General features: G+C 45.6%; 6 protein-coding genes across 8 annotated transcripts in view; 4 read left to right on the plus strand and 2 right to left on the minus strand.

Moving 5' to 3' along the window:
- The window catches only part of LOC137791844 (uncharacterized), a 9539-nt gene extending 7680 nt beyond the window's left edge, over positions 1–1859 (plus strand). The window contains exons 15-18 of the mRNA XM_068587036.1: positions 23–280; positions 572–725; positions 1330–1465; positions 1747–1859. Of these exons, the coding sequence (XP_068443137.1) occupies positions 23–280; positions 572–725; positions 1330–1465; positions 1747–1859 (661 nt within the window). The remainder of the gene's footprint in view (positions 1–22; positions 281–571; positions 726–1329; positions 1466–1746) is intronic.
- Positions 1860–3160: 1301 nt separating this feature from the next.
- On the plus strand, positions 3161–7884 carry krr1 (KRR1 small subunit processome component homolog). Its single transcript, XM_068586649.1, has 10 exons — positions 3161–3250; positions 3878–4053; positions 4531–4665; positions 4840–4965; positions 5561–5644; positions 6120–6176; positions 6522–6692; positions 6813–6890; positions 7126–7222; positions 7305–7884. The coding sequence occupies exons 1-10, from the start codon at positions 3175–3177 to the stop codon at positions 7445–7447; spliced, it is 1143 nt and encodes a 380-aa protein (XP_068442750.1). The 5' UTR covers positions 3161–3174; the 3' UTR covers positions 7448–7884.
- A 1009-nt stretch (positions 7885–8893) lies between these two features.
- Positions 8894–11763, minus strand: glipr1a (GLI pathogenesis-related 1a). Of its 2 annotated transcripts, XM_068586873.1 has the most exons (6): positions 11587–11763; positions 10960–11208; positions 10451–10536; positions 9679–9761; positions 9346–9372; positions 8894–9207 (listed from the first exon to the last, which is right to left on the minus strand). In XM_068586873.1, exons 1-6 carry the CDS (start codon positions 11752–11754, stop codon positions 9056–9058), a joined length of 765 nt encoding a protein of 254 aa, XP_068442974.1. In that variant the 5' UTR covers positions 11755–11763; the 3' UTR covers positions 8894–9055. The 2 variants fall into 2 exon arrangements, with proteins under 2 accessions (XP_068442974.1, XP_068442975.1); XM_068586874.1 differs by lacking the exon at positions 10960–11208.
- A 2263-nt stretch (positions 11764–14026) lies between these two features.
- Positions 14027–24571, minus strand: cmah (cytidine monophospho-N-acetylneuraminic acid hydroxylase). The gene is made up of 14 exons (XM_068587037.1): positions 24363–24571; positions 24173–24264; positions 23746–23855; positions 21800–21990; positions 20579–20659; positions 20433–20499; positions 20191–20272; positions 19960–20097; positions 19077–19212; positions 18295–18438; positions 17000–17174; positions 15478–15594; positions 14794–14909; positions 14027–14144 (listed from the first exon to the last, which is right to left on the minus strand). The coding sequence occupies exons 1-14, from the start codon at positions 24566–24568 to the stop codon at positions 14027–14029; spliced, it is 1773 nt and encodes a 590-aa protein (XP_068443138.1). The 5' UTR covers positions 24569–24571.
- A 3845-nt stretch (positions 24572–28416) lies between these two features.
- Positions 28417–33836, plus strand: si:ch73-278m9.1 (coiled-coil domain-containing protein 107). The gene is made up of 6 exons (XM_068586601.1): positions 28417–28727; positions 29588–29802; positions 29895–29964; positions 30096–30186; positions 30573–30676; positions 31460–33836. The coding sequence occupies exons 1-6, from the start codon at positions 28586–28588 to the stop codon at positions 31819–31821; spliced, it is 984 nt and encodes a 327-aa protein (XP_068442702.1). The 5' UTR covers positions 28417–28585; the 3' UTR covers positions 31822–33836.
- A 6611-nt stretch (positions 33837–40447) lies between these two features.
- On the plus strand, positions 40448–111354 carry kcnc2 (potassium voltage-gated channel, Shaw-related subfamily, member 2). 2 transcript variants are annotated; one of them, XM_068586438.1, is made up of 4 exons: positions 40448–41497; positions 99428–100361; positions 102198–102368; positions 107453–111354. In XM_068586438.1, exons 1-4 carry the CDS (start codon positions 40943–40945, stop codon positions 107587–107589), a joined length of 1797 nt encoding a protein of 598 aa, XP_068442539.1. In that variant the 5' UTR covers positions 40448–40942; the 3' UTR covers positions 107590–111354. The 2 variants fall into 2 exon arrangements, with proteins under 2 accessions (XP_068442539.1, XP_068442540.1); XM_068586439.1 differs by having other exon boundaries at positions 109550–111354.
- Positions 111355–143547: the final 32193 nt, after the last annotated feature.

The following is a 143547-nucleotide window of genomic DNA, read 5'->3' on the forward strand; positions in this document are numbered from 1 at the left end:
GCGTCTCTCCTTGTCGCCGCAGGCTCTCCTCCATGTCCCTGATGGAGTTCAACTCTTCACTGCGGCTGGGCCTGACCATGACCCTGCACACCGACGAGTCCTTCGCCTCCAGCTACAGGGGTGCAGTAACCATGGAGCTGGAGGACACGCTGTTCTTCCAGGTGACGCTGCAGACCAACAACTCCTTCGCCTCCGACGTGCTGCTGCAGGTGGAGTCCTGCTGGGCCACCGAGAGCGCCGACCCACAGGACGCCGTCCAGGGGGTTCTTCTCCAGGACGGGTGGGTGGAGACGGGACCACAAACTATTTGAAATTCCTCCAAAGGATCTGATTATTTTGCACTGGAGTTCTTTATTAAATGGAAAACATTAATATTTCATATTGACTATTTCTCTAATTACCAGAAAACAGGCTACATAGTGTTGTCTATTAAGATAAGAAAGGATATATCTCTCAGTTCAGTGCGTAGACGAGTTCTTGCTTTTCTTTATTGACGCAGTTATTAATATTTTTATACATCTGAACCTGCGTTGCGTGACCGCGATACTGAACGCCGTCCTCTCGTCCCCAGCTGCGCCGTCGACGACACGTTCCACTGGCTCTCCGTTAACGGCCGGGCACAGATGAGCAGATTTTCCCTTCAGATGTTCACGATGCCCAAAGGGCTGCCCGTCTACATTCACTGCCAGGCCAACGTCTGTGGCCATGACGAGGACTGCACCAAGGTGAGGGGGAGGAGCCGAGGACGACCGGCGAATGTTTACGACCAATTACATGTTGACACCGTTTCAGCTCTTGCAGTTACTTGTCCGGTCTAGCTAATGGTCTTTGCCATCTAATGGTCACCTTCCTCGGCCCAAATGCTGATTCCCCTTTGGCGTTGATGCAGGCGCTGCTATCTTTAAAGGCGTCTTTTTAAAGCGACCTTCCAGCAGAACAGATGCGCACTGGTTGAAAGCAGTTAGAATTAAAGGCTGCAGCCAATCAAGTCAGACTGTTTATTTTCTTCCCTGACTTGAAGCTTTGATCAGTGGTGGAAGTACCAATACTGCAATGTGAAGTGAAAGTATGAAGTCGTGTTCCCAAAATGTGCAGCATCAGCACAACAGGTAGAAATACTCATAAGACGGATACTGCGTCTGTACTGTTACATCGTTCATTATTTGATAGTTGACTTGCGCATTCATTTGTAAGAAACAATTTACTGTTGGTCAAGGTGGAGCTCTTCAACCACCTGTTGGGTAACTGTGACAGGGCATCATATCCTCACAATGATACCAGTTGAGCTGAGGAGTGAGAGTCACCAACTGAGCACTACTTTTGCATTAGACTTGCAGCAGTCAGCGGCGCCGCAAGAGGTCCGTGAACTGGCCGGGCAGAGAGGGGAGCCGAGCTGCTGTTGTGTCTGCTGGACCTCTGGTGGTCCTCAGCAGCAGGAGGACGTCTGGAGGGACCCCGTCTGACTGTGAGTTCATGTCGAGGACACAGCACACGCTCAGTCACATGATCGCATCACCCTGCTTCTGTAGCTATACTTTTGTTATTTAATGTTTTGTATGGTACAATTTTTACAATACAAATAATGCTTCTTTTTTTTTAATGTATCTTTTTGGCAATTAATGTATATACTGATGACCCCTGAAATACCTCTCATAGCTTTTAGTTTGAAACGTCTTGTTCCCTAACGCAGTTCTGTGAGGCGTTCAGGTGCAGTCTGACGTTACTGAACAGTGTCCCTCTCTGCAGGGACTGTGATCGCTACTGTGGCCGGACTGATCGGCTTTTTGGGAGTAACCGTGCTCTCAATGAGCGTCACCAAGGCCATCGTGACTTACTATGAGCGTGTACAGCTGCAATAAAGTGTTTGGAACAATATCTGAGTGCGTCGTGTTGATCATGAAGATGGTTTATTATGATGATGCAGAACATTATTCATGAAGACAGATGTGACCGAAATTATCTCTAATCATGAAAGTTTTTACACAACTTGGGGTTTTGAAAAAGGAGGAAATAGAGGAGACTCTTCATGTTGTAGAAGGAACCGCCCAATGCCTCTCCTCTCAACCCCACACTTGTAATGGGAAAATATAGTATTGTAATGTTCTAAACTGATTTAAATGTTCTCATTTAAATGTTGGAGGCATTGTGATGGAGGAAGTGAATCAAAGGACTGTTTCCTATGTATGCATATGAGGGGGGTCGTAAACAATAAGTGAACTGGTGGGTGTTGAATTCCCAGGGCAAAGGAGATTGTGACTTCTTTGAAATCAAGGACCAAGAGACAAACAGTCTAAGATGGGCGGGTACCCAGTGTTCCCTTTGTTCCACGTGGTTTGAAGGTGTGAACCTCATCGTGTATAAAAGAGCTGTGACTGTTGGTTCATTGAATTGTGTGTCACAGACTGCTTTCCTTCTTGCAAGAATAAACGGACGAAAGACAATTTTGCTTCAGAGATTCCATAACTCCTTAGCAGATTGTCTGAGAAAATCTTCCATTACACACTTCTACTGCACTATTATCCTAAAAATGATAGGTAATAGGTGATAGGCAGGTAATTAAGATAACGTTGGCCTTGAGCGGGTCTGACATTTTCCACCTAACACCGATTCCTCCAGATGCATTGTTCTTTGTATTGATTTGTAGCGCCAGTGTTACAGATGTGATGAGAATGTGAGAGTAACAAAACCCTGTTTCGCTCTGTATGCTACGGTGTGCACAACTTTGTCTTGTAGGCTCAAACGTTTGTATGTTCCCCAGTTTGATAATTTAATGTATTAACCAAATTTGACCTAAACACAAGAGTTAGTTAGATTTTTAAAAAATAAATATCTACTTTAAGCTCAGACCATTGAATGTTCTGACTCCAACCACCTGACAAGTTTAGGCCTATGACATTAAAAGCTGTTCTGAGAGATCAGAAAACCTCCCACAGTAGATGGTGCACGGCAGACTTGCGTGCAGGTGACCTGAAACCCAGCATTCAGCAGCAAGTGGTATCGGAACAAAGCTAAACCGGTTCCTTGTGCTCTGCTGTGGGTCCGAGGAAGGTTTCAAACTGCAGGTTAAGACAGCTGAGGCTGCAGGACTTCGCTCGCCCGACTAGATGGCAGTAATGCAACACTGAGGATGCAAGCTACCGTTAAAACCCAACGAAGAAGAAAAAGCCAACAACAATGGCGTCCTCCACGATGAGGGACGGCGTGAGTGAAGCACAAACAGGGAAGAAATCGAAAAAGACTAAACCCCAAGGTGAGTTATGGATGCTGCAGAGTTGAACACCAATGTCTGACACCCGGAGGAGTTCACTGAGGGGAAGAGCTGCGTTTTAGCGACTTTTCTTCACGTGTGTTGGAGGCGCGCATGAATTAGCTTTAAGCTAGCAGGCGAGCCATCGCGTGTTGGACACATTTGTTGAGATAACGATTGCAAGTTATATCATGCCCCAAATAACTGGTACAAACTCACCACCCGCCTTTAAAACTCCTCTTGCTTTTTGCTTGAACGCGGAGAAACTGTCCACTCCTCTCGCTGGGGTCCATTAAACTGGGTTGTTGCCCATTTGTTGCTCACTAACATCTCCTTTCTCCCTGCAAAGCATGCAATACAATAATCTGGACGGTTTCATGAAGGTCCGTACAGTCCGGCTCTTCTTTTTAACCCCTCATCTTGTCATGTTCCTGATGAACATCTGTGACAGAAAAGCTGGAGTGCATTACACAGTGTGTTATAGCAAAGGCAGCTATACGCCTGAAAGAACAACACAACAGGGTGCGTTATATGCACATTGGTGTACAGACAGATTCAGGGCCTTTGATACGGAGGAGATGATAGTTGAGTTGTCTGTGGGGTTAAAATATGTTTATGCGTTTCGTGCAGTGGATGAATCTGAACTCCTGACTGTTCCTGACGGATGGAAAGAGGCGCCTTTCACCAAAGACGACAACCCCCGGGGTCTGACGGAGGAGAGCAGCTTCGCGACCCTCTTCCCCAAATACAGAGAAGCCTACCTGAAGGAGTGCTGGCCGCTCGTGGAGAAGGCCTTAGGAGATGCAGTAAGTTCTTGCATGCACAAATAATTACATTTCGTTGGTTGCTTACGCAGGAGGGGATGGTGGCAGATTATGTAATGATATGGCCATTGTAGATCTCAGAATCCATATAGACATACAATAAATGGCAAGACATCTGTGCTGTTGTGCTAATTAGAGCTGCAACTATTGTTAATTCTACTATTCTTTTGATTATTTTTCAATGATGGAGTTAGTTTTCTCATCAATGAATACTTCTTGCAATGATGATATTGTGGCTGCAGGAGGATAAATGCCTGAGGAAAGAAGGCGTGTTGTCAAAGTAGGATACATATTGATAACAAAATAAAGTAATATATATTTCAACGCCTGTTCTCAGTGTGCACGTGGAAAAGAGTTTGAGTCTGTCGAGGTGGCAGCCCTGCTCTCTTCAGTTTAATGTGGGTTTAGACACCTGCTGGTGTTTGGGTCTTGCCTAACGTAGATTTGTGTTGTTCTCAGCACATCAAAGCTACCCTGGACCTGATCGAGGGAAGCGTCACAGTTTGCACCACTAAGAAGACCTTCGACCCGTACGCCATCGTGAGGGCCAGAGATCTCATCAAGCTGCTGGCTCGGAGCGTCCCATTCGATCAGGTAACAATCTGAAGACAAGCTGCCGTGTTGGGTTGTCGCCTGTTGATCATGTACACACGTGTAATGCATCTTGTGACGTGTTACACCTGTAGTTCCTTGAGCTTTTAAAGAAAAATGTAATGGTAATTTATTAGGTTGTTTCTCTTCCCTGTTTGTTCCGTTTCTCGCTTCCAGGCTGTGCGGATATTACAGGATGATATGGCGTGTGACATCATCAAAATCGGGACCCTAGTGAGAAATCGAGAGCGGTTTGTGAAGCGAAGGCAGCGGCTGATTGGTCCCAAGGGCTCCACCCTAAAAGTGAGTCCCACATCAATATCGCTCTTTCATAAACTCACCTCACACCTGGCGGGGGAGGAGAGCAGCTCTTATCTCAGAGATACTGCTTTCTCCTCATTGTTGGTTACGTACTTTCTCAACTAGGCTGACTTTGGCCTCCAATGAGCAGTGAAAACACAGTTTAATGCAGGTCACACACTTTTGGGATGTTGCTTTACTGCGTAGCATCTGTGGAGTCTATAACAGACTTGGACTAAAGAAACTCTGTGATATGAGGCATCTGTAAAACAATTATAATTAGTAAAGAAAACAACCCCGTGTTCATTTCCAAGACAAAGTATTACACTCAGCATGTCCTTTAATGGGTTTACAGTGAGGAATGGCTGTGATGCTGGAAAACATTCGTAAAAGTTAATAAATATCTAAATAAATGTCTCCACCTGATACTTTCTGCTGACTTACACGTTGAGCATGTTGGCTCTAGAAAGTACAGACGGGGAATGATGTCAAAAGCTTCGCCCACGGCAGACACACCGGATGAATGTCACGAGGTGGCAGCAACTGTGGTTGTTACTGTTAAATGTCTTACTTTGCTTTCCTGTCCCCTTTTCTCCAGGCGTTAGAGTTGTTGACCAACTGCTATGTGATGGTGCAGGGCAACACGGTGTCGGCCCTGGGGCCTTTTAACGGCCTGAAGGAGGTAAGAAGTTCACCGAGCCTCGGTCTGTTATCGCTTGACATGAAGGGCGGAGATGCTGACCTCCAGCAGGCGATCATGAGGCGAAAACCACCAGAGTAAACCCAATGCACAGTTTGAAACGAAAGCTAAATGACCCTTTGCTAAGCCCCGCCCCACCTGTCACTCAATGCACTCATTGAAGTAGGATTCAACAGACAGAAGTCAAAAACTGTAATGAAGATGGAAGCGACAGATCAGTGTAAAGGTGAACAGAAGACGATGAGATTAAGAAACAACAGCGTTCCCCTTTGGCTCGGTCTCTATTTAGTTACAATCATCTAAAAGCAAACACTGCTTATACATTGAGCATAGCTTCAGTAGCTAGCATAGCATAGAAGTCTAAATGCCAGTTAATGACATGCTAACATACTCTGCTAGTGTCACGGATGTAGAAGCATTTTTAATTTATCTTTCATGTCTCTTTCTGTCTCACGAGGTTCGCAAAGTGGTGATGGACACGATGAGGAACATCCATCCCATCTACAACATTAAGGTGCGTTCAAGCAGCTTTACCGGCGGGATAGAAATGTTTGGACAGACCGCTCTCCTGCCCGATGAAGATCTTTTCCATCCTTGTTCTTGATCTCCTGACTGAAAATACATCCCTCTGGGTTTGTACGCCAATGCTGGCTGAACCTGGAGCTGAGGGCATGAAGGAGCCACAGACTCGTTCCTATGTGGCTCAACGCCGTGGAGCAGTTGTTAGACTGCGACTGTCGTAATTAGAGGTCTAACGAAATAGACTATAAATGTATGCAGTGGAAAAAAACTACACTTTGACTCTGAGGCATCACCATGTTTCTTCTCCTCCACCCCATTCCACATCTCCTGGCGTCAGACCCTGATGATCAAACAGGAGCTGTCCAAAGACCCCGACCTGCGGCTGCAGAGCTGGGAGCGCTTCCTGCCCACGTTCCGCCACAAGAACCTGGCCAAGCGCAGGGAGCCCAAGAAGAAGAGCGCGAAGAAGGAGTACACGCCGTTCCCTCCTGCGCAGCCAGAGAGCACGGTCAGAGGCTCGCTTCAGATGATTGACGCTAGTATAGACTGCCAACCAAACGCTTGTCCTTTTGTTTGAATCATGCCGTTGAGTCTAACTTGCATGTTTCCCATCTTGGATGTCTTTTAGGTGGACAGGGAGCTGGCCACGGGAGAGTTCTTCCTGCGGGAAAGCGTGAAAAAGAGGAAGAAGATGGAGGAGATCAAGGTGAGCCCTGAGTGGATTCCTCTCCTTCAGAGTCTGACTCATGAGATCCAGCCAGGTTTTTAAGCCTTCTTTCTGTCTGTCGCTTCGTGACGGTTTCGTTGGAAAGCAGCTTGACGAGCATGATCAAATGAGTGCAGCGTCTCAGTTTGTCCGAAACGGGTCTGAATAAAAAGAGTTGCCTCGTGTTCTAGAGACCTGCTTCTGGTGTGAGACCCTCACTGCTCCTCTTTCTCAGGTGAAACAAGCGGAAGCGCTGACCAAGAAGCAGGAAGAGAGGAACAAAGCTTTCATCCCTCCGAAAGAGAAGCCACTAATGAAGAAAACCAACAAAGGTAGACTCAAGGCAACACAGCCGAACCCGGAGCACAGCAAACGTGTGAACCTGCTAACCCTTCCCCTTTGTTTGTGTCCCAGCTCCTGCAGAAAGCAAGCTGGACATCGACGCCATCAAGGAGAAAGTGAAAAAAGCAAAGACCAAGAGACTGGGCGCTCCTCCCGTACTTCCTCCCCAACCCGCCAGCAGCACCACGGGCAAAAAGAAGAAGAAAAGAGGCTAAACACAGACTTGCGCCATGGTGGTTGTGTACCATGTGACGTGGTATTTGAGTGGCAGTCCTGTTGGACAGATGAAGGACTGTCAGGACACGGGGAGCTGGAGCGTCACGCGCTCCGTGTGCTGGGATCAAAGGAGCGGCATCACAAACGGTCAAGGAGGTTTTTAATGAGCTACTTTGTGAGGACGGTTTCCTGTTCATAGAGCCTCGAGTGAGTGATGTCATACATTGCCCTCTTGTCTGTCTTCTCTTCCCTCCCACTAACCGTTGTCCAGATTTTGAATGGGCCGTGTTTATAGGTTTTTCAAAGTATGTTGTCGTCCATCAGATGGAAATGCGAAATTAAAGACAGATTTTTATCAACCTGGATCTTAGCTTTGCTTGAATTCCTGTTAATCATGACAAACAAACATATGGTAAAAGAACTGAGTGGGCTACTTGATACAGGAATAAAAAAAAACATCTTTGGATTCAGGATTAAGTCCATTGCAGGGCACCTTGTTTTGTATTCAACAGTATGAACATAGTGATTAGTTCACAGTTTGGACTTTTTAGTTTCCCCTCACGGACTTGTTGTGGAAAATGAATTCATTCAGAGTTCAGAGTCACGGTGACACTAGTCGTTTATTTAGCTTGCTAGCGGATGAAAGTTTCACACAACACGAATCTCAGAGAGCTGTAAAAAAGTCTTCATCGTTTGAGAGTTACACACAATGATTTATAGAACCTCAAGTGTCACTGGCATCACCCCTCAGATGACAACAGGGAAGAAGCATAAAGGTCTGATTGCATACCTCAAAAGGAGTAAAAGAGACTGTGTAGGTTTGACCACATATGGAATAAGAAGAGCAAGTCGCATCTTCTAGCATCTCATGAGACGAGGACCCAACAAACGCAGGTCTACATTCAGCCTTCATGTCATGATCCACTTCTGCATGTTTACATTTCAATGTCTGAGCTCTGAAGGTTGTAACATACACACCAGCCTACCAGTGTCTCTTCTAGTTAAAAAACATTAAAAACATAAAAATACATACAACATATTTGACTATTACAGACTTTATTGGGTCCATTGTGTGCCGCGGCTCGCTAAAAGCACCTAGTATCTCGATACAAGGCAGCTAGCAGCTCCATACAAAGTGGCTAGTAGATCGATACAAAGAGGCTGGTGGCTTCATACAAAGCAGCTGGCGGCTCGAGACAAAGCGGCTAACGGCTCGCTACAAAACAGCCAATGGTTCGCTACAAAGCGGGCAGCGGCTCGCTACAAAGCGGCTAACGGCTCGCTACAAAACAGCCAATGGCTCGCTACAAAGCGGGCAACAGCTCGCTACAAAACAGCCAATGGTTCGCTACAAAGCGGCTAACGGCTCGCTACAAAACAGCCAATGGTTCGCTACAAAGCGGCTAACGGCTCGCTACAAAACAGCCAATGGTTCGCTACAAAGCGGCTAACGGCTCGCTACAAAGCGGCTAACGGCTCGCTACAAAACAGCCAATGGTTCGCTACAAAGCGGCTAACGGCTCGCTACAAAACAGCCAATGGCTCGCTACAAAGCGGCTAACGGCTCGCTACAAAACGCCAGTGTCCTCCGGGTCGCCTCGGGCAGTCTATTCGTAGCAGAAGACGTCGGGATAAAAGTAGCGCACTGCATACGCTGCAATGAAGGTGAGTATGAGGGCAACGGGCCGGGACACCAGAATAGGCAGATAGCTGAAGCGGGGCTCCAGGACGGGGTCCCAGTCCGGACTCCAGTTGTAACCTGGAAACACCAATGAAGTGGTTTCAGTGTTTGTGGAATGTGTTCACTTCTTCAGACGCAGTTTTTACCAACCTGTGTGTGTGTGAGAGAGAGTGTGTGTGTGTGTGTGTGTGTGTGTGTCCTCATGCAGTCACTCACTTTTCTGTGAATCTCGTTCTTGGCTACCTGCAAAGACAAGATGACACACGGCTGAACTACACCGCTCTCTTCAGCAGACGTTCACTAATAATTAATATTAATAGCGTGATAACATGAAGAAGCTTGTGTGTTTTTAATCTGCGTCATTAAGTGTCCATCCATCCATTTTCAGCCGCTTATCTGGGGTCGGGTCGCGTGGCCTTAAATTTGTCTCCATACTTAAAACGTAACAATCTCGGGTCGCACAAACAGCCAATAAATATAATGTGCTCAGGGTAGCCACAAATACTGGTCATCTGTGAGACTTAAACATCAAAACCAGGAAATACTCACGGCAGAGCTTCTCCTCACAGCGGCCGTCACACCCGGAGCAGCCGGGTCCTGGTTGGTACGGGACCCTCCTGTTCCTGTTGCCCCTGCACACGGAGCCATCACGTTACACACTGGAGGCCGCACATGTGTCTCTGAACCTTCTGCCCTCTTATTGGATTGCTTTTCTAAAAAAAGGTTCATGTGCAAATATTGTGGTCGCCCGTATCCACGCCTCGAAAAAGTGAAAGTCAAACCCAGGATTGTTCTGTTTCAACGGAAACACAAGTCTGGTTCCCAGTTTGTACATCCTCCTTTCCTTTCCTTGCCTCCTCTCCTTGTGCCTTAGTCCCACCCAAGGGAGAAGCTGGCATAGGAGGCGAGGAGAGAGGAGTCGAGGGTTTAACCAATCAAATACGTTGTTTCCCCAGAGCGTCATTTTAAAGACTTCTTTTTTTTTTTAGAAAATAATTTTCTATTGTAGATATTTACTTTAATGTACAGATGCCTTACGTCGTACATGTTCTTATGTATTTGAGATGTAGCGTGTATGGCATGAGCCGGGGTTTCTGTTTCCAGGAAACCGACCTGAACGTCGGCCTCATCAGATCCAGTCACCAGAAGACAAAAGCCAGCGGGTGTGAAGGACATTTAGTGTCAGCGAAGGTCTTTTTTTCTAATATGTTGACAAGACGGGTCACTGTTTTTGTAATCCTCCAACATGTTTGGAGCATTTCTCCCCCAATATCATAAGAATAAACAGTTAAACTCTGAAGTCAGTGTTGGTTCCACTCACGCTGGGCCGTAGTTGCACACAAAGATGGCCTGACCGGGGCACAGCTGGGCGGCGCAGCCAACCTTGTAGCTGCTCGCCCACACGACCTGGAGACGAGGACGCGGTCAGCTGATGCAATGCAGACTCACACCACACACAATAAAACACAGTGTATCAGTAAGCTTCTACAGAGAAAGGATCAAATAAGATAATCCTTTATTAGTCCCTCAGTGGGGAAATTACAGGATTACAGGAGCCTCGCTCACAGTAAATAATGATAAAGTAATATGAATAAACAGTAATAAAACAAAAATAAACAGAAGAATATTAAATATACAGATGCAATACAAAAAATAAGTGTGTATTAAAGTATTGCACACTAAGTAAAAATGTGTATAAAATTATTGCACACTAAGTAAAAATGTGTATAAAAGTACTGCACAATAAGTAGACGTGTATAAAAGTATTGCACAATAAGTAGACGTGTATAAAAGTATTGCACCAGGTGAAGAGTTAAAGTGGACACACACCTGTGTGTAGTGGCCACAGACGTCGCTGCAGACGTTGTTGTCGTAGTCGTAGTCTTGTTTTTCCTTCACCCATGCCTCTATGGCTCTGGACGCATTAAAAGATGACGGCGGGTATCCCGCCCACAGGTTTTCTCCCACAGAGGAGAAGCTGGGGTGCACGCTGCCGACGTCTGTGAGGTGTGTGTTGTGTTGAAACACACAGTGCCTTGCCCACGCTCTGGCGGTAACGGCCAAGGCCTCGTCCCACGTCTGAACCAACGGAGAGAAGGAACATGAAGCGGCTGCTCTTTGGGAGAACCCTCTTGTTTTAAAAGGCGGGCACAGTGACTCCTGCCCCAGGTCTAAAACCCTTCGTCTTTTGTGTGCACTGGACAGGAGGGTTGGGTTGAACTGTAATAAGACAAGCTTCCTCTATTTCACTCTCTCTCTTCGTCGCCGCTGTGTTCTCCAGATGCTTTTGCAATGAGTCAACGTGGCAAATTCATGTCAATGTTAACGGAGTGATGTGTGACTTCCTACACCCCTCAAAGTAGACGCTGGCCTTGATTATTTACTTCTGTCCTTGGCTTACGATCGCGACGATAGAGAGAAAATTGAAGGAAGAAACAAGTGACCACGGTGCCTTACCATGTACAGCATGTTACTTGCAGGAGGACTGACGGACGACCGCGCCCCGTTGTGCGCCTGCACGCATTCCTTCATGAACGCCCCATCGGAGATGTCTGGCAGTGAGGCTGAACAATGCCCCGAGTCCAGCAGCGTCCAGGCCCACAGCAGCGTCCACACCGCGCTCATGCTCCACAGAGTTAAAGGCGGAGGCGAAAGGTTCGTCAAATACTCTGTAGCTGTCAAACTGGAACAGGAAGCTGCACAAAAGAGGAACAGGATGCATGTGTTGCTCTAATGGGCTCGGGTTCACCACACAGACAACTAGTCATACCTACAGACAAGCCCACGGGAGCCTCTGCAGTCCGAGTTAAGCTGGCAAACTTTATCACGCCTTGACAAAGGCAGTGCTCTGTTAAGGGCACCTGGGCTCTGTTAAGGGGACCTGGGCTCTGTTAAGGGGACCTGGGCTCTGTTAAGGGGACCTGGGCTCTGTTAAGAGAGACCTGGGCTCTGTTAAGGGGTCCTGGGCTCTGTTAAGGGGACCTGGGCTCTGTTAAGGGAGACCTGGGCTCTGTTAAGGGGTCCTGGGCTCTGTTAAGGGGACCTGGGCTCTGTTAAGGGAGACCTGGGCTCTGTTAAGGGGACCTGGGCTCTGTTAAGAGAGACCTAGCCTCTGTTAAGAGAGACCTGGACTCTGTTAAGAGAGACCTGGGCTCTGTTAAGAGAGACCTGGGCTCTGTTAAGAGAGACCTGGGCTCTGTTAAGGGGACCTGGGCTCTGTTAAGAGAGACCTGGGCTCTGTTAAGAGAGACCTGGGCTCTGATAAGGGGACCTGGGCTCTGATAAGGGGACCTGGGCTCTGATAAGGGGACCTGAGCTGCATGTCTTTGGAAAGTGGGAGCCTCTGCACTCCGAGCAAAGCTGGCAAACTTTATCTTAACACCGTCGGCTCCACTTATTCCATCCTCACCTTTCACAGTAAAAGCCCCCAGACGTCTACTCGATGGCCGCTGGGCGTTACGCATCATTCACACGCTGATGGGAGTCCCATGGAGGAGCGGAGCCGGGGGATTGAACCGTCGATCCTTTGATGGAACGATGACCCTGCTCAGAGTCACTCAGCCTTCCTCTGTACTCACTGACCTGCGACAGGTTTACCTCAGACGATCTCTTCAAACCTTTTATTGGAAACTTTCTGCCATCGTAGCTCGAGCTGATAAACATATCCATAAGAAAATAAAAGTGAGTGAAACTAATGAATACATTGATTGATGATTGATTATGAATAGAAACTGGACACACATTAAATAACAAATATAATAAAAGCATAAGGTGTAGAGACATTAAAAACATTTAGTTTGACTAAACACAGATGTTTTATTGATACAAAACCACGTGGCATCAGAAACAATCACAATGTGTGTTTTGAAACTTTAAAGGCAACTCAAGGTCATTCAAGCTGTGGTCGAGTGTGTTTATGGTCATAACAATCACATGATAATAATGGATCCCTCCCGATTATAAAAATATAAAATAAGCAACAATCATCTTCTTTTTTGTGTGAGGTAACAGACAGACACACAAAACATCCAAAGAATTGTAAGATTTCAGACTCTTTCACACTCGCCCTCCCTAAAATCACTACTAGTACACACACACACACACACACACACACACACACACACACACACACACACACACACACACACACACACACACCATCCCAGTGGTGTAGCATTGTATAACCGCTTAGAATATTAGCAATCAAAATAATAATTAGGTTGTAAATGAGGTCATTTCTTACACAGATTGATACTTGATGATGTGTTTTAACAATAAAAGATCAAACGAGACACATGAGATCAGGGGAGTCAAACATACGGCCCGCCAGGGTGTTCCATCAAAAAAGAAAAAAGAATATAAATATATATATATATATATATATATATATATATATATATATATATATATATATATATATATATATATATATTTAAAGTACAGAATTAGCAGAGCTGGGATTCAAACCTCTGATCCTCTGCTCATAAGACAGACATGCAAACCTTTGATCCACAGTCACAACTGATGTGAGCTCTGATATTAATGTGTTACAAGTCGTTAAACATGGATCACGTCATGAAAGTGGCGTCACAAACGCGTCACAAAGCGAGGGAATCTGCACAGGAGATACACAGAGAGCTGATGTCTGAATGTTTGGTCTTTATGTTTCTAGTTAATTGTTGAAAGACCTTAAAATAGAGTTTATCATCTAAAAACCTTCACCAATGATTTAAACATAGAGAAACATTGTCGTTAATTATGAGTTATTATGCTGTGATTTCACTGGTCCACTTGAGATCCAAATGGGCAGCTTGTGGCCCTTCACTAAAATGAGTTCGACACCCCTGCATTAAATGTTTGAAGGCGGGCATTAAGACAAAACGCACTCGTCTGTCTCTCAACACACGACACATTTCGGCCCCTGGCTCTCGAGGTCGGCGTCGGGCTCCTGCTGCCGCAGCCGGTCCCAGTCCGGCCGGCGCACCGGCAGCTCCGTCTGGAAGTGGTTCCAGAACCTGGAGGCCGACACGGCAGATTCAAGTGGAGAACATTTTGACATTAAATGGGCGTCGCAGTGAATCAAAGGAAGAGCGACGCGGCGTTCTCATCGTGTTCGTGTCATTTACCACGGAGCCAGTCACATGACATGAAACCCTTTTATGAGGTACAAGGCTCAGAAGATTGAACGCTCATGATGTATTTCAAAATGTTTCAAGTGACATGACGTAAAGAAACACAAGCGAGCTTCCACTCTGAAATGTGTTGTTGAGGGAGTTGTAATACCGAAAGAAGTTGAAGTGGCATTCAATATCCAGTTAGCAAAAGAAGCTGAAAATGCAGTTCAAATGGACGTTTGAAAGACAAAGAGGGTCCCCGTCAACGTTTTAGCACGTAATAAAGTTGAAGTAATGATTGAAGCGTAAGAGCTGAGTGAAGTTGAAGTGAAAATGCTGAAAGGAGTTAAAGAGTCAGCAGTTTAGCACCGATAGGCACTGAGACTGTTGAAGTGCGGAAGTGTGAGCTGAGGAGAAAGCAGGAGATTCCTCAAGAGGATGAAAGCAGTGGAAGTGTCAGTTAAAGAGGAAGAGATGAAGGCAGCAGTTTGCGTTTTTTAAATGATTTTTTCCTGAACCTTGATGTTTTTGATATGAAAGGTAAATGTACTTGTGGTGGTAGACATCCGGGTCTCTGCTGATGCGGTTCTGGAAGCCGATGTACAGATTATCCCAGAGAAGACCGTGCAGCACCACGTGCCTCATCACCCCAATCCTGTTTTTAATCTGCAAGGAAGTAAAAAGAAACATCCGGGTTAGTGCCGTCAGAGCAGGAAGCCTCTCATCCAACTCTTTGAAAGAAGGGAATATATGTTTCTGAAAATGTTTGACCATTCAGCTGGAGGGGAGAGGAATGCCATGCACCCTTTAAAGGAGCAGTGTGTCAGATTACATGACACCTAGTGGGGAGTTGCAGATTGCAACCAACTAAATATCCCTCGGCTCCTTTTCCAAGCGTGTTGGAGAACTACGGTGGCCTGCAGGTAGCTGCTCTCAACAATACTTGGTTCTTTGTCATGACTAAATGATTCCCTTTGAAAACCAATGAATCAAGAACAGGACTAGAATGTATTTATGAGTAAGATATGAGGAAATATTGATCTGGAGCAGCAACCACAGAGCCACAAAATGAAGTCATGAATATCTCTTTTTGTGTGCATGTAAACTATTCTTCATCCATGTCAAATCTAAGGGCCTGTTTTCTGGCAGCGCGCCACGCCCTTTATTTCCTGTTTCTGTGACAACACCACGGTGACAACAGGACCCCGGTCGCTCCTCCTCTGTGGAGTCTCACCTCCAGGTAGGCGTGCTCCCTGTCGGGTCTCCTTGTGGGGAACGACAGATCCAAGAAGTCCACCAAGTAGTCGCAGCCCTCAGCAAGGGGCTGAAAGTTGTCATCGGTCTCAATCATCTTGAACGTACATATTGAATTTCATCAAACAGAAAGAAAGCAAGGGAGCGTCAGCCATTTGGATATAGATTTCACCTCATCATAAGCTGATAATAAGCTCATTATAAGTTCATTATAAGATCATAATAAACACATAATAAGATCATAATAAACTCATTATAATATCATAAGAAGCTCATAATAAACTCATAATAAGCTAATAAACTCATAATAAGCTCATAATAATCTCATAATAAGCTAATAAGCTCATTATAAACTCATAATAAATTCATAATAAACACATAATAAACTCATTATAATATCATAAGAAGCTCATAGTAAACTAATAATAATATCATTATAAACTCATAATAAGCTCATAATAAACTTATAATAAGATCATAATAAGCTCATTATAAGCTCATTATAAACTCATAATAAGCTCATAATAAGCTAATAAGCTCAGTATAAACACATAATAAAATCATAATAAGCTCATTATAAACTCATAATAAGATCATATTAAGCTCATAATAAGCTCATTATAAACTCATAATAAGCTCATAATAAACTCATAATAAGCTCATTATAAGCTCATTATAAACTCATAATAAGCTCATAATAAGCGCTACAGAGCTGAAGGGACAAATAAGTTATTATTCTTTTCCTCTTCCGAAGCCTCAGGGAGCAACAAAGGTGCGAACGAGTCGCGGGTTGCTGACCCCTGGCCACGCCAGTAGCTCCTTTAATACCGATATTATTTAAATTAAGCCACGGAAGTTGGATGAAGGTTGTTTTTTTAAACCATTCAAAGCGACTCAGTTCTCTCCAACCTCATTTTGAACAGAAACAAACTCAAGAATAACTCTGCTTGGAGAAAATGTCTCAAAGCCAGAGGTCAAGAGAAGGAAGTAGAGCGTGACACGTACTAAGCAACAAAAAAGATTGGATGGCGTGCAAAAGTCACTCGCTGGAATTCAGTTTCATTCCATTCACTTTCTTTTGTATAGCCCAAAATCTCAAATACAAATGTTCCTCAGAGGGCTTTACAATCTGTACACATAACATATCTTACCCAGGACCTCACATCAGAGAAGGAAAAACTCCCCAAATAAAGATAGTAAAACCCTTTCACAGGGAAAAAAGGGAAGAAACGTTCATAGAGCAACAGAGGAGGAAGCAATGATGTCATGTGACCAGAATGAGCGACGTATCAGAGTTACGGCACATTGAAATTGTGACGTGGCTGTAACAGCAGGCCGGGACTCTTTCACGCCTCTGAAGTAGAACAAAGCACCAGAATCAGGATAGTCAGACTTTATCATGCCTCAGCAATGCTCAGGAAAGTGCACGCCAAAGAAGAGCCAAAAGGTCAACGTGATAGTTCAAAAGATCAGAGAAGATTTGGCTCATCAAGTGTGTTTACCCGCACAACGAGGTCGTAGTTTTGGAAGCCTGCCCAGGTGTAATACAACTGGGTCCAGCTTTGATGTTTAAATATCTCACAGCTGATGGCGCTGTTCAGTTCATCCACGTACAAGTCCAAATCCCAAGTGTCCTTGTAGATGTTTGCACCGGCTGGTGGGTTGGTGATGGCCGCACTATGTTTGGTCATGTATTCGAGGAGAAATTCACATGAAAATGAGATGAAACTTATTCGTTACTCACCAAGTTATTTACTATTTATTTATAATCACCTCTCAAAGTAATCAGAGTAACGGTTGAAACAGCTTCTCATGCTGGCTGGCAGATATTAATAATGCAAAATAATGTAACGTGAACCAATGATTAGGGCAGTAGCTGTTCGGGGCGTGGCTGTTCGGGGCGTGGCTGTTCGGGGCGTGGCTTTTCGGGGCGTGGCTGTTCGGGGCGTGGCCGCTCACAGCGCCACGGAGAGTTGGGTTGTAGCGTTAGCACGTCCAACATCCAGCAGCGGAAGTGAACTGCTGTAACCGCTGCAGACCACATGCTGGACCCGGTCTGCAGGGGCCTAACACAGCACTTTATTCAAGTTTATTAATATTTAATGGGTCTAAATTGCACCATTCTTAACATTGCAAATCCTTAGACTCATAGGAGCACTAACCTTCTGGATCCTGAGGTCATTTTCTCGATTTTACATACAGTAATTCCTTAAATTCACCTTTTCAAGGCACTTGCACATGATCTATATACATATACTTATGGGTGACATCTAAAACTGCAGAACAATCTCAGGCCTCTATATAATGAGGCACCATTGTCATCAGGCACAAGTGTAAAGTCATAACATGACCCTAAAGCTGAAAAGTTGAATCTCGATTTTGGAAATTCTTCATATCTCTTGTGAAAACATAACTTTACTTTGTTTTTCTGTGGCGATATGAATATTTAAAAGATGTAAATACGTGGGCTTGTGGAGTTAAGCGGGTTCAACACATCGACTTGCTGTGCTGCACTGTGCGCAGACAGCTTTCATTTGCAATATAAGACTGTAAATCACACGTCAGATGTGTTGCATGATGTGGTTTACTTTAGTCTGCTCTAGATGGACTTGGGCTTGTCTGATGTTGTTCCTCGTGGCAATGCCAACATGTTGACACATATCAATTGACACAGATAGAATATGATACCAAGTAAAAATGATAGCCAAAACGGAACGATCACGTGTTGCCTTTGCTGATATGTGTGTGTGTGTGTCGTGTCCTGACTGAGTAAACAGCATGTTCAGCGGTTGACAACCTGTCAGTGGGGTCTCTTAGAGCCAGGCCGAGGTCCAGCACGGCGCCTGGCTTGGGCGTCCATGTCTTGATGTCTGGCGAGAGCTCATTGATGAGCGCATTGAGGTCCTCGGGACTGTTCTTCACATTTGTTTCCCTTATGTATCTGTACACACACAACGCAGTACAGACATCAACACACAGACAGCTGTACAGGGACCCAAAAATACCAATCAGGAAGTTACTGCTCAGCAGTTACGATTTCACTTCACGTTTACTCAAACATGGGCTGGTCGCTGCCCTCACCACGGAGGAATCAAGCACGTCTCCCCCAAATCCCCTGGAGTTCTGCCCTGAGGTGCCTCATCAGCCAATCAAAAAAAAAAGAAATGGGCAGAATTCAGTGCACTAAAAGTACCCGCACTGCAAACGGTCAAAAAAAAGCAGTGTAAAACGATGGACACTACTCGCCCTAAACGGTGGCCATCTTGGCTACGTAGCGGAAGAGAAGGAGCCCTTTCGCCAGCTTTTCATTGTATTTAGTTTTGCTGGTATTGTGAGAGCACGGAGAGCACTACAGATGTTAGTGCTCTGTATTGCAGTGTACTTTGTAAAGTGTTCGGTAATAGACACACGTCATGTTGTTGTTTATTCTCCAAGATTTGCTTTGCTTATCAACTCTTAACCAAGTCTGATATTGAGCTGAACATCCCAGCTGCACCTCGGGGAAATATGAAGGCTATTCAAACCAATTTCTCTTTGGCTGCAGTTCATTTTACCTTCCACTGTCATGGCCAACTCTACCTGTCTGATGGACGAGCCTCCACGAAATAGCCAGCGAACGGGCAGTAGATCGCCGGCTGGAGGGACTTCACCAGCAGAGCTTTGTAATTCAGCAGCTTCTTTCGCTCGTTCTTGATAAAGCTCGCCTTCCAGGAATCTGGACACGGACATAAAGATGATGCATTCTTATCTTAGTGTCAGCCGTGTGCTAGATACTGAGCTCGGGTGTAATGTAACTGTAGGAGCCATTAGTCACGGGTGTGTATTTTATTGTGGTAATGTGTGTTTTACTGTGATAGTTTAAATACGGGGCGCCGGTACGAGCAAGAGGGATTGATGATGCACGGGTGACGGGGAGAGCAGACGGTTTTTACCGCTAAAACAAGTACTTTGTAAAACAGATCAGGAAGACAAAATAACGTGTAACTGCCGTCAGTTTATAATTAAACGGAAAATAACACAAAGATATACCAACAGCTGGACTCTTTTACTGAAGCAGTGTGTGAGAAACAGGATCCAACCCCGCACCCAGCAGAGTGGCCAACACGTAGATCGGCCACCACAGCAACGAGAATTAGTCGCGTTGTTTTTCTTTGTATTTCAGTTCAAACTTGAATTGTCTACAGCGAAGCTTAACGCACATGTACAATGTAAACCTCTGGAGGTATACACATGAAAACATGGAGTAAATATGTGTCTATGGGGTTCAGAATAAGCATGATCAAATTTCCGAAATCAAAAGGAACAGAACATTTCTGATATGAGAAGTGTTCAACATCATCTTTGTCACAAAGATGTGGCTTTAAACTGAGGTTTGAACTGAATGTCATGACAAAGGGACAGAGGGCTAGAACCTTCTGTGTCAGTTCAAATCAAAGGTGTGGTGAGCTGACGTGAGCCTCACCGCTGTATTTCCCGCCGCAGAAGGTCATGGGGAATCCGGATGCCCCCCCGGCGAAGTCGCTCATCATCAGGTCCACGTTCTGTGGTAACCGGCCTCCGTTGGGCCTGGTGCAGTCCACCGTGTTCAGGATCACGTGACCTGCAATCAACACACATTTAGGCAATTTAATCATGTGAATGCTTTAGCCGGCAACCGGTATTACATCTATGAAAAGAGCTGAAGACAATCCACCTTTATATTCAACAATGATGCAGGTGTCCATCTCCGGATGCACTCCATCCATCAGGACCATGAACCTCAGGTCTGCGTCAATCTGATAGAGACCGAGGGTCAGGGTAATGGAAACCACAATTAGTCACGAGAAGAGAGTAATTACAGTGTTGAGAGTTTCACTGCAGAGTATTTTCATTTCTATTTTCTTATAACTTTTTTGGCCGTTGCAATTTGAGCCGATGTGAGCAGCAGTGAGTTACATTTTTCCAGACGCCAAAGGGAACGACGTTGATGTTGGTCAGCTTGACTTGGCTTTGCTCCAAATACCTGTTGCATCAAGACCGAGGGAGAGTTATTTCAAACCAATTCAAAGAGTTCAACATGCTGATTGCATCACTTTACTGACCAAAAGACAGGCCTCGATGTGTCACCAACATAAATCGGGATATCTGGCCTCCGCTCCGACAAGACTTTCAGTGTTGGGTAACTAAAGAAGTGAAAAGATGCAAAACGTGAAAATCACAGTGAAATATACTCTGTTTCAACAACCGTGTGTAAGTCGACACCCTTTAGCCTCGTCCACCCATGGGTCCCCTTATAGGGTACCCGAGGTCTTCTGCAGCTCATATGACCTTGATGGGAATACCAGATTGTCCTTTGTCTCTCTGCAACTTCTTGCCATTAAAAAATCTGATCAAAAGTTAAGATTCTGATCAAAAATGTACTCCTCAATCGCTCCCCAAGTTTTTTAAAATTGTTTGTTTGGTGCCTTCCCATCATGCCACAGAGTAATACAGCACCTCTTTAACAAGATTAAGACCTAAAGCATCCACTAATAATCACAATAAACACAAGCACTGACCCCTTTTCAAGCATTTTTAGTCCAAGAATCAGGTTTTTCGTGAGGGGAAAAAGAGGAAAAAGAGGAGCAGACAAAGCTTCAGACCACAACCTCTTGACTCAGTCTCAGTCTTCAGATATAACATCAGACTCATCCAGGACAGAATGATGGCTGAGTCCTGCCATGCAGAGTCCAGGCTGTCAGGGAACTAATATAAACAAACGAAAACTACAAGAAGCCTTGAAAGCCGATACACAAAGATCAATAGAGAAGCTTTACCCTCTTTTTGGGCCAATCAGGGAATAAGAGACAAGACCAAAAGACTGGGGGAAGAGGACACCTTAAGATATTCACTAAGAAAGGATGCCTGAGAGACTGCCCAAAACCTCCAGGGGACCATGCTCCTAATGACCTGAGCTGATGACATCACCTTCACGTCATCCACCCTTAAGAAGCAAGCAGTCAAACCTGCTCTCAACTCCATCACACAAGGCAGGCCTTACCATCAACATATAGGACCAAGCTAATGCACTTCTACAACAATGTCGGCAAAGACGACACAATTAAGTTTGCATTCAAGCTGTAATTGGAAAGGCCAGAATAGCATGTGTTACATAAAGACCCATCTGGAGCTCAAAGGAAATATGCCAAAATAGAAAAGTCTGTATTTTCAACACAAAGAAAGAAGAAGGGGCTGTCACACTCCCTCCCTCAAAGGCTGGTTTTGCTAAATCTCAGTAATCTGTGAGGTAGCAGACGATACAGACAGAGCCAGGCAGCGTGTACCTGAGGTGGTCAGAGTGCATATGGCTGATGTAGATGAGATCTGCTGCGCACAGTCGGTCCAGAGAGTCGGCTGGAGGCTCGTGGAGAAGCCACCAGCCTCTGGCGAACGCAGGGCCCTTCAGCCACGGGTCGAACATGAAGCGCCTCGGCCCCAGCTGCAGCTCCATGCAGGCGTGGGTCAAGTACGTCACCTGGGTGGGAAGTTCACAGTTGTGTCGCGTGTCACAAAGGAGCAATCTGAGAGCCCTGACAAACTGAGGAGACGTGGCTGAAGTCAGGACCTCGTGAAGCCGTGTTTGGATACCTACAGGGTTCTCATCAGAGAGTCACATGAGGTGGTCTCTTCCCTTTTCCTGCACCCACTACACCATTTATGGAGTTATCGAGATAACGTGCACGCGAGGGCTGCAACTAACGATTATTTTAATAATCGATTAATCGGTCGATTATTTTTTCGATTAATCGGATAAAAAAATAAATAATTTTAAAGCATTAATTTGCAACCTTTTATTACAAAAACAGAACTAACAGTACAAATTCACAGTGCAACAAATCTTAACAATAAAGAATTTATAAAAAACAAATACCAATCAGAAAACTTAACAGGATTTGTCATTTGTCAGAACTTGTTCTTTACACGCACACACACACACACACACACACACACACACACACACACACACACACACACACACACAGGTTTGACGTAGCTCTTCGTTCTTATATACATACACAATATACAATAAACAAGATCAATATAAAAAGGACATTAAACTGAGTGGAGTCTCATTAGTTGTTCTTCAGAGCGACGGCCAGTGGAAAGAAACTGTTTGTGTGTGTGAGCTCAAGTGAGCGGCCTCCCAGGAGCATCCCCTGGAGGGACGGCAGCTGCGCTCAAGCCAGTAAATTCACAGCGTTTGCAGCGGGTTGGACATTTGGGGCGTGGTTGTGGCAACCGAGGTAAAGTGTTTTCAAGGTAATCCCCTCAAGGCTGGGATGAACTTTAGTTCGTCCCAGAGTGATCCTCTGGTGCTACTGGCTCACTGAAGATGACACTGGACTCGCAAAAAGAGTTAAACCCGGGGTGTTGCAGAAATAGGATGTAATATTCATAACTGTGTTTATAGTTTGTGTATCATCACCATAAACCGAGACTGGGTGTGTTTCTGTTGGCTCAGAACGAGCTCTTCATGTCTTCGTTCACGCAGTCCGTCCATGTTGCACTGCCTCGTTTCTACCGCAGCTCAGAATGGACAAACCTAACACCGACAATCTTTCGCATGAGGTTGGTTCGAGATGAGCCAGTTCTGCGCAGAATTCGATCGCCGGCGATCCGCGCGCAATGCATGCTGGGTAGATTTGTGTTCGACTTGCTCCCGGCTTGTTCTGACGTCATGCACGCGTGGTCAACGGTGCTTTCGCGAGAGCGAGGCGGCCGTCGGCTTCAGAGCCAGGCGCCGCAGCAGCTCTCCACCGACTGCCTGGCCCAGTGCATGATGGGAAACGCCTGGCGGTCGCCACATCAGAGAGCTGATTGGCTCTTACATCTGACAGCAAACACCGCGTGTTGTAGAAAATCCTTATTTTAAGTCTAATTGTAATACTTAACGCCAGATTGTTGACCATTAGTCTCAGGTTTAATCTAAAAACATATTTTGTATGGTTGATAATACAAAATTGTATTTATACAACACACATCATAACCAGTAGTATTGTATTTCACAGGCAGACATAAAAAGAACAAAGGATGCAGGAAGGTTTTTCTGTGACTTTCTGTGTACACTTGGCTGCACGCCTGGTCTGACTGGCGTGGCTCCTGACATAATCAATACATCTCAAAATTCCAACTCTTTTTAAATCCAGAGACGTTCGTGTGAGAACGGACGTGGAGTAAACGTTCGTTGTCACGGTGCAAAAGTGGACTGTGTGAACGGCAGGAAACGTACTTTCACTTCTCCTTCCTGGAGCTCCACACGCTCCCGAGGGTCCTCCAGCCAGGGGTCAAAGGGGCTCAACTCGACCAACTGAAGCCCCCCGTCGTCCAGCAGCTCCACCTCTGGGAGTGACATGTTATTTACATGCAGTTATAAAATCTCAGGTAGTTGAGAGATTCAAAAACAAGTGTGTTTTACTTTTGCTCCACGCTGCGCTCTTTGTGGAGCTGTACATATTCAAACTCACATTCTGCAGAATCAATGCAGCATGCACGGACTTTGAAAAAGGAAATAAGCGTGGAGAGCATGATTTACATACCATCTGCACACTGAGAGTGAGGGATGCTCTGAAGGGCCCCACTCCACCTTACAGATCATCTGTGGTCCTCAACATGAACTAATGACCCCGCGCACAAAACATGACGTCAGCGTCACTCACCGAGCTCGTCCTGCAAGAAGCTGTCTGGCGGATTCACATATTTCATCGTGGACACGTTCAACTTCCAGTTGTGCTTCGTGCATTTCACGGTCCTGTGGGGACAAAGCGGCCCGTCAGTGTACGGAGACGCTCCCGTAAACGCCCCCCCCCCCCCCCCCGCCGTGTGCTCATCCTGCCAGAACGAGCTCACCTGCCGTCCAGGTCTTCGATGTCTCTGATGAACAGGCCCCCCTGGTGTTTGCATTGGTTCTTGCACGCTTTAAGGCCGCTGTCGCTCTTGAATATGATGTAACATGCGCCGTCCTCCGGGTTCTTCTTGAAGTTGACTCCCTCTTTGAGCGAGCCGACTGTTTCAGCGTCCAGGGCCAGCGCCACCGTCGCTCTTTGAGAGGCCATTTCTCCTAAAGGTGGGGAGGAGGCAGGTAGCAGGACAGAAGCTCACCAGAGAGCAGCTGATTGACTTTGTTGAGGGACTGATTTGGGCGATTTTTTTTTGTTAATTTTATAAATCTATACCATGTTTTTTTTCTTGATTTGTACCTTGTGACCTGATATAAACGGGCCCCCTAAAATGGGCCCATAGGGCTCAACAGGTTTGTCTAAAAGCATGATTGAACTACTGAACTTATCAAAACATGACATCATCTTTTCAGTTCATTCAACATTCAATAACAAATGTGTTTTCTGTCAGTCGTCATGTCTGATGAGAGTGATCGCTTCGGCTCATCAGCCAAGAAATAAGATGCCAGTCGCCTGCATGTTTCCTCCTGGGAGAGCGGGCCGTGTGTCCGTGTGGAAAAGGGAGATCTGCTCTTGCAATGCTTTATCAAACGGTTCTGTAATGTGACAACTGTAACAGTGTAGCTGTCTTGCATGGACATTTTATTGTGTAATAACCGGTTTTGTTGCTTCACGGGATGCGAGAGGATGTCTGGATCAGAACATCCTGCATGACCGCAATGTTGGTTTGGAGAAGTAGGTCCACTGATAAAGTCCCGGAGCTCAGAGGAGAGGAGCGTCTTCCTCCCTCTGTGCATGTGCCATGGAAATGATATGTAAATATTGATCAGACGCAAACGTGTCCTCGGAACACATTAGCAACAACATTGAGATAATAAATGCACGTCGGCATGTGTGTGTTTTGCATTCGCTCCAGAGACTGACTGTGGCTTTTAGCCACAATCAGAAGAGCTCTGTCTCTTGCACTCCCTCCAGCACAGTGACTGTGATTGGGCTAGTCTACAAAACAAGAGAGGGATTGATTGATTAAACCCCAAATCACACATGACTAACGTTCGTCAGAGGGCTTTACAATCTGTACAAATACATCCTCCGATTGTTGCCCCTTTTACATCGGTTTAGGAAAAACTTCCCCCAAAAGCCCTTTGAGGCGAGTGGAGACAACGGGAAGGAGCCTTCAGGAGAGACGCTGCTCTTGTTGAGCTGGTTCTGCTGAGCGAGGCCGACCCGTCTCATCCAGCTGCCTGTTTGAAACACGTTGTTTCAGCAGGAACCAGGAAGTGGTTCCACGCTACGAGGTTATTCACTTTAAACATTAACTGTTAGCTTATGGTATGGCTTACTGTAAGAGGAGACCTCACAGGTGACAGAAAACAAGAGATTGGCGAGTTAAATATTAACATTAAGACAGTGATGTTATTGTATTGCAAGTTTAATGAAATCGATTGTTTAAATATGCCAACGAGACATCATCTTATTAGATGTCTGGTAATTTGCACACATTTCCACAACATAAATCTATTGAATAAAGTTAGGTTCAGAATCATTGTCTCATTGTGTTTACGTATTATAAGAGTTAAAGGGTTTTACTTTTTATGATATCTCTTTTTATTGCTCCATAAAAATACTGTCAACAGCATTAAAACTCATATTTTCACCTTGTCCCTGAGGAATAAAATGTAGGCTGAATCTGATTGATGTATGAAAAAACAATAAGTAAGTACTAAAGTGAAGATTTCTGGTGAGAGAGATGGTGAAAACAGAATAATGACATTTCAAAGAATGGGACATGACAGGTGGTTACTTGCGTTTGGACAAATGTTTCCGTGTGACAAAGTATCCTGAAATGTTAAATGTGCAGCTGAGTTTCTAAAGGTCGTTGAGCCTGGGAGAAGGGCGGAGACACACAAAGTTAACAAACCCGTCATGTGTGTTTTCGATGTGTACTTTACTAGTTTTTAAAGCACGTTAAGACTTTTATGGAAGCCAAATATCTAAACGCACCAGTGAGACGATGTTTTCTCTGTTTGCCTGTGATGTTGCTATAAATGAAAGCACACTTTTCTGATTAATCAGTAAATTACAATAAAATGATACTACTAAAAGCCCCGGTGCATTAGGAGAACGTTTACTTTTCATACTTTACTCTGTGCTAATACTTTATTTTAGGTTTCTTAATAAAATTTCGGGTGCAGGGATTTGACTTGTAACGGCATATCTTTTCAAAGAAGCCATTTTTTACAATTAAAATACACACCTGGAACAATAAATGTATTTAATATGTGTGTAATATCGACGCCTCCTCACACCTGCTGCGGAGCGGCTGAAGAGAGAATATCAGGTGAAACTCACCAGAAGATGCGACTTTATCCCACGAGAACTTCAGCAGAGACGCTCCGACCTAAAGCCGCCAAGTGCAGTTATTAAAGAGTTATGAGCTGGCATGGGTGGAGTACATACATACTATTTAGGGCTGGGCAAGGTTTAAAAAAATTAACTGATTAATCGCATGATTTTTCTGCGATTAATCGCATTATGCGCCAAATTCAAGAATTAATTAAAAACTAGTGTATTGCACGTTTGTATTTTAAAGTAATGTTATTAAAACAATATAACAGCAGTCTGGAGCAACAGCACGTTAACATACATACATATATGTTTATTATATAAACTATTGTAGTTTATTGGTGTTGTAATATGTAGGTCCGTTTAATGCGGAGTCAAACATCCGGTATATAGATCTTACCTGAAGACGTAAGAAGATGCTGTTTCGTGTCTCTGAGCTGCAGAGTGAAGTGTTCAACAGCAGGTGCGCACGCACGCACACTACCAACGAGACAAAAGACAAGGAAACATCAAAACAAACGACGTGCTTAATAAAACAAATGACATGCTAAAATAAAACAAATGACATGCTTGAATCTAATTGTACAGCATCTTGTTTTCCAGCGGACATGAGGACATGAGTGATACGGTGTCGGATCTTATTTGATCACTGATACATGAAGAAGATATGGAGACATGAAGACATGATGGAGTCATATAGTAGTTATTATAGTCTGTACGTATAGTAGTTATAGTATGTACGTATAGTAGTTTTATAGTTATGTATCTAGAGTTTTTCTCTCTGTCACATCTGCCATTCAAATGAGGATTAAAAGGATGGATGTGTTCAATATAGCTTTATGTGTCTCTCAATTATGTTTGCATGATTCTCGACAAGAGTATGTTTTGTATGTGTTGTCACCGGTCATGAGGTTAATGAGGTTTAACCAAGGCAATGCAAGTTTATTTGCACTAGTGAGGTGCAGCAGAGTCTGGTTCAATTAAAGGCAACTTCAAACAGAAAAGTCTTTTTTTGACAGGAAGCCAGTGCAAAGACCTCAGAACAGGAGTGTAATTGTCTTGATGTGCCTGTTCAGGTTGAGGTCTGAATCCATAATTACACCTAGATTTCTGGCTTGGTTTGAGGTTTTTAACATCAGTGATTGAAGCTGAGGACTCACTTTCAATCGTTCATCCTTGGGACCAAAAACAATAACTTCTGTTTTATCTTTATTTAATTGAAGACAATTCTGGCACATCCAGATGTTGATTTCTTCAATGCATTTAGCAAACCCTTGTATGGGATTATAGTCCCCTGGTGATATAGTTATGTAGATGTGTGTGTCATCTGCATAATTATGATAACACAAGATCTCATTTGGTCTATGTTCTAGTTTCAGTTAAGGTCACTTAAAACTGGCCACATCAGTCCCCCTCTCGAAACAGAAATGCAGGGTATGTACCTGTACACACCCTAAAGTGTGAGGATAGCAAATCCTATAATCCAATTGAGTCACCACTGTTTATTTTGTTTTTGGATGCAAGTGTTTAAAGTGGTCAATAGCTCGGTTAATAAACAGATTTTAAAGTTTCACAATATCATATATACACTTGGACGCATTTATTTTGAAAAGGCCTCTCCCGGAAATCCTGGCTCTGTTATTGCAGAGTCTGGGAGCGCAGCTGTTTCTGGCAGAGCAGCCTCCACTTCGGGCTCAGGTGTCACTTTGTTGCGCTGTGTGCGCGCGCTGTCCCCTCCGTCCCTTTGTAGTTGGCGGCCCTCGCGCTGCTCCTGTTCGGCGAGTGTCTCGCGCCGGTTTCTCTTCTCTTTGCTGCGCTCACGACAGTATGGTTTTGTCAACATCACAACAAGTCGCCCTGGCGTTCACGGGCGTGCTTTTCACTTTCGTCGTGCTGCCCAGGATGTTCGGCGTCGGCGGCGGGACGGGGGCGAAGGAAACGAGATTTGACCCCCGCTACACCAAAAAAGGTAGGAAAGCTCACTTTTGTCGCAGAGGGGAGAGGACACACGGCAGTACGGGTCCCTGTGCATGACATTTTTGTGTGCCTCGAGCGCATTACCCTCCCCGCTTTGCACCAGCTGTCGCGTGGACTAACAAGTTCAGAACACGACAGAAGACTCGTATGCACAGTTTGCAGCCCGGGCTTATGTGCCGCACATCGACGTGTGTTTGTGCGCGTATGTTCAGCGCCATTAAAGAGCATCCATTAAAGGCGCAGCGCACCGTAAAACACCGCGCAAGTGATGCAGGGTAGCAGCAGAGTCGGTGTCTTCAAAGGTTCCCGTCTGTCTCTTTCATGCAACTCAGCACAATTACTTCAAGAAGTAGAGCTGGTGTATCTTTTCTTTAAAACAGAGAGAGCCATCTCGAATATTCTTATCTTGCATGGCATTTACCTTTCTGCCAGGTGTGGGTCTGTCGCAAGGTGTCACACTTTCAGGGATTCATCGTGTGATTGGCAGGTCGCTACCACAGTGTTGTATGGTCTGGGAGTTGTGTTTTTGTCTTCGAACTACGACGTCACACACTTTTACAGTGTTGTTTGTGACATTTTGGTTGCCTAAAAATATATTCTTGATTTTTTTGGTTGTACTGAGCTCCAACTTCTCATGTCACTTCCGGTGGCAAAAAAACAACATGGCAAAAGGCAGAACTGGAGGCCGAGTATTCCACCAACCAGTGGGTGACATCCCAGTGACTACGTCCACCTCCTTCACGCAGTCTATACGACCCAAAACAGCTCCATAGCGCTACTACAGGTCAAAGACATCACGGGGAACATTATCATATCTTCTATTGCTAATAACAGTCCTTGTTGTGTTTGTAGCGGCGGGCCCGGGCGCGGTGAGGGGTCAGCCCGTCCACCCGAACGAGCCCGGCTCGTCTCAGACCGCCGAGAACATGCAGCAGATGAAGAAGCTGATGGAGCAAGAGATGAAGAGTGACAAGTACAAGACCAACAGCAACAAGGGCTACGTGTTCACGCTGATGCCGCTCTACGCCATCGGAGTCGGGGTGTTTGCAGCCTACAAGTTTTTAAAGGTAAAGTAAAGGCGTGTACGTTGAGATAATTTTCAACTTTTTGAAGAGGGACAAAATGCACATCGCATTGTTCTCTTTTTTCGGACTCTCAGATCAAGTCTGCAGACGACCAGGCACAGAAAGACAAATTTACCAAGGGAGCCAAAAAGTCTGTGGAAGCAGGTGTGCATGGCATGAGCTGTGGTTTCTGTTTGACTAGAACTGAAACCATCCGTACGCAAATATACATTTGGTTATCGTGAGCAATTCACATATTGGATTTCTACTGTTCCCTGTGTGTGTTTTGCGTGCAGAGAACCAGTTGAACGAGCTGGAACAAAGGCTGGCGCAGACGGAGAGGATGCTCAATTCCATCCTCACGCAGCTGGACCCGCTCACTAACTGGTGAGTGGGGATCGTGTTGGTTTTCCTGTGCTGTGGTGTCCGCCACGCCTTGTGTAAACGAGTCCCAATTCAACTGTCCCTCTCTTCTTTTAGCTGCCCCCCAGTGTAAAGCACTGCACTGGTTGAGTCACAAAGCTCGAGGTGTCCAGCAAAAGTCAACACAATGAGGGGGAAAAAATAAATATCCATATATTCATCCATCCCAGGGATCAAAACCCCAGACCCTCTCCACAGTCCCCCCCCCCCTTCCCCATGAATAGCATAATAGTTATTCCAGATGCTTTTCTCCTCCGCTTAAATAGCAGCGTTTGCCTCATGCTCAGATGAGCTCCTTTGAGATGAATGTGTTTTCACCCTTTTTTTTCTCCTCCTCTCTCTCTTATCAGTGTGAAGTCGGTGGCCCAGGAGCAAAAGAACGAGATCATGTCTCAACTCCAGACCATCCGGTTCCTGATGAAGAAGAGGGGAATGGACTGTCCTCCCCTGAACGGTGGGCTGACCGGCTGCCCTGTTGCCTGTTTTCTCAGGAACTACTTTTCACACTGTTACCTGTTGGCTCAGAAATCACACACCTCCAATGTTAGCATGTGTACACGCAGTGTGCTAACTGAGGGTGTGTTTTTTCCCCCAACGAAGACCTGAACGGCGAACTTCAGGCTAGATAAAAAAGATCTAGAAGATAAAGCCCTGCTGCATGCTGCGGCCGCGCCGGGTTAGTGACAAACCACGCATTTGAAATTAAAGTCGAGAAGCCACATTGAGACGCAACATATATATATATAACAATGAAAGTGTTTTGCATGTGATTTGAATTGCTGGCAGTCTAATTTGGAAAAAGTTCAGAACACAACCTCACAGCGGTGTCTGATGACTGACTGCATGTGTAAAGCAGATACAATGAAAACATCAGACACAATATGTTTTTGATAAGCAGAATTTGAACTGGGCTGTAAGCCTCGTCAACAGCTTCATCTCGGCAGGACCTTTTGAAATCATCAGCTGTCTCCATAGCAGTTAAGCATGAAATATCATTTGGTTTGGGAGGATCTAATCAGCAAGCTTTGGTCTCAGAGTTTCAGTTAGAAGAAGGGCAGGGTTAAGTACACAAGTCTGTACTTGGCATTGATAAAGAGCCTCTGTCTTTTGTAGAGTAAAACCCTGACCATGGAGAGGAACCACACTTCTCAACCGAACCGTCCTTTTAATTTGTTTGTGTCCGGCTCCTCTTTAAAGCTGCGCTGTGTCTTCACTGTTGCGTCGCTTGTGTTTTCAGAGGCAACCTGCGAGCGCAACCTGGACGACCTCATCGAGTCGCTCGGAGCCGGCGACGCCTCGGCCGCGGAAGCTTCTGTGGCGGACGAGCAGACCTCTCCGGGGACAGCGGAGGCTGAGAGAGTCTACCGGAAGCACTCTGAAGCAGAAGATGAAGCCGCAGCAGAAGGAGAAGAGATGAAGGAGCTCGTGCCACAGGGGTCAGACGAGGAAGAGGAGGAAGATGGGAATGTGGAGGGGGATGAAGGGTTGGAGGGCTCTGAGCTCATGCCTTCGCTAGAGAACTCGTATGAGACGAACATTGAGGAGGTTGGAGCGGAGCAGCTGGCGTCCGGCCTCAGGCGACGCAACAGGCCTGACTGAAGTCACTCTGCACTGTACAGACATGTGACAGAGTACTATTGATATTTATTACCTGAAAGGCTTTCATTCCAAAAAGACGTCTGCATAGTCACCCCAACAAATCATATACACATAAAGATTTCCTTATAACCTCACAAGGGAAGATCGCCAACAGCAAACACATGCGGTTCTCTTATCCTGTCCCCGAGGAACCAGCACAGACTTTGTGTGTGTGGAACACACGGCGCCAACATCTCCCCTCGACGGCCACGAGTGATGGGTTTGTTGGAGCACTGAGGCTTTAACGGCAGCCGCGTTGATAGCGTTCACTCGGATGCGCTGGCTGTGCACTCAAGCCGCATCTCCACTGCCTGGTACCGCACTACAACACCGCAGGCCGCTGATTGGTTTGAGAGAATCGCCGCGGGACATCCTGCACAAACCCGCCATGCTACGGTGAATGGCATCCCTCCTCCTCACACTTCATGAGCTCTTGTTCCCCGTATAGATGCATCTGTATTTGTCATGTTTCCCATCACATTGATTTAAATTGTTCCTTTTTTTAATGTTGTCACTCATCCTCATGATAATAACTTGATTTGTAGCAGTGAGAGATGACGGATGCATATTACCCTCACAGAAAGACGTGCACGCGGTCTGACGCAACTCTTTCTCACCACACTTTGTGCGTTTATAAATAGCAGTTTGTAGTGGATTTCTTTTAGGACATCATCCCCCGGCTGTCAGGATTGGCCAAACCCAGCAACGCACATTGTACAGGTTTTAGTCTTTGTGCTGACATGAACATGGAGCCTGGATCTCCTTTGCTTTCCTGTCGTCGGTCATCGTTTCCAACACGATCGGTACAAAACGTCTGCAACCAGCATGATCGACGCCACAGGACGTGTGCATGGAAGTCTCCACAGACTCGGCTTCTTCGTTGTGCTTGTTGCATCCAAACTGCAGCATCCTGTGCCGCTGCCTCCTCTAGCGGGGATGTTGAAATAATGTTATTAATCCGTACTGATACATAATTAGTTTTTAATCGTAGAGGGTCATCGCTGTATGTGATGACCGACTTAACCTGCAGAATATTCTAATGTACATTGTAGAAGTTTGGCTCGCGGCATGCCGTCTATACATCGAGACATAACTGCATGCTCTGTTTGTTTTTTGAAAATCATTTTTTATTGTCTGCATTTTGAGACTGCATGCGGTTTGTATTTATTTATTCAAGAGGTCAAAGGTCATTTTATCAACCAGAGAGACTTTAACTCTAACATTTTCTACGGTTATATTACTTTTTAAAATCATTTGTTTTGGGATGTTTGTTGGACGCTAATGTTGCAGAAAGCAATCGGTTATCACTTTGCCTTATATTGAAGTTGTTTCTTAATTGTGAGAGGCCACTGTGAAGGGGGCGGAGGCTTTTTCGTTTTGTTTGTTTTTCGGTTGTATCAGGGTGCTTCTCTAAATATTCAAGTGCAATGAAAACATTTAGTTCCTGATTTTAAAAAAGAAAATGAAAAGAAACCTTGTTGTCAATGTGCGGAGGTCATTTTATAGCCAGTAATGAATTATGGCCCATGTCAGTATGTCTGGCTTTAGCATCACATGTCCCGGTCTGTTACAGAAGAGGACGTACATAGTAGTAGCCCAAATGTTGATGGAATAAATGTTTAGTCATGTTTTCCTAAATAAGATGCTCCATGAAGTATCACTGTTATTGTTTCATAATATAAGAGCCAAGTATGAATTTGTATTGTGAAGCCCACAGGTCATTGCCTTATCAGGGATGCTGTGTTTGACCTCAGGATGTTGTGGTTGGTTTCATATCCTCACCGGTTTCCTGATTTCTCAAATCTTGCCACATCTTAGGATCCACGAATATTTGCCTTAATTTATTTTGTAAAATGTTTTGTACCACTCTCTCTCCCCTTTTATGCATCCTCTAGTTACATTTCTCTGTTGAATGTTGTGTGTTTCATGTGGGGCTTGATTAAGGGAACTCGGAAGAAAATAAAATGACAAATAAAGGTACTGTTGTTGGTGTTTTCAATTAATAAGACCACTGTTCAGGTTGGCGTTGGTGCTGCGTTGAGATAACCCTGAGATCACAACATGGATAAGACTTCCTGTATATATATTTTCTTAAATGTATTTCTTCATACGTGGTTGTGATGTAGCGCTCACTTATACAATTATAATCATCGTAAAGGATATGAAATGTGGCTTGAAGATCTCCAGCATGTGTAACGAATCTGGTGACCGACACAGACAACCGCCGCAGCTGTTGAGTGAACACAACATACAAGTAGGGAAACCAGAAGGTTTGGAAACCTGTAGGTGTGTAACGCTGCTCACAAGATGTAGACTTGGCAATGTTAATTATAATTATAGTGTATGTAGCATTCCTGGCAAGAAGAAGAAGACAGTTGCTTATTTATACACCAAGCAGATACTTAGCAGCATTAGCATTCATTTGGAGGTCTGTCCCTGGACACCTGATAAATGTAAGTCCATAAGAGTATATTATTTTAGCTATATTAGCTCCCCAAAAACTTCTGAGGTTTAGCTAGCTCACGCAAGTCTCCAATATTCACAAGCTAAGCTAGCTGCTAACCTCTCTTTTCTGTCTGTTGGACAGCTAGGTAGCCTGTTGCGACCAAACACGACACTATATAAGCTATATGTTTGTGTATGTGTATGTATCTATATTATAATTGACAGCTGAATCCTATTTAACACGGTCACGTACGCAAAACAGACCAAAAGCTCAGGTGTAGCAACATTAATGGTGGCTGAATCTATTCGACCAAGAGGACTGGTGTTGAGCGCTTGCTTACAGGGACAATCGTATCGTCACGTTACCAGAACTGAGCCATTGTTCTCAATCCCGCACGTGGCGTTCCCGCTCTTACGGGTCAATGTTTCTCACGTTATTGCAGAAGGACGTGTAGTGAAAGTCTTCACGGGCTCCACCGAGGCAATGTGCCCCCAGGTGTATGTTCTCTCAGAACATTGTTAAATATTCTTAAGAGTTACTGTCATTATTTTCCATCTGGATACTGACACCTCTTGTTTGCATCTGCAGGTTCCCGGTCGGCTCCAGCGTTTGATCCTGCACACGTTTCAGTCTGAAGGTGTTGCCGCCCCCTCTGTGTCCTGCAGGTGGCGCCACAGGTACACAGTTGAGGCCCAGGCAATGAGGTAAGAGAGGTCCAACAATGTGCACTGGCTGGCTAACGCACATTATTCATAAGACACGACTTATACACACTCACTTTTCATTCATTATGTTGAAATACAAAAATAGATTTATTTAGGACGAGAAAAACATAAAATGGCGCGCAATCAACAGTGAATTTCCCCTCCCAATTAATTCCACAAAATGTAAATATTTTCTAGCTTCTCTAAAGTAACACCCCCCCCCCCCCCCCCATCACTCCTCATAACTTATAATTAGACATACATAGTTTATTAATTCATTTCCCTCATGCAGCCGTGGAAACGATCTGGGATTTATCGCAAATTAGCTCGGCTCTCTCAATTAGAAAAGCAACATTTAATCAGTTCAATTGTCTTCCACTGGGACGTCTACCTAATTCCATCCAAGGGCTTGTGGTTAGCAGGGTAATGTGTTTTTTTAATTCCTACACCGTGGTTGGGACTGGGGCTAAATGTGTTTGCAGCAGAGCCAGCAGAGCTACAAAAACACCCCAATTCTCTCCACCACTCCCTACGGGGCAAAAGTGGACTTCTAATAACACCACAAAAAAAAAAAAAACATTCTCAAGGGTTGTTAAGGTGTTTTTATGTGTAATGACAGACATGTTTAACGGGAGCTCAGTAGAGCTCTATATGCTTATTCAAGCTATTACGAGCTCTTTGATGAGTCTGATGACTCGGCTGTAATTGTTAACTGCAGTAATTGCTCATGCGATGGACTCAAACCCAAAGTTATCCCCCAAACACTGATGGGTAAGTCGCCTCGATCACATCAAATCAGATTTAAATGTTAGAGAATGAAGCAGGGTGAATTGGAGAAGAGTCGTCCAACTGGTTTGATCTGTTTTCGTAGAAAAATTTCTCCCTTTTTTTGTCCATATACACAAATGAAAAATGTGTCAGACTATATGCATGCAACCGCGCTGGTTCTTTGAGGAACTCTGATCTCAGTGTTGTCCCACTCGTAGCGCGTCACGCTTTCTTTCAATCTCGAGTATGAACACGATAACTCAATGCGTCAATGATTTCACATCACATTTTACATTTTATATGTGCAGCGTCTATATATAGTGCTATTCTACTGTTTGTACTTTGAAGTTGTTTCAACCCCAAAAACATTTTAAAAAATCTGCTGATATATGAAATGTCTGTTTTTCCAATATAAGTCTATGGGGGGAATTGTTTTGGGGTCAATGTCCAACTCTGTCAAATTTCACCTTGTGATCAAACCTTGGAGTTACAAATCTGGGGTCAAAGCTTAAAGCCGGGCGCTCTTCTGGTGTGCGTGAGTCTAAAGAAAAGAGTCCATTGCAGGGCATTGTGGTAAATGTAGGGTTGAGCGTTGTGCCTCATACCAACGACTACAAGTCAGGATGTCTGGACCTCTGCTGCCTTGACCTTTCTTTGATTTGACCCATCTCTTGTGAGTCTTCCTCGTGTGCCCTTTTCCAACAAATGTGTAGTTATGTGACATGGATCATAACTGGAAGTGAGACGTCCATCTTTCTGTACTCATTTGTAGGATGGCTGTCAGTCTTCCCTAGAAGGTATTTCAAACAGCACAGAGGGCCTTCGCATGGCGTCACATCGCCTTCTTGCCGTTACAGAAATAAGATCTCAGCATGTGAGCGTTTCCAATTTCGTTGTCATTATTTGAAGCGGCATTTCAAATATATGTTAAGTTTCAGACAGTGAGCTGTCCTTTTGCTCCCTGGATGTCTTCCATGTCAGCAGGATTGTGTTGTCAGAGCTCTGGGAGGGAGGCGGAGGTATTGTGCTTCATCAGATATAAACCCAGCAGACAGTCTGTGCAGAAAGTTCAGCCTGAAAGGGCAGGAAGCGCTCCCTGCCTCTCTCTGACACGGCCACTGCGCTGAAGAACTGTCAAAGGAAAAGCATTTCAAGAGTGTTAATCATCGTCTCATTAATTAGGATACAATCATTAACTGGTAGATCTTGGCCAAAAGGCATTTTGTCCAATTTTTTCTTAGTTCCAGCTTCTCGTCCTTACTGTGAACGAGATCAGATATTTATGTTGAGCATTTTGTGGCTGTACAATAGAACAAGACACTGCAACATGCTTTTTTCCCTCATAAAACCCTGAACTTGTGAAACATTGGACACAATCCCATCATGCCCCATTCTTGCATTTGTGATTGATGCACGTGTGAACCTGAATTTGAACCAGCCAAGGCCGCCCATCCCGCCTGCAGCCCCTCTGGGGCGATCCTGTGGCTCTACTTGGGAAAAAAGGAACTGGCCAAAGACCACGGCTTTCCTTTTTTTTCACTCTCCAGTTCCCGACAAAGATCAACAATATGGCGGCTCTATTTTTAGTGAAGAGACCACAGGGAGGGGAATGAAGGCTATTCGCTTCTGGTGTTGGTCAGCATAAGGATGGATGCTTATAGGCAGGGCCGCCTTGACCCTCTATAGTCCCCAAGGCTTCACCACCTGTTAGCAGAACATTCAAATACTCCCAATTTGAAAGTTTCCTCATCCTGTGTTTGACCCAGATGGACCGGTGAGCCGTGATGCTTCCTGTGAGCTCGACCCTGTTCGGAAACAAAAGTATGGTATAGTTGAAAGTATAAATGATGTCAGGGACTCGTCGGCTCAGGTGCATCGCTGACCGTACTCCTCTACGCCTTAGTGGACCACAGTCTAGACTCTAAGCCAAATAACTGCAGTCACTCAGTATACTGAACATAATGTTGATTGATTGGACAATGTAAGTATAGAGTCTGCAACTATGACTACATCTAATGGGTCAACAACACACACACTGCAGCAACTCCCAGCACTGTATATTGAATAAGATAATAATATCCTTTATTATTCCCACAGCGGGTACATTTGCAGTATTACAGCAGCAAAGTGGACCGAGCAGCAGGAGCCGTCCGGATAAATCAAACAGTACAGGTATAATAAATACATCAACCAAAACACAACAACAACACAAATAAGATACCACTTAACTAAAGGGTTGTGTTCACATTATTGCACACAGAGGAAATATGACATGTTGATATTTCACAGTGGTATTCATTGATGTTGATTTTGTACATTCATTAATTAATGAGTCATTTGCCAGTTTTTATAGATACTGGTGGTGTACCCATTCTATTCTTTATTATTTTATTATATATATATATATATATATATATATATATATATATATATATATATATATATATATATATATATATATATATATAAACCTGAGTGAGCTCTCTGCAGCTCTCTGTCTCAGTGCTGAACTGCAGGAGCGTCACACGCTCACCACAAGAGAAGCAGGTATTGGCAGCTCCACATGTTGAAACAATCTCTCAGACGAGGCTCCGTATAACCTGCGAGCCTGTCGGCTAATTGCTTTTCTGACCAATTACTTTCTTCCGACAGGCATTTTTGACCGAATCCCTCGTCTTGTTAAGGCCCAATTAATCCAGTTTAAAGAGCCATTATAACTCGGACCAAACTATGTCAGCAGTGTCCATCTCAAGTCCGGCCAAATGTTGTTTTTTCTTCTTCACTGAAATTCATCTTCAAACCCAGAAATAAAAGATTCCCCGGCAGATTGGATCGAGACGAGTAATTGAGGTCGTGGTTTTACAAAGCGGCCTTACATCGTGGGAATAATGATGCATGTAATTACAGGCGAGCTGCCTGCTGCGTCTCCTCCTGGATTGAGCTTAGATTTTCTTTCGATGTCACTCTTTCCTCCTCGTTCACTGCAGAGAGCAGAGACTGAGTGGCGGGCCGGTGCCAGAGGAGAGTGCCCAGATCGAGTTGTTTTTTGTTGCATTTCTCTCTCTCTCTATCACATTTGTGAACTGACATTAAGTCTTATATCTGTGTTGGGAGGAAAGAGAGAGCGGTAACGTAAGCATGTGACCCTGCAAACAGACTGATTGAGAACCTCGGTGTCTAACTTCATCAGTTAACAACTAAAATGTCAGGATAAAAACTAAATCTGGATTTAATGTCAAATGTCAACTTTTCTGCGGGCCCAAACCAACTCAATGAAGCTGCTACATAATGATGTCATAACTCTACTACAACCTCCGTAAGCTATTACTGCAACAAAGGCACTGCCTGCCTCTATTCGCAGTAGTGCTGCCGTGGCCTCCCCTACGATGATTCCTATAAGTATTGTATTAATGGGGCATTGCGTTGGTTCAGAGCGCTGACATCTCACCGGCAGCAGCTGCTTCATCCTCCATCACCATCAGTGACTCACTCCCTGAGCGCTGGCTGCCAGCTGACTCGTATCACGAGAGCAGATGCGTGCAGGTGCACAGCGTGACCTTTTGTAACCTGACACGTTTCGCTCGCGCGCCGCTGGAGCCTCCGTGACAACGCGCCGTTTGACGGCAGGCGCAGCGGCTCCGTCCACGTCTCCTCCACGTCTCCTCCACGTCGCCTCCACGTCTCCTCCACGTCTCCTCCACGTCTCCTCCTCTTGTAAAGCAGGTTCTGGTTTGAGGCACGGAGAGACGCATAAAAGTAAAATGAGGGGAGTGAACATACCTGTGCCGATCGACCTGTTAGACCGGAGTGGATCTGCCACGAGACGCGAGCTGCAGAAGACAACGGAGCGTCTTTGTCTCGCGTGAGATGTAGAAAATAAGTTGACTTTTATTTGTGAATTCCTGTGACATCCTACTCGATTTTTGCTCAACTTCTGAAATGATTGACTTGTATTACATGTGTTCCATCATGTGCTGCCACAGCATTTGTTCCTGTTTGTGTTGTTGTTGAGAGACGCTTCATTCATTTATCATCAAAACAATTGCCGGGATCCTTTTCTGTCTGCTGCCGGATCAATACACCGACTCAGATACTTCACCTCTACTGGCGACGGATGAAGTCAGAGGAGCACAGGTCACGTGTACCATGATGCTGCAGGCATGAGGGGGATCTGTGCACACATGTAGAGGATGTTAACGCTGAAACACGAGGCAGGGCTGTTCCCCTGTGTGTGTGTGTGTGTGTGTGTGTGTGTGTGTGTTGGACATCCATGAGCCTCGATGAGAATAAATGCAGAGGTAATAGATTACCATGAAGTAATCACAACCCACTGCAACAGTCTGAGCATGAAAACAAAGGAAGGCAATGATGTCATAAAACGACCTGTTGAAGGATGAGGCTTGAATTAAAAAAGCAAAACAAAAATAGTTCCTCTGTGAACCCAGTTTGTTATTTTTTTTAACAAAGAAGTGTTCAGTTTAAAAAGAACAATGTGACTTCAGCAGCCAAAGTTAGTTTGCTGATCGGCTTCGCGCGAGGAGAGCCTTCCTCTCCTCGCGGTGCTGATGCTGCGTCTGCTCTGTGACAAGGAGATGAGCTCTGATTCGTTTCCCCCGAAGCCAACTTCTCCTCCCCTCGCGGCAGAGAGACACCCGAAACAGCTGAGAGCCCGACAGCACGTGTAACGGGGAGCCTGTTCCTCTGGCGTCGCGTTACTCTGCTCGCTGAGTAACGCGCTCGACGCGCCGGAGAGCGGCTGTGCGTCTTGGAGAGGGGCAGGGACGCGCAACGCGGCGCAGCGGCGCAGTCTGGTCGGAGCCATCGGTTGAGACCCCTCAACACTCCCGACTCCCCGGCTGTGTGTGTGTGTGTGTGTGTTTGTGTGAGGGGCTCCAACGTCAACGACCCCCGCCTCTACCTGAAACCCTTCCCTCCTCCGCAGACGATGGACGTCCTGCTCGGCCCCCCAAAATAGCCACACAAAAAAAAGCGTCGGAGGAGGAGTGAGATCGCTGGGATGCTGCGCACCGCGGCCAAGATCCCGGAGCCTCTCTGAAACAGGACTGTGGGTGTGCGCGCGCGCGCGCGTCGGGCTCGCCGTCGCCTCCGGACTGCACTCGCCAACTTCCCCCGCTTTCCATCAAGTCATGTCTGATACAGAGCGATGGGCAAGTTTGACGACAACGAGAGGATAATCCTCAACGTCGGGGGCACCAGGCACGAAACCTACAAAAGCACCCTGAAGACTCTGCCGGGGACGCGCCTGGCCCTGCTCGCCTCCGACTCGGACATCGACTCCGTGCTGGATCAACTGCAACAAGTGCCCGGCTTCATCGAGTACAACGCGCGGACCAACGAGTACTTCTTCGACCGCCACCCGGGCGTCTTCGCCTACGTGCTCAACTACTACCGCACCGGGAAGCTCCACTGCCCGGCGGATGTGTGCGGACCTCTGTTCGAGGAGGAGCTCTCCTTCTGGGGCATCGATGAGACGGACGTGGAGCCCTGCTGCTGGATGACTTACCGGCAGCACCGGGACGCGGAGGAGGCGCTGGACGTGTTCGAGCTCAACGTGGACAACGGGGAGGATGACGACGAGGTGGCCAAGAGGCTCGGCATCGAGGACGTGGCGGCCGACGGCAGCGCCGGCCTGTGGAGGAAGTGGCAGCCGGTGATCTGGAATCTATTCGAGGACCCGTACTCCTCCAGAGCGGCGCGGGTAAGAGCGCAGCGGCGTCTGGGGCTCCGCGCGCGCACCTGACCCACTTTACACCTGTTCATTCACGCAGTGGCGCGCTCCCGTCGTCAGTTTAACCGCAAGTCTCACAAAGATGGGAAAGAAACTTATTTCTAATTTGGTATAAAGTGTCAGAAACTTATTTTCCTTCAAAAAAAGAAGGAAAAAAAAGATGTTCTTGCAATATGAGGTCATCTCTTCCCAGCCATTCATGCTGTATGACTGATGCTGATACAAAGCATGTCTCCTGAAGTAATCTGCCTTCTTTAGACTGCTTTCTAGATCGCACTTGGTTTACAGCCTGATTGGGAACACGTGCAATTATCACTTATTTAAAAAAAATAAAAATATTCCGGCTTGTGATAAGCAAACAAGGTGTTGACGCGTCGGGACGGACATTGATAGCTGCGGTGTATTTGAGGTGTGGAGGCTTGTGCCCAATGGAGTTCAGAGCCACATTTCTTGCACTGTGATGCTGTTTGTTTTAGTCGTGCATCTTATATCCGTGTTACTCTGCTGTGGTTTTGTTTATGGGGCTCCAGCTCTGCTGCAGTCACTTTAACCGTCACAGGCCGTGTTAGATTTCCTCCTGTGGATCTCGTTCAGAGATGTTGATGTCTGATCAACACAGAGACGAGTGTGGCACCAAACAGAGAGCAGCATCACTCGGGGAATGACAGAGATGTTAGCTATAAAGCACATGTGGCAACTTCTGACACACCTTTTTGATCGTTATTTGTTTTTTTTTAACCCTCCGGCACAATGATCTAGTCTATTTTGAGGTTTGATCTGGATGGAGTGCCAACTAATATTTAACAATCCCACTCGACAAAACTTATTACACACCAGTTTGAAAACAACCTCACAAGTAGACGAGTTATTCTCTGATATTCTAAATCAAGTCATCAGTGTTGAATGGCCTTAACGTCAGCGTATCAAAGATCATCTGCAACAGTTGTCCCTAAAGACCGAGCACCTTTTCATCCGAGACCCCCCACAAGAAGTGATGGACAGCGGCTCCGCTAAGCTCGCCTCAGGCTGCTGCTGAATCCTGGGTGATGGATGGCGAAATCAATCCCTGATGTGTTTCAGGCTGCGGTGTCATGTTGTGTGAATGGAAATGAATGCAAAACAGCCACGCGCGTCCCCACGCCGTCACAGGCAGCATGCCATTGTGACGCTAACGCTCTCCTGCTGAAGCTGAAATGAACGGGAGCCTGAATGTAGCAGCAGACGGCTGTGAAGACACAGTGGCGTCACGTCCACCTGACGCCCAGCAGACCTCCTGCTGCATTCATCTGGAGGGATGGCGGCGCGTGCTGTTCTTAGCTTCGGGGGCGAGTGGTCGTCCTGAAACCACCAGGTAGAGCCGGTTCGATTCCCGGTCTCCCCGTAGTTGGCATGTGGAAGTGTCCTTGAGCAAGACACTGAACCCCCAGCTGCTCCCCGAGCGCCTCACGGCACGCTGCTCCTCAATCAGTATGGATGAGTTGCAGAGGATCATTTCCCCAGGGGGATTAATAAAGGATCATTTCCTCTGCTAGCATTGCTCTCATTTGACGATTAAACTAATAACGACGTCCCGACTGACAGTTCCCCCTCAGGCCCCGCCCCCCCCAAACACTGTGGGCTATGTACTGTTAGCATTGTTAGCTTTAGAGGCAAAGGGAACGCTCCCAATCTCAGATCTTGCACCGTTTAAATAGTTGAAGTTTGACTGCTTTCCAAAAATAATAAAACACTTAGAGAAAGAAATCACTCTAATGTTGTACATGTGCTCTCAAAGTTCTTGCTGTGACATCACAGATTGGGGTGTGGCCAGAGGTGAAGATGTCAGCCCCTAGAGGGCAGCGCTGCAGCAGCGCTCTGCTGTACGCTGAACACAAGTAGTTTTACCCCTTTGAGGGTCAATTATATAACAACAGGGATTAGAATTGTATTTTCATCTCCATTTTTGGGGGCTGATATTGTGCAGAAATATTCTCTACATATTCAATTTGAGTTCATGGCAAAAAGCAAAGCATGTCTACTTTGCCATGCTTCAAATATTTCTAATAATGAGTCATTCCTGAAGCCTCCGGAACAGCATTTAAAGGAATAGTTCTACGTTTTGAGCAAGACATTTACGGTATTCACTTGCTTGCTCGATGAAAAGTTGCTCCAAGAGGGCAACCCACCGGCCACCAAGCAACCGGCATCACAATCAAAACATGGGCAACGTGTCTGCTCGGGTCAACGGTCAGCTGACTGATCGTAGTGCATTTACTTTCATATGAGAAGTTCACGTTTGAGGCAGGGAGAGACGATGCCTCACCCGTCATTCACTATGTTTTTGTAGGTTGGTGGGGGAAAGGAAAAGTATACGTACGCCTTTCATACATTGATACAAGTGAATTGACCCTCCAACTGTGCTGATAAAAGTCAGATTTTGTGTTTGTCCAGCAGTAGAGATAAGGAACCCACAAACACAGATGTGCCGTTATCCTGCAGCATCCCCAGGAATCAGTGATGAGTTTGGCCTGTTGATTCAATCAAAGTGTAATTGTTTCCTCCGTCGTCCGATCCCATAGTCTGTCTGCCATCGAGAGAGAGGGGGGGGGGGGACTTGGACTGAGGAGTGTGTGCTGTGGGCCCGGCTGGTACTGACCTCGCCCCGCATCGCTCGTCTTCCTCTGGAAACCCATCAGCAGACGCTCAGGGAGGATGAGGGATTTGTCTTCACGTGGTGAAAGGAAAACTGAAGCATGATGTGTGCTTTATGACTAGGAGCCTTCAGAGTGTCATATTTCAATTACACCGAGTTATCATCCACAAAGCCAGATCTGAGGTTACGTTAACATTACATGAGGTTTGCTTTGCAGCCACAGCTCGACAAGGGAAACTGGAGAAGTCCGCGGTCCCTCTCGCTCTTCCATCAAACTCCACTGGTCATTCCTCGTCCAGCGTTTCTTCCGCCCTGCAGATGGACGAGCAATCGCGGATGTAAATATTGAGTTAGTTTCAGCGACGCCTCACTGGCCTGAGGGAGCGGTTGGAGCAGAGCGCTCATGTTTACGACGCGCATACATCTGTCGCCCGCCCGGCTCGCTCACAAGAGAAATGAAGTCACGCCACAGTTCCCCGCCGCCGCTGACACCACGCGGACGACGGCACCTGCTTTCTGGAAAAGCCTGCAGAGCTCCGACGCCTGCGCGCGCGGCCGATGGCGGTGCACCGGCCTTCACGCCAGGCCTCAGAGGATGCACCCGTGTGGCAGCGAGTGGCAGCGAGTGGCAGCGAGCGTGCGATCAGGCTTTCCTGAAGAGTTAATTATCCCAACATGGGAAGGAAAGGCGTGATGTCAGCCTCGCGCCACAGGAAGAGCTCAGTGCTCTGAAACACTTGACCTTTGACCCCGCAGACGAGACCGTATTAACTGTAATGGCGCTCTTTAACAGCAGACAATCGATCGCCATTAGCAGAAAGGCTCTGAGTCCCTATAGACCGCAGCATCAGCTTGAAATGAGGTCGGCCAGCTCTGTTCAGCTCTCTTAGGGGACGTCCACGATATGCAGGAATATAAATACAAAACCACCGCTGTCTGTCAACGTCTCACTTGATCACGATAATTACAATAAGTTTGAACTAACAATTCATTAACAGCATAATAACTGACATCTGACCACTTCTCTGTGTTTCTCCACGTGAGCTGAAAACCCCCCAAAAGTGCGACCACGCCCCCTTTTTCACGAGCTCCTTCTCCAGTGTTCATGTGCCAGCAGTCAGCTCTTTTTTTCCTTCTCCTCTTCTTCTTCTTCTTCTTCTTCTTCTTCTTCTTCTCCTTCTTCTTCTTCTTCTTCTTCTTCTTCTTCCAGCGCGCTCCCCACGCTGTTTCTATTGTTGTAGCCTTCCTGTTCTCTCTCCCTCTCGGTGCTGCCTCTTTAATCTGCATGCAGTGTGTGTTTAACAGCGGCTGTCGGTGTGTGTGTGTGTGTGTGTGTGTGTGTGTGTGTGTGTGTGTGTGTGTTCACTCGTCTGCGTGAGATAGAAAGAGCTTCTGGTTGATTTTCCTGTTTCCATGATTGTGTTTTTTGTCTTTTTTTCCTCCAATGAAAAGAGTGAGACGACAGGCCCAGTTTATACGGCTGTGTGTGTGTGTGTAGATGTGTGTGTTCTCCAATGTGTTAATCTGTTTGTTTGTTCCTCTCACATCTCTGTAGTTGGCCATTTCTGGATTGGGATGGTAACAAAAAAACATACAAAACAACAGCACCTCCATCATATTCCATGTCTGCGCGCTGAAGCAGAGGTTTAACCGATGCCTGACTTTGTAGCCCCTCCCCCCCCACACCCCCCCCCCTCACACACACCTCTCCATCACTCACCCACGCATCCCCCCATCCTCCCATGAACCCATCTGAGACTGCAGCTTGCTTTCTTCCACTTAGGAGGTTAAAAACCCAAACCGTCTGGGTGCTGCCTGCCGCACGCCTGAAGACACCGCAGCCAGGCTGCACGCTCAGCCTGCCTGTTGTCATGGCAACATCATCGCTCATCACCACGGCCTGCTTTCATTCAGATCCGTCCGGTCTGTGAAACTGATTGATTTCAGAAACCTGCCCGACCATGAACCGGCATTGCTCAGTAACCCCTCGCGTGCCAGCGAAGAAGTACGAGTGGGAGTCGGAGCGTCGCTCACACACCCGCCCCGCGTGCGCATGCCCCTTTAAATGCCTTTTTTATTATTATTTCACTGCTGTCAGAGGTGATACGTGGTGATGCGCCTCAGCGCCTTTTACTTTTTGTTCTCGTCCAACGAGCTCCAGGTGCACGAGGCCCGGCCGCTCAGCAGGAAGCCCAGTGGCATCACAGTCAGCTGGAGGAGGCCGGGCGGCGAGGTCGCCCGCTGCAAGCAGACGGCGCGGCCTCGCTGAGTAAATGCAGGCTGACGCGTAAACAGCGGCGGACCTGACGGCGGCGATGAGAGAAGGGCAAATGGCTGCCCGAGCGTGGGCGCCGACGGCACGCCGCTGGGCATGTTTGTGGCTGCTGCCAGCCACGTTAATCTGCCCGCCAATCATCCGCCTGTGCTGCGAGTACCAGGAAGACTTTCACATGAACACTTTTGCTTGTTCGAGGTGTGACGTGAGGAGTCTGCCTCTTTTTTCTCAACATCGGGTGGTGTATTGGTTGCTAAGCGTCCCTCACTGCGGCGTTCGTGCACTGCACTTTGCATCGATCGGCCGTCAGTAACTTGCTCCTCGCCGGCAGTGCTCTTTGGTCTCTTTGGGTAGTTTCTCCAGCACATTGACCTGAGACATCGCCCGCACATTTACGGGGAAGGGGAAGTTTTGAGTTTTCCATGTGGGTGCTGGAAGTTTCTTTAGCTACAAAATCCAAAATGTGGTCCGATTGGAGAACGCCTGTGAGGAGCTTGAGTGGTACAAAGAAAAGCAGCAACCACCGTGGCTGAAACACCTGTCAATCAAGCACACGATGGCTAATGACACTCTTTGTTTAATCCTTGTATCCCCTTAACCCGCTGACAATTGTCGAACCAATTTTGTCTCTAGACCTCCTTCCCCCTGTGTTTGAGTTGTCGTATGAACCCCAAACTGATTCCAATACTTATTGTATGTATTTGTTCAGCAGAGTCTTGGGAAAAAAATGTAGATGTGCAAAAAAATCACTTTTAAAAGATATTCTGATAATAACTATGAACATCCAGCATGATGTGAGCCAGATTCCACAAAAATGCCTCCTAAAGCGATCAATAAAACACCTTTTTGGAAAGATTATGACTTAAAGAATCGGACTCTATAACAATAAAAATAACAATAAAACAAAGTCTTGTCCTGTTACGAAGGAGTTTCATTAAAACAAACTGTGTCTTTCAGTTCAAAAATGATTACAGTATCAAAAGATTGTCTGAATGGGGCATGCTGGGACTTAAAATTGGCGCGGGAGGATTTTCGCGCACGGTTTCGAGAAGGTTAAAACAACAATGATAAACCACATGAGCATCACATCGGACACACATCAACCAGTAGCAATGTGGGTAATGTTGGCTAATACGCATAGAAATATGTCTCACAAATGTTCCCTCAAAGACTTCATGACTCTTCTTGGCTCATGAGACGATCACACTTCATCTGAGGAACGCGGGGAACGTCTGAAGTGGCTGCTGGTGCTGACAGAATAGTAAAGGAACTTGGTGAAGGGAAATTAAAGTTTATTACAACACAAGTCTTGTCTTGGTAAAAAGAACACAAATGATCTGATGATCAGATGTAAACGTCAAACCTATGAGGCTTAACTAATGTCGATGAGTCAAATGTTACCATTTCCACAGACCAGCTTCCTGGTATTATATATATATATATATATATATATATATATATATATATATATATATATATATATATATATATATATATATATAAATATATATATAAAAAATTATATATATATATATATATATATATATATATATATATATATATATATATATATATGAATTGTAAAACCACACACATTCAAACATATTGGAGCCGTATTTAACTGTGAAGTAAAGAGCATCAGCAGCAGCTGTTTGTTGAGGTGCAGGAGTCACACTCACCTCTCTGATTAGTTGAAAATGAAATATAACGTTCAAGCCGAACGATGAATAATTCACGAACAACCTTAATGACGGCGGTCGTCCGCCAAAAGGTCAGCTCAAGTTGGGACACAACGTCACGTGTCCTCGTGCGCAAATTACGTAATGCTTCTTAAAAAAAAACAATGAATATTCAAACTCCTTCGTTGTGTGTGCTCTTGATATTGCGTTCATTATTAACGACATTTTCTCTGTGCTCACTTTCGGTTTCCCCTCAAGAGTTTGCTCGTCTGATCCTCGCCCCTTCGGGAACGCAGAAAACTGTGAAAATATGACCCAGGTAGTAATAAATCATGAATCCACTGACGGGAACACTCGGCTGCTCGCTCGAGCCGCCGTGCAGCCATCTTTAGTGAACAGGACAATGTAGTGTCATCACGACTGCACTTTATTCTATTGTGCTCACTGACATGACGATGTCGTGACGTCCGCCGCCAGCAGACGTGATGGTGCAGAGTGTGTTTTTGTGTACAAAAGGGAACGCGACAGGCCTGTTGGATAGTTAATGAAGGAGACTCGCTCAGTATGCATGACTGGACCCTTTGCCTCACAGTTGTTCACTGTATACGGCATCCCATCAGGCCTTGCTCTCTCTCTGTCTGTCTTTCGGTCTCACACGCACACACACACACACACACACACACACACACACTCCACGAAATGAAGAACATGCTCGCGCGGTCACTTGCAGAGGAAGGTATAAATTATTACGCAGTAGATTAAAGTGCCAGATTGGGCATATATGATGACTGTGGTACTCGGAGGCCTCAAACTGCGTCTCCATGACGCATCCTTTCCCTTTGTGTGACCTTTTTGGAGTCGTTGTAACACTTCCAGAGTAACAATTCATAGGAGCAATTTGAACTGTCTTTTAAAAAACAAAGACGTCCCTGAAAGGTCTTCAGTCACGTTTTAAACACTCAAACTTGGATCTCAGAATCTTTACCTTTGGCGATACCTTTTGGTGATAAACACTCAAATCATTGTGTTTCTATTTCAGTCTAACTATTTAAAAAGGAGCCGGGCAGAAGGGATGACGCCTTCAACCCCAGAACACTAACGTTAAAAATAGTCACACTACCACTAACGTTGGGGGAATTTCACCCAATATAATAATAAATTGTGCTGACAAAATATATTTCTCATCGAAATATATTTAAATACAATAAAACAAGGTGAGTTGAAGTACTCTTCTTTTATTTTACCCTCTAGAACTTCTCATAAGACGAAAAAGAGTTATCACGGGGAGAAAAAAGACTCAAAATCCAGTGAAAAATCAGGGAATTGTCAATAAAAAACTGATTAAAAACATAAATGATAAAAAAAAAAGTAGCTATAAACTTGTTATTTGGTCCACGTGTTCCTGTGACAAGGAAAAGTCTCTCTTTAATGTTAAAACCCATCTGGAGAAAAAATAGTCACACACTCACAAAAAAACGTGATTGGAGCAGGAAGACACGCCCCCTTCAATAAGACACGCCCACCTTCAATAAGACACGCCCCCTTCAATAGCGCCTGTTCACAGCATGGATCTATAGAAAGACACACGCAACTCAGACAAAAGCAACACAATGAAAATAACGTAACGACAATCGCTCGGGTGAAAGTCACGTTAGAGTTCTGGGGTTAAAGATGAAAGAGTAATGAATTGTGGGTAACCATTACTTTAGAAATCTCTTGGTGCTTGAAGGAACAGCTAACAAGTCGGTCTGTGCTCTCTAAAAGGTCAGTTTTGCACTCCGGCGACTCCCTCCTCCCCTTCCAGTCGGCATGATATGCTTTTGCTCAGGAATGAAGCATTTTGGAGCATGAGTGCATGTGTGACTTCCCGTGGCGGCGGCGCTCCTCGTGGTCTCAGCTTTCTGCAGGTGTTCATTCAACAGTGCGTACGACACGAGCGCCGCATTGGTTAACCTGCCCCCGTCCACCTTCTTCCTGACAATTTACAAGCTGGGTTTCTCCGGGTGCTCGCCTGAGAGAGAGAGAGAAAGAAGAAAAAAACAGCTCAAGGGTGAGTCATCAGATCGTGCAAAGTACTCGTCGTACAAATGTGCGAGAAAAGAGTTCTCGGCGTGACAGTCACCTCAAAAGGGAAGGCGAAGACGAGGTGGTGGGTGGCTTTCACCGAGCGCACGCGACTCAACGTCGGCCAAATTGGACGAGCTTCATTGCTCAATTTGCAAACAGAAAATGGATTGTCACCCGGAGTGAAGACGGCGAGGAGCGCTGTCAACGCCGGAGCGGATCAAAGAGCCGGAGAGACGTCTTGTTCTTTGATGTCCTTCTCCGCGGGCGGACGCAGGGTGAGATACATGGGTCACAAGTGCACTTAGCAATGAGTTGAAATGGGCTCCATTAGAGTTGAGCGCCATGCGTTTATGGATGTGACGGCATGCTAAAGGTGCTCCACCCCCGTCTAACGCGCACCGCCCGCCACCCGCCAGTAGGGGCCCCGATGTCGCTGCGTGATCCTCTCCAGACGTGCCCCTTTGTTTGGGCTTAATGCTGAATAATTAATGCTCATCACTTCACTCCAAAAGATTGAGCTCTTCCCAAGGACAATGGATCGACTGAAAGTTCTTTTCTCTGGCAGCAGCTGCACGGCCCCGGCGCTCGCGCATTAAGAGGTAATTAATAAATCAGACTGTCAGGCTGGTTTGTGTTTCTCCACAATGTCCCAGTCGACCGGCTGAGGCTGAGTCACTGTCCTATGGAGCGCGGCGGGAAATCAACGAGACCAGGGGCCGCATTCACGAAGCCTCCGAGTGCAGAGAACCTCTGAGGAACTTCTGAGAACTATGACACCTTCTCAGAAAGTGTAGACAAGAGATAAAAGTTGTTCACAGAGCACGTCAGGCCTTACGAGAGCTCCTGAGGTGAACCGCTGTGAGCAGCGAGGAGGACTTTTAAGAGGCTTACGCGTTTTTTAAGTGGAGGAGAAAATGGCGGACAGACAAAGAGGGAAGGGAAATATTCTCCAAACGCTGAATGACTGAGAAAATGAAACGCTACAGATTAGACTGTGCAGGGATGTGTTGAGCTTTATCTCGTCAGAGATCACAACTCCCACTCAACGCAGTGACGGCAGAAGTAAAAGTGATCACACAGTAAACAGTGCAATAGTTCATCTTCTCTCTCTCTCTCTCTCTCTCTCTCTCTCTCTCTCTCTCTCTCTCTCTCTCTCTCTCTGTATTGAACGATGTGCAGCCTCGCTGCTCGACAACAGATCGTTCTCAACTTATTGGATGAAGCAGTTCACAAGGTCTTCTTTCTGGCAGACTTGTGCTTTAAGTTAACCCTTTCCTGCTCGCCCTCTCTGAAGGTTCCTGTGTGGCTTAGACAGGAAGTAGAGGCATTAGACGGGAAGTAGAGGCGTTAGACAGGAAGTAGAGGCGTTAGACATGAAGTAGAGGTGTTAGACAGGAAGTAGAGGCATTAGACAGGAAGTAGAGGCGTTAGACATGAAGTAGAGGCATTAGACAGGAAGTAGAGGTGTTAGACAGGAAGTAGAGGCATTCGACAGGAAGTAGAGGTGTTAGACAGGAAGTAGAGGCGTTAGACAGGAAGTAGAGGCGTTAGACATGAAGTAGAGGCATTAGACAGGAAGTAGAGGTGTTAGACAGGAAGTAGAGGCATTTGACAGGAAGTAGAGGTGTTAGACAGGAAGTAGAGGCATTAGACAGGAAGTAGAGGTGTTAGACAGGAAGTAGAGGCATTCGACAGGAAGTAGAGGTGTTAGACAGGAAGTAGAGGCGTTAGACAGGAAGTAGAGGTGTTAGAAAGCATCAAAGTTCATCTACAATACACAGTTTTAATCCTCAACTTGAATAAGTCAACTTCTATGGGGAATCAATTTTCTTAATAGAAGAATGGAGAGATGGTGTTTTGTGTCTCGGGCATTTTTGTTGGATATACAATTGAAAAAAGTTCCAAAACAACAAAAAAAAAATCAACTTTGAGCCATATTTGTTGGCTTCAAGCATTTGATAAAACAATCACTTGACTGGTGTCAGCAGCAAGACCCAGGTCTGTATTAACAAGGCGAGTCTGGCAGCAATCAAACAGCACCATCAATTACATTTATATAATTACAATGACACAAAATCCCATTTCTTCTTAGTTTGGGAGAAAAGACAAAGCTTCTTTTACAATCAAAGCCTCGAAAGCCCGTCAGTCGACAATACACGATCCGACCACCAATCGGCACAAGCCCGATGAAGATAACAGAAGAGATAAGTCTGTCGACATCCTCTGTCTCGGGTTTTAAGTCCCGTCACTTAGCAACTGAAGGCTGATCCAACCTGCTAAGCCTCAAAACCTTGTTTCCCCCTTTAAGCCACAGAGTAAGTATTGAGGAAGCTCTTTCTCACTGAGATGAACTCCCATTGGAGGGAGCGCTCCCACAAGAGCCCTGCAGACTTCACTGGCAAAGGTCAGAGAGGTGTTTACTGTATCCTCAACACCATCTTAGTGATGTGTCACATGCATAGCGCGGGAGGCTTTTGGGTGACAGCACGGGCTGCAAACAGAAATAATATCACACCAGCAAGGAGAGGACCGGGGCGTGATGTGATCTCGTAATAACGATGAGAGTCTTTGACAGCTTTGCTTTTCCATTAAAGCCGTAAAATGTGTCTTTTATTTTTTCCTCTTTCTTTCTTTTTTGTCACTCCAAAGCGAGGCATGGTAATGAAGTGGATGTGGCTGTGACTTTGTGTGATGCTGATTGCGCCCCTGGTCATCCTCTGCTGGATCAACCCTCCTGGCTTTCAGCTTGTCCACCCATCACTTCCACTGGTTCAAAGACCAAAGCTTTCAAGGGGATCCACCATCCAATGCAACCACATCTGCTCAAGCAGGGCTCAATTAGGAAACCTGGGATGTCGAATCAACGTACCAAGAAACGGAGGTGGACAGAGGAAGTGACAGGCGGACAGATTGAACTGTATTTAGCGCTGCTCTACACACCATTAAAGTGCTTCACTTGACTTTCTTTCATGCCTTCGCAGTGGCCGTATGGTTCTCCCTGTTTTCCAGCCTTTTCTTGTGATCGTGATATTTCAGGGGCTCAAATTTGGGTGAAACGTCCGTCTGGACTCCAGGATGAACTGATAAGAATTTGTTTGTCAAATGTAGCGGTGACCTCATGCCCATCCTGATCTTGTGAAAGCTATATTCTAGTATCACCTTTTGGGAGCATCTTCAAATGAAGCACTAACGTCCATTTGGACTCCTGTATGAACTGTTTCTAGTTCAAAGTGAGGACATTTTGGACAGACTTGGATGTAAACTGCGACTGGTTGGCCGAGGCATTTAGTCATGAGGCAGTAATTCTAGCTTTTTAAGTGCTAACAATCTAAAATAACAACAATGTTCAACATACGGTGGTGAAAGAGTCTTAATATGTATAATAATGAAGTGAAAGTTATGAAACACTGAAGATGCGGAAAGAAAAATAAAACATATATAAGTATGTAAGTGTACTGGTAAGTGATCCATTTGGATGTTTGTGGTTCTGTTTCCTTCATTTACAAGGATACTGTAAGTCTCCTGATATTTTACATTTTAGTAACGCTCAATACATTCCATGAAAAGTCCAACGGTGCATGTATCCGACTAACAAGCACTGTGTGTGTCTATAAAAGCTGATATGTCTCCTTCCTCTGTGCCGTAGAGCTCCATCGTGGTCTAAGAACCATTAAAAGCACTTCAGTGAGTCTCTCTGTTGAACGTCGCTTCATCACCACTGACTTTCACACTGCAGTTCATTTTGACCACAAGCACCGGCCCGCTGCCTGAACACACTGAACAGCACATGTGGATTAATCTGCGGCTTAAAATAGTCCCTGTCTTATCTGCATTTTTTTGTTCTTTCTCAAATATATTCTCATTATCGACATCAAATATGAAGAGCTCCTCGAGGTACCTCGGGGACCCGGCTTAAGCACTCCAGCCTCTTCTCGATGGAACTGCAACTATATTAAGGTTGTTATAAATACTGTTAATGTAGCTTATTTCAGAACGGCCAGCGGTGTCTCTGGCTGGTGATGATGACATATGGTAATGCAGGCGCTGCCAGCCTGATATCGACTGCAGTCAGTAACAGAAACCTCCCAGGACATTGTCTCTTGGAGAGAGAAGTAAACGGTGCAAAGGGTCGGTGCGCTGCCTCCACCCTCTGGCACTGCAACCAGTCACACATGGAGGTGGAGCTCTGGAAAATCTTGGTTTGCGTAGATTCTCAAATTTTCGTCAAGACAAAAATGTCATCTTCTTTGAGCTGATGTTGAGGATAACGGCATTTGATGAGCAGCATTCAAAAAAAGTTTCAGCAAGGACTCGGATGTGGAGAAAGGACTTCGATCTGGAGGACTCACAGCGGTCAGGTGACTTTCAGTGTCCTTTGCTGCTGAATCTTCTGATCATTTTGCATATATTGTGAACCAGGTGCACATTATGACCGGGGATATGATCTAAAAGGGCTAAAAAGTATGTTTTCATCCCGTCTCCACTTTAACAAACTGTGAACTTCCATTGTGACATGAAGCGGAGAACATTGTTGAGTCGACTTCATGCTCTGCTGAACAATCCTCCGCCCAGTCAGTTGTGCGATGCAGTTTACTGCTTTCAAACTTCATTTTTTAAAGGCTGTCTTCACTTTGCAAAACATTGCACCAAATGACTTTTCATGTTCTTGGTTGGAGCTGAAGTTCTGCTCTCAACCATGACACCGTCGCTCCATAAAGACTCAATTTCTCTAAGCAAAACATGTTTTGAGGTCACTAGGTGAGCATGCAAAAACTACCTGGCTACTTCATTTATCATTCCAATACGCCTTGTGGCCTTTACTCACATTTTTAAAGCTGCATTCATCATATTTTTATCCAAACAAAGAGTAAAGTGACAGTGTGTATTGTGGAAAGGATTGTTTATAGTGCCAAATGACAGAATTATCAGCAACTCTGCGGTTCCTCATGTCAGCACGGTTCAGGTCATTGTTCATGGCCGACAGCCCTTTGTTCGGGCGAGGCCTCGGCACTCAGACGCTGTGCTCTCCCTGCTCACAACACAGCAGTTGGAGTGTAGCTGGTGTGGCCTTCAGCAGCTAAAGACACTTGGTGACGAAAACAGAGCTGTGAAAATTGGACTGAAAGAGAGAGATTTATTTCAGCAATCATTTAGCTGGGTGTCACGGCTCTCCAGATGGAGGATCATTCTGGCCTGAAGTCCACATGTTAAGAAGTAACTTCCAGTATGGATCAGGGCATGCAGATGAGGACAGTGTGTGCTGGTCATATTAAATAAAGAATATAACTGATTTATTTATAATCCAAGCGTTAATGAGACCTGGTAAAGCAAGCCGTGGGGCGCTGCTGTCTGGAAGTCTGGACGTGGGACCATTTGGAGGGACGACCATTTAAAGGTCTCATCTAATGAGGCCGCTTGTTTTACTGGCACTCTGAAAAGAAGCAATGACTTTAACCTTCAGCCAGCTTAAAACACCTACTCCGAAAGTTTGATTAGTTCAAAGATGACTTTAATATGAATAAAGGTGGATGCTTTTGCTTGGGCTCCAGCGTTCACATGAGAAGACTATGACTCACATTTCTAAACGGTTTGTAGAGAAGCGATTCATTTCTTGTTCTGTTGAATTGGCTTCATGGACCGACTGAAGTGAAAGCGCGTTGACCCCCACCCCGCAGTGCAGCGCCGGAGTCTATGTCTGTCTGAGTCTTCTTCCATGGTTCACTGATACCGACCTGGCAGAACCAATCCTATTAGCAATTCTCTGCTGGCTCGGGGCTCCTGGGGACCCAGATGAGCCCTGCGCTCCCGCAGCCTCCCTCCTCTTCCCGGGAGCTCGCAGACAGACTGTTCACGGCCGGGTGCGCTTGCTCTTCAATCAGAACCACGAGGGGTTTGCCGTCTCTGAAGGACGAGGCTAAAGGGCTCACGCCTGAGGGAATCTCTCTCTTCTCACTGTACGTTTGTAGGGACTTTCAAAGCTGTTTAAGGCAGACGGACAATTTAGACCTTTATTGTCATCCACGCTGGTAGATGGTGAAGCCCCAGCGTGACCAATTCCCCCCGCATGCTTTTCATACGAGGAAGGAGACATTCGCTTCATCGTACAGGGGATAGCCTGTAGCGCGAAATCCAGCACACAGTGGAGCAAAACGTGGGGGGCAAAAGTATAATCCATTAGACTTTATGCAAATGTGACCCGAGTTTGCCACACAGGGACCAATCCAGTTGGCAAAAGAGGCTTTTCTGTTGCCAACAAACACTCCAGATCTCAATGAGTCTGGTGCCTCTGTAATGGATGAGGCATCCTATCGGGACAGGTGGTGTAGCGGTCACCTCCACCGATGATGACGGGTCTGGGATGGGCCTTTCAACAACCAACTATTGGTTCAATAGTTTCATCATTTTGAATCACAGTTAAGTTCTAAGGCTATGATTTGGCCTGAGGAAAAGCACACACACACATTTTTAGTAGCACTTGAAAAAACTTTGGTCACATGTGCAACTCAGGCGGGAAGAGGAAAGCCAACGGCCATTAGGGGGCGACTCCTCTGGTTTACAAAATAAATCAGATTGTATAGAAGGGAATCTATCTATCTATCTATCTATATATATATAGGGGATAATTTGGGAAATACCGTCTATGGTGCAACTGCACTCTGGAGCTCTGTGTGTCTTTTCTGGACACATTCATGCCAGAATTATAGATAGAAGTGTAAATATTATGACTTGGTTGTCTGAGCTGATGTCTGACTGAAGGACAGGCATGCCTCTGGGTCAATAGATGTGAAAGCTTGAGGAGAGGCAGCCGAGGTCTTGAGGACATCGCATCAAAGAATCGTGATAACGAGACCTTTGGAGATCCGGTTGCAGGCCTTTGATTACAAATTTGAAATGACCGAGGAAACAGCCACTCTGGCTTCACACAACGTCTCTTTAGTGTTGTTGTCCACACGGCCTCCCGTAATGAACCATATCTATCTTTTTTTTTACTGCCTTACAAAAAGGATTACACGACAATGATGTCTATTTTCGAATGTCTTCGGAAAAAATGTCCAAAGGTTTTGGGGCGTTATTCTGATTTCCACGGTTCATGATAACTGTATTCTCTGTGACGGCAGTTTACATTGTAAGTCTGATAAAAAAAAAGCATCAGACTGAGGTTTGATTTGATTAGAGATGGGCCCTCGCAGAAAAAGCAAACCAAATCGACTCGCTCGAGAAATTGACAGGCAGATGGACGATAACACTTAACGCGTGTTTAACATTTAATGATGTTATGGTGCCTTCAGTGTAAGCTGAGAGTCAGTTAAAAATGCCGCTAGGTATGAACCTGACAAGGAATTTCACTTTTGCCAAGTGTAGCACACAATCTCACAGCCTGCTGCACAAACTCACATCAATTCATGCAAATCATTTCTTCAAAAGCTCCTCTGCAGGATCCAAAGGAGACGTGTCGTGTATTCATGATCGTTTGGCCTCAACCTTTGACGTTGCCACAGGATGAGTCTGTGCTGGCAGCATGTCATCCATTGATCAACCGCCCTCGGTTGGAAGTCAGGACTTTCCCCGACGCTGGTGAATTCCTCGCCGTAGCGTTGGCATTCACAAACTACCTCAGGTGAGGGTGAACGTACGGTGGTTCGGCGCCTAGTTAGACGTCGTTCTCTTGGGCTACATTTTAATTGCGCCTTCTTTGAAGGACAGGTGTGTTTTGGCCTGGATGAAGAATTTAACCTGTAAAAGGTTGTGGAGGCGCAGATTGACTCTTACCTTTTAGTGTTGTTGACGAACAATTGTCCATGGTCTGAATGGAAGTCAGCTTCACAACTCTTACCTGAAACATCCTCACAGCTCATTTACAAGTTTGCACCAATTCAAGTTATTTCAACACCTTTAAATTCATGGTGGCGAGCTGCCCCAGAGCTCCATTGTCTTATAAATGACTTTGAAGTCAACACTCAAGTCAAAGTGTCACAAACATTCAGCACTCGCTAACACTGGTGTCGCTGGGTGTGATACCAGCGGACCTTTGGAAACAAAGCAACGGCCGAATGATCCCCAGACGCCTGTGCGGTCTACACCATGTCATTCCTAGAGTTTTATGAAGCACAACTTCAATTGGTTTTGTGAGCAGGTAAAAATTATCAATGCTTATTATTTACAATGCAAACTGACATTTAGTTTGCAGGTAAAGCAAACCTCAGATCAAAGTAGCATTACAGAGCAACATGCCCTTTGATAGCTTTCACAAGCTTTTAACGGCATCTCAAAGACTTGAAAAAGTAACTGCACTTTTAGGAGTTTATCATAGATTACATATAATACATGATACGTTTGGTTCCACTTGATAATAAAATGCTCACGTTTCTGCATTTGGAACTCACTCACGTCATATACAACTATTTATAGATCTACCAATTGACCTTCTCAAGCAAAGAAGGTCAATTGGTAGACTTGGAAGTGTTTGGCTTAAATAAAAAAATGTGTTTAGTAGCAAAAAGCAAATGCTACACATACATTACTTCTCAATTAGATCCTCTTCCAGTTAGAGGTGTATCTTCAAGAAGCAATGTTTAGATTATAAGATATTCCATGGTCACTTAGTTTAGCATACAGATATTATTTTTGCAGGTATTTGGTGGTATTTGGTGTGACAGACTGTCATTGCTGTACGTAGTGCTATGCTGCTAGCGTGGCTACAAATGCGACGGAGCAAGTTTGTTCAACATTGACGCTGCCAAAGCTAGGAGTATGTTCATATATCAAAGGGATGCTTCTGTGTCAGCCTACTCTTACTCCAGAGCGTTAAAAGGCTTTGAATCCACGTGAGTCCATTTCCACATTTTATGAAGCAACACATCGGCACGAACCCGAGTCCACGGCTGTTAATGTGTGATAAAAAAGTGAGCTGCTTCTTCCTCTTTCGCTAAGTGAGCACCCACCAAAAGTGATTATAATGTTGCACTAATAGGAATGTACCGACAGTATTGACAAAAGCAGAGCATACATGTGTCAGGATTATCTTCTGTGAATTAGTGTTGATTTCAGAATGAAGTCAGGTTTAGTGGATAGATCCCTCTCATTAGATTCGTACCAGCATCAAACTGTTCTTCACCATCTCTCACACTCGTCCTGTTCATGAGCCGATATGACTCCTGACTCCGCTGGTGGAAACATTCACTTATTTAAAAACATAAAAACTGCTCTTTTGACTGTCTTTGTATCAATATTTTTCAAAGTGATGGACTGAAAGAGGAGGGTTTTTATTTTTTTATTTTAACTAAATTGTTTTGCATGTGCGTCAAAGTACAATGCTGATTCACTCCCACGCCAGCAATTTTGTCATTGACTCACACATCTTCAGTGTTGTAGGAATCTAGCTGGAGATGAGAACATTACCCCGGGCCCTTTCCATAAAATACTCCCAAACTAATGTCCCTTGTTTGCTGATAATACTTTTTCTAAGAGTCATTCACGGTATAAAAGCCCTCCATCTAATCCAAAGACGTCTGACCACGTGTCACTGAGAGATCCAAGCTGCTGCAGGTCATGTATATATACATATAACACACACACACACACACACACACACACACATATATATATATATATTACTCCTGTCTTACGACCTCTCAAAGCACTGTACGCTGCTTGTCAACATTCACACTAATGGCTCAGCCCTCAGGAGCAGTTTGAGTTATTAGCATCTGGTCTGAGGGTGCTTTGACTCGTGGATCGAGTGGGAATCAAACTGCCAATCTTCCCATTATTGGACGACCAGCTCTACCTCTAAACTATATTGCTGCTCTTTGCATAGAATATATTAAAACCGTGGCCAATTGGACGGGGGGAGGTGCATTAGTTGTTTTTGTCATGTTATCTGAAGAGCAGCGTCCAGCGAAAGATCATTTGGCGCTAACGTTCCAATCTACGGGAAAACAAATGTACCTGAGAATGTGCAGACCTGTACGGAAACTCTGACCCGTGCGTACAAACGTTGTGGAGACGCGGGGGGTGAATTAGCGGTGTTGTTTGTTCTTGTCTTAGTGAATTTACTATTTGCACATTTCAATTGCTAAAACGAAAACCTGAAATCAAATTTTGCTTAATATTTAATCAGCGCTGCCTGCACCCTGCACAGAGGAGAGGGCGGGACTACCAACAGACTAGTCATCACTGTAAGATAACCTCAACTCGCGGTAAAGAACTGCAGGACGGAGCGTCGGTCGCGTTCCTTGATCTTCTACCACTGATACCACCAAGTACAATACGAGTGTTTGTGAGTAAAGCAACAGGACTTCATTAACTCATTGGTCTCGCACGATCGCTCTGTCTCCTCGTTATCAGTAATAATCACGATGCCGAGAGAAAACCTGACAAACCTCCTTGTCTGACATGGCCTCCCGGCTGGTGGAGACCACCGAGTGTCGGCATCTTCAGGAACCGCCTCGCTGCCGTAAACATGAACACCGGTGACACGGATCCTACACACTGTCTGATGAATGATGTGAGACTCACGTCGGCTCTTTTGACAGCGTGTGAAAGCAGAAGTGAGGGAGAAGATTAGAATAACACAATGACGGCAGAGCACAAAGTGGCCGCTTTAAAAAAATAATCAATTGTGCTTTTTTTTTTTCCAAACGAAAAACTCTGATTATTATCACTGATTATTATCACGTCAGCCCAGCTGGTGGCTGCAGCCCATCATTATTTTATATTAGTGGCTGAGAGACGCGTCTGTGTGTACGAGCACTCCAATGGACGATGAGCCATTGGAGAGTTTGACATCCAACCGATGTTAAACGCAACATATAATTACCATTAATGCGCTGTGTTATACATCATTTAAGCATTTGCAATAAGTTGACAGGTTGACATTGTACAGAGCCTTTGTCGGCTTTAGACAACATTTTTTTTTATTATTGATGTATCTGCCAATTAACTCCCTGATTTATTCAGTATAGTATAGAAAATAGACGGAAAACAAATGCCTGTGATATTTCTGAGGTGAGATATTCATGTTGCTTGTTTTATCATAGTCATGTACTCCAACTGTCCAAAACCAAAAGATATTTAGATTACCATCAAAAAAAGCAGCAAGTTATTGGTCTTATTTTAATATGCTTTTTTGAAGACGTCAAAAAGGCCCAAAAGTTTATTTCTGACTCATGTTTTTGAAAAGATGGACTCGTTGGACATTTGTCTCTTTCGCACACAGTGTGTGTGTGTGTGTGTGTGTGTGTGTGTGTGTCTGTGTGTGACGCCCTGACGAGGACAAAGAACCAAACGCACCAAAACTGAACTCACGGGAGAACATTTTCTACATGGACAAATGAACCTTTACAGTCAGAGATCATACCCAAAAAATAAATAAATATGACATAACATTTATTATTAGAATTATAAATTATATATGGTTTGTGTGTTTTGTTTGGTGTCCTCAGTTGTTGTTTTTTCTGTTTGTGCTTCTATATAAAAGTGTAAAAGTGTGCAATGAACTTTGATGTTAAGACTTTTCTGTAAAACGATGTAAGAAAAATATCAAGTCCAAATGTTTTTCCTCCACCGCCAACATTCCTGTCGTCCTTATCCCGGCATTGGGAATGCTGAATACTGCAGCGTGTCTCTCAGCCACCAGCTTCTCACGACAGGTTGCACGAGTAATGAGCCAGGAACTAAACCTTTGTTTTAGATGTTGCAGTTCTGAATTACTCAATTTGCATTTACATTTCAAACATTTTGTCTCACACACACACACACACACACACATCCAGTCTGAGCTCCCGCACCTGTTCGTTGACAGTTAACCTAAATTCTGTGGGATTGCGATCTGCTGGGCGGAGAGGGTAACAAAGCATCTGCTCCCGCTGGCCGAAGACTCAATTTCAACATTTTGAAGAGCTTGACTTCGGCTGTTGGAGCGTGAGAAACGCCGCCTGCTGCTATCCAAGGAAACCCGTGTGCCTCTCGGGCCCTGCTGAGCAGAGGCAGGGTGCTCTCTCCCGGGTGTGAGAGTCTTCATCTAAGCAGTTGCACGCCACTGTTCGCCGGCACCAGCCGCTTACGCCTCCCGGCATGTGACGTATCTTAAATTAGCTGCTTGCTGTCGGGGAGGGAGAGGAGTGTTTTAAGTCGGCTCGGCTAAATGGCTGTTAAATCAGCCGGCAAGCATCGCAGTTCAGCTCAGTGCAGCTCAGTGCAGCTTGACTGGCGGTCCGACTCACGCAGCTGTGGAAAGGACTTTCTCACGACGAGAAGCACATTTAAAATGAGAGCAAGTAGGGATACAAGGAAAAGGCTCTTTGCAGCAACACAACGATGTTGCACAGTTGAAATACAGAGTCAAGCAAGCGACTTTGTAGGAACCTGAAGACATGTCAGTAGACGCGTGTTCGGCGGTTTCCTGACGCTACGACACGCGCTCCTTTTTAGCGTCGCATGTCTCCAGCAGTGTTTGGACCTACTGATAGTCGACGTGAAAAGCCGGGCAAACCAATCAAATCACGGAAGTGGCTTTGCTTTCATAGCACCTCCTTCCTGTTTGGATGCCGGTGGATGCGGTGGGATGATATGAGAGGAATTTAATCACAATGAACTGGATGACTCAACAGAAGCTCAAATTTAGTAGATCAATCGATACAACCGTTAGACATTTGATCAATTGATAAGAAATAATATCTGTTTTGCTCAACGGTCCTTGCCAAAACGCGTCTTGGTTTGATCGAGACCTGATACTTACAGATACTTACAGACGTCCGATGAGTGATTTTCTCTAACTTGACTAAGTGTCCAGGGTCATAAACTCGCAGGCTGAGTAGAACTTCACTTCTTCACCTAAACAAAAAGCAGAAGGTGCCTCAAGGCGCCTCTATTCATCTTAGAGAGTGATCTTTACCAGAGATTGTCTATTTTAAAGAATACTCTGCGATGGGGTCAAAAACTTGCATTGATATCAGCGTAAAGACGTCTTGCAGCTTATTTCATCCACACTAAATGTGGTGTGGTTTTTATTTGTGACGGGAATTATTAAGTAATAGTTCATGTTCTCTCCAGAAGTCTGGACACTGTGAGTCGACTTTGATGCAGAAATCTGTCTCCTCTCAGTCCACAGTCCCTCTTGTTGCCTTGAAGATCCATCAGCCAGAGGTGCCGCCTTTTTTATTCGCAACATATTTCATGGAGAAAGGAGCGGATGAGAAGGAGGCAGGACGAAAACCGGCGTAGCGGGAAAGCGAGCGGATGTGAAAGTGAAAAGAGTAAAGTCACCGTGTCCGTTACCTGAATGACCGCAGGTGTCAGCTTCACCCAGGTGCTGAACCGGTCTGATTCTGAGGCAAACCGCTTGACTTTGAGAGCTTGCGGTCGCAAAAAGTCAGAACTCTTGCTGGACGAAGACGTGCTCAAGTGTCGGTGACCGACACTCAAGGACGCTGAAGTGTTCAGACAGAACACGCCGCATGCGTCAGGCGGCTCCGGCTCACAGGCTTCACATCATCTGAGCTGGATGCAAGTCACTCTTCCACAGTGAACAATGAATGCCAAGATCTGACCCAAAGTACCAGAGAAATGTGAATTTCTAACTCATTTTTGTCTCAGGATAAACAACACTGATATTGCTGCTACTGTGCATCATTTTTAAGAAGATGAAGCTGTTTGATAACACTTTATGATTACCATCATTAATAAATAATAAATGGGTAGTTAATTCAACTTTCGTACATGATTATTTGGCCATTAACAAACACTAAAATGATCATCAGTTATGTTTGATGGAGTTTAATTACTTAATACTTTACTATTTAGTAATGATGGTTATTTTAAAGAGTCTCCAGTTTCTTTTTCCGCATACTTGTAGAGCCAAAGCGACGAGCCTCTTTGTGGGTTTTACATGTCAGCTGGTCTTCTAGCTAACGTTAGCTGCGTATCCTCCATGTCACTGTGAAACCTCCAGTAGTCTCACATCACACGAGTTTGGTTTTTGACGGCAAAGATGATAAACCTGTAGGAGCCACGTTCTGCCTCTTTTTCCTCGAAACAATAAAGTTTGCTGCCAGAAACGACAAAACTCTGCTCCGTACAGTGTAAAGAAAAAACAACAAGAGACAGAATATTTATTCATCCAGAAATAAATATGCAGTAAATCATGTTGCATCAGGGCTTAGAATATTATCTCTATAATTTGAGGCAATATCTACAATATTATAATCTCATATTTTCTCTGAAATATCATTACTGTTTAATTTAACCATTGGATGCGTATGATCATACCAACGTGATCATTCTAGCAAACTCATCTGAACATCTGGAGGCGATGTCATTATGACATTAGATTAAACATTTGGACTTAACGTTTACACAATTTCAATTTTCTCTGAAATACAGTTTTCAGACGGTATATATTTTAAAATATTTATTTTAACATTTTTTTAATGATTGACAAACTGAACGAAGAATCTTTTATTCAAATGCCACTTATTGATGAGTTGTTACGCGCTGTTACTGTAACGGCTGTATGTACATTTACCACAGAAGGATGTGGGGCGAGTTTGACTCGGTATCTTCCGTTACTGACCTCGACTCTTCATCCCGCGTATAACACGTGAAGATCTCTCGACACACGGCTCGGCCCTTTGTTGAATGACCTTCTGGGTTTTCAAAGTCTGTCGGGTATTCATTTCAAAAACACCGCCGCTTCGCTCTGTAATTTAAATGTGATGGTTTTCCACAAACTGGGGCTAAACCTTCCCCCGCTCACGCGTTAGCTAAAAACCAGAGCTGAGCGCCGTAAACAAGTGGGTGCGAGCCTCCACGTGCTCCCCTCTGTCCTAATGCGCTGATGACATGCGGTGCAATATCAAGCCCCTCTTGAAGCTCAGAAAGCCGACCACGGGAGTAAAAACAATCAGGTGAGTTGTGCGGCGTCGGATTTAAATGCCGTGGTGTGTCTGCTCGTGCTCACAAGCCGGCATGTAAATATAACCCTCTCCTCTGTAGCACCCTCGTACTCCCGCCCTCCTCAGACACGGGCAATTACGCCATTCACTCTCTGCCAAACTCTGCCTCGAACCGCGACTCTCCTCCATTAGGAAGTCACTTAAGCAGCGGGCCGGGGGAGGCTGCTGGAGCGGTGGAGAGGGTCTCTTTAGCACACGCTCTGGTAGCGGGGCGGTGAAGTGGCTCTCCAAACACCGAGGAGTCTTAGCGAGAGTGAGAGAAGCGGCTTGTCTTCGGCTCGCAGCACCTGCTCAGACAGAACGAGTTTCAGACCCGTCTGCTTCCTCCTGCTGCTCTTTTCCTCTTTTCGGGTGATAATGAACATAAAGAAGTCCATTTGACGTCAAAAGACACCGTGACGTTAATGAGATTTCTTAAGACCAACATGGTGTCGATTTAGAAACATTGCTTCACAGTCTGGTAATCTCTCCGCTCAGCGTTGAACCATCAGTGACTCAGACTTGTGCTGGTTGGTGGTGGATGATACACGTTAGCTTTGAACCAACACAGTGCCAGTATATAGAAGACGCCTTTAATGATACAAATACTTTTCATCTGTGGACACGTATGGATTGTTTAAATTGTTTTATCCGTTTCATAAAATTACCTCGACTCAAGTTCCACTTTTTTTACGTGCAAAGTTGTCGCTGAGAAGACGTTGATTCGCGTCATATGATGTACACGTGAAGTAGGACCAAAGTGCCACACTGAGGTCATGTGATGAGCCATCTCTTGTGGCGTGACAGCGTAGCAAAAAGCTTGTAAGTGGACCATGAAGAAGGGACTCTCCTCCTAGATTAGGAGTGAGAGAAACAAATTGGGAGCCAGGTCAATAACATCTACTTCAGCTCTCACACAAACCTGTTATGACAAATGTTAGCGTTTCACAATTTCAGTAATTTCAGTTGCAATAAGCTCTTATTTAAGGATCCTCACGTCTTTGCACATACATTCAGGACGGAAAACAAACTCATTGTTTTGAAGAATCAAATACTGAGTCCTAAGATTCACGTTTCTTTTTCATCTCTGACTATAATAAGCATTTCTTGGTTGGACTACATGTTCATTGCCTCTTCTGCCCTTGAAGTGTCAACCCTCAAGATGTCAGTCCAGGTTGAACACATTTGTGTTTTTCCATCATGCTTTGAGCAACAATAATCACATTTTCTGCTGCAGCTTGCTAACACTGAGGGAGAAAGTAGTTCTTTACTTTTCTGGGATACTTGATAGTGTGCAGTCTGCATCCTCTCATCCAACAGCTCACAGTTTTTTCCCCCAAAAAGTTACTTATTTATTGATACTTTCGTCAGTGGCCCGCCGCCTTAATTCCCTTTATTCAAATGAGAAGATTTTGTCTGTGTCCAACTTGATGTCCGGTGAACCCGACCGAGAAATAAACAAGGACCTGCCTACATTGCGTGAGCAACAAAAACACAGTTTCAGATGCTGGGACGGTGACTTCACGACGAGTCTCCATCCCTCAGAAGTCCAGTCATTGTCTGCCGAGCGTCTCCGCTCTCCCACGGTTGGTTTTTCAACTCCGGTGTGTGAGCGCAGACGGCAGGAGGGCCGCGGCGCCGGAGGGGCCCCGCCCTGACACCATCTGTGTGGCCCGGTTCTCCGAGCTCGCCGTCACACGATGACACCGCCGTCACCGCGCCGCCCACAGCAGCAGACCGGCGTGCAGCCCGGCATGTGCGCTACACACACTCACACAATTCTCTGCTCAGGTAGACATTTCTTCACTATATCTTTAGCCATTTAGGGATAAAAGCCTGAATGTTAAATGAACAAGACTTGGCAGATGCTCTCATAAACACAAACTTTCAGAGTGAGTGTGAATGATTCAAACAACGCTCAGCAAAGAGGCCGTGCACTTCTGACTAAGTGTCAGGGTGCTACAACATTATCTCACATAGACTTCCACTTAAAAGTAGATCAGAGCTCGTAGTATTATTTGCCGGTTGTATCAAAAATACTTTCCTCAAGATGTAATGAAGCACTGATGCTCATCCCAATAGGACAAGATACACAATAGAGTTCATGAGAATAACCTAGTGAAGGTAAGAAAGTCTTTGAAAGATTGGGTTTGGTGAATGCTGAGTGGCGTGTTGTGATTAATATGTGTGCGTTTGGACGTCAGAGGCAGAAACTGAGATGTGAAAAGTGCAGGAAACCCTGGTGTGATGCTACTTTTGAAGCCCGTGTGTTAGGGGTCCACTCGGGTCCAGCTCACTTTGGGTCAGTCTTGATGAAACTCTGGATTATCATTTGGGTTTCTACTAGAACATATTTACATGCTTTAATATTTGACAAAACATGATTTATTCTCATACAGTCCATCTGGAAATACCTGCATTTAGCCCGAGTATGAAATGCTTTGTTTTAGCGCCATTCCTTTAACCCCCTGAAAAGTATCAGCGTACTCTGACGGGTCTGATGGCGCCTGCTCCTTATCTCCGCTCGAGGCTAGTTTTTAGTTTAGTTCATCAGTTTATTTAACCCATGCACAACACAACCAGCTCTCTAGCTGATTTGCATCTGCGGTCAGCAGGTACAATACACCTTGAACGCAAATAAATGCAGAACACCTTGAAAATTTGACCAAAAGCACATCGTAGATGCAAGACTACGAGCTGAATATTCTGCCCAAGCTGTTGGTGGTTGAGTTGCATTGTGGGCAGCTAAGTTTTTGTCAAGGAAGAAAACTAAGTGGAATAAAAAAGATAATATCTTTAGTTGCCTTGGTGTTTTTTTCACCTGTTCCTCACGAGTCTAACAGTGTATGAGGATTGAACTGCTAAATCACTGGACTCTTTTAAGTCTGCATTTAAAGACTCACTGTGCCGCATACATTTGTTTTTTTTAAATACATTTCTACTTTTTTTTACAAAGAATGTCTCCAATATTTCTGCATGAAGGTGAGCTCTGTCTCAGAGTTTCCCGTACCGGTGGGTATGTGCAGTGAGTCATCATGCGTGCATCACCAACTCTCAAAGTATGACTCAGATTTAGTGTCCCATAATAGTCAATGCTGTTTTGGAGGTGTTTCCACCTCGACAACATCAAAGTTGTGCAGGAAAGACTAAATGCTTCAGCATGAAAATGACTGTCAACAATCTGAAAGCATCAACATTTCCCATCTGAAGTCCTGTGCTCCACACGCCACTCCTGTTCCTTGTTACACTTCTTTCTAGATGCGTGAATACAACAGTGTGCATGGACCTGCAAGTACCTTGGTGATATCTGACAGACCTCTTGGTTCTGTGATGACTCGTGGTCTTCTTGCCCTCTGAGCTCTTGGGTGTGAGTCTCGTATAGTCTGCAGTTTGACCGTGGCTCATTCTGGTACGCTTCGTTTTCCAGCTGTGAGAAATTACAGGCTGCCACATGTGCACACATCTCTCTCCTTGAACCCATGAGCCTTGGTCTTTTGGGGGTGTGTCTGTAGATCTTTCGTTGGCACTGTGAACAAAGGGTACCAGACTTTGAGAAGAGAACAATCCTCTGCTGGATTAGAGTTTGTCTGACCGTGTTCTCCAAACCAAACGCATGGAGGAGACACAGCAGAAGTCAAACCCTTGTTTCCCAGTTGCCCTTTTAAAGATCTTTTTAAACATCCTCGTAGCTAATTTGCTTATGTAAGTGACTTTGCCCCTTTTGTTAAATGTTTGCGTCATAGAGTTGTTTAAAGGTTGGAACATGGAAAGTTACTCAGGAGAAAGTGGGAACAGGAAGTGCCCCGAGCGCCCCAAACACCCAGCAGTCCACCCACTCATGGAGCACAGGACCCGATGGGGAGGGTGTTTAAAAACCCAACATGTCCAACCAAAAGATGTCAACCTCAAAGCATTGAACACGCAACTAAGTCTGACTTCATTGCTGCAACTCATTGTCATTTGCTCTACTTATTGTTCATTCGCATCACTTAGTGTGGACAGAGCAGACCTGTTCTCTAATTCTTGACGTTTGCATCTTGACGTTTGCATCTTTTCTCCAAAAGTTTCATTTGTTTCTGTTTAGTTGATTGTTCCCTTACATGAGACCTGATACATTGATGCTCCAACTTTGGGATTTAAGACAAAGGAGTCTTATAACAGTACTGTGTCAAACATTCTCTTGAATTCATGCTAATACGTTCATTACTCCACAAGATATTTCACGTTTTCCTCTGACAAAATCTGCCTTTTAGTGTCAAATCCACGTCAAATTTTTAGTGAAAATCCACGTTGCCAAACTTTGAGACCAACGCGTTCCTAGGAGTTCTGTATTGCAAGCCCGAGGAGGAACTTTGTCTTCCTCAGGGCATAATGTCCTTCAGACAGTACGCTAATGTGTGTTTGGCTTCAGGTGTGTGGTGGGGAACTATTTATGAAGAACCTATTCTGGGAGAAGGTCTTACAGGTTATGGTGAAGTAGAACAAGGAGGACAGGGAGAACGTTGAAGAACATTCCTCACATGTAAGAAAAGAGGACCCACAGACCCAGTTAAGCTTGAATAAAGCTAGGACTTGAGGATCTTTCTTAAGTAAAGTGGAGTCTCTGGCTTAGAGGTCACTCTGTTTCTGTCATGGACAAGGTAGTCCTGCATAGTCAGACCTAACCCACAGTGACGTGTCCACACTACAGAAAGTTCTGGGTCCGCACATGATCACTCTGCTATAGGCGACAAAAACGCTCTGGCTTGTTGCTCGTTCATTAAACCAATTGTTTTGGGCGGCGCTAGCTAAGCACAGGAGGCAGCAACAGTGCAAGATGGAAGATGGATAGTGCAGATAGTGGGTCGAAAAAGGATGGCTGAACTAGGCGACTAATGCCAGGCTTTTACTGTCCGTCTACAATCGATGAGTCATGCTAAATCTGTACGTCTCCTGAAGGACATCAGTCCCAGAGTCAGCAACAGTGGCTCTCAACAATAAGGAACACTCCTTTCATCGCAGATCTATTATCCGATCAAGGTAAACAAAAATAAAAGAGGACTTTATCGTGTAAATCTTCCATCTAGTGATCATGTTTACATGTTTTGTATGAGTATCAATCATATAATCAATATGATTGCTGTCTCTACATCCGTAATTTTTTTTCATGGTCAAGAATAAACTTTCAAGCTCTACATACCGGAGACTGACACTATTACTTCATATACAGATAAAGGTCATGTGGGCAGGCAAAACAAAATCTCTCTCTCTCTCTCTTTCTCTCTCTCTCTCTCTCTCTCTCTCTCTCTCTCTCTCTCTCTCTCTCTCTCTCTCTCTCTCTCTCTGCTAAATGCTAGCGCTGGTCACAACACTTGAATACTAGTTCAGGTTTTTTTTCCAGAGACACATTTGTACCAATGCTATTTCTACTCGGGCAGAGGAGCTTCACGTACAGACGATAATATACTGATAAGCTATGGTAGCTTCTCTGGTTTTGGATACATTTGGGTCTTGGTTTCAGAAGATGATGCAGGGAACATCCATAAATAACAATATGAAGTGTTTTTTTGCATTGGTGCACATTGTTCTTTCCTATGTTTAATGATGAGCCCAAAGCTAACTAAAGCACACGATTGATGCTAACGGTGTCTTGTTCTCACTGTCCTTATTGATTGTCCTGATACCGACCACGTGCCAGAACATCCTCTCCTCGCCCTTTATCCTCCTTCTCTTTGTCTGCGGGCTTTCGCTAGTCTGTATTTATGTGTGTGGAGTGTCCCTGAACCCAGGCGATGGTGTCAGAAGGGACTTGTAAAACTGTCATGTTGGGGATGGAAGGCGCCCGCCCCCGAGGAGAGCGATTAGAGCATCGGAAAAGGTCATGTTTTATGAGCCCTTCTTTTAACCCGGCCAAATAGAGGTGATTATGGAGGAGCGTCGAAGGCCCAGTGACCTGCGATGCTGCCACTCTCAGCCTGATGTTACCCTTACATTAGTCACGCAGCAACCACGGCCCTCCGTTTGGAAAGTCGGCTGGCGACAAGACTAATGAGTGGCACACCTGTTCTGGACAATCTGTTGGTTTTGTTCTCAGATACGAGTGAAGCAGGAATTGATATCAGTGCAATTAGCTGGTCTGGCATGTTGGACGGCAAGCACAGATTCAGTTTCAGACCTCTACAGGAAATTTAAACCCGTGTTGTCTTCTACTTTACCCAAGTTTGGAGTTGATATATGTAACAGATCTTTACTCAAAGATAGCTGTTCAATAACTGGTATCACGTTATTGGATCAGAGTACATTATTTTAAGGATTTTGGTGCCAAACACATTTGTACTATTGAACACGGCTGATATTTGATCAGCTCTCTGCACTTGGATGCAAAATAAGATAATTTTCCTCACCTTAATTTTTTTTTCACTAAAACAATATTTATCAGTTTCTTAAATCAGGAATTAGATCACTTAACATCTGGTCATATGCACTGCGTCCTCTTGGGTTCAATTCTTAGCTTTTAGTGTTTACTCGTCCGTCTACCACTCTGAAACCAAACTCTTTTCTCAGAAGTCAGTTCTCTTCGATTTTTCTATTTGAAGAAGGTACAATAGAAAGAATGGATCTGGAGTTTAGGCCTGAGAGGGGACAGAGTGTCACCGGGACAGAGAAATAGCCTCGGGCCTCGGGTCCGGACCTGAGTCTCTGTGTACTTGTGCCAAGTACAAAGTGCGACTCCAAAATCACACTTCTTTCTTCACCCCGATCTCTTTCCCAGAATCCTCATCTGTCAGCAGCTTCTAAACTCGCCCTGTGGCCTTTCCATCTAATTCAGGGTCATTTCATGTTTAATCCCACATTGGCAGCATTTAGCCTGCAGTGCTGCGGACGGTATTTTACTCATGGTCAAACAATAGAAGCAAATTAAAGTGGCGTTAGGACCTGAAAAGACAAAACCAGATACATGGTCGCCTGTAGGTGAAACAAAACAAACATCAGCAGTTATTTCAGCGTAAAAGGTAGAAATGGATTTTTATATCACATTTCAATGTTTCCTAACCCAATAATTGCTGGAGATGCATCAATCTGGCTTTTCTGGTCGGTCCTGATACCTGGGAACGGTGTTGTTGAAATGAAAGTTCCTTGTGGTAGCTTTACATGATAAATTGTACACCAGCAAATAAAAGAATCTTTGGATGGAAACGTAAAACTTTTTAAGGCAGCAAATTAGTCGTCAAAACAAACAGCAATTAAGATTCCAGTACATATTGTTTATTGTACTGTACATAAACAGATGGATCGGGCCGAGTCACAGATATCTATTCGAGTCAGTATCGGCCCAGGACCCATCGTGGTATCGGTGCATCCCAATTAATTACCCCACCTGACAGACTTCTAATGGCTGCCAAGAACAAATCGGAGTCCTTTTGGTGATTGCGTTAAAGTGCTGCAAAGTTTTAACAGACATAAGGTAAAGAGGCTTGAATCAATACCTGTTAGTGGAAAGTCTAATGTTTAAGTGCTTTGAATGGCAACAGACTCAAATGATTCCACCTCGTATGGCGGCACTTTTCTCTGCAGCCAAATCCCGGCCTGGAGCTGGAGGAACAAAAGCAAGACGATGTCTATTATTACCTCTGCACAGTTTCCGGGGAGGCGTCACCCTCAGTACATCAGGAGAGGGGTTGAGTGGTCACGAAGAGAAAGCCCCGGGCCTGAGATGATTACTCAGTGGGATCAATTTTTATTTGGGACAGGCACCCGTCGCCACGCAATGAGAGAATAATGCACGCTGTTGTCTCAAGGCGGATGAATTTGTCTGGAATTGTGGACGCCTGAGGCGTTACAAGCTTGTCCTCCGTGTGTGTGTTTGTGTGTGTGTGTGTGTTTGTGGGGGTGTAATTGACCTGTACAGAAACCTGTAAAAGGATCTCAAATATGTATTGGATGGCCTCCTCCATGATGACCTGAACATGGAGCTATCTGATGATGTGCTGGGTCATTACTGCAGTGGCCTGCTATCCAGAAATGCTTTGTCTTTGATGACCTATCTCTGGTGAGCCAGTATGAAATGAAACCGCGTGTCCTCGAGCAACGCTTCGTATGTTATCTGACAACAAGTTACTCCCTATTTTTAGTGCATTTTTCTACAAAAAGCCAGCAACTTTTTTAAACGGCGGTGTCTGGTTTGTCATGGTGGTCGAACAGTCGCCTCCTGGCTGGAAGACTGTTGGACCCATCCTCCAACCCTCTGCAGGCCGCCTGTGTGTGCTCTGTTGGGGTCTTCATACTTCATCGTTCATCACTACGTGGACGACTTAGAAGGCGATTTAGTGGGACACATTAATAAGGACACATTACGTTAGTTGGTACGGATGTGAATGCGGGATGGGACCAGCCTGAATGAGACAAGGCCCTGCCAGGTAGAGAAGCTCTCTGACATATGATTTGCCTGATTTAAAGTTAATGGACTGAAACCTGTAAAACCACCAGCAGCGTCTTCGATTGGTTTGAACATTAAAGGAGGGAGTTAAAGGAAGATGGTAATAAATTATGGCAAGCAAGCAAGACATTAGCAGCTCTGTTGCACACAGATTTATCAGTACTATCAGAGCGAAGGGAAAAGATGGGGTTTTAAAGTTCAGCAGGAAATTGGCTGTAAAAAGAACCTGTTTGCCTCTGGAAGTGTCCCATCTCCTTCACTTCCACTGGTCCCATTTCTTGACTGTGAGCAGAATTGCTCTCTAATAGCTTTCTGCAGCCGCGCCGCCGTAGTTCAGTCTCAGAGCTACACTCCCTGCTCAGGCGAGCAGTCGAGCAAACAGCCTCACCTGTAGAGGAAGCCGGGGTGATGCTCAGGAACGGGAAGAACACAGACACACCGGGGACAGCGCAGGTCTGGTGCTCTCGATACACTTCTCTTCGCACTGACTTTGGCCTACATTCATGACCTTTTTAGGTTTGCAGAAGCAAGATAATCTTAGACGTGGACTGTAGCTAGCCTTCTTTGGGGGGTGACTGTGGGGCTTCTTTGGGCTAAAGTGGACCCAATTGTCCTCTGGTATCATTATTATTTATCATCCTTTGCTGTGGTTTCGCTGGACTCTTCTGAATTGTCCTGGGGAGGGAATTTGTTCAAAGAGAAAACGTCCTTTGACACTTGAAGACCATTAATCAGTGAATCAGTGAATCACTGCTAATGAGTGTCATTTTGTGTAATGATACATTTGAATTTCTCTGCCCTCAAAGATTAAGGGCAGTTCAGACAATTATTTCCTTCTGCAAGCATCCAAAAGCACATTTGCTTTGTATGTAGCAGACTATTCAAAACCCATCTTTCCCCATAAACGACTGAATTGTTCTGTTGGCAGACGAGCAAATTTACTGTGTTTGCTCTCCCTCTCCTCTGTGCTTCCTTCTCTCCCCGTGTTCTTTGTCTCTCATGTAATCCCCACCGAAACGCTACATATTCCCCTCACACGGCGGGGTAAGACGAGATGTGTGGCCGTCTGCTTGGCATTGATCCGGCTGGCGGAGCCGTTCTTCAGACACCTTTGAGGCGAAAAGCTTTCGCACACGTTTTAACTCTGCTTCCCCGGCCACACAGACGCACAAAGCTCCAAAGACCCCTGTGAGAGCCTGTTTTCCTGCTACACACAGAATGAGAAATCTTTTTTTTCTTTCTTCTTTTCATCGTAGGCGTTTGTTGTGCAGCAAAGCCGTCCTGCTCACGTGTCTGTTTTCCCACCTTCACACCCCTGGAGGTACGCTGTTGTTTGAATGCAGGTATTTTTAGAACATTAATGAATTGAGTTAAGGTGTAAAATGACTGAACAGGAGGTCAGACGCTGGGTTTTTGTCATCGGGATGAAGTAAGCGAGTTAGAAAGACGTAAATAGCTTTGTTTGGAGTGCCAAGTCATCTCAAGCCAATCTACTGGAACCAAAGGGCCTCGCTTTTTAGCAGGCCAGATTGGAGAGCCAGGCTCTCCATCTCTTCCTGGGTCTCCTTCATCTTTTCCTGTCATATATGGCCCTAAGGCATTGTCGGCCGAACACAGACACAAATATCCACCACCATAAGAAAATGTCTCTCCCAAATGTCTAATGGTGCCTGTGAGCGTTGCACAAAAGTGTCTATAAAGTACCTTCGGTCCCCGTGGTGAAGAAGGAGCCTCCAGCGAAAAATGTTCTCCTTTATGTCTCACAATCTGCAGGTATTCCACCAGCTCGATGTTTCCTTTCCCGTCACAATGTATTCAAATTCCACTGAAATCCTGAGACTTCTATTCAGGAAGGGATAGGATCCGTTCATCCAACTTACAAAAAGCTTCAAACCAAATCCGTCTGCACCACCACGGTGAAGTAAGTGGTGTTTGTGCAGGTTATGAGATATCACAACTCAATGGAATTTTGTTTCATATAATCCACTCACGTTTCGACAGTTGACTTAAACATCAAACATTTTAGTTTGAATCTTTGGGCCAAAGAATAAGCCGAGCATAAAGACTCCAGGAAGTCACTGCCTAAGATGTAGTCCAGCACATAAACAAACCCTTGTAAGGATTTTATTTTTTTTAACTTTTTGTTAACATTTTTTTGCAGATTAAACAAACTATGAAACAAATGAGTGAATTAGTACGCTTTAGAGGTGCTGGTCTCAGGATTTCTGACAGCTTCTCGTCCCTATGCTATCTAAGCTATTTGTGTCCCGAAACATTTAACAGACATATCCGAGAGCGCATAAAAGTATGTCCCACAACGCTACACTATTCCTTTGAAATGCAGTTATTCTGAAGACTACAGACTGAAAATGCCAACATCAAAAAACATTCTGACTCTAATGAAGTTAAGGGAGGAAGTGTACAAAATGTAATTGCAGTGAGCGTCACTGGCGCTGTAAGGCAGCAGCTCAAGCAGCCGTCTGAGGCCCAGAACAGGACGTCTGCTTTGCTCCCTGCAGGCCCCTCATCGGGTTTTAACTCACTGTACCTGACTTCTGCCCACCGGCCTGCTCACTGCCCACTGTGCCTATTTGAACCAAGCTAGTACAGACAAGTACGCAGCCTCAGAAACAACGTTCAAAACATCTGACTGACTGAAACTGCTGTGTCTGTGAGTTTCAGGTATGAATGTACGATTGGTGTGTAGACACACAGCGGCCGCTTTGAGGCGTTCTTGAGAAGTCATAATCATGAAGTGTGCTCAGATAAAAACATCTGCATCTTGAATCACTTCTCACAGGGATGAAATGTAGCTCCCGTCATTCAGACAGGAGAGCGCATTGAGGAAAATGTTGATATTGAAACGTTTGTGAGGCGCCTGCTGCCGCAGCTCCTCGTTGCTGCAGCTCCTCGTTGCCGCAGCTCCTCGTTGCCGTGCAGTCACGGACCAATTTCCCGCCTCAGGAGATTCAGTCCTCCCAGTGGGCCGAACGTCCGAGAGAAGCACAATAATTACACTCATCTAAAAGAGTCTGGCAGTGGATTGAAAGGCCTTTCTCTTTGGTTTACCCGCAGCTCTGACAACAAGCCCTCAGTCTCCCGAGGGCTCGCTTTCAAAAGCCGTGATTGGACAGAAAACCAAAGAGAGGTGGAGGTGAGGGGGGGTGATGTGTGAGCTGTTTTTCACTCCAGGTGCAGCGGAGCGGCGAGTCCACTCTCCACCATTAGACAGCCTCATTGGTCACCATCTACACATAAAGAAGAGCATTAGTCACTGGTCGTTCATCATGTCCTGGACTGATACAAATACCACTGAGCACTGTTTGGTGCTGTTACTGTTAGTACAGAAACTATCACTACTAGTATTGCACCTCCTGCTGCCACTTGTATTACTATTCCTACAAAAACTCTTATTATGACGACAACCACCTTTACTGTAGTTGTAACTTCTGTTGCTCATCTTTAGCTTATGTTCTCCTAGTATAGCTTTATATGTTTTTACTACAACTACTTCAGCTATTTCTACTAGCGGGGTGATATGATTAAGAATCTATTTTTATATATATATATATATATATATATATATATATATATATATGAACAGTATATAATTCTGGCTCTTGTGATGGCGATGAGGTGGATCTTACCTCCTGGATTGATTGCCCTTCAGGATAAACTCAAACAACTTTCTCTACCCCATATTTTCTTATATGGCATTATAATTTGACATGTTGCAATACAATGTTTTCATTCCCAATACCCATCCCTGAACATACTCAGCTGATAAGTATTGATACGAGGGGCCGTTGTGGTTGTTGATCCTACGTAGCTGATAAACGATGTGATGAAGTGGTACCAGATACTCATGTTACTCACTAATACATGATCCAGCAGCGACAACTTTAATCCTAATTTGTCCCATAGTCTGGTTTATGAACACATACCTGCAAAACTCTGCCTCCACTGCACTTTGTGTTTTAGTGCTAATCTGCAAATGTTAGCATGCTAACATGCTAAACTACATGGTAAACACCATGTTACTGACGTTAGCATTCAGCTGGAAGCACTGCTGTGTCTTAACTACATCTCTTCTCAGAGGTGTTAGCATGGCGGTGAACTCTGTGATGTTCAGGAGACACAGCGGCGTCTGTTGAAAACTGTTCTCAAAGAATGCTGAATTAAATACAGTACAGTAAAATGTGAATATACTGCTTTCTGTCTTCCTGTTACTTCCACTGCAGTCGAAGGCTTTTCCCTGATCTGGAAAAGATTTAAAGGAGAATGAGTACGAGCCAATTAAGTCCTGTATACCTTCCTCAGTCTCGCATCTTCTCAGTCATCACAACACTACTATTACTACACACTCACACACACACACACACACACACACACACACACACAGACAGACTTCTGTCTCTTCCCCGTCTCTGTCTCGGTCCATGGATGGTGATGACCTTGAGGCAACAAACCCGTTGGAGAGTCGAGGGAGGGATGGATGTCGATGTTTTGTTTTTCCTTGGCAGATCCCAGGACTTTTTTAGAAGTTGGGTGGTGGGGGCGGGGGTGAAGTGTGTGCTTTCATTACAGAAGGTGATACCCAGACTGGAGGGAGAGAGAGAGCTCCTGGAATCTCTTCCACCCTTTTCATTTTCATTGCAACTTCCTCTTCTCTACCTTTTCTGTTGCGTCGGTCACATAAATGCAGCAGACCACTCACTCTCCGAGCCGCCTCATTCACAAACAATACACACACCCACACACGCGCGTTGCAACACTGACACACGCGCACCCTCACCCTCCATCCCTGCTCGATCTCTTATCATATCCCAGAACACTATACAGCTTCCCTCCCTCAGGCAATTCATTTCATGTTAACACAACATCAATCGGCACCGCTGCCCTCTCATCCATCCATCCACCGCTGCGCCGCTAATCTCCGTCACCTTCAGAGGAAAATAAATGGTGTTTATATCCACCCCGCCCAGCCGCTTAGATCACCTCCACCTCAGTGTGTGTGTGTGTGTGGATCCCTGCACACTGCACCGACGCTGGCTGGCTCATGCTGGAGTAGAACATGTGTATAAGTGCTGTACTGTGTGTGTCTGTCCTGTGTGTATCTGTCCTGTGTGTGTCTGTCCTGTGTGTATCTGTGCTGTGTGTATCTGTCCTGTGTGTATCTGTACTGTGTGTATCTGTACTGTGTGCATCTGTACTGTGTGTGTCTGTACTGTGTGTGTCTGTCCTGTGTGTGTCTGTCCTGTGTGCATCTGTACTGTGTGTATATGTCCTGTGTGTGTCTGTACTGTGTGTATATGTCCTGTGTGTGTCTGTACTGTGTGTATCTGTCCTGTGTGTCTGTCCTGTGTGTATCTGTACTGTGTGCATCTGTACTGTGTGTGTCTGTCCTGTGTGTATCTGTCCTGTGTGTATCTGTACTGTGTGTGTCTGTACTGTGTGTATCTGTCCTTGTGTATCTGTCCTGTGTGTCTGTCCTGTGTGTATCTGTCCTTGTGTATCTGTCCTGTGTGTCTGTCCTGTGTGTATCTGTCCTGTGTGTATCTGTCCTGTGTGTGTCTGTACTGTGTGTATATGTCCTGTGTGTATCTGTGCTGTGTGTATCTGTCCTGTGTGTATCTGTACTGTGTGTATCTGTACTGTGTGCATCTGTACTGTGTGTGTCTGTACTGTGTGTGTCTGTCCTGTGTGTGTCTGTCCTGTGTGCATCTGTACTGTGTGTATATGTCCTGTGTGTGTCTGTACTGTGTGTATATGTCCTGTGTGTGTCTGTACTGTGTGTATCTGTCCTGTGTGTCTGTCCTGTGTGTATCTGTACTGTGTGCATCTGTACTGTGTGTGTCTGTCCTGTGTGTATCTGTCCTGTGTGTATCTGTACTGTGTGTGTCTGTACTGTGTGTATCTGTCCTTGTGTATCTGTCCTGTGTGTCTGTCCTGTGTGTATCTGTCCTTGTGTATCTGTCCTGTGTGTCTGTCCTGTGTGTATCTGTCCTGTGTGTATCTGTCCTGTGTGTGTCTGTACTGTGTGTATATGTCCTGTGTGTGTCTGTACTGTGTGTATCTGTCCTGTGTGTCTGTCCTGTGTGTATCTGTCCTGTGTGTGTCTGTACTGTGTGTATCTGTCCTTGTGTATCTGTCCTGTGTGTCTGTCCTGTGTGTATCTGTCCTGTGTGTATCTGTCTAACAAACATACGGTCGCACAAACCACAATCTTTTCCAGAAACTAACGGAAAAGTTTTGTTGCACCAGCAACCCCAAAACCTCGGTGAAGTTTATTTTGAAAGGGCCGTGCATGCAACAGGTGGAACGTTACGCAGGAGGAGCACCCTGAGCGTCACCGCTGAAGCCGCTAACCAGGCGTCACAGTTTGACGACTTGGAAGTGAGAACGTTGCAGCAGAAGGTGTGAAAGACTGAAACATCTCACACAGCTCTGATTTAGAGCGTCGTAAATCAGCAAATGTACACTTTGATCAGATCTACATGTCGGCCTTTTTCATTTTTCTCTGGGCTTATTGAGGTTAGAACAACGGGCCTGGAGGCGCGTACCTCTGCTCATGTCACTGCTGTCGGGCTCCGCCGGTCCTCTGTGAGCGGTTCTCGTCTGCAGCTTCTTCTGCGACGGCTCCTCTCGCTCCCTGCAGGCTAATTGGCCCTAACTCGATCTGAAACGCCAGATAGGTTCACCCATAATGCCTAGCGTTGATATCTACCCGCTCGGGGCTGCTCTTCTGTGTTTCAGCGAACACACGCCTCACTGCCCGTGTGTGTGAGACGGAGACAGAGAGTGTGTGTTTGGGTAGTGAGGGGTAGCAGTGGGATGTGTGTGTGTGTGTGTGTGTGTGTGTGTGTGTGTGTGTGTGTGTGTGTGTGTGTGTGTTTCAAATGCGTGCCAGACTGGCTGCATGGTACAGTGCTAACACACCGAACTCTGGCTGCTCCCAAGTGTCACTTTGTGCTGTGCAGGTTGCCTGGCGGCATATTGAGGTTGAGCGAACACGCTAATTTGACGAGAAGCCACAATGCGGGGAAATTGATGCACATTTGCTCAGTCTTTATCCAGATTATCATAATTCCAAACCTTATTATGTAAGCTTAATATTGAAAATAAGGAATCCCATTATTGTAATTGCTGTAAGACTGGGAGCCATGACGAGGTTAATGTGAGTCTGGGAGGAATCGGGAATTGCCTTTTGGAGGTTTTTATTAAAGGAGCTGCATTTAACATTTAGGCTATTGTCCCTAGATGTAAAGATATAGTGGGGAAATGTGTGTGTGTGTGTGTGTGTGTGTGTGTGTGTGTGTGTGTGTGTGTGTGTGTGTGTGTGTGTGTGCGTGTGTGTGTGTGTGTGTGTGTGTTGTAATCTGAGCTTCTAGGGTTTTCATGTGGACAATATGGAGCAATATTTTGGAAGGACAGCGTTGTCCCCGCCATCATTTGATCAAACTTCTCATATAACGTGTTATTCATGTTCTCTGGCACCGAGAGAAACACCGGCAGCAAGCGGAAAGCTCACAATCTCCGATCTGGCACCGTTAAAGATTTTGCGAGCGTTGCTGTGTTTCACGAGGCGGTATACTCTGATAACGCTGGAGAACAATGTAAAAGTGTAGGAGGAACGGTGGAAAGCGGTTAAACTGAAGTGTCAGACATGAAAGCAGATGAAGTGTCGTTTTCTTTGCTAAAACGGGAAAATCCAGTGTCACCTGCAACTCAGCTGAAACATGGCAACATGTTGCAAAATGATGCATAAGTGAGTTATTATATGGTGCATTCATTGTTTAAGCTCCACAACACTGACTGCTCTGTTGAATGTGTTGTTTCACCCCAACATGTCCACCAATCAGAAGTAACTGTTCTTCTGCACCTTCAAAAGGGGCATTTTCATGGAAAGCAAAGCACTCTCCTGATTTTACACTCGAGCTGCTACCAGAAATGACTTCAGTCCAGCGGCGACCTCTGACCTTAAATCACACAGAGCGTTGCCTCTGCCGTGTTGTTGTTGTTGGACAGAACAACAGAGCGGGGGATCGAGGGTCACGGGACCTGGACCGTACCTTGTTTCCTTCCTCTGATGAAACTAATGTCCACAGTTTCTCTTTCTCTAAAAGTTGCTGTGTAATAGTAATGGGAGCCGCTTCATGAATCATTAAGCACATTTTTGCCCCCCCCCTCACAATAGAGTGCGATTTGGCTAAATGGATGTGGCCGATGAGAGCCTTTCCATCTTCTCTGTATTATTTAACGGGGTCTGGTTGGACGATGGATGGTCAGGATGGTGCTGCGCGGGGCTCAGCGAGCCGCCACATTCATTACCATCTCTCCCCGCCTCCTTCCGTCTCTGCCTCTCCTCTTTCATAATTTCTTTTATCTTGTTTTCCCCTTCACTCTTCCATTCTTCATGCCTCCCTTTTAGCGTCACGTGTCATTCCTTCCTGCAGCCGCTGCCTCTTTATCTCCCGTTCTGTCTCTTTCTCCCTGAGGGATTGCATCTCATCAGCCTTCTGACAGAAATGTAATTATTGTACTAATGGTATCTCTGATTCCAGAGAGCTTTTTGGCTCACTGCCATGACACCTAGGCGTAAATAAGTTGTTATCGAGGAGTGTTATTCGAAATTTAGATCCACCGCGCAGAGAACCGAGGGCCGTCTTTTAATTGTACAATGACACGTGCTAAGCGGTAGTGCTTGTGTACACGGTACACCTGGTATTTTATACCGTAAAGGTTTAGCCTGATAATAAACACGTTGCGTATGTACCATGGAGTATCGTTTACACGGTTTATGCGTCGGACCCCTGCTCATTGAAATGCGTTACTAGATTTCCTGCTACACAGACAACAGAAGGGAAGTGGTGATAACGATTGATTCGGTTGTGAAGCCTCCTCGTGAGCAACTTGAAACCAAACCTCTCCAACAGTAATGGGAAATACAGTGAATAGGTGTTAAAAAAAATAAAAATACCGCTTGATTCCAGAATGAGATACTGCCTGCACCATCAGAAGAAAAATATACAATCCTCTCCTGAAAGAATGAAACGTTTCGAGAGACGTTGAGTGAGTGGATTTGAAAAAAAAAAAGCCTGAGATTCACCTCAACGATTCAGTGAGAGCTTCAACATGACACCGTTACCTGAGTGATCAGCCAGGACCAAAATACACATCTGATATGAATAATTCAGCAGGCAAGCCACAAATAGATTTACAGTAGTGACAACAGACGCACGGCTTTGTTCCTTTTTGAAGAATAAACGGCTGCAAAAGCCTCCTGGCTGTTCATCAGACATCCAGATGATCACAGATTAGCGGCGCTGTCGCGCAGAGGTCACCGGAATAAACCGCTTTGATTTTTGAGAAGTGTTGTCAACTTTTTGCCGTCAACTATCACAGTAATGTATCGTGATTATTGCTGGCTGAAAGTCGTCAGGTTATTTCCATCTTTACCATCAGAGATCTTGTTGCACGGTGATAAACTAGTAATTTCTGTCATGTAAAATAATTACAATCAGCTTGAGGCCTTAAGACGCCACAACAGATACATAATTCATCTCCTGGCCAATTATTTTGCTCACAGCTCTCATGGGTGGAGACAAAGTGACTGCCACATTTCCCTGTGACACAGGAAACGAGGTGTGTCGGATTGAAAAGGTGATGTTTAGCCGTGGGACACTGATCAGTCACAAGATCTCAGACCAGCGCAGGCCTGATTAAAAAACAGAAGAACTTTCTTGACCTTTATTAGCATTAACATTCAGGTGTCTAGACCTCCTGTCTGCCTCCCTGCTCGTCCCTGGAGCTGGTACAGGGAGTGTGGACTGTATGACCACATCACACAGGAATGTATTCATCGTTAAGGAGAGAGACTTGTAGAATCAGCTGCATTTGGCAGGAACATCACATTCAGAGGAAAGTTATTCATGGTCAAAATCCTAGTCATGGTTATCCCACTTTCAAGTTTGGTTCGTCGGATTGTTCGCTGTCTTACCAGAAGTTGGGGTGGAAGGTCAATATGTTTTTCTAGGAGACTGAGTAACCCTTTCAGTGACTGCAAAGCTGTTTCATTTACATGTTTTGTCATGTTAGCCTGCTAGTCATTGGTTAGCCTACGTTCAGGAATAGGCTGGTTTTGTTCAGAGTTAAGAGTTTTGTCATGCTCGTCTATTCGAGGCGGCAACCTGCGGTTCTGAAAAGTGAAGCCAATAAAAGTGTCTTAAGCTTTCCTGGCCAGGAAGCAGAAGCCTGATTGTATTGAAGTCTATGAGAAAACGACTGTACTTTGTCTTCAATCCAGCATAAAGTTAATTTAATGAATGACTGTTCCATTAAAGTTAGAAGACCATCAGGCAGGAAATGTCGTAGGGCTACAAAAGCTACTCGAGCTAGCAGAGCGGGACACAGCGTCTCCACGTCACTCCTCCGCAATCCAAATATGATCACTTTAGTTCACTAGTTGCAAAAATCCAGGGTGGCGACGGCCAAAAACGCCAAACCAGAGTCTTTAAAACGGCGGTCCACAAACTTAGGAGGACTACATCGGCTTCTTATTTACAGCCTGCGGTCCGTTCATTCTGCTTGAACAGAATGGAGATAAAGATTAAGCTCCACTGAGCAGGGTCCTCCTGTACTCTTTCTACCACAGCGCGAGCATTGTACATGATCATTATTTGTGTTTCCACACTCGGCGCGAAGCAGTGGAGACCGGTGGAGTGGAGAGAACCATTATTGTACGGGTTACTAGCAGGATCCTGAGAGACGGGAGATGAGCTCATTAGTTTTTGGCGAAATCAGTCATTCAGAAAGAGAAAAAAAATGTTCATGAAATAAATCTTAATCAACTGATCCACCACAAGAGTTTGTTGCTGACATGTGTATTTGTTCTTTCATCATGTTACTGAGTGTGTCTTGAAGAGAGGCCTCTCAAGCAATGTTGGAAGTTGTCCACTATTTCCACCCAGGCATCAGTACTGAAACTCAAGCCCATCATGCCACTGCATAGCCTGCCTGCATTTCGTTCTCTGTGACCTTTAGTGGGTCAACAGTAAATCCCACGAGGGATTATATCACTGGCCGGACTACTCTATAAGGCATGCTGCTATACTCACTCACAGTCTGCCCGTGGGCGTCCATCTTGTGGAGCATAATAGCAAAGTGAGGCCTGCAATTTGAAGTTGCCTGAGGGAGGGGGGAGGATTACGCGGAGGCCGGCTCTGCCCTGCAATCGGACTTGAGCACGGGTCTCCCTGCGATCCAGCTGGGGTCGACAGATACTGGTCCTCGAGGAGCGAGGCAATAATAGAAGACCTGCTGTGAGTGGCAGGAGTCTGATTGGTGAAGGACACTATTTGGGAGGAGGGAGCATTTTCCATTTAGCTTATTTCACTTGACCACATGTGAAAACTACAGATTGCAACTCAGTCTCACAGCCAGTAAGGATTCATGGGTGGGACTAATCCGCCATTACTCTTAGCGGCACAGTCAGGTGGATGTACGTGTCCTCTCCAACAGTTGCAGGTAGCATTACGATTAGGTTATTCCAGCAATGGGTGCTGACGCGTTAACCGCAGAGTGGTGAGTGTGTCCAGCTGTGTAGCTCTCTGGGCAACTTCATAGAGCAGGCTAGTGAGGATCCATTCTTCTTGATCAACTTTTCTGATCAGCATTTCTAGAGACCACAGAAACTATTTAGAACCAATATCGGCGATGTCGGCGGCTCATTGGCATCCCGCCCCTCAATTCAACTCAACTCAGTTTATTTTGTATAGCCCAAAATCACAAATACAAGATTTTCCTCGGAGGGCTTTACAATCTGTAGACATGACTTCCCTGTCCCAGAACCTCACATCGGATCAGGAAAAACTCCCCAAATACAGATAGTAAAAACCCTTTAACAGGGAAAAAAAGGGAAGACAGCTGAGGGAGAGCAACAGAGGAGGATCCCTCTGCCAGGATGGACAGAAGCAACAGATGTCATGTGGCCCTGCCGCCCATGCTAGCATTAGCGCTGGTTATTGTTTGTGTCCCTACAGCTTTGCTAACCGACGGTCCGGACACTCTGCTCCCCTGGCAAAGTCTCGCAGCATATTCTAGTCAGGTAGTAGTTGTTTTCTTTTGCTTTTCAACAGTTACATTCTTGGTTTGTCTGATTTGGGGTCACCCTGCACGTTCTCCATGGCTGTGAGGGCCTCACGTCCACCAACAATCCTTCCAAATACGGTGTGCTTCTGTGCGTTCACATTGCATGGACACCTGTAGCGCGGGGCGACCCTTCACCTCCACAGGTCGCCGCTGCGTTGGCGCTCGCTGTCTTCCAGCCCGTGGTCCAGCGTCGGCCCGCCTACGTTGTGACGTCGAAGCGCATCAGCATTCAGCTCAGGGCCGATCCGCGCGGGGCGTTGTCGGATCTGGCCTCGTCTTTTGTCACAGCGCTCCTCGCAGTTCGCCACTTACACGTTCCTCATCGCCATAGCAACAGTGGCTCTTTTTTTTCCCCTACCTCTCGGCCGTGGGGATGTTCAATAATGCCGCTCTGCCGTGGGAGTCGTGGAGAGATCCACCGCTCGACGGGATTCAAGTCCATTCATTTCATGATCAGTAGCGAGTGATTTGTTGTGAGCATTGAAACACATTTGATTCCCGCTGCAGCTCACATGCGCCCGACTCTCCTGCAGACACAAAAGGCATAAATCCTTCTCTCCGCTTATCTCCAACAACTTTAAAGTTAACTGCACCTAGCAACTGTTACCACGTCGGGATGGACCGTTGCTGATTGGTCAGCGCGACAAGAACAACTCCTCCCACACAGAAGAAGACATGATGTCAGACTGAATAATGAAGTGAGGCAAGATGGCAGTCCAGTCTGCCAAGGTGACCGCAACACGATGCCGTGAAGTCATCGATGGAAAAAAAGTCCTCGCATGAATCAGCGTTCAGCTCGTCAGAGTCGTTGGTGGCAACGAGCCCCTCCACCTGACCCCCGCATGACCCCCGCCTGACCCCCGCCTGACCCCCGCACTCCTTCCACGTCCCGGCCGCACCGCTTCTCGTTTCCAGTCATTTCAGGTTATATCATTGACCTTGAACTGTTGTCCCACGGCCCGTCGTTTGTCAGAGCTGGAATTACTCATGGGATCTCACAAGTCTGGTACTTCCTGCACCACCACGCCGGAGGAGGACTTAATACCCAGACTGCTCTGCTTCGGACCGTGCCAGCCCCAGCTATTTGTGCGCGACCCACTTCGCTGCGGCTTATGGCTAAATCGAGCACACAAAATCTGGAGCAGGAAGCTCGTCAGAACACAAATAATAGCAAATCAAAATGACCGATAACGGGCTCATATATATAAATATATATGTGTGTGTATATATATATATATATATATTTATTTATATATGGTCGGCGTGAGATGGTGAGTCCATGTTTGGAGTCTCTGTGTGTGGACTCGGCCTCACACAAAGGGGATTGACGAGTCTTGTTCCTCTCTTTTATTCCAGCACTCCATATAATTGCATGTTAGTTTCTTTTAAATGACGATAATGTATTCATGTATTCTGGGAATCTTGGGAGGGCTGAGCAAACGCCTGCCAACTAGCCTTTTAATCACAACGGAAAAATCGCCCAGATACTGACATCAATTTTTACACGGAAGCCAACACACACACACACACACACACACACACACACACAGAAATCATATGTTCCTCTCCACTTATCTACAAATGGATGACAGGAGGAAGCAGCGCTCCTGTCTGTGTTTTACCAGGATGAATACTCTACAGCGTGTTCTTCTCTCGTGTAGAAAACAGTTCACTTCCTTATTTAAAAACATACAGCATGAGTATCTACAACAATACAGATCTGTGAACTGTGTTCCAGAGAAAAGGATTTCCAAAGCAGGTGCAGTCATCCAAAACTATTGCTTGTAATGAGCTACTAAAGGAGGTTAACGGAGCGGGAGGTGTGGAGTTTTACCGTCTCCAGCATCTCGTTGCAGTCAGCAGGAAGCCCAGCCGTCTGTGTTCACACCGCGACGCCCAGCAAAAAGAGTTTATTTTGGGTTCATGCAGCTGTCGTAAACCAGCCGACGTGTGGCCCGCGAGACACAGCGAACACGGCGATGATGTCATGGACCCAGAAACGACAGCGTTCAGTTTCCTGTGATGTCTGGGATTGATGAACCTGTGAGACTCGTGATGGAAGCCTATTACTATCCCATACGATGAACTATTAGGCAGCGTTCGGTTTGTGTTCAGCTAACGTGAGCTCTCAAGACAAACAAAGAAAAAACGCTGTCATGCCTGTTTGAGCAACAACAAGGCAGAGCAGTCAACCAGTGTTGGTGTCCTGAAATAGTTATTAATCCATCTATTAATCACGTGATCACTGGTCTATGAAGTGCTACAGTTGGGCTTCAAACACATCATTCAGTGAAACTTTTTCATTACTTTTCGAGACACCTGCCATGATATGTTTGTGCTATTTCGGTTTTGTTTTTGCTTTCATGAGACAAGGGATTTAATGCCAAAAAGCAGTCTGATTTTCACAGCGAGCGTCTGAGCCACCTGGATGTTAAACCTGTGAGACAGCGACAGAGGACGAAGCAGCCGGTGCTGAAACGACCCAGAAAGAGACGCATGAGACCAAAACATTCTGCTTGCCACACAAACACCGGCGCATGTCTGCCTTCCTCCACCTCGACCGACCCGTCAGCCTCCGACCCCGAACCCGAGACCCGGCCGGGGGCCCGGAGCGCTTCATGCCACGGAGAATCAAAGGCGTCGCGGGGCCACTGAAATATCAAAGCTGTTGAGTCACATCAGGCTACTCCTCTGTCTGACCCCCCCCTCTTTGTATCAGATTATCATGTCGAACTCTCTGATGTGTCCCAGCCTTGAAATGTGATTAATGTCACAGTTAGTCTCCGAGGATTTGGGAGAAGGATTTGAACGCGGAATCAAAGGATTGTGTCTTTTCTTTGGGACATGGGCAGTCAGTGTCCTCAGCGGGAAACTGGGTGTCTGTAATGGCGTCTTTTCGGCTATTAAGATTAGCCGTGATTTGCATGGAGGCGGTGGGAGGGGGGTGGGGTGCTCGCAGGGCAAAGGGGTGGATGCCGTGACTTTTCCAATGAGAAGGGATGTGTGTGTGTGTGTGTGTGTGTGTGTGTGTCGATGTCAAAGTTTCAAATGTTGGCACGTGCTCAGATAAACATCAGCTTTCATGAGTCAACGTCTGCGCTGAAGGCAGCGCGGCGCTGATGGGCAGATGAAGAGATGAAAGGGAGAGGCAGTGAGACAGAGGCGCGTTGGTTATATTTAGTATCACAGTCTCCCCGGGATCTTCAAGCTGGAGTATTTTCGTCTGACTGGAGAGGTTGAACACAGCCTTTGTTTTATTTCGAGCGCCGTTACGATCGGCGTTCACACGCCGTCCACGTCCCCGCGGCTCACTTTGATCTCGGGCTTTCATTAATTCTTTGTTTGCTGGCATGTTTTTTTCGGTCATGACAGGCGACTGACTTGAATGTAATGATGCGGGACGGCGACGGTGCCGCCAAACACATATTTCAGACCCAACTCCTGGATTGTTAACGGGAACGCGACGCTCACTGGTTGCTCAAAACATTGCGGTGAACAAACGGTGAAAACTTTTAGGAGCAGTTTTAGTCTCAATAAGCAACGGTCTTCTATCTTCTGTCTTCTGTCTAAGTTACATATGAACTAGGAAGGTACTCGGCCAAGGTCATGCCCTATCTCGTGACCTTAAAGGAAACACCTTCGCCCAGACAGTTCCAACTAGTGACTGAATAAAATGGGTAACGCTATTGCCAATTCTAATAAAAGACCCTTGAGCAGATATATCTTAATGGCCTGTTATGGAAGAAAGGACCCTCTCTCTGCAAAGGATACATGACATAAACGTGTGTGTGCATGAGTTGGCACTGATTGGCTACCGGATCCCTTCAGTGGGTCCTTTCGCCTCTTGTTTGGGTATTCGTGTCCTGCAGCCAAACGATCTAAATCTTCCTCTCTCTCGACGCGTTGAGTCTCTCTGTGTGTCGATGGAGGCCACGTTGTCTGGCGAGGATTAATCCGTCTGCACCTCCGCCCCCCTCTCCTCTCAAACGCCGACTCCACCGACTTAAAGCGACAATAAATTATTCAAATTAGAACGCCTGGAAATTTCCGATAGGCTATTTTTAGCCCCGGCTCCGGGGCTCGGTTGCCAAAAGCTACGGGTTTAGAAGGGTTCCCCGAGCGAGCTGGCTGTCATGTCACAGCGAGCTGTATAATGAGGACGGGGAGGAAGTACGCGTGTGAGTGGGTGTGGGGGAACAAGAGGAACAGCAAATCCTCCCGGCGTGTGGAAACGCTGCTGCGTTACGGTTCTCCCAGGTTCTGTTTTTAGGCCACGCCCACTCCTCTGTCAGTCGTTCATTCTGAATTAGCGGGCGCTTTTTTTTATTTTTATTGAAACCCATCGTTGTAGATGAGTGAGTGACAGCAAACCCCGCTCTTGTCATCTGCCTGTATTAAAAACTACAAAAGCTAAACAACAACACCCCTCATTGTCTTATCATGTTCAGGGAAAAGGGAGATGAAGAGCGAGGGAGAGGAAGAGGGAGAACCGTCTTCCTGCCAGAGAACACACTCATTTTGTTCCCCCTCTGCTGCCTCCCGTCTCTCCCCCGTTTCTCCTCCATCTCTCCCCCGTTTCTCCTCCATCTCTCCCCCATTTCTCCTCCATCTCTCCCCCATCTCTTACCCATCTCTCCCCTGTTTCTTCCCGTCTCTCCCCTGTTTCTCCCCCATCACTCCCCCATTTCCCCCCCGTCCTTCCCTCATCTCTCCCCCATTTCTCCTCCATCTCTCCCCCATCTCTTACCCGTCTCTCCCCTCTTTCTCCCTCGTTCCTCCCTGGTCTCTCCCCCGTTTCTCCCCCGTCTCTCCCTGTGCAAAGCCATGGTTGATGAAGGTTGATGAAGTGCCGCCCTGCGTACGACAGAAACCAGCCTGTGTCCGGGGACCAGACTGTGGTATCGGGCGCTTCATCGCAGCCTCCTGCTCCTCGCTGCCTCTGATGTTCCCCGGGACTCATCGCTGTCCTCCAGGCAGCCGCTTTATTTTTATCCCGCTTTATTTAATGAAAGAAATATCATCCCGCCTTGTCTCTGTAGAATAAGGCTGAGACGGAAATCAATTACTCTGCGGTTTAATTATGTATGCGCTACAATGGGTCTTTAAAACGAGCCATTCAGCTAACTGCACTACATGATGTTGCTTTAACCGCCGCTTCATCGTAGATCCAGGAGCTGGACGTGAGAGAACTCTGTTCTCCTCCCAGCATGCACTGCTCTCCACACGGCGTCCAAGCTCAGCGGCCGGGTTGTGTGTGTGGCTACTGCCGGGCCGGGAGGGCCGTCTTTTCACACACGAGCGCTCTGCACACGGGACCCTCGTCAGATGAATGACACACGAAGACAAGAACCTTCAGCAACGAGGCCGGACACTTTCACCCTCGTCACAATTAAAAGGTCAAAGAAGTGAATCACACTCTGACTTTTATTCTTTGAAAATGGTGTCTCCTGGTACATTTCAGTGGGGTGAGATCGAGTTTCAGCCCAGCGTGTCTCGAATGCTGCATTGCATTGTGGTACATTGATGTCTCTGCTGGTGGAGACACTGTTACTTTTCTGTGGGATCAAAGCCTGACATTTACACAGAGATGATGAGTAGATTCTGTACTGTATGTGAGGGCTGCCCAGGGGTCGAAAACGAGTGTGTGTGTGTGTGTGTGTGTGTGTGTGTGTCTTAGAGTCTAAGGTGACAAACATGAGACCAGAGTCGGTTTCTTTGCGTCTGCGCTCGGTGGGAGGGTACGTCCATCACTGAGCAGTGTCTGAAACTGTTTCATCAAAGCCTGGGACACTTTCAACGACAGTGTGAACCAGATCTGTGTGAGATTAGAAGCATCGAGGTTGCACTGATATGGAGACGGGGTGTTGACCAGATGTTCTTCATGCTCAGAAAGCCGAGCGCGACAGTGCCCAGTCCGGGTAAAATGCTCAGCTAAAGTTAGCGACGCTGGTTAGAATCAGACTCCGTCCAGCCGCCAGACAACCCTGCAACCTCTCGGGATCTCGGGTTGCCAAAACCCATCAACAGTCAGCTGTGGAGTCTATTTGACTTTTTGTTTGTTCACTGGTTGCTAAGAAGAGAGAGAGAGAGAGAGAGAGAGAGAGAGAGAGAGAGAGAGAGAGAGAGAGAGAGAGAGAGATGCCCCTGTCATGAGGGAGGTGATCAGTGTCGCTCCCTGGTGTGTTGGCGGCTTCGTGGGCTGGCGGTGATGTGGAGGAAAGAGGGCGGGGGGTCTTTGAAGAGACACAACACCACCGAGTGACAGACAGCGAGCAGCAGACGGAGGGATTTCTCTTGCCGGGGGTCTCTGCTTCCAGCTGGAGACGAGCCTTGTTTCTGTTTCTGTGGGAGAGCGAGAGGACAGCTCTGCTGTGTGCGTCCTTATCCCTGCACACACACACACACACACACACATATATATATATATATACACACACACTAATGGTGTGGTCATTAACTGTAAAATAAGGGTTAACTGCAACATTAGCGATGATTCTGTTGTCGTTCTATTCCTCTTATAAGATGATAGTATTCACATGTTTGCGGATGCAAATGAGGAATATGCGATGAATTATTAAGATAAGATTGGTTCCACTTTGTTATCAGCCTGCCATTATAAAAGGTTTATAAGTGGTAATTAATGGCTTAAAGCTTGGAGAAACCATCACGATGATCCAACCTATGAACCCAGCACACTGCCGCTCACTCTGTTCCAATAAAAGGAGCATCACTGGCTCTAAAAGTCACTACATTTGGTGAGAAGGTTGGCTACATGACTGACCTATGGGCCGTGTGTCTGTACGATACAATACGACTTCATTGTGTGTTTACAATGAAATGCATTTTGCATCTTTAAGGAGTACCTTTCAAGAAAGATACACGCAGGTTGAAAAGATGTAGAAAACACATCCAAACAGTCACGACGGTTAAGGTATTCAGATCTCAGTTCGCAGCATTGATTTTGGTTTAACAGGAAAGACTGAAGTCTGAAAGAATCCTTCCGTCTGTGACCTTTGACCTGAGGGACTCCCAATGGCCTGTCGAACGGCAGAAGCGGGTCCTCAGCACAGATACCGTTTGTAAGTCTGAGCATGCTCTTGTTGTGCGTCGCTGAAGGTTGTTTACACACAGACTCACGTGCTGCATACTGAACAGCGAGGCGACGTTCATGTTGAACACGTCTGCACACGTTGCGTGTGAGGAAAAGCCCCAAATCCAGATTGAAATTAGAAGCGGGCAATCATGCAGAAACAGAAGGCAAACCACATAGAGCTCAAACCCCCGAGCCCCACAGGTTTAATTATGTGTGTGTGTGTGTGTGAGTGTGTGAGTGTGATCCTCTCCGCTTGTGTTAGCACCTCCGGGGTCTCCTCAGTTTGATGATGTCACGGCGGCTTACCGAGGGCCAAAGCGGCGAGGCGCTGGACGTTGGTCCGGGTCCAGGACCGGAGCGCACAGCCGCCCCTCACGGGGTCCAACAGATGGTGGCAGCCCCGAGGAAGCGGAGGCAGCAAGCGCTCGGATTGGCCGAGCCAGCAGGGCGGTTGCTGAAACGGCGCCTGAGCAGAGCGGCGGGAGGACGCCACGGTTCGCCCGTCCAACGCGTCGCTGTCTGAACGGATGAACGGACGCAGGCTACGGAAAAATGTGTGACCCGCGAGGGTCGTTCTGTTTTTAGCTTCCCGGCTGGAGCTGAATTTAGGATTCGTTTGGGCAGATCTCATTCACCAGACAAATCACTTTCCTGTACGATAAGTTACCCTTTATCTCCCATCCCAAATATTGTTTCACTGCATCGACACACTCACCAGGTCTGAAGACACAGGTCCTGATCAATTTATTTATTAAATGAAGAATGACGTACAATCAAAATTTAATTCACAGAAATCGCGAGGGGGTCTACTCAGGATACCTTCAGGGTTAAGGGAGGAATGTGTTCAGGGTGAACTTACACTTTAAAGACGTATTTCAGTCAAATCTGCTTCCCCATTCAAACTTGGCCTCTTTGCACGTGTTGAGCAGATCAGCTCACTGATATCAAACAAGCAAAGTGCAAATGCTTCCAAGAAACCACCTCAGGAGGCGCTTTGAGACGCACGCCAGCTACATGTGGAAACCCCCCTCCAAGTGTAAGGAAGTGACTCTGGCTGTCGACGTGAGTGGGAACAGTGGCGATCAGCAGTCCCTGTGTGTCTCATAGTTCCTATCTGGGAGTCATCAAACCCTCAATGGTGAGGAACTCTTGGCTTGAACGCACCACTGCGATCGCAGTTTTAAACACGTGGTTAACATCGTGAATTCCATCTTTACTAGCTTCATAAAACATTGAGGTTTGTGTTAAAATAAGTAGTTAAGTAGTAAATAAGTCGACCTTGGCTTCTAGTTACAAACGGGACCAGAACAGCCGTTAGAAAACACTTTATTAGCTTGACCCATCCATCCACCCCCATCCTCCCAACGCAGCCTTTATCACTCTCTATACCCAAAGACTGGATGTGAGAAGTGGGCGTGGTCTTCGTGATGTCACTCACTGGTTTATGGACTGTATTTGTGAAGTCTCTAGTTCAGCATTTTGGCTGTCGCCATCTTGCAACGAATGAACAAAAGTGACCAAAAGAGGACTGAGAGGGAGTGACATAGAGACGCCGTATCTCTGGTAGCAACCTGTCAATCACAAGGTAGCCCCGCCCTAAAGCATCCCCTGCTTTATAGTCTGTTTGACTCTAAATGGATCATAACTTACTAAATGAACATCATGCTGTAGTGAAGAAGACTTTAACTAGAGATTGAGACATAAACTCATGTTTACAATGTTTTCTGAGGGAATACATCAAAGAGAAGTAGAGTCATTTTCTAAAGACTTCTATACAACCAGACTTCACAGTGATCAGAGCATCACGTTGTCATGTCTGTGATAAGAGAAGCAGAAGGGAAACGTAGACACAAAGCACTCCGTCGGTCAGTCGGGTGGGGATGTGGGAGGAAGAAGTCGCTGCTCCACTGCCGCTCAGACAATAAGATGAAATTAGTTTGATTATTAGTTTGTTCCTTCTTAATTTATGGAAGATATTCTATAATCTGCTGTAGGCACACATGAACAGGCCAGAGGCGGCAGTTTAATCACACAGGATTGATCCCTAATGCTTGACAGGCCTGCCCGTCCACTGCGACTGAGAGACCACCACGTTTTTCCTCCCCATTAGCGTGCTAATGTGACGTCCGTGCCGATGTATCAGTCACTGGTTACCACCCGAGGCTGCGTGGCTCTGGTGTCGGCGCCGCGGCCCACCGGGCTCTGGCGGCTCCGGGCCGACGGCGCGAGGCCTGTTTGATCTGACATTTTCCTCATGTCTCTTTTATTGGCTGCCGACAGGCAGAGTTTCCAGGGAGTGGTGAAAAATGATGTGATTATGAGGAGGGGCCTCCCCGCTTCAGGACTGCGCCAGCGATCGCATCCCATCAGGGTTTTGGGTGGTGATAGGGCCGCCGGCTGCATCTGTTGAGTCCTAATAAATCTCTGTTTGTGCATGTGAAGAGATACACAGAGCAGAGCTTTTAAAGGAGACGGCTGCCATCCGTCACGCTGACCCGTTTTTTTCCCTCGCTAACGAGGTCTAAAATGTGATTACAGCATGTGTAAGGAGATCGATTCTCTGCCGGAGGAGACGTCCGTCCGGCTCTTCCTGCGGAAGTTGAGTGACGGATCGGAGTCGGAGCCTAATGTGATGCAGCACTGATATGAACACATGCAACTCAGTCACGGCGACATAATGCTTAAAACAAAGGAAACAAATTGAAGGTTTTAATGCAAACTGCGAATCATCTCGTCAGCTTTTAGTGAACAAGAACGAGCCGGAGCGTCTCGTGAGAGGGGAGGGAAGACGCTCGGTACGTCAGTCACACAAACATTATGCCTTTCCGGTTCCCCGTGGAGACTGGGACGCTCATTGCAGCGCGCCCAAGAAAGGAGTGTGATAGGAGTGTGCACCCACAAAAAAAACCCACTGCTGTCACCGCCCCTATGATGATCGCTCCCGACGGAAACCTGTTGAGAGTGAAGGTCACGCGCTCGGCCTCTGCCGATGAGCGAGGGACTCCAAAGCTGGAGCGCTGAACGGAAGACGGAACGCTTCTTCGTCCCAAATCAGATGCGTTGTGTCGTTCAGAGGTGGACGTCTGCGCTACATCCGCCCTTATGCGAGCACAGGACTTGTTTAGCAAGCTGTGTGTGTGTGTGTGTGTGTGTGTGTGTGTGTGTGTGTGTGTGCACAGAATGTCGAGAAGCATGTGCTTGTTGCAATCACGGTGGAGTAGTGCTTTTGCATTTTAAATGTCTGTCATAAATGCCCCCGGTGAGGCTGCGTGCGTGTGTGTGTATTAACAGAGGGTGTCAGTGTGTGCACCTGCATGTGAGTTCGATGTGGTGCACGCCGTGTTGAACGTGACATCATTCAGCTGTCACGGGCCCGTGGTGGTGGGACGGGGGTTAGATGATACATCCTCGCTCTGCAGACGCAAACACCGGCGGGCGGCGCAGCATCCGAGCAGCCGACAGGAAGCGGCTCAGGTTGTCCCGCTGCTTGTTTCAGCCAACGTCCCGATAAGAAAGCAGACGGAGATAAAGACACAGAGAGGGGTGAGATATAGGGGGAAAGACGAGCAGCAGGGGAGAGAAATGCTGTGAACAGTTTGCCTGTTTAATGGAGAAATCCACCCTGGAACACCACTAATACTCTAATGAAAGCTGGCAGCGGGGCGCTAGAGACGGGACAGAGTCTCAACTTGTGAGCGTTGGTTGTGTGAAGGTTTGAAACATGCATTGACATCACAGCGCTGTGTCCAGTAGAGGTGCTACTGACGCTGGCGAAGTGGAGATCAGAGAGTTTAGAGAGGACACAGGACAGTGAAGAAATGAAACGTGTTGGAAAGTGATCACATGCGCCCCGCCCCTTCTTTTCCAGTAGCTGCTCGCTCATGATTACAAGATATAAGAGATACAAAAGAAAGACGGTCTGGTTTCTGAGAGTCTGTCAATCGAATGGAAATCACTTCACAGTGACGAGCAGAGCAGCAGCAGAAATGTTGTCTCGGTGACCTCCGTCTCCGGCCCGGTTGCGTCTATAGAGGGAAAACATCTGTATTTGGTGAATAGGAACATTGTATGGAGATAGAAAGCGTATCAGCGTTATCACACACTGCACGCTTTGCTTTGTTGCACGTATGAGTGACGGCTGCTGAGGAACTGAACGATGATGTCATGTTGCAGCACGCTGCCGGACGGACACTCGGCCTTTCACAAGACAACAAAAGACGTGCGCATGTGATGTGTGAAGCGAGCGGCAGCAGAGCGACCGCACGCGAGCAGTTCAGAAGCACGGTGACCCAAATAGTGGCAGCGATATTTTCAGAGTGTTGTGAGTCATACGATCCAAAAAAAACAAACAAAGCAACGCCGAGTGTGAAACGGCTTCTTCAGGGCTCAGTGGGCAGAGCGCAGCCGTGGATGGACTGTGGGAGGAAAGAGGTGGAGAAGGAGCGTAGCCGGCTACGTGTGCCCGTGTGCGTGTGTGTGTGTGTGTGTGTGTGTGTGTGTGTGTGTGTGTATCTGCTCCGTCTCGCTCCTCGGAGGAAAGATGTGGATGTTCGCACGCTTCTCCCGGGGCGGCGGGGGGAAGCTGGATGCGAGCGCTGCATCTGACAGGTGGTTCCATTAACACGTTGCAGAGGAAGACCAAAACAAGAGATGAAGAAAAATAGTCAGCGTGTGACTCATCGTCTCGTACTGTTACCGTACAGATTGAGCTGCAGGAGCACCGCGCTCTCCCTTTGCCCAATGGAAATTATATTTCAACAACTTCCAATTATCACTTTTTTATGTAACTTTTGTAATGTGACTATGAACATACTTAAAATGCATTTTGTCAGCTTTAAGCCGTCATTTAGTTTTACGCAAACATAAACATTCATAATGCTTGATAACAATAATCATAACACATTATAAAACATTGCAAATGACTATGTTCACAAGGATTACTCTTATTTTAATAATGCATTATAATCCCTGTTGTAATGCAATATAATGGGATTATAAATGACTAAGTCGTCATTGATTGTTAAAGTAAAGTGTAAAATTTGTGATTTTCTTGCATAGATTTGTTGATTGATACACATGTTTCATATTGTGATTATTGTTATTGTCATTTTAAGTCCTTATAACTACAAGAGTGCTAAAAGTAAAGTTTATGACGTAACTTTCTATCAAAAGTCGGCAGCGCTTCATAAGGATGCATTCTGGATTTAAAGCTGTATTATAAGTGTTAATGTCATAATCTGGCTTGTTATTCTCCGAGTGCCACATGCTTAACTTTCCCTTGATGCCGTCCATTTGAACAAAGCCAACATTCCCTGTTACCTGCCCTAAAGCTGACGAGTGTAACGTCCTGATGTCTCTGCATTCCCTCATGTTGGCAGGGTTGTGGTTAGTGAATAGGAATGACGGGGTGACCAAGCAGCACCAAGAGCACGACTGGATGTCCTCTTCCCTTCATGACTTCACCTTCTTCTGTACTGAGACACAACAATGGTCACAGCTTTGGAGGAGACAGGAAGTTGTTCTTCATGGCGGGAAGAGCAGCAGCACACTTGTTCAAAAGGTTTCACAGTTTTGTCTCAACGTTCCTACCACTCGTACCGGCTGCCATCTTGAAGAATCTTCGATAGCTGTCGAATGTAACAAACAATACGCAACTTTCGATGCTCTGGATTTTGGTCAAACGCAATCCTGCAAATGAATGAATAACTAAGAAGTATGGACGTTATTTTATTGAGCGTGCTCAAGGTCCACTTGGTGTATTATTTGTATTCAAGGCCTTCGTCAATGGATGGAGATGCTCCGTGGTCTCGGATCAAGAAGACAGAAGCGTCCACCTGGATTCAGGGATAGACTGATTAGATGTTGGAGGTCAAAGGTCAAGTTCACTGTGACCTCACGTACGTCCGATGCTTGTAATATCTTGGGAGTGCCTTGAGCAAATCTCTCGTTTATTACTTTTACCTCTGCTTTTAGTTAGATTTGAATTCTGAAACAAGAAAAGGAACAATGTAGTCCTCGTGTGCAACCTGTGACGTGCAGCCTCAAGTAGAAGGCCTCATTGTTCGGGGTCACATGCCTAACAGGTAACCACAGTGAAAACAGTGCATGCGACCCTTTGTGTTTTCAATGCTCTCGCTGCAACATCAACTCAAAACTTACAAACATTTACAAACCAAGTATAGTACAACACAACGACATGGCATGCAATGCAACTGCAAGGAGACTTGGCATCACTGGAAAGGCTACAAGAGGCAAAAAATAAGCACATTCTCCCGATTCCCCACTGATTCTGAAGTCTTATGTCTGCTTACCTAACCTTTTCCTCCTCGCTTTACTGCCAACATACCAGCAGCAGTAAATTAAATCTGACTGCATCGGCATTCCTGTGTTACATTCCCACCAGGATCAAGGGGGAAGTGTGTGTTTGTTTGTTGCTCTTGCTAATAGATTGCTCCTCTCTCTGGAGTCCATTCAAATTGATGCAAGTTAATTACACTTGTCTGAGTTGACTCTCTTTCTCAAGAGTAAATTAATTGATTCATCACAGGGAACGAATGCTCAGCCGGTGTATAGAACGTCGAGGTTCAAAGCATTCGCAATGTAAAGGCTGGATCGATGCTAACATGTTTTTTTTCTCTCTTCTCCTCTCCTGTAGTTTATAGCCTTCGCATCTTTGTTCTTCATCCTGGTCTCCATCACCACCTTCTGCTTGGAGACTCACGAGGCTTTCAACACCATCATCAACAAGACGGAGCCGATGCGGAACAGCAGCACGCCGGACTTAGGCCCGCAGTACGAGATCGAAACTGACCCCGCGCTCACCTACGTGGAGGGCGTCTGCGTCTTCTGGTTCACGATCGAGTTCCTGGTGCGCGTGACCTTCTGCCCGGTCAAGTTGGAGTTCGTTAAGAGCGTCCTCAACATTATCGACTTTGTGGCTATCCTGCCTTTCTACTTGGAGGTGGGGCTGAGTGGCCTTTCCTCCAAGGCCGCCAAGGATGTGTTGGGTTTCCTCAGGGTGGTGCGCTTTGTTCGCATCCTGCGCATCTTCAAGCTCACGCGCCACTTCGTGGGCTTAAGGGTGCTGGGCCACACACTACGGGCCAGCACCAATGAATTCCTGCTGCTCATCATCTTCCTGGCGTTAGGGGTGCTAATTTTCGCCACCATGATCTACTACGCCGAACGAATCGGCGCTGCGCCCAACGACCCCACCGGTAGCGTCCACACCAAGTTCAAGAACATCCCCATCGGCTTCTGGTGGGCCGTGGTGACCATGACAACACTGGGCTATGGCGACATGTACCCAGAGACCTGGTCGGGCATGGTCGTGGGCGCGCTGTGCGCCCTGTCCGGCGTGCTGACGATAGCCATGCCCGTGCCCGTTATCGTCAATAACTTTGGGATGTACTACTCCCTGGCCATGGCCAAGCAGAAGCTGCCCAAGAAGAGGAAGAAACACATCCCTCAGGTGGTGCAGGGAGGGTCCCCCATTTACTGCAAAGCAGACCTCAACACCACCTGCAACAGCACTCAAGGTGACCTGTGCCACGTCAAAGGGAGCCGGGGGCTCGAACGCAGCCGCTCAGGTAAGACCAGATCAGAAAGGATGGCGAGCAGCCGCACCTCGGTATTAAAGTACAGGTTGCACCCAGTGGGCTTATACGTGTAGTGACAGCAGGTAGAAAGCGTGTCCATTTGACAGTCACCCCCTTGAGACGATAAATGCTTTTCCTCCCCGGAGACTCGCTCTCACCCGAGCAGCTCCCTCACAGGCGGCTGAGCGCTCTTGCCTCGCAGCCTTCATCTCCGGTTGCCACAGTGACGAGGAAGGCGATGCACAAGGTGCTGCGAGTAGGAGACGTCTGTGCGAAGCGGCTTATGCTGATAAGGAGTCAGAGTCCTTGTGTCCAAGTCTCTCTCGCGGCAGGGATTGCTCATTCGCTGCTCGGACCGTAGGTGGCTGGTTCTCCCCTCCGGGCCCACGTCAGTAATTTACTCTTACACATCTGATATTGATGGATATTAGTGTCGACCTCCGTACGTCGGCTGTCTTTGAATTCTAGTGCAGACGCTCCTGAGGGAAGGCGCACCCTGCGGGCTCGTCTGCAGTCTATTTGTCTATTAGGTCTCAGAACCGTATAGACAATGAGCATGGAATAATTCATGGCTCAACTGAACGCACAAACGGACTCAATCCGGTTCGGTCCTTAGAGGTCATTTCAAACACACAGCATAGCTTAGGTTCCTCTCCAGTGTCCTTGTGTCTCCTTATCGCCTCCTTATCTCCTCACGCTTTCTGTGTCAATGTGAACGGTGTCATTTACATGGACTCCGGCTGTATTTACTGTGGGATTAATTGATCTAAGGCTAAAATTAAACCTGTGGTTTAACAAAGTTTATAGTGACACAACTTAATTTTTTGGTCAATAATAGGAAGTATATGTTATATACAATATGATTATTGCTGTATTATGCTGGTCATTTTATACTCAGCATTAATATATCTTAAGTGTAACTGACCATAAACTGCACCCCGGAGAGGGATCGTCCAATCAGAGCTTACCAAGTGTAACGAGGCTCAACAGGCCCGTCGGTTCTTCCATGTTGAAGCGGTGTACATGGAGTTATAGTTAGAATGATACTTTATGCTCAGATATGCATTTCACAGATTTGTGAGTGCTATCTCTTTTGTTAAAATATTGTACCACTATTGTCTTCTAAATGGATTATCAACCATTAGACCTGTTAGCTTTAGCGTCAGCCTTTAGCACAACATTTAGCTAGAAACCATAAAGTGCCTCTATGAGATACAAGATTCCAAATCTATGACAAAATAAATGAATCCTACTAACCGGTATTGCCAGTGGAGCCGTTATTCCTCCACTCTCATCCAAAAGCGATTAAAAACGCATAAACGAGCCTCACTGATGTAATCCATGACATAATCCATCATTACAATGGTCGGAGCCAGATGTTAAAGTGCCACTGCATCTGTGGAGCCTGACTCCATGCTCTTATGGAGCCGTTCCATAAGTAAATCTAGATTTTCATTGTTGTAACATCTCTCATTGGCTCATCAGGAAACAGCGTGTCTTTCTCCCTCACTGGAGCTCGTCACCCGTCTGACCTTTGACCTGCAACGCATACATGAAAGCTTCTTTTCCTTTTTAATCAGGATGTATGTTTTTCCATTTAGTCGCCGATTCATCACCTTTCCTGTATTAACGAACACTTCAGTGATCAAGTCAATTTTATTGTATTGATCCCTTTGTTATTACTGAAGCTACCGTTATAAAGTCAGGATTCAAATACATCTCAAACTGTTGTGTCAGAACAATATAATTCCAATCGGGAGAAAAAATTAAAAAAGGAAGCCCAGTCAGCTGACATTTCCGATCTCTAACTCGCTTCTCTTCTCGCAGTCATGTCGGCAGACTGCAGCGGGGGCAGCGACCTCACCATGTCCCCGGAGGAGAGGGTCCCCATGCGAAGGTCCAGCACCCAGGAACAGGACCGGCGGAGCGGGGGGACATGCTTCCTGCTCGCTGCTAGTGACTACACCTGCCCTGCAGACGGAGGGATGCGGAAAACAGGTAACTGCACGTGGAACTCTACTGGCATTCATTCATTTTCTGTGTCAGTTTCAATGAAATTCATGCTTGCTATTGTGCATTGACACTTAATCATCTTTCACTTATTAGTCATCACGTAGTAGTCTGGGTTAGGTTTTCCTGTCACTGCTGTAAATATGCTTTGAATGTATGTTTCACCATAAGAATACAGACGTCAGAGCCCGACATGTTTTGAGACAATCAGTGAACGTCCTCATCAGCTGATCCCTATCCTTAGTGACTGGGACACCGACATCCCTGGAGGGGGGGAGGCTGTTTGTTGAGTGTCGGCTCAGGTAACGTAACCTGTGGATCTGCTGCCGCGGCCCTCAGCGGTGACACGCACCACTGCTTTTTTTTTCACGGCAATTCGGAAGGGGCCGCAGCGTCCATGCGGCTGACTCAGAACTGTTGCTTTCATCACAATTTCTTCATGTTTTCCTGTTGCCTGGAAACACTTGAATAAATTTCTGACCCGGCGTCTCACTGATTTGGCTGTTGCCAGGTTGCATTGCCCGTCTGCAGCTCCCAAAGAAATGTATCATCCGCCCCTAAGGTGATGGTACACCAGAAGATGTTTCCGGTATCTCACAATCGAAAGAATAAAAATGAACAAAAATAGATTTGAATCCTGTCAACTCATGAATGACTGATGCTTTGGCTTCTTCATTTGCATCATTTAGCTGCTTCTCAAAAACAGTTTGAGCTAATCAGCAGCTAACGCAGTGGAATTATTTCCATTCAGGTCAGATAATGTACTACTATACTTGCCGACCGTGGAAGTGTTTATTTGACATATCAGACCTGTTAAATATATCAGCCCAGTCGCCAGGTCATAGATCCTGCAGTTATTTAAAGTTAAGTGGTGTCATGATGAGTACAAGATGCAATAATGTCCAGCAAACAAGTGGTGGATGGGTCAAACGAATACGTGACTTTCACCCAGGAGAGCGCTGTTAGTGTCCCGTGTGCAAACCAAAAGTAAACGTTGACTTCACTCTTGTTTGGTAATGTTGCGTAAGACAGCCGGCGCTAGTTACATGATTATGTTACTATTTTAACGCAACTTTATGTTTGTAATCTTCTTCAAAAACCTGTTTTTAAATATCTTTGTTGAAATTCTAGATACATGATAATAGCAATTTGTGAATCAAATCCACAAGCTGCTATTTGCCAGCTGCTAGTGCTAACAATAGCCATGTTGGTTGTTGTTTAGGCTCATAATGACAGTTTTTGGATAGAGTGGTTTTGGATGGAGGCCTGAAAGGAAGCGCTGTCACTGTTGCTGACATGGCGACTTTCTTAGAAGATTCAGAAACCTTTGAGCTAGTCAGAAGAGAGTTGTCAACACTGTGCGAGGTTTTTAGGTTCAATCATTAGCATACTCTTGCTAGATTACCTACCCGCCTTAGGTAGGTTTGTTGCCTATAGTCCAATATACCAATAGTTTCACAATGTTAACCACGTAGCTCTAAGCGTTTCTGCAAGGTGTGACCACCCGGCTGATAAGAAATGTATTTTTGGTAACGTATCCCATTGTTTGCTAAAACAAACTATGCCAACATTTGACGACTGGGTTGTATATATTCACTTATGGAATGAACCTTAAAAGTCCCCTAAAGACAAAGAGGCATGGTCATGCAATCCCAAGCCTTTTATTTAATGCTGTCACTGAGGATTGAGATTTGATATAGATAAATGAAGAGGTCGATCTGCCAAACAGTCAAACATTATGAGTTGACAGGCCGATTCTTGGCAGGCAAAGTACGCCAACCTTAAACCTTGATTTGATTTTGAAACCGTGGACATCGTTTACAAATGGAGATATCACTGAGCAATGTCAGGGAGGTCCAGAGGATTTGCCTGTCGATCGTGTAGAGGTGCATCAGTGGAAAGGGCTTGACCCGAGCTAAAGGTGCTCACAGTGCTACTGCACTCAATCATTAGAGTGATACTTTGCAAATCAAAGGTTACATCCAATTGAATTTCACTTTCTATTTTGTCAGAATTCAAACAAGATAATACGTACTTCCGGTTTACTTTCTATCCTGAAGTGTACGGACGAAATTAAACCAACGTATCGATGGTTTCCACGCTGGGTACTTCGATAGACCAGCAGACTAGACCTCTTTGCACGTGGTCCATTTCGTCTAGGGGAGCACATCATGAAGGTCTCTCTCGCAGCAGAGCCCCTCTCCGGTCTCGTTTGCTCTTTTGCCGCGACAAGCCGACAGCTAATGCATAAAACATCGGGTCCCTTTCTAGTCCCCCGCTACCCGTTAGTAGAGACCCAGGCCGCCCTTTGTTGCGCCCGCTCATGCTGGCTTTGAGACAGCCTCGGCAAAACAAATGGTGCGGCGTGCAGGATGGTAATGAGGCCACGTTTCCATTAGCTGCTTCTCATCAGTGTTCACGCCAGCCGATCGGCTCCATTAATGATCTGGCTGCTTGGGCTTGCTTGTTTATATTTTTGTGCCAGCGTGCCTCACATGCTGCCATTTTCTTTGCAAAGTTTGAGCTGTTGTGTTAATCCGTACAGATGATTCAAGTATGAAAAATAAATCTTATCCTTATCAGTATGTACATGAACAGTTTATTTGATACAAAATGTGCCTGGTGGTAGTCTTTTTACCGGTGTATACATATATACAAAGTGTGAGAAATACCTGATTGTAAGTTGGTGGGGGCCCGCTGTACAACAATTCAGTCACAGCACACAAAAAAGATACTGTCGTACCTTGACCCCAACTGTCATACCTTGACTTTTAGAGGTCAAGAGGTCTCAGACCCCCCATGACCCCTCACACAGTGGTGATATATATATATATATATATATATATATATATATATATATATATTAACTATAGTTACAAGCATAAAGTGCTGCAGGAAAGAGTCCTAAAACCTAGAAATGAGTCAGGATGTGTGCACTTCCCGTTCCCTCGTCTCAAATTATAGAATTTTAATTGTTAATAGTTAGATGCCTTAAATAAATATATTGTAATGTTTTGTTCTACAGCATAAAATACGTCAGTAATTCACCCTGACTTTTGAAGCTTTTGCATATTTTTAAAAAGACGGTTGCTAACAAGTGACTAAATAAGCAAATAAAAAATCAGCCGACAGAACGTGTAGTATCATGAAGCTTATTTTCTGTAATAATCAAAAACCCATTGTCTTTTTGTGGAGGGAACCAGTGCAATTCTTACTTCTTGTTGATCTACAAAAATATGCCATGTCTGCAGCACTCTGTTAATAAAAGTGACCAACATTTACCACATTACTGACATGAGATTTACAGTCTTTAAACAATTTCCTGAGAGAAGACACTAATGATGAAGCCATGAGGTGAATGACGGCTTATGTGATTCTCTTATTCAACCCCAACAGTGTCAGTATAGTAACAATATCTCTGATTTGACTGAACTCTGGCAGACTGGAGTTCATTATCATGACATTCAGTGTGTTGGAACGTCAGCATGTTAGCTAGCTAGCTTACCTCGCTAGCTGCAGGTCAGTTAGTCCAGCTAAACAATATGGCAGACACAGATATTTTAGTGAGGCTAACCAGACATCCTCTTTTTCTTTTCGAGACCTAAAAAATGCATCAGGACTGGAATTTTATGGACAAACGTTTTTTTTGTAGCTTAGCACAACTCGTTCTTTTTCATTTGCTAAAGACTGCGTAGATGCACGACTGTGGAGCGGGATGAAACGATAACGGGGTTCACCTTACGACCTATAGCTGCATTGTTTACTACACGCCCCCCTACCCCTCCACCCCCGCTAACAGTTTCCCCGAAATAAAATTCAATATTAACGTAATTAAATCAACTAAAACTAGCTCCACTGGTTTTGTTTGTGTCTGGTTCCAGCTACGTGTATCACAATAAGAGTCTGCAATTAGCTTAATTCCCATTTTATCTGCTGTGACTACAATGCTAGCAACGGGGTGTCTTTGGATAACGAAGGCCCCCAAGATGAAATAACAGGAGGATTTTCCATCTTTTTCTGCCAGCATGCCATGAAGGCAGCGTTAAGCCAGTAGCCGTGCTGTGTTTATGGTTCTCGGTCTAATGTCGCGAAATCTCTGGGCACAGTAACTGCAGCAGGGATTCAAAAATAAAACCTCAATAACGTGCTGTCACGGCAGGAGAAGCACAGATGTAACGAATCACATTAATGACGGATCCATTCCAAGGAAATGGTATGCGTCTGCTTTCTGTGGATGAGTTGCATTGACTTGCATTAAAATGTGCATTAAAAAGACGCAGTGTGTAGGATTTAGCGATATCTAGTGGTGAGCTTCCTTGTAGCCACGCAGGACTGATCATAAACTACAACACACCAATTCTTAGTTTCATTTCTGACATTAGATCCACATTCTAACATGGGACTGTATTGAAGTGGATCTGCCAGCGATGTTTTGCTTTGCAGCCATTTTCCCACTGGTTTGTTGACATTTTTTTTCTGAATGATGAGTGAGTCATAGCTCGACTCAGACTTACACCTCGAAGGCTGACGCAGACGGCATTTTTTTCCCTACTCGCCGCTTGTTATTTCCAGTCAAATTAAGCCGCCTACTTTGACAGCGAAGAGTGAAACAGCTTATGTAGCTTTAAATGAAACCGTTCTCCTCTGCATTAGCTGTGTCCGAGATCACGTCTCACTCATCCTCAAGTACTCACGGGAAAGGTTTTTAGACGTAGATGGGGTGAGCCTCGAGCCAGAAGCCTGTGGCTCTTTGGCTCTTTAGCCACTGAGGATCAACTCGGCCAGTGAGTTTGTCCCTAGAGAGCAGCTCCAAAACATTTTGCCGATCTAAGACTCCAATCTGCCTGACTGTCAGGAAATGTGCTGTGCATGCACTCACCATACAGTGTGTTACCGCTGCTCTGTCTCACTCCTGTCTCCTGTCTTGTCCCGGTTCACTCGGCTGGCTCGGACTCGGATCGTTGCCTGCCCGCCTGCCTGCCTGTGTGTGTTCATATCCTGTTCCTGCACCACCACCACCACCACCACCACCACCTCTCTATCGCCGCCCCCCCTCCCCTCCTCATCTGAAGGCTATGAGAAATCCCGGAGCTTAAACAACATAGCGGGCATGGCTGGTAACACCCTGAGGTTGTCTCCTGTGACCTCGCCCTACGGATCGCCCTGCCCACTGCGGCGCTCCCGCTCCCCCATCCCCTCCATCCTGTGAGATGTCCAGCTCCGCCCACACACACACACACACACACACACACACACCCCAAAGCTCGCCCCCAAAAACAAACCACCTCCCTTTGGTATTTCATCCGAACTTCTAGGTATTGTGACGAGTGGATAAGTACTTCACTTTGTAGCTAAGACTGATGTTAGTGGCTCCAGCAAACCTGAGCAGCCCCCCTGCCTTGAAGATAGATGTGTTTAGCTAGCTGGTCAGTCCTCCCGTGTCACTCGGAGTCCCCTTTAGTTGGACGTTGTCCTACTTTTGAGACCCGCAATAAAAGAACTCCGACTGGTAGCTCCAGAAGTAGCAGCCATTTAATAAAGGACACGTGAAATAATCAGGGATATTAGATGTTGCTATATTTAGATACCTTTTGAAAAAAGAAAAAAAAAGACGACGTGCTTCCAAAATAAGAAAGAGAGATGTCATTTTGTTTTATCCTCACACAACTGTGACTTTTGCATTTTGGTTTGTCTACTGTTATTTTCTGAGAGGGATGAGCGTCAAGATGGAGGACTGCTAGCTCTCACATGCTAGCTCTCCCCTGCTAGCTCTCACATGCTAGCTCTCACATGCTAGCTCTCACATGCTAGCTCTCCCCTGCTAGCTCTCACATGCTAGCTCTCCCCTGCTAGCTCTCACCTGTCGCTCCTCACCTGCTGCCGGGGGCCCGCTCATGTTTTTGCATGGACCATCCTGTAACCATCGTCTGCAAGCAATGCGGGAGAAGGGACGACGAGGTCGGAAGAGCTTATGGAAATATATCTATGTATATCCATATACACATAGATATTTGAAGGAGTATTTTTTTTATTGAATGTTATTATGTTGGGGTTTAGGACTTGCATTGTGTCTCATTCTGCCATCGGCTTCACCAACAATCCACCGAGGAGACTGAAAACACAGGACACTCAGCTGGCCGTTGGTTCCTCTCCACATGTGGGTTGTTGTTGTGTTTGGGTTTTTTTTTCACTCGTCTGCTGCTGTTTCCGATTAACTTTCTCCCCGCCGCCTTATTGTTTTGTTTTTTCTTTGACTGAGCGCCACCAAAAGCCTGTTATGTCTCTGGTTGTTGGATTACAGATGACTGCACAGAGGTCTTTACTGGTTTCACACCAGCAGAGAGCAGCGCTCTGTCTGAATGGCTCGGGGCCCCATTTACAAGGCCCATTGTGATTGGCCAGACTCAAATTGGGGACTCATCAATACTCCTCATTACACACCCCTGTGTGAAGTATATGAGACATGCGCCCTTGACGGCACCGTCAGAAGGGCCGCTCGTAGCATTTTGATCAGCTGATGACGACCAAGATATAGATATCATGAGCAAACTGCATTTTGACTCATGTGCCAGATTAGTTTGTGAATGTACAACCTGAGAGCAGATTTAGTGATACACAGCTTTTTCAGATTCCTGCTCTTTAAGTGCACCGCCTCACGTCTTTATCAGCCGTCACTAAGAGCCGTTAACTGCTCTTGAACCCCCGAGCCAGACGGACTGACCTGGTTTCCCTCCAGCCTGAGTCTCACAGCCTCTGCTGGGTCATGTATCCGTGCACCAACAGGTGCGGGACAGCAGACATGAGCGCTGCGGCGACGCCCCTCGCCCGTCCCCGCAGCGCGTCCATACCAGCAGCAGACGGTTGCCTAGCAACTGGCTCACGCGGCAGCAAGATGTATCTCGCACGCGGCTCGCCAAAAAGTCAAACAATTAAAAAAGAAGAGCAAACACGCCTCTTTGTCCGCGCACCATATTATTGAATCACCCCCATTTATATCACGACAATGTTCAATACTGTGTGTGTGTGTCTGTGTGTGTGCGTGCGCGTGTGTGTTTGTTGATTGAACATAGCCAGTCTGTGCATGGCATGTTCTTCTGAAATGATGCTCAACAAAGACAGATTATGCATTTCTGATATTTAGGGATGTGTTTATGATTCATTTGATTCAGACCATTCATTTCCTATTTGAGTGACGGGGGGATAAGTCACCTGTGCGAGGACCTATTGCCGTGTGAGGACCCGCCCTCCCCGCCCCCTCCTCCATTTGGAGCCACTCCTGCAGGACAATTCGGACGGGGGGAGGCACGCAAAACAAACGATTGACTGGCGGCCGCCCAGCCGGCGGCTCAGTGCGCGGGACAGGAACTCAAACGGACGCGCTGGGAGGACTTTGAGGACCTTTTACCTGATTTCTCTTTTTGCTTTGCCTTTTCTGGAACGGTGGAGGGAAGGGAGAAAAAAAAAAGAGAGCAAAGCAAACTGGACACGTCCTGAAAAGAAACTATCTACTGTACAGATAAATGCTCATGTACATAAGACACAGCACATCTGGGCCAAGCGGCTCCGCCCACACATCTGTCCGCCGGTGGCGAGTCAGGTAACGTGGTGGTTCGGCCGCGATACTCGACGTCACATCACTTTACCTGTACCCTCTACCCTCGCAATAAGTGTTTTAAAGATGTATCAGTCGAGGCACTTTGTGTTCTGAAGTGTTCATATATGAGATTCTACATTCAGTATTTACAGTATAGAGAGACAAATGTGCTCAGTGGAGTAAATGTGACAGTACGGTCATCTGCTTTTGTTTCCCTTGGTGTGGTTTTCAGTGTGCGTGTGTGTGTGTGTGTGTCTGTCTGTGTGTGTGAGTGTGTGTGTGTGTGTGTTTGTCCTAAAACACCAGGGTCAGAACTGCAGTTTGAAAGGACAGAGACCAAATGAGTGGACTTGAAGCCGTCACGCTTCCAGTTAGTTTTAGCACAAACATCAATGAGACAGAGTTCCCCTGTGATGCAGTTGCCGTTGTAGAAGCCCCGCCCCCTCCCTCCGCCCCGCCCATTGCCGTGCATTCAAACATGCAACCACCCATGCGTTTGTGCCGCAGGTCGTCTGTTTCCTCGCACACCAAAACGATCCTCACCGAAGTATTCCTCGTATCCTCCCGGTGGCTAAAACTGCATAACTTCATTCTTCCAAAGGTTTTCGGAGCGAACGTGTAGCAGAAGTTTCACCAAGTTCTAGGGCGGGACTTCTAGAAAGGCTACGTCTGCACAGTAGCAATCTCTCACACCCAAACAATCAGACCGGATTTGCAATAAGCACCCGACGAAAAAAAAACAAAAAGCGCCGATCCACACTGTGATTTCAGCAGCCCGTTAAAAAACAAAGATGGCGACCGGGAAGACGCAGCCCCGGACGACTGATGTTGAGAAGGAACGGCAGGCGGCGCAACTCTCGTGTCATGTAGGACGTGCGCGGCCGGTCGCTGGCCGGCTGCCGAGTGTCACCCCTTACCCACAATCCTCCTCGTGTAGTACACAGGCTGCTTTACTCTTTGACTGGACAGAGGGGAACCGTTCTTTGTGTCTTTTTAGGGTGACGTTGTAACTTGCAAAAAAAGAAGAAGAAAAAAAAAAAGGTGTTTATTTTTTTGGACTCCAGAAGCTGTATTTTTGTGTCTCTTACTGTCGGGTGCATTGCTCTTACCTGTAAAAGTCCTGGTAGTCCGATGCTGTGCTTCTCCATCGTGTCCTTAAAACTGTCCGGCTTCTTTGATCCCAGTTCCTGTTTTTGTATGTTTTACTGTGAGGAAGATTGGAGTTTGAAGTCTGTATCTGTGGAGCCTTTTGTTGGCATTCTAAAGTGCATGCTGAAAAAAACACACAAAAAAAACATGTCAAACTGTAAAAAAAAAGAAAAGAAAAAGATGACATACTGTATATCACGTTCAAACCGATGTGTATAGAGTGAAGGTAAATGCCATGTGAGAGTCACATAAACTATTTATCTTTTACCCGACGCCTCCTGTCTTTGCTTCGTCTGACCGGCTCTTCCTGGTTCGGGGTTCATGTTTATTCAGACGCTTCTTCCTGTTGCTGACACGCTGTCTGTCACAGCTCTGTTTCACCAGCACAGGTCCCAGGTTGCAGTGAATCATGTCAAAGGATCTGCTCTGCAGGTTCACTTCCACCCGTCTGCAGGAGTCATCATGTGACTGCAGTTCCATATTTAGGACGCTCGATGACAACCAGACCATCTCCATGACAACTGAGCGGCTCCGTTCTCCTACGAAGGCCGTGTCCAGACCAAGATTTGTTTTTGTCGCTCTCTGGTTTTCGATGGAATGATAATCACACAGAAATTCATGGAAATCCATGAGTGACATTCGTAGCTGCACACATCATCGTCCGATGGTCGGAAACGGTTTCCTAGAAACATCTGTTACAGTTTGGAGAAACTTTTAGGAAACATGGGAACAAACTTCTGAGACGGTTATTTTATTTTAGCTCAGAGTTCTGGCCATCTTGTTTTCTTTCAACAAGAAGTGACACACAGGGAGGAGCTAAGTGAAACCCGACACTGAAGAAGACATTTAGGCGACCGAAACGTTACAATTAACTTTTATGAAGTGAAATTACACTGAGAAAGAGTTTAAGTTCACACAGAAAACTCCCAGATCATGTGGTAGTTACCTGTCAATCACAGTAAGCCCCGCCCTAAAGCATCCCCTGCTTTTTGGTCTGTTTGACTCTAAATGGATCATAACTTACTAAATGAACATCATGCTGTATTGAAGAAGACTTGAAACTAGAGATTGAGACATAAACTCATGTTTACAATGTTTACTGAGGGAATACATCAAGAGAGGAGTAGAGTCACTTATATAGACGTCTATCGCCCCCTGGTGGTCAGGAGAGAGAATGCAGATTAAAGGAACTTCCGCATCGGCTTCACTTTTCTGAACTGGACGTTGCCGTCTGGGTCAAACAAAAACACGACTTTCCCCCCAGAGTTTCCTGTTTGTGCGCCATGTGTTACTAAACACACAAAACGTAACCTGCGTAGCAAATGCAATAGAACCAAAAACATTTCCCTGAACCTCAGCTCAATAACTTTGTAACCTAAACGTGAACCACATGAGTAAAAAGGTAAAGAAAAGGTTTTTCAGGTACTGGTCTACAGTACGAGGTAAATACTGAACTGAGTGCGCTGTACGCGATGACGGCTGACTTTGTTTGGTCCTTTGTAGCAGCTGCGTTCATCAGCTGCAGCGTGGCGCCTCGTGCCGCGGGGCGCCTCGTGCCGCGTGGCGCCTCGTGCCGCGTGGCGCCTCGTGCAGCGTGGCGCCTCGTGCAGCTGTCGGTGTCGTTTCCCAGCGAGAGTAAAAGAGACAGAAACAAAGCAGTCGGCGTCTCACAACACGCTGCACTCGTCTGGCGGCCGGCTGAGATAATGGTGAGGCCCCTCCCACTTCCCATGCGCCCTGCTCATTCTTCCACTCACGTCCGGCAATCGGCACCACTCGGCGCACTGAATCCCTGACACATCCCGACTATCTTTACTCCCGTCGCCATGGAAACAGCCACGGACGTGCCGAAGAGATGTAAACAGCCAGACCTGGGAGTATGTTTTCCAGCACAGGACCCCCCCTCCAACTCTGTCTCCCACTTCTTGTCTTCTTCTCACTCCCCCTCCAGCCTCCCTGCAGGAGGAGGGCAGGGTGTTCCATACCAGCTGCCCAAAATACCAAATTCGTGACATGAATATTGCATCAGTTTTTAAACGTATTAGTTCTCCCTCATGAAAAAACACACATTTCACACACACCACCTCTCAGCAGTTCATATGTATTTGTGTCATTCATGTTTGTTGTTGTTATTCCTGGAGGCGGACGATGTTGCTGCCTTTGACCTGATGGTGGCGCTGGTGGGAAGGTCAGGAGGTCATCAACAACCGCTCGTGTGTTCGCACTCATGAAGTGACAAAACTCAGACAATATGCATGCTAAAAATAGCGCCCGATGTGTACACCCACAATGCAACGCACAATGGCAACGACGGGGCTCCTTTGAGCTCAGTGTTGTCTGCGACGCCTTCAGAAAGATTTGAAGAAAGACATTGAACTGTCTCGTGGCATTGTAATCACTGCAGTATAAAGTGGTTTCTTCTTTCCAGACTTCATAAACCGTAAGTAGTGCGATTTGCATATAATTATTATTTGGTATGAAATTGGTTCACTGGGCGAGATTCCCTCACTAATGGCCATGAATGTCCACATGAGGTAACACGTCCACCTGGTCAGTCAACCCGGTCACACGACCAGCCCGTCACGTACAGCCGCTTTGTCAGCGGCCCAAACTACGAGGCTCCATGAACCTCTCGCTAGGTGCTAACGGCGCTTTGGTCCTGTATGAAGTTTTGCTGCTATACGAATGCTCTGAATATCGTATTGGGAACCTTTAACAAATAGCCGACCAGTAACACCAAAAACACACAAATAAAAAAACTTTTTAAAAAAATGGCATGACAGAAAATACAAGGGTTAAATAATAATAAATATGAAACTGACAGAGTTGAAGCTCAGCTGATGTGACACTGACAATGTGCACACTGTGTTCATGTCAGCAGGCTGCTGGCTGAGAGGGTGTCGTCGTGCGGTGTGGCATTTAAATCCTGATGAGGGCCCGTAATGAGGCGAGCTGAAGGAGGGCGAGTCAGGCCGCAGAGTGGCGGCTCCGTTCCCAGGCTTTGTTCTGGATGCGTACTCCAGAGATCTTCCCGTGACTCACACGCCGACGCGGAGCCTCTTATCGACAACCAGGAGGGTTGTCGATAAGGCGCCGCGTGGCGGTAAGTTGGGGGACACACGAGGGCCATGAATACCGGTGTCAGCGGCGGGAGAAGACGGGGAAAAATGATGATTGAAAAAAAAGGAAAACGGCAGCGATGACACCGGGATTGAGCTGTGGAGATACTCGAGCTGCAGCAGGAAGTGAGTCCACGCATCGGCTGCGCAGGAAAGCGGCCCTTCAGCCGCCCCGTGCACCACTTCACCACCGTGAGTATGTGGGATACTGATGTGCACTCCTCCGTAGTTTGAGTTTTCATCCTTTATTTAGCTGCAGGAAGAGGATGGATGGAGGCTCTGCTATGCAAATGTTCTCTTCAGCCACATTCGAGATATTTCATAATACTGTTTTGACCAGATTACGAAGGCTTAAGACTCCAAAGAGCCCTGACAAACAAAGAGAGAAGAGGTGCAGCTCCAGATTCATGAAGATAATAGTGATTTCTATAAATAGAATACGTATGCATTGATTGATCTCCAAAAGACTCTTTCATCAGCCCACAGAGGGGTCAGAGGTCAAACACACTGACGGGCACATCGGACCAACGACCTTGAACTGTGAAAGGCTTAAAACAAACACACCCAATGAATCAGAAACTATTTAAAGTATGATTTACATAATCATTTAACCTCCCCTTTGCATTTAAGTCATTCTTACTTGTAATTGTGAGAGGGGGCGGGGCCTCGGCTTCAAACAACGCGAGTCAAAAATAAAAGTGTTTTTCTGTCCGTCTCTTTGCTCGCTGGTGTGTTTAGTCACTTCTTTCTCACATGGCTCTGTGTATTTACTGGAGTTGCTCGCTGCACAGCTAATGTTGTTGTGTTAATGTTGTTGTGTTAATGTTGTTGTGGAGGAAACAGTTCACTAAAGGTATCCTGTTATTACTGCTGTCCACATGGAGCCACACAAGCACTCTGCAGGAACCCATGTTTGTACGTAGAGTTAAACCCGGTCAGTGTGTGTAGCTCTGTGTGATGAACACGTCAGACACATGAGCGGTGTGTAAGTCATGCGTTTGATGCATTGATGCTGTAGTTCTTGATGTGAACATCAAAAATCTAAAAATGTGTGAATGAATTCTGGGCCCGTGTGAGAGGACACGCTCGTCTGCACGGCTCCTGTCAGATGTCGCCTGGATGTCGCCTGTGCTTTGCTGCTTTATAACACAACACAGCTAACACACAGGAGCAGCAGACACCTGACTCTCTTTCCTGTTTCACTTTGGAGGCCGGACAACGCGGAGCTTTGCAGAGCAACTTGTATAAACGTGTTCTCCACTGAACATCCACTCATGGAAACACATGCACATTTTATAAAAAAGGGGGTAGCGCTTTATAATAACTACACACTGTTTATCTTTGGTAAAGCATGAATAAACTCTTACTTCATCGTTATAGAGCATTATTCCAACATGAATACTCATTAGTATGCAACTCATTCTTGATTAATAAGCGTGAGTCTTATGGGTTTTCATACTTTATTAATGATGGATTCCCCGTTTGTGAATGAAGTATTAAGGACTTATAGATGATTAATAAGATCATTTATGAAGTTAGTAAATGATAAAACATATTTAAATCTAATGTAGTCATGCATTTATTATTATAATAATACTGCAATCCATGATGAATTGACCAGTGGTTAGTTAAGTATTAGTTAAGTATTAGTTATGTTCTGTGACCTCGTCTAAAGTGAAGACTATCTACGCTTTACAAATCATTTATAAGCAAGAGAACACGAGTCTCAGTTATCTTCTCAACAGAACGTGATGAAGAACAGTAACATGATGATGATGATGATGGGGCGATGACCAGTGGTACGAGTGTAAACATCTTCACTTTAGATGAGGTCACAGAACATACTTAACTAATACTTAACTAATGAGTGGTAACTACTGAATAAATCAGGAATTGCTTTATTAAAACATGTTCATAAAGTGCATATCTAAATCACCATATGACTAAATGAACGCATTAATCATCTATAAGTCCTTAATACTTCACTCACAAATGGGGAATCTTTCATTTATCTATCTATCTATCTATCTATCTATCTATCTATATATATATATATATATATATATATATATATATATATATATATATATATATATATATATATATATATATATGTATCAAGAATGAAACATTGATAACTGTGTTTATGAGTTGCATACTACTGAGGTACTAATGAGTATTCATGTTGGAATAATGGTTTATAAATGATGAATTCATGTTTATTCATGCTTTACTAAAGCTAAATAGTGTGTAGTTATTAGTGTAGTTATTATAAAGTGCTTCCAAAAAGGGAGTATAAATATTAAACTGAATATCTGTGGGTGTTGGACTTTGGACTCTGAAGGGACTGCAATTTACATTTTTCAAACTTTTCACATTATTCACAGACAAAAGTCATCGGTTGATCTGTAAATCAATCGGCGGATTAATGGACGATGAACACAGAGAAGCCAAAGCAACTGCCTTCAGTTCCACGCTGTAAGAAAGTGATTTAAAGATGTAAATGATGTGTACTCTGTACTCGTTGGTCTGTCCAAGGGTTTGCTTTTGCAGCAGTGAAGATGCTCAGATGGTTTCCTGTCTCCCTCCCGGTCTCTTTGCATCCTGCCACACAGTCACAATCACTTTTCACCTGATGAGCGACAGCTCATCGGGTCCCCGTGTTCACAGGAGGACACAATGGAGAGGTGAGACGCCTCGCGGAGCCACGGAGTCCCGATGAGAAGCACGGGGAGTATTAAATATTTCACGTCAGACGTTGATGAGCTGGAGCCTCTCATCCAGCTCGGCTGCCTGCGTGTCGCTCCACGCCGACAGATCTCACCCAGCGCCGCGTTAATGAGCCGCCGCTCCAAAGGTAAGCCCGAGCACACCGTTGCGTCAGGAGTTGCGAGCGGCAAACTAAATTTAGAAAGGCGGATTCGTGATCTGGTGAAGCTGGTAGGTCCTCCTCCCCCGACACACCCAGAGCCTGGGAACTCTCTGAAGCTTTGTGTCTACTTTTTGTTTTCTTATTGATTTCCCGCGTGAAAGACTGTTTGTTTCACGTCGAGCTCGTCACCTCGTGGATGTTTGTGACAAAGGGGCCGCAAGCACGAGGCTCCGTTTAAATGTACGAGAAGGTAACGGGATTAAGAGTCATTGCTTTTAACTTCACACCGAGATGACATCACAAGAAGTTGTCTCTGGGCTCTGGATGCTCAGGTTTAAACTTCCTCTCAAAGAACATGAACGGGCCTTGTTTGCATTTTGAGATACACTGTGTGTGTGTGTGTGTGTGTGTGTGTGTGTGTGTGTGTGTGTGTGTGTGTGTGTGTGTGTAAACATGTAAGGCTGGCCCCAATGCTTCGAAGCCTTGACAGTTTTCATGGTTATCAACATCATGTTTGTTTGTTTTTTTCACTGTTTTGTTTATATGCTTTGCCCCAAAACAGCCCGACCGCCCTCTGAACAGCCCATGAAATGAGGATCAGTAGTCTGAGGTTGTTAATTATGCATCAAACATCAATTTCGATGGATTATTTTCAGTGTGGTAGTGCTTGTTTGTTTGTTTGTTGTTGCGCGCTGTCCCCGGTGCTGAAACGCAAGGAAGGAGATCGATAGACAGACTCAACAAAGCCATGTCTACATGCTGCCGACTCACAATGAACATTAGAACAAGATAAAACACAAAATCAATGATGGCTGCAAACTTGAGGACAAGTTTGGCAGCTTGTGTCGATGAAGAAGTGTCTCAAGACTTGTATTCTCTCTCCTGACCACCAGGGGGCGACTCCTCTGGTTGTGTAGAAGTCTATATTAATGACTCTACATCTCTCTTGATTTATTCTCTTGCATGGGATGCTTTAGGGCGGGGCTTACTGTGATTGACACAGTTGACTACGTCCCTCCTCCACATTCCAAATATGACAACTTCTGTCAAAAAACAACATGGAGACGGTCGTAGTCCAAGACAGCGACGAAGAAATTGTGGAACTGGAGGAGTGAAATCCACTGGGTGACGTCACGATGATGACGTCCACTTGTCTGTGGTTAGAAGGTGTCTGAACCTTTCAGGCTCCTCACAGGAAAGTCAATAAAGTCATAAATGTCAATTAAACACAGTTTGCAAACGGGAGAGAAAATCATATCATGCAACTGAGTGTAACATGTTTGTGTCTTTTAACGTACATATTAGTGAGGACAAGCTCCTGACTCATGACAGGATGTAGTTATTAACATCAGTGGTGGTCATGACATTGTGCATTTTATTCGTTACACCTCTTCTTTTCCTGCTGTGATAAAAGGTTCATGACTTTGTGGGCAGCTGGTAATTCACGTGTGTGTGTTTTTGTATTCAACGTCTAAATCATTCACAATTACACACAGACATCTGATCTTTGGCCTCCTGACAGGACGCGTGGTTAAAATGACCTCTGACCTACAGGCGTACTTAGGGGGTGAAGGTATAGAAGGCATAAAAAGTACTCTGGTATGAATTTGGATTCATATTTTTTTTAGTGTCAGATGTTTAAAAAGTCATTGTCTGAACCCAGCAGACTGTTCAAGCTCTTCTTTTATTCGCCTTTGCCCTCTTTGTCAATATAAAACGCCCTCTGATGTTGTATAGACTTACATTCATATCTTTATTTTCATTCTGTAACTACACAAGATGCATACTTTCTCTAAAACAGTTTAAAAGGTTGTTGTTGTGAAACAATAACAGCCGCTGTGTGTTTCAATGCTGCTGAGCTGCAGCTTAAGTAAAGTCCTAATGCAGCCAGACGTCCCTTTAATGGATTTAGACTAAAACATTAAACACCAAGAGAGCCTCTGGTTCTTGTTGTTTATTTGTGCCGCGGTGCGTTCAGGCGCCAAATGACTTGGAGACCCTGCAAGGGCCCGATAGCGTCTATTCCCGGCTTATCTCCGTGCATTCACTGACTCTCGGCTGACATGTAATTAAAGGAAAACATTTAGAATCCACCACACTCAAAGTGAATGAGGCCGCGGTCTCCATGTGTATGCACGGCGGCGAGCGGAGCGGCACACGCAGCGCTGCACGCTGCCTCCATTAGGAATGAGCAAATAAGTAGAATTGAGGCAAAATATTTGTTATTAATACTGAATGAATTTAATCATATTTGGAGTATTTGGTCTTTCTTGCAGTTTCAGCCGTCACACGCTCATGGAGCCCACACGCGTGTTCGTCCACCTGCGAATGGAGAGAGCTGTCATTGAGCGAGTGGTGGAGTTTTGTAGAGATAGTTTGTGATCTTTGACCTCACGGGTGGTTTATTAAAACCTGTATGACCTTCCAGAAAGATTTGAAAAAACAAGGTATTTTCTCTGCATGACTGTCCATACTGTCAATACTGTCTATATCAATATCATATTACTCATCACACTGCTCTGCACCATAACCTGTTGAAAACTGTTTGACCAATTTTGGCTCCAGACCTCTTTTTCCCGGTTCGAGTCGTCATATTAACCCCAAATTAATTCCAATACTTGTGTTTTTTGTATGGATTTGTTCAGCAAAGTCTTGTGAAAACAAATGTAAACATCCAGCATGATATGAGTCAGATTCCCCAAAAATGCCTCCTGGAGCGATCAATAAAACACCTTTTTGGAAAGATTAGAACTTAAAGAATCAGAATCTACAACAAAAATCACAACAAAACAAAACCTTGGCCCCTTTTACGAAGGGTTGTTTGGTAAAAAAAAAAGGAAAAATTACGTATTTTATGCCAAAAGATTGTCTGAATGGGGCATGCTGGGACTTAAAATGGGCGTGGGAAGATTTTCTTGCACGGTTTCCAAAAGGTTAACTTAACTTATTTTACACTGAACAGATGCAAACTACATTTCGTTGGGCGATGAGCCGGTCGGCTTCTCCTGATGGTGTCCAGCTCTTCAAGCCACTTCATACTTCTTCACCTTGCTCCACCGCACACACACACAACCACACACACGACCACACACACACACACACACACACACACACACACACACACACACAACCACACACACGACCACACACACACACACACACACACACACACACACACACACACACACAAACACACATTGTGCTTCAGTTATTTTTAGAGACCTCCTGCATCGATCAACTGCCGAACCGGAACTGAGAAAGTGTGAGTGTGGAGGTTCTTCAGTGTGAAGAGTGATGAAGACGTACGTCTCTGTGTGTCATCGCAGCAAGTCTGAAAGTAGCCTGGAGGATCATGATCGACACATTTTGAGCAACTAACTCAATCAGACTCGTATTGCATCCCACGGGGCCGATCACACCAAACGCAGCGCTCAAGAACGCGTCGCTAGCAAAACCTATAGCTACGCCGCGCGGCGCGTTTTTCTAGTGTTTTTTCGGAGCGCTCAAAAGTTTAAATATTCTTCGATTATAACTTCTGAGCACAAGCCGTGGAGTCGCACAGCTCCTCACCGTCACACTGGGCCAGGCAGCCAATCGGATCAAGCAAGAGGCGGGCTTTACGCCTTCCTGTCTTCGTGTGGTGGGAACAGCGGGGAATTCAAAAGAAAATGGCAACCTCCGACGAGGCGCTAATATTAGCGGTATTTAATTATGAAGAGCTTTACAATTCTAGATGGAGACACGACTGCAGCTCAGAAGACGCTTGAACTGACTGCAGCTCAGCCCAAAGTTCAACTGAAAGCTCTCGTCATCGAGACACAACTCGTGGAATAGATGGTGGTATTCGCCGTACTCTTTCCTTTTTTATTTTTTTATTTCATGAACACAAAAACTCTGCTTTTTGTGGACTTTTTCCTCCTCTTCATCCCACAACACATCGAGGGCAGGAGTGCGACGTCTGCTTGAATCCATTTTGTACATTAAGTTAAATCGCCCGGTCGCCCCGCTCCACAGGTTTTTGTCAAGACGCTTTTCAAGCGGCTGCGCTTTTAAAAGTCTGGTGTGATCGGCCGCTCAGTCTTTCCTCTGCACGTGTGAAGCTACGTCGCATAACGAGCACGCTGTTTTATTTTGCGGTTTCATTTAGCAGTAAGCAAGTGGGACATGTAAAAACCAAAATAATGAACATATTAAAAAATATTAAAAATATCAATTCTGGTATTTAAAGAAGAAATAAAAGGTATCTGCAGCTGTGATTGGTTGTTTGTCGTGACGGCTGCAGCTCCTAAAGTATTTCACGACTTCTAATCTTATTCAGCTCATTAACATTTATCTGTTTTTTTATTGAGGCTACTGCTCCTGTACAAAATAAAGTTGTGTTAAAGTAATGTTGTGTCTGCAGAGGGAGCTGTGTGAAATGTCCTCAAGTGATGTCACTTGTAAGGTTGCATCAAGTTTGAACAACATGGGGGCGTGGTCAAAACCGTGGGGGCGTGGTCAAAACCGTGGGGGCGTGGCTCACCAGACAATAGCCCGCTCCTTTTCTCTGCTTGAGGCTAGCAGCTCGAGGCTACATTAGCCGCTGCTCGCCTGACGCACGAGAGCGTCTCACCAAACTGTCCGCGGCCCGAATTGCACTGTGGGTAATACAGGCGGGCCTTTTTTTACACTTTCCCGCTTTTTTTCCTCCAATTTCTAAGGCATGAAAGAGATGACGCTGGCTGTCTGTTTCACCTCGTGGGTCGACACGGTGGACTCACAGATCAGGCCCTGGCGAGGAGTCGTTTCCATAGGTCACACCAGTGGAAAAACATGATGCACGAGCGCAGAATATCACTTCACAGACCCGTGACTCACGCTGGACTTGTGTGTATTGTGCTGAAGGGACAAACCCAGCTGTCATGTTTGTCATTATGTGTTATTGACATTGTAAATTGATGGTGGTGGCGCGCCGGCTCACACCCTGCAATCAGTGCAAACAGATCGAGAGACACGGCGACTACGCAGAGCCTGAGTCACCGTGGCCCCGAGCACGGGGAGGAAGGAAGTGCACGAGTGATGCAAAGGGAAGGAGACGAGGAACTCACAAAGAATACGACAAACGAATAAACAGCGAAAATAAACAATAATCATCAGACTATCAAGTAGCCAGACATAAGGGTAATACAGCTGTGTGTGTGTGTGTGTGTGTGTGTGTGTGTGTGTGTGTGTGTGTGTGTGTGTGTGTTAGGGAGTTATTGATCTTTAGGCGCCAGGAAACCCTGCTCTCCCATTTCCACTGTAATGAAACATAATCGCTTTTAGAGTGGCAGCTTTGCCTCACAGAAAGCCTTCAGATGATCTGGGCCTTTTCCAGTTGGCACTGAGTCAGGCTGTGTGTGTGTGTGTGTGTGTGTGTGTGTGTGTGTGTGTGTGTGTGTCCAAGATAGAGAAGGGTACAAAGAGAGAGGTACAGTGCAGAGGAAGCGAGTACAGTAATAAATATGTATTTGGGGGAAGACTCTATGTGGCATAAGTTTTGTAAAGATTGTCAAGATTCAGCTTGAAAGTGAAGCGGTGGAGATCTTTGAAGAGGAGCTGAACAGTGAATGGTTGCTGTGTGACCACACCCAGCAGTGACCTCACGGTGCCCTGACTCAAAACAATCAGTCAATTAGTCCATCGACAGAAACTAACCATGCAGCAACAGTTATGAAAATCAATTCATTGCTTATTGAACAAAGTCCAGCTGCTCAAACGTGACTCGTTGCTGCTTTTCAGACCAAACAAGCATTTAACAATACCAAACAATGCATCAACGCTAATGTATTGTTTCATTTTGTTGACCACACAATTCATTTAGAAAGATGTCTGATTCTTTTTCTTAAAAGTCAAAGCTCTTAACTGTTGTATGTTGTCTAATTCCAAGCAGCTACACAATAAACTGACAACGTTATAGTTCAAATGTGCAAATAGAAGAACAAGTGAAGGAGAGTACGACTCTGAGCCAGCGTTTGATCGACTTTCAACCCTCAGTTTCAGATGCTCGACGTAAAATACATTTGAGCTTCAATGCTCAGCCCCAGTTTCAGAGAGAGAGGAGGAAGAAGAGGAAGAAGCAGCTGCAGCCGAGCAGCACACAGCTGTCAGGTAGAGCCGTGTGTCACTGAACACTTTCACCCCATTTGTGGGAAAGGGACCGGGGAGCGAGAAAGCAATCACGGGGCAATTTAGAAGTCTTTTAGCCGTCTATTGTTGCTGCTTTGGGAGCGGAGCACAGCGAGGGTTCCTATCTGATGTGATAAATATACACATTGCAACTATTCCACTGCTTTCACTGCTTGTTAGTCCCTGCTGGAGGAGAGGGAGTCGGTCCGTCTCTTTCCCGCTGATGGAAAATGAATCCACGGACATCACTCCAGAGGCTTCTACGGATGAACCCGTGTTCTGACCGGAAACCCCGCTTCTGTTTATTTTCTGCTTCGAGCTCAAAGCCCGAAGCACGAGAGCGCCGCGAGGAGCGCCGAGCGCTCAAAGGCTGCCAGGAGCCTTACATCACTGTTGTTGCTACGCAACGCAAACTTCAACAACAGCTCGCGAGCTACAGCTAATTAGTGTTTAGCTAACGAGAGAGAAAAGGGAGAGGAGCTTGTTGAGAAGGGAAAATGGAGAAGATGAAGACGTGGGTTGTGCTTTTAGATGTGTGTGTGTGTGTGTGTGTGTGTGTGTGTGTGTGTGTGTGTGTGTGTGTGTGTGTGTGTTTAGTAAATACCAAAACACAACTAATGGTAATAATACGAGTGCTCTCCTGCTGAAGCCTCAAAGATTGGTCACATCTGTCGAGGTCAAATATAACACTTCATTCCCTCTTTTTCTTTAATTCTCATTCAGATTTCCATCCAACTGACATCTGTTTAATTTGATATTTAATGAATTGTAGTGACTGTTTCAAAATCCAGCCCAGCTGTTTCCTGGACGGCTTCGACCTTTCGCCCAGAAGACGACACAAGGTCGCCTGTGGAAGGTCAAGTTTCTCTGCAGCATCCCGTTGGTTCGACTTCCCTTTTTCCCGCCATGAGTTCCCGCCAAAGTCTGGACTCATAAAAGCATATTGAAATTAACATATTTATTGACAATCAATAATAAATAAAGACGCTGTTCAGATACTGAACAGTCCAGTAATGATATTAATGCTGGACATCACGGCTAGTTGGTCAACGACTTCACTGACAAGCTTTTCATTTTGCTGACTTTGGCAAAAAACTGAACATGTTACAGCTTGAGCGAGCAGCATTGGCCACTGTTGAGACATTTGTTTTTGGTTCACACTCTGATGAGCTAAGTTGTGAATGAAAGGTCCAGCATGCAGCCATTATTTGTCCTCCAGCCTCCAGAAAACTGTCTTCATCCATCTCTCCACTGCACAAACCAGACACACCAGCAGGTCGTTCCCAGCTCTAGTCTCAATCTTATTCCCGCCCGAACTGAAATGTAACTTTCTTAATGCTTCCTGGCAGCTATATGTTAATGACCCCTGTAATGTCCTACACGGAGATTTCCCGCTTGGTGACTACGAGTTGGACACTTGTAATATCCATCTGAGTTTAATTCCCCTCCGGCCGCTCCGCCCTGGCGACATGGACCGTTAACACGGCGGAGAATCAAGTGTTTTTAGGGAGGGATCCGTCTGTGGGCTCATCAGCCTCCACGCCCAGCGCCCATCTCCCTCAGCGCCAACATGTGGCGGGGGAGGTGGGGGAGAGAGGGAGGGGGGAGGAGGAGGAGGAGGAAGGGGGGGGGGTCCACGGCTCATCTGGTCCTCCGCTGACAACAGTGAGTAAGAGACAACACCACACCTCTATTCCATCTGAACGCTGTAGTCCACAGTATTTAGTTGTTTGAATCAAATGACTGAATATTGTTCTTTATTCAAAGAAAACGTTGTTGTTTTTTTTACATTCATGTGAGATTTTCAGTATAAATGATGTCGTTTTACAGCCGTGGTCTTATTCATGTGCTGTGGTCTGCTTTTAGTGCTGACTAAAGGTGAAATTTTGATAACAATTAATCGCATGATTTTTCTGTGATTAGCAGCGATCAATTGCATTATGCGCAAAAATTCAATAATGAATGAAAAAACAGTGTACTCCACACTTTGATTTAAAGTAATGTTATCAGAACAATATAATGGATTGCTCAGTTGACATATTCATAACGTGTATATATATACACATTCATACTCCGTAGGCACAGCTATGGGAGCAATTTAGGGTTAAGTGTCTTGCTCAAGGACACATCGACATGGGCTAGCGGAGCCCGGGATCGAACCACGATCCTCTGATTGAAAGACGACCCTGCTCACCACTGAGCCACAGTCGCCCAATTATGAGCAATCAATATGAGAATATGGATGTTTGCAGCTCCGCTGTTGATGATCTTGATGATCACTGCATTTCTCTTCCATGCATGATGAATCATTTCAGGAATTCACGCAGGAGACTCCTGTACTTCTCATTCGCGTCCTGTTCGGGGACTGAAACGCCTCTCCGGCCGTTTACTTCAACCAGCCACTGCTCGTGTCAGAGTTATGAAGCTGTCAGCGGCTCACGTCTTCCAAAGCGTGTGAAGGTAAACGCACAATCCCCGGAGCCCCGGAGCTGGAACTCAGCGGAGCTGCAGCCGTGTCTTTCAATTACAGTCCGGCTGAAGGGCAGTGAAGGACTGGGCTCCTGGTGGAACGGGAATTTGGCGCTAAATTGTACAGAGACAGCCCACACACACACACACAGACACACACACTCATGGGTCGGTCTTTTATTGTGAGTGACACATTGAGTTAATTAGCCGTGCCGTCCAATTAAGCCCCTTTAGAGGCCCGGTATTGATCTGAGACGAACGCAAACAGGTCAAATACAGATCGGCGAGCCAATCGGGTACACGTGTGTGTGTGTGTGTGTGTGTGTGCGTGTGTGTGTGCGTGTGTCAAAGTCAAATCCCCCATTCTCACGTAGACATTCATGCAAGGCGTCCATGCGGATAATGTTTTCACAAACGGCACATTTCATTTCCATTCCTGCTCGTTTTAATCGTCCGCATTAGGACCGCCTCGCCCTCCGACGGACAGATCAGGCAAGGTAATTACTTCCATTAGCCCCTTTTATTTCACCTGCTCCGATAGTCAGGATTCATTAAGCTTATCAGTTTATTAATCGGCATGTAGTGGAGCGGCGGGGGCCTCCAGGGTCCCGCTGAAACAAGAGGAATATCACTGGGGCCGCTAGCAGCAGGTGGCATCCGGCGGCCCGGTGCGTTCTGTCTTACTTCAGAGAACAGTCAGGCGGGGTCGCCGGCCTCAGACCCGCATTAGCCTCACGCTGGAGAAAAGTTTCTTTAGCGTAACCAAAGTTAATTAAGATACAGCTCCCAAGTTTGCTTTCAATTAAGAAACAAAAGAACAAAAGTACAAGCCTGCTGTTTTACCTCTCAGCAAAGTTTTTGTGTTCGGCACTTGATCTGAGAACCAAGAAGCTAAACATTCAGCTAACGTGACTCTTTTCTCTCATTGACATGTGCTGCTGAGTGATGGGACGCGAGCTGCAAGAAACACACATTCCCTCAAATGAGAGGAAAGAAAAATTGAAGTTCATCTGCCTGCCATCCACCAGAGAGAACCGGTCCATGTCTCTGACTTTCTAACCAACGCTGGCATTCTTGTGTTTTTGTTGGTTTGCAGCCCGTTAAATGTGATGCTTAGATTGAACTTTAAATAACTTGCACACATTCGCTCACCACTCACCAGCATCTCATTGCTTTCTGGTTAACCCTTCAGTCAGTATAGAGTCCACCTCTCACTCCTTGTGTCCTCTCCTTGTGTCCTTGCTGCTCTGCGTTTGACGGCAGGACTTGTGCAGAGGTAGCAGGCAGCATGAAGTCGTCCAGTTTCACCGTTTAAATGGGAACTGAATCATGGACGTGACTTCTCAGAGTCTGTGTGTGGGTGTTTTTTTTTTCAAGCACATGCAGTCAGTGAGGTCTCTGTTTAGTTAAAGGTTAAAATTGGAATAATGCTCCAGTGCCTTTTAATGTTTTCATACATCTTTTGTCTCATTCCTCCTTCACCGCCTCTGGTTGCTCTGATTGGTCGGCCAGTAAAGGTTCCGCCCCTTTTCGGCCTCCAATGTAGGATAACTGCCAACCTTCATCTCACTGTGTCCTGATTGGTCCATTGATCTGTCCTCTGATGGGCAACTACGTTTGTAGGTATGCGATCATTTTTGTCCTACACCTTCTGCAGCGTACATTCCCACTTCTGCTCAAACTGCTCGTTCATAAGGCTTCGTTGCGGTGACATCAGACCGCCAAAGCATCCGTCCCTCACTCTGCGTTCAGCCACACAACAGAGCGAGCACACGCGTGGCTGAAGCGGACGCCGGTTCCAACACCTGCAGTCTTACGCGTCTCGCGGCCGTGGTCGATGGTAATCCAGTTAACGTTTCTTAAACGCTCTCGCTGGATTTGTCGCAGGGTTTCTGTGGAGGGCTCGAGGGCTTCAGGCAGCACCCTCTGCTCCGTGACGACACAGCAGGAAGGGTGACTCACACGCTCACACTGTCTTGTAATTTTACCTTTTTATTTATATCTGGTTTTTCATTAGTTGGCTGCTCTCTGGCCTCTAGAGCATCACAGCATCACAATAATAATGTCAGGATGCAGAATGACTCCTCACCCTGAGCCCAAATCAAACCAGGGCTCAGAAACCAGATCAAATCATATTTAGTTTCTTTACTTTAAACTCAATGTTTTGTATGTAACACTTTTTTTTAGGTCATTTTAACTCTACATCTTTGGCTCCATATTGAACCAACTAGCTAACTTGTTCTTTAAAGTAAAATGCATCAATAAGTTAAACTTTGAGGGCAAAACTAAGAGGAGATGTATGAAGAATGTTATAAACGATGTTGCGCTCTTGTTTGATCAGTGTTGGGATGTAAATAAATACATTTAGTACATTTACTGAAGTACTGGACTAAAGTAGAGTTTTGAAGTACTTGTATTCTACTTTCTTTTTATGTAACTTTACACTTTTATTCCACTACATCTTAGAGGGAAATATTGTACTTTTAACTTCACTGCATTTAGTTCACATTATTCATTATTAGTCAGACTACTTTTCACATTCAGATTTGATGGAAAATATGAATCAAGGAGTACTATGATATCTTATTAAAAAATATATGGACGAGTTATTAGATGTTAAGAATTTCAAATAACCTTTACCAGTTGTAAGATTAACATGATGAACCCATGACCGCATCAATAATTATAAACTAATGATATAAGTGTACCAAATTGTCATATTTGATGCCAGTGCTTTAGTCCTCACATCACATCCTAAAGGGGAATACGTTTACTTCTGACCGATTATTTCTTTCACTGCTCCAGTAAATAATCTAATAATAATAATAATAATACATTTTAATTGTATAGCTCTTTAAAAGATCCTCAATGGCACTTATGGTAAAAAGCAGAAATGATGAAAGCAATAACAAAATAAACAAAAGAAAGACATTATAACAGTAATAAACAAAACAAAAACATACTGAACTGTCATCACAGGTTAAAAGCACATTTAAATCAATTTGTTTGAAGTGTCTCACCCAATCAGTGTAGGAGGGCCAAGTCTTTGTGCTTTATTGGAGATTCAGTGAAAACGCTGTGAAGGCCCCAATATTACACAAATTGAGCCAAAAATAATCGCACAGGCTCCGGGTTGATCCACTTCCTGTCCTGCTCGTGGCTGCGGGGCGTCCGCTTGACCAAAGTGCTGCGCAGCGATGGTCTCTATTATCCTCTGAAGCGAGCCGGTGCCCATCCTGAGGCGCTGCCGGCCTCTTTGTTTCATTTGATTACCCTCGTCTGAGTGCTGAGTATCTCTGGCATCACTCTTACGTCCGGGTGAGAGTGGGATGACAATGGTAACCCTGAAATATGTCAAGCACGCGTCACGTCCTGCTGGATCGCGAACAGAAACACCGGCGTGTGTTTCTGAGTTCATGCAGAGAGGTTGAGAGAGATCGTCATTCTCTGAGAGAGGAGAACGCGAGAGAGCGGTTCACTTGAAATCAACACATAGCAATCACCCAAATTGGAGTGAGAGGGATGTGACTCATCAGTAACATAATACTGTAGTAGAGAATATCAAATTCAATTCAGTTTATTTTTTATAGCCCAAAATCACGAATGCAAATTTGCCTCGTAGGGCTTTACAAGCTGTACACATACGAAATCCCTGTCCCGGGTCCTCACATCGGATCAGGAAAAATCCGATGCCTGCGTGAATGTGCTCTCACCACAAAAAAAAATACACAATCATTTGTGAGTCATGCGTTTCTGGAAGCGAGGAAGCACCCCTGCGTCTAATGGCATTTTGGAAAATGTTGGCTTGCTCACTCCAAGTGGGGTGTGAGTCGCTGTCCCGAGAGTGTGTGTACGTTGGAGTCTCGAGCATACGCCTCGGTAAGATGGAGCACAAGATCAGCAGGCGTGGTGTGGTGTCAGGATTAACACAGCTGTTGAGCTGACGTGGTGAAAAGGTAGCTGAGCCCAAAAAACGAAGCTCTCAACGTACAAGTCGATCCGCCCGCCCACGGCCCGGAGCCAAAGGTACTGATGGAAAGGATGAGATTGTGGATACCAGCAGCCAAAAGCAGAGTCCTTCTCAGGGTTTCTGGGCTCACGTAAGATGAGATGAGGATCTCCTGAGACATTTTGTCATTTTCCGTGAAGATGGGGAGGATCGGCGCAAACTAAAAGGATAAACTGCGACCTGAATGCTTTGCCCTGTAACTGCCATGTGAGCGGTGCAGAGTGGTGACCGTGAGGTAACCAATGGGGGACAATCACATGCGCTAACATGCACTAATATGCACATGTGGCCAGCTACAGGATAGGTCAACAAAGCAAGGAGAAGGTCATGGAGCTATCATGTCCTTAAATGGTCATTTATTACGCTCCTTCCGGGCTTTATTAATGACAGTACGGGCCTGTTCTTATTCTTCTAGAAGCAGCTACTCCGACTGGATCCAACTTTTTTATTTGTTGTGTTCACTGGCAAGAATGCCGTGACTCAACCACTTCAGAAAATGCTCGTTCATGGCAGAACGAGCAATTAGCTTCCTAATGCTAGCTTAAACTGTTTTTGCAGCCTGACCCTTCTTGTGTCAGCTCACTTCAGGACATCTACATCGCTCTAGCTATAATGTGGTCTTGTAGTTTCACGAGTTCCTTCCACAATTAACCTGAACCTACTCTGTGCTCTGTTTTCAGTCTCAGCTGATGTTAGCTTCATGCACCGCTAACGTTAGCTCTGTAGCTCTCCTCTCTGTATTGAGTGAAGGTCTGGGTGCCGGCTCGTATCGTACAACTGGCGCTGTACTCCCCAACAGCATAATCTGATTCTCACTTGTATATGCAACAGCTATCTATGCTGCTAAGTGAAACCTGCTCCACACAACAGCACCACTGCTGTTTTATCTCTGCTAGCACACACCGTGAGGACGACGGTGTAGCTGTTGTAGTAAAAGAAGAAAGTTTGGTTTGCGTGGCAATAAGATAAAGCCTTGGAGGACGGAAGTGGATAAACCTGTCAGGGACGCGCTTGTAAAGCAGGAATTTTGACAGGTTTATTGCACACAAAGAAATCTGAGGGAAGCAGACGTTTATTACAAGCACCCAGAAGAAGACAAGGACTTGCGCGCAGGAAACCTGTGCGAGCAACAATGCATCTTCGTGCAGGCATTCAGGCAGAGCAAATCCAAGTGCAAGCAGGAGCTATTTGAGTGCAAGGACATGTTTTTTTAGGCAAAGCTTTACAAAATCTGAAATCAATAAGTCATGCTCTCAAATTGAAAGACAACGCTCTTCAATTAACATCGTAAAAAAGATCCATAGAAGCTCAGATAACGACACACAGAGGGGGATGACTTCATTCTTTGCTCAGGTGGATATCTCTCCACTATATCTTGACATAGATAATAGTTGTTTGCTTAACGTTTACAGCTTCTTTAACTCTGATTTTATGAAGTTATGGTTCAGATACACATAAAAAAAGGATCAGCTCAAGACATCTAGTCATAACGTGACACAATTTACCACATAAAAGTTGTCACTTTTTCAGTTGTCTCATATTATTACAAACCAAAACCACTGTGCATATTTATTCATTCGTTATGCCCACAGGCCAGCGGAGGCCATTCTCCTGAATAGCTCAGAAACGCCTGGAGGGAATTCCTTAACACAGAATCGAATTTTCTCAAATTCTCGACCGACTTGACTGGTTGGTGGAGGCGCACAACGGCGAGGCTGCCATTCTCAGTCTGGTGTCTGATAAGCCGTCAAACTCATTCACCTCTCACAGCTGAAGCAACGCCAACACAGCCCTTTGTTTCCTCAGGCAGGGCTTCTCTGTCTGCCTGCAACAGCCTGCTGGCACTGCCACACTGGAGGGATTTCATGATTTCTCCGTGTGATTTTTCATAAATCTGACCTTAAACCTTTTCCTCACCGCTATACATCTCATGGTTAGCCAGAACCTAAACGTAATCTATCCTAAATCCACCCCCTCGTCATTAGCGAAAGAGAAGTGGAAAACAGCCAGAGACCCCGCCCTAAAAAACTGTTTTCTTATCTTTCACAGTCTACTGGACATTCCTTATGCCACAAGTAGTTGCTAGGAGATTTCTGCAAAGCCTCGAGAAACTCAGAAAATACAATTTTCTGAGTTTCTGAGCGCATGTGGAAAAGAAGGGTGAGTGAAACGGCACCGCAAAGCACAACCAGTGGGTACTCTGAGGCGTCCAGAGGCTCTTCAGCTGGAGTTTAATGACAGAAAGCATCTCTGACAGAACGGACCCCTGGTTGACCTTGATCCTTTGACCTCATTAACAATGTTCTCAACAAAATCATCGACTAATAGAGCTGATCATTTCTGCTCCGCACGCTTGCCTGCCACGCTGACACCCACCATTTACCTCCAGGGTCAAACCTAGAAAAAAAAAAAATCCTAAATTCAGTCTGTCAGATTTTCCTCCACCTTCCTGGAAAAGATTCCTCAGGGCCGAGACCCATTTCTGTCTGCGAGAGACTGAATGAAAAGTGACACTGTACATTATTCCCTGTGTGTGAGTTGCCAGGTGTTCATATTTCTGTCTGTGGACAGATGTTGTCACAGTGACAGCGTCAAAGCAACAGCACAGGCGTGTTGTTGAGATCAAAATAAAGATTTGAAGATGGGTGATACAAATATGTTCACTGAGGAGACTCTTCAGTGCAAAATAAAATCTAATTTAACTAACAAAAGCTGTTCCAAGTTTTGCTCGACACGTTTTTATGTAGTCCTTTCATCGGGAACCTTTTGGTTCAGGCAGAATAACCAGGGTTCACTTTTCAGCCCCGGGGAATTTGACCGGAGGATAGAAAGTGAAGTAAAAGACAGACGTGTTTGTGTTCATAGCCCCCTCCCGCATCCACCTCAGGTCCACTGCACGGGGAGCGTGTCCATCCTTTCCGGCAGAATTCTCGAGCAGACGCAGTTGAAGTATTTAAAGCTGCAGAGCGCTGCATCCATCAAGCCGCCAGAGAGGCTGAATGCAGCAGCGACGCACGCAGCTCTGGTGTCACAGAGCGGAGCTGTGGCGCGACGACAAGCGACTCCACAGCAGAGGAAGTAGTGAACCGCCGCTGCTAAACCACGCTGTGAACGTGACCCCTGTGGACCGGTAGACCCTGGGTGATGTGAGCTACGGGTGGTAGATTTGCACAGAAGTGGTCTGTAATTAAGTTGATCAGCTTAAATAATTGAAAAGTTTCTCTGGAAGATACAAGTCCTGAAATCGATGTGATCAGCTCAAAAGAGTAAACTCTCCAGCACTTCTTGAATAAGTGTAATTTTCAACTTAATGTTAAGGACATAACTTAAGAGCACTAAAGAAATGTTGAATTGACTTTGTTTGCATCACTAAGTTTGTCGGCTGCTCTCCAAATGGGGCCTTGAAGTCTGTTCATTTGCAGCTTCGGCTCCACGTCCATTGCAGGTGGTCTGTTCTCTGTTGTGCGTTTCTGGAAGCGGAGCACGTGTTAGTCCTGTGGACCACGTGGAAACCTGAGGTGCACAGTGCAAAACAATATGGAGATACCACGGCGGCTCCTGCCTTGGCTCCGCATCCCCAAAGCATCAGGAGTTGCTTGGCAACAGGCTCAGAGGTGGATCACAGTGCTAAAATGGTGGCATCTCAAAAGCAGAGAAAGCTTCCTCTACGTGCGCGATGACGACTACAGGAGGATTTTAGAGGAAGAAAAAAAAACAGGAACACACAAAAGCTGCTGCAAAGATTGCTCCACAATGAAAAATAAATGAAGGAGATTTAGTTTTCAGTTTTTAAATCAGACTCTGAGAACAAGCATTGTGGCGGCCGCTGTTCCACATCTGCCCTGTATGTATTTATGAGAGCAGCTCGGGAGTTTTGAATATATTAACCGAGCCAAAGTTTTTGAAACATGATTAATTCACGAAGAGGTGGAGTGAAGCTGTTGCTTCTTCGCTGGTCCCAGTAAATCTCAGGTGCAGGCGGTCAAGTCCCAAGTTAAGTCAAAGTCCTGAACTCTGACACAAGTCATCATGTACTCGTGTTCACCAAATACACGGCTTCTGAAATATTCCAACAAACGAGTAATAAAGTTTTCATTATTGATATTGTAATATAAAAAGAAAAACTACTTACTACTGTCAGTGCTTACTAAAAAACATATTTCAGCTGAGAGATTGTTCAGTGACGAGGACTGTTAAGGGTCAGAGCTTCAGCTCTATCGCGACACGACTGAAACACATGGCCTGTGCCCTCCAGCGCTGACAAAGCCGCTGCATGCATTTCCTTTCTCATGAAACAATTACAAAGCTGTTTGTTTTTCATACTTTGAAACTCAGATGTTTCCCTGGTGGGAGTGTGGGTGGTCTCAGCCGCGTTGTGGTCATAAATAGCACCCACACATGCGAAAGGATCCAGTGTCTGCGTTTGGAAGCATTGATGAACTGATTAGACTTGGAAGGTCAAAGGTCAGCGTCACTGCAACCTCACCTCACATTCTCGTGAACTCGATATCTCAGGAACATTTTCCACTCAACAATGAACTGATTCCAATGTGGCCGTTAAAGGTCACTGTGACCTCGCCAAACATGATTTGGGCCACAACCAGGAAGTGTTTTATACTTGCGTTCTCTCGAGGTTCAATGTTGGGCCGACTCCTCAGATTAGAGAGACTCCTCAAATTAATCCCACAAGTTAGCATAGATGAGTTAGCTCTTTGGATAGCATTCTCAGAAAGGGGAAAAGACACACGGGGAGACAGAAGAAGCCCGACGACTTCCAAGAAAAATAAAGACAATATCAGGAGTCCATTTTAAAATCTGGGTTCACGGTGATTCTCACGCACCTGTGCTGCATAAGATGTGATGACTATCCAGCATTACAGTAATATTTTATTATGTCGGTTGTTTCATTTTATTTCATCATATTCATCCTGCACACATTGAAGGCTGGTCAGTGAAAACATTGTCTGACATGAAACCGGTCTGTGGCGCAAAAAAGGTTGTGAACCGTTCTTGATCATGTTCTTAATCATATTCTTGCATACTTTTTCAACTTGAAACTTGAACTCTCACTCTCGAAATGATTGTTTTTGACTTAAAGAAATATAAAAATTGTAATTGTTATTCACGGTACAGAAGTAAAAGAACAAATGCAAGGTTTCTGAGTTCTTCTTTTCTACTCAAACTGACAATCTGCCGGGATGAAAAGTTGCTGTAGTCAAAGTGAAGCAACTGTACACCTTTTTAATAGAAGAAGAAAAAAAAGTCTTTATCTTTGCATCCATGGAGACCGTGACATATTGAATTTGAGTTGTTAGACCTTCAGATGAAGGTGCCGAGATTTTCTCTCAGAGCACAAAGATGCGTCCTTGGAGCTTTCAGCAGAGCTCCAGCCATAGAAAGTGCTGCCTTTTCATCTCTCCACTGAGCTACTGAATGGAAGTCCTTTCAGTCTTCCTCCCATGCAAACACACGCTCGCTGCGAAAATCTGACATTTCGAAGCCAAACGGGTGACGGCAATTTTGTTGGATGGCAAAGACAGAGATAGGACGAAGGAGGGATGACGCTAGAAATGACGAGCGAGACACTTAAACAATCAATTAGAATGGAGGCACGCCATCATTCACCATCATCATCACCTCATCTGACAACCTGCACATTAATATTAATCATGTACTTCTATATTTGATGTCAGTCTTTATAGAAATGGTTTAGCTTTACATCATCCTAGTGTTTCAGGGCATGATCGTAACGATGAAATAGTGGGAAAAGTAATCAGGTGTCTCGTATCTCTCAGCAGCTTCTCAAATCTGTATTCTGATGCTGGATCTGTCGCGGCTGAGGCCTACGGCTGAGCGCGTAACCTTTCTCCCTTCTGCTCACCTGATGGGAGTCATTACTGCAGATTGACATATGGCTAAGCTATGTTTCAGGAGGAGGCCAGCTGGCATAATGCTGGCTGGCAAGCCTTCACATTTACAGTCCACAAGATGGTCTTTTTATATCCAGGGAAGCTCTGTGTGAAGAATTCATCTTTTTTTCCGGCGTCCGCTTCCCTTCCCTTATAGACTGTTTTGCATGAGGATGAGGTCGTCCATTTACTATGTATAACATACAACGTTTTATGTGTTTATCAGCCATTCATTTTCATTTGATACTGTATGAACTGTGGTTTGGGGTAGATAATCCATAACAACAAAAATTGCACTTTATTTGCGATGATAATGCATTTGATACAAAGAGAGAACTTAGTTTTAATGGAAGACTATCTTACAAAATGCATGATATTCTTTATATTGTAGCATATTGTTTAAAATTAGGTGATAAGATGATAAACATGAGCATTTTCCAAAAACTGAATGCTAAGAATTCATAGCTGTGATTGAGGGATTGCCTCCACACGGCTCTCAACATGGCAATCGCTGAGTCGGCCGTTAGCGGCTGTTAGCGGCTAACAGTGCCAACAGCACTAACTGTTCAAGCAACAGCGACATTGCGGACAGAGTAACAGGAGATTGAAACTTGTTTTGAAAGGATTTGCGCCCCGACGCAGTCATTGAGAATCAGAGCTTTCAGCGCTGCGTTGCGTTTGGAGCCGAGTTAAATCATTCATCTCAACGTTTGTACGGACACAACGAGACCAACGCTAGCGTCAAGGAGCCGCCGATGGAAGCAGGTACGATGGTCGTAACACGCTAGGAGCGGACATCAGCTGCCACAGAGTCTAATATAACCGCACACTTTATCACTGTGTGTGTAATTTTAGCACGTGTCCCAGAAAGTGTTATTTTTGTATGAGAGCTGAATGCTCGTTACTGTAAGAGGGGGATTTGTTTGAAGAGAAGTCTATATTACATTCTCATATGAAATGATTTAAAACATGCTGTGTTTTTAGTACGAGGACGCTGACACAGGCCCAATTTTATTCATCTGTTGGTTCTGTTTGCAGTGACGGAAACGTTTCCCTCCAGTTGACACAGTTGATCTCTTTGTTACTAATATTTCATGAATACAAAGATCATGGAAGGAAATTTAGATGTGAAAAGGTTTTGTCAGCTGGCGCTTTCTTCGGGGTGTACGTTCTTTTATTGCAATGAAATTCCCAGTTTGGCTGTGGTGAAAAGAGGTGAAAATCATTTTAAAAAACACACTCTCTATGGCTGAGATCCAGACTGCTCACTAATAAAGTTCACTCACAACTCCAAACAACAGCATGTGCCAGCATGGGAGCATAGCTATAGGTATTTTAGACACCAAAAGAGAATCAATATCAGTTTAAGTACACGCTATGGTTTGACTCCTCTTCACCTGTCAGCTCTTTCTGACGGGGCGCTGCAGCAGGTACATCCATCTCTGCTCTCCTCACAGAGCTCCTTTGATAAAAACTGTAATCTACCTCGCTGAACACGGGAGTGAGTCGCCGGTCTATTGTTGTGTTGATCGTTTGTGTTATTGTGTGACTTCAGCCAATCCTAACCAACGCTGTCGCTCACCAAAGACACACAATAACACAGACAGACCGTTGGATGGAGGCGGCGGTGGACCAGCACTCTGGTGGCTTTAAAGAGAGAACAGATGATGACTTCAGGGAGGGCTGGCGACCAAAGTACTACTGATAATAATGAACTGACTGTTGCAGTATTTAAGTGTATGAAATGCAGTCATCATTTGAGTTATTTCTGCTGTAACATTAACATTAATAACACTGATTTCTACATCCAGAGCATTATTTGTTCCAACACAGATAAATGAACAGATTGTTTTTAACGGGAGAAAGAGGGAAACAGCAGAGAATGATGAGGCTCACTTGCTTATTCTCTGGAGGATACACACACACTCACACACATATTATTTCCAGTTTGCAGGGTGGTGAGCAGAGGTTAGACTCTCCTTCATGCCCCCTTCTTCAATATCTTTCTATTTCATACATGGTCGACCATGCCTGGCGTATGCGGAGCGAAGGCCTGGCACAAATAAACCATAAACTAAACTCAGAGAGTCATTAATACTGGTCCGAATGGTCCCACAGTGAGGTTTTTATCTGTGAAGAAAGACAACAAGAAAAAAAGAGAAAGAAATCCCGTTCTGTTGCCATACATCAACAGAACGTCCAGCGGACAGAGGTCTGTTTTCCTCGACTGGCAGAAACCCTGTTTGCTCTGGAGGAGAACCACAGCGAGAAGTCGGTGTTTATGACTTCTGAGTAAACATTGTGCTTATTGAGTGGAGCCCACACACCTGGTCCGTGTGAGGAAAATATAACCTGGCAGATGGTTGTTCTCCGGTCTCCTGCAACAAGATGCTGCTGCGCTTCCTCCTGCTGCGCAACTTAAAGGGCCTCTGTTGCAAGGATGTCAGTTCTGCTCGTACGTGTTCCTGATCACAGATGTTCAGTCAAGCTGAATTGTGTCGACGCTTGATTGTGTTGTGAGGGGTTTGCACAAAAATACATTTGTTTATTCAGACTGTAAGAGCCATTTTGCATGTTTTGGGTAAGTTGGACCTCCCACCACTGGGGGGCGCAAGGCCGACTGCTACGGCTGTCGGCCTATATAAGTAGGAGAGTTATTGGGGCCAGGTGTTGCTCATTTTGTGGAAGCAAACAGTTTTTCAACCGTTTTATGGGACATTGCTGCAACAAAGAATGAACATTGTTTATGGTTCATTTTATGATTTAAGTACCGGCAACTAGGTTCTGCCGATGAGGTTATTAATTTGTTTTATTTGGTAAGAATAAACATGATGGACTTAACCACTGGAAATTAAACGCGTCAGGACAAACACTCAAGTGAGCAGCCAAGTATAGTGTCTCATGGTCGAATAGACAACGGGGGCACTACACAGACAGTTAGACCCCATCGGTTGGCAGCATTTGATATGGAGTGCCTCTTCCTGTGGGTTTCGGCCAAATCAGTAGGAAGGAGGACTGCATTTCTGCATAAAAACTGGATTACAAAATGGCTGACTGCTCCAAGGGCCCGGACCCCAAGAGGCCCTGGAAAGCTTTCACTGCATGGTAATTCGGTTTAGGGTTATTTGATTAATTGCAAATTTGTTTGGGAATGTGCAACGCTGATGCACGAAAAGATAAGGGCCTTAAGGTCCAGCTACATTATTACCTAGTCTAGAGTTCTTGTCTTGGAGAGAGACCCGCTGTTGAAATCTGATTTCATGAATTGAATTATTCTAATTGAAAATGTGCTCATGATCTTGTTGTTGCTAAATCAATGTGCTACCCGACACACGGGAACCATGAAGAGTAGGAGTCCATCATGGAGGTTTCTTTTGGCTGGAGTGCGGTGACTAAAATGTGAGCCCTTTCCAAACAAGTTCTCACAATGCGCCTTAAGCCCGTCCCGACCAGGGGGCGCTCTCTGTACTTCTCTTTTGTCTCTTTTGTGTCAGTGGCGACTTTCCTGGGCACATTTTTCGGCTTTAAACCTTCCTCAGAGCAAGTTTATTTATTCTCTCTCTTTTCTCGGATGATTCTGGGGGATTTTCCCGCCTTAGCTAGAAACTCCAGCTGCTGCTGCGTCACTATGGTCTCCACCATATGTTCATTACTCTCACAGCCAGCGAAGGGACGTCGACTGTGTGCACATACTTGTAGTAACAAACCTACAGAGAATCACTCAACTTTGCAGTTCCCCTCAGATGTACGTAGCTTTTTAGCTTCTTTCAACTTATTGTTTTGGTTCTACACACTACTGACAGCAGTCAGTCACAGTCAACAACAAGCTGGTGCATAACGTCAAATAGCAGCTAAAGATCAGCAGTTGGTGGAGACCAAAACCTAGCTAGAAGGAGACTAAACATTGTGTAAGTTAGCCATATTAATTAAAAAGGTGATAGTATGTCTGTGTTGTTCGTCCAGCTGGGTCTGAAGCAATAAGAACCGATGTTGTGATGCTAGCTAAAGGCTAAACAGTGTATGCGCCGTGCTGCCCTTTTAATTCACCCTGATTGACTGACGGCAACTATTGCTGCACTCTACTCATGGCAGAATAAGCATTAATACAAACTGCCAACTGGGGAAAAAACACAAGGCGTACATGTCATTACAGCAAGGATCAAAAGATGTAAGCTCTGATGTCTCTAATTTAACGTCATGGATGACTGAAGCGTGTCGACACAGTCGGCTGTTCGTCGGCCTGTTCTTCTCCACGCTGGAGGTCAAGTGTGAGTTTGCATCGAGAAGCTTCTGACTCAGGCAAGTTGGGCCACTTCAGGGGAGGGATGACCGGGCCATTTGCCTTTGACAAAAACCTGCTCTCAGATGCCTCTTCTTAGTGCTCCATCAGCCAAGTAGGCGTCTCTCTTTTCGGACCATGAAGGTGTGGTTCTGGGCGGCTCGGTGCCCGTGTGCCGCTCTGGTTCATCTCTACGGGGATACGGTCAGCTGCCATCTTCATTCAGTCTGTTGCTGGGCCTTTGCCCTCCATTTGCCCTTCAAACAGCATCCGTCCCCTCACAGATCACCATGGCAACGTGGCACACTCTCAGGACAAAGCAGGGAGGAGGATATGAAAAGGATTATGTAAGAGACATTTAGATGAAAGTGGGGTTGGTATTAAAATTCACTACGGACAAACATAATTGCGGGTCTCCGATCAAGTGCAACAGGGACTGATACATGATTAAACAGCAGCGGAGAAAAACACACGGATTAACCAACAAGGAGAACCTGTGTGTGTGTGTGTGTGTGTGTGTGTGTGTGTGTGTGTGTGTGTGTGTGTGTGTGTGTGTGCGTGTGCGTGTGCGTTGATGAAAACAAAAGACTGAAATAAGACATAAAAAAACATAAGAGTTTGATATCAGTGAGACATTTTTTTCAGATTGTTCTTGCAGTTGTAATAAATTGTGATTTTTGTCTTTTTCACTCCGACTGAAGTATTTCTACTCTGACATGTCGTGTGGATGTGAAGTTACCGTCTGTGCTGCTCAGTGCCGACTGAAAACACATGACGCTGGTGTAAAAAGGATCTAAGACATCGTTCCTATGAGACTGAGGAGCCGGTCACCAGTCAGCTGATCAGTTTCCTCTTTAACAAATCCCTCCTAAGAACTCCATAATGTTAGCGGATAAAAACAAGCAATCATTTGTGTTCTCTTATGTCAATTATCTGGTAATTCTGTGAACACTTTGACAAACCTCAAAGACACAGTCACCATCACAGTTTCTGAGAGGGTGATGTCACCTGATGCCTTGATTGTCCTCACAACAGTCTGTGTAATTTACTTCTTAGATAAGGAAAAGCAAGACATCATATTTCAAAACCAAACTATTGATAATTCCATTCAAACCAAAACCTGACACTGTAAAAGTGCGAGTAGGTTGTGTCTGTTTCTTGTGTGAGTGAGAGGGAACAAACAGAGACATCAGCTCGATTTATTTTGACGTCTGTGCAGCAGGACGGAGGACGACGCTCATCGCCATCACTCACGCTCAGTGGCCGGTCCGGAGCTCCATTCAGTCCAGGCTTGTGTTGAGCAAAGAGCCTTTGTGACTTTGGCTGTGTGAAAGATATCCCTTTTTTTATTTGTCAAAGAAGAATTGTGAAGGGAAAATCTTTACTTTTTCACGGTAGACAATCGTTAGTTTGTGAAACTATTAAAACAAGTGGATGTGGCAAAATATGAGAGGGACAGATTTGTTGGTTTACTCTTCAACACCCAGGCCTCTCTTTCTGTCCCAAATGTATACTTAGCTGGTCTTGCATTCCTGTACACCAGTCTATCTCATGCTGTGTTCACACCGAACGCGTCAAGATTTGGACGCGCGTCGAGATTTCATGTAAAGTCAATGCACAGCCGCGTCGAAGCTGCGTAGACGCGTAGAAGCAGCACGAACAGCTCGCAGGTCGCGCAGCGAACTCGGGTTGACGCGCGAGTTGTCGACGCGCAAGTTGAAATTTCCCAACTCCGGACGATGCGTTAACTTGCATCGTTTCTAGTGAATAGTTTCATATCAACGCAAGAGGCTGCAGCTCAGTACAAACAAACAATTAACTTTCCTGAAGTGAAAACACACTGTAAAAGGGTTAAAGTTCAAAGTTATTAAAAAAAACAGACAACTACCAGACTGGACGCACCATGGCAGTGACCTGTCAATCACAGTAAGCCCCGCCCTACAGCATCCCCTGCTTTATGGTCTGTTTGACTCTAAATGGATCATAACTTACTAAATGAACATCATGCTCAATTGAAGAAGACTTGAGACTAGAGATTGAGACATAAACTCATGTTTACAATGTTTACTGAGGGAATACATCAAGAGAGAAGTAGAGTCACTTTTATAGACTTCTATACAACCAGAGGAGTCGCCCCCTGGTGGACAGGAGGGAGAATGCAGGTTACAGGTTGTTTTGCGTTGGCTTCACTTTTCATAACTAGATGTTGCCTTCTGGAAAACATTGCGTTCCATAAACATAAACAGATTTGCTCGGGCAGAGCACTGACATCATTCCTGCAGTAGATGATTGGCATCAGCTGCTTCGACGTAAAGAGCAGAACCTTTTCCTCCATCTAACTGTATGACAGCGTGCTACAAGTTGTCTGTTCATCAATATCCGCCACTCAGATCACGAGCCTGCACACCTCACACGGAGCATCAGTGTCTCTAATCATCTGAGTCACCAAAAACAGAAATGATATGCCGCCTCTTTCTCCACACTCCACCCGGTGTGGGTTCCCTTCCACCTGTTTACCGCTCTGTTTCATCTCCTCTCCACTCAGATCATTCTCCATTTCCCTCCTCCGTCCAATCCGACGTCGTCACAGTCGTCAGTCACTCACCCGGCATCCTAAATCTGCGACCCTCCCTCCCTCCCCTTCCCATCCTCCATCTCCATCACCATGGCTGCGGACTCCCTCTCCTCGCCGCTCCCGTCTCCCTTCAGGTGTAGCAGCTTTGACCTTGACTGAAATCAGTAGCCAACACATGCAGAGACCTTATAAAAATGTTAATGATGACAGGCGGAGGCAGAGGAATGGGAGCGGGGCTCATCGTGCCGCGCCAATGAGCCAAATCAATCTGGCGGGAGGCCTGTGGGGCTTTCCCAGAAGGCCAAGCGGTCTGATGATGTCACCGCTCTCTCCTCCTCTGGCTGGCATGGTTACCACCAGCACACGCAGCAGGTCACGCTGGGAGGATTTAATGGAGATAATGGTTGGTTTTGTAGCACCAGTACTGTCACCAGTGCTGTTTTTTCTTTTCCCATCAACAATGCCTCCTCCGCCAGCTCATTTCAGCCGGCTGAGGTTTGATCTTCAAAAAGTATTGTGCTCGAACAGACAGGAGAAGTGTGACTTTGTTTGAGATGAGAGTAAAATGATGTGTCCTTGTGTGTGTGTGTCCGTTCTGTGTGTGTGTGTGTGTTATTCAACTTGCTCGCTGCAGCCACCTGTAACTGACGCCACAGCCTGAACTCCTTTTGGTTAAAATATGTTTTATTTTTACTTATTGTATCAAATATTCACAATTTATTTAATAAATAGAACGGTTAATCAAGTTCCTTTCTGGTTGCTAAAATGGCAGATTGAATATTGCTCTTCCTCTTTCGAGGGAACGTTTTTATACTGGATTACGTCAAAAAAAGATTTTACATATATGTTTCTGATCAAAGTTTGCGTGAGGAAGGGTCCGGACAGATGGATGGGTAAAGACAAGAAAATAACTTGCAACCATAATCACCATAGACTTATGGACTGAGCTTCAGACTTTCACTCAGGAGACGCAGTTGGCATCCTGTGTGAAACCAAAACTTGTGAACGTGAGTTAATCCGTGACGTACTTAACTAGACTTAAATA

The sequence above is a fragment of the Clinocottus analis genome, unplaced genomic scaffold (genome assembly GCF_023055335.1).
Source record: "Clinocottus analis isolate CAN_PGR_092001 unplaced genomic scaffold, fCliAna1.0.p SCAF_20, whole genome shotgun sequence".
Lineage (NCBI taxonomy): Eukaryota > Metazoa > Chordata > Actinopteri > Perciformes > Cottidae > Clinocottus > Clinocottus analis.

Bases quoted from the DNA above. Each gene is read 5' to 3' on its own strand.
- kcnc2 (XM_068586438.1), top strand. From the start codon at position 40,943: ATGGGCAAGTTTGACGACAACGAGAGGATAATCCTCAACGTCGGGGGC. The intron at 41,498-99,427 runs GTAAGAGCGCAG...CCTCTCCTGTAG, and splicing joins ACTCCTCCAGAGCGGCGCGG to TTTATAGCCTTCGCATCTTT. The intron at 102,369-107,452 runs GTAACTGCACGT...CCTCATCTGAAG, and splicing joins CGGAGGGATGCGGAAAACAG to GCTATGAGAAATCCCGGAGC.
- krr1 (XM_068586649.1), top strand. From the start codon at position 3,175: ATGGCGTCCTCCACGATGAGGGACGGCGTGAGTGAAGCACAAACAGGG. The intron at 4,666-4,839 runs GTAACAATCTGA...TCTCGCTTCCAG, and splicing joins GGAGCGTCCCATTCGATCAG to GCTGTGCGGATATTACAGGA. The intron at 5,645-6,119 runs GTAAGAAGTTCA...CTGTCTCACGAG, and splicing joins CTTTTAACGGCCTGAAGGAG to GTTCGCAAAGTGGTGATGGA.
- glipr1a (XM_068586873.1), bottom strand. From the start codon at position 11,754: ATGAGCGCGGTGTGGACGCTGCTGTGGGCCTGGACGCTGCTGGACTCG. The intron at 11,209-11,586 runs GTAAGGCACCGT...CCGTTGGTTCAG, and splicing joins CAAGTAACATGCTGTACATG to ACGTGGGACGAGGCCTTGGC. The intron at 10,537-10,959 runs GTGTGTGTCCAC...CCTCGTCTCCAG, and splicing joins TCTGTGGCCACTACACACAG to GTCGTGTGGGCGAGCAGCTA.
- si:ch73-278m9.1 (XM_068586601.1), top strand. From the start codon at position 28,586: ATGGTTTTGTCAACATCACAACAAGTCGCCCTGGCGTTCACGGGCGTG. The intron at 29,965-30,095 runs GTGTGCATGGCA...TTTTGCGTGCAG, and splicing joins CAAAAAGTCTGTGGAAGCAG to AGAACCAGTTGAACGAGCTG. The intron at 30,677-31,459 runs GTGGGCTGACCG...TTGTGTTTTCAG, and splicing joins GGACTGTCCTCCCCTGAACG to AGGCAACCTGCGAGCGCAAC.
- cmah (XM_068587037.1), bottom strand. From the start codon at position 24,568: ATGGCCTCTCAAAGAGCGACGGTGGCGCTGGCCCTGGACGCTGAAACA. The intron at 23,856-24,172 runs GTGAGTGACGCT...TGTCACTCCCAG, and splicing joins CTTCTTGCAGGACGAGCTCG to AGGTGGAGCTGCTGGACGAC. The intron at 20,500-20,578 runs GTCAGTAAAGTG...TTGATGCAACAG, and splicing joins ACATCGAGGCCTGTCTTTTG to GTATTTGGAGCAAAGCCAAG.